Here is a 133,019-nt window from a genome sequence, read left to right on the forward strand (position 1 = left end):
AGAAGACAGGTGAGAAAAATAACTTAGGAAAAGTATCAATATCCACAACTGAGAGGCTAAAGAGTTTTAAGGATTTGGGATGCTGGAACAAGCACCATGAGCTTCTCTAATAGAGAAATAGACACTCTTACACAAAAGAACCAACACCTAAGGGTCGGATTATGGCACCTGCCACTTCAAATGAAGCGGTACAAGAGAGGAATTCATATCCTGGGGGTCAGGCTATAGACATATCCTCAGAAATGCTGGATTCTGCTGGGGAAATACTTAAATTTCACCACATGCAGCAGCACAACATGGCTGGCCCTACTCTCCCGGGAGGGCAAAGCAGCTCTGTTCCTGTGCTAATACACATTTCAAGCACAATGAAGTTTCCAGGCTTCCCTCAGTTTTCCAGTCCTGTAACTCACTTTTAACAATGAATATCTATTGCATCATTATCAGGCTGAAAATCTGTGTGTGTGTTTATCCTCACAAACCCTGCCTTGCCACACAAGCAGCCCAGCAGTACTAATTGCTGCCATGAGCTAATAGTGTCTGAATCATCTTTGTGGGTCAACTCGGAGTTTGTGCAAATGACATCCAGACATGGATGGTCCTGTAAATAAAGGTCCCTGTAAATAAAATTAAAGAGAGGAAAAAAAAGAAAGTGAAAGATCAAGCAACGCTGGAGGGAAGCCAAATAAGATAACACTAAAACAGCCAATGCAGATCTCTCAATCTGAAGAGACCTACTGACTCCACGGTTCTTACATTTGGCCCTACTCTGCCACAGGGATAAATCTTAAGCACAGTAAGCTGCCTTGGGAGTAAATGTATGTAGAGCTCAATTTGTCCTGATAGATGGATAGACGGTGTCACACTTCACTTCATCTGACAGGACTAAGATTCATGCATGGTACAAATTGATTCAGAAAAGAGGAGACTGCCATGTACTATTACTGTTACATTTGGTCTTAATAACTACGTACTATAAACAGATTTTGGTGCATAGCTTCCTCAAGAGGAAATGCAAACAAAAATAAAAATAAAACAAAGAGAAGCTCAGTGTATCTGTATAAAGCAAGAACCAAGCTCCCCTGAGCACACTCTTGAGAGAAGACTCTGATGGGTGGGAAGAACTAAGTTAAATCCTGTCCTGTTCACCCCTTTCTGTCTCCATCCACCCCTGTCATTGCTGCACCTAAAGGATCCACTAAAGGCAAGGGAAGGAAGGAACAGAACTTGTGTGCGTGGCTTCCTGATGGTGAATCTAAACACTGTTACAGCTGTTTATTCTTCTTCTCCTGCTCTGTTTAAAGGAGGAATTCTGGTTTTATTTGCCCTTCTGCTACAAAGGCAAGCAAGACTCCGGACTCCTGAATGTTCTTGATACTTGATGCGGTTTCACTGTCCCAACACAGTCAGTGCTGGCTGCTGCCTCTGCCTTGCAGTGCAAGGTGATCTGGGTGCCTGTACTGCTGGCAGTAGAGCAGCCACCCAGGAGTAAGGGGGGCGGGGGGGTGAAAGAGCCATATTTGTTTACATGTGATCAGTTACTGAATGCATTTGCTGTTTTCTTGTCTTGTGAATGGCTTTTTATATCTTCTGGGGTACTTCCTGCCAACTAGAGCAGAGGGGGAGAAAAATAAAATATAACTTAGGTGTTAGCAAAAGTCACCCTCTGCAATCAAAAAAGCCATAAGCGTTGTCCTTTCCCCTTCTCTTCCTTTATCTAAAACAATTAAATGCAATCCACCAGGGAGAGTGATTCACCATCAGATCTCTATGTTTAATCAGCGTGCCCAAGATGTTTGTCTTCTTATAATTATGTAGAGCACAGACATTGTATGCCGCGCTCCTTTCCAGTGTAAGTGAACCAGGCAAGGAATCCCTTGGAGTCCCACAGACCTTATCTGATGGGCAGCCCCATTCTCTAGTCACAAAGCTGAAATTAAATTGGTGTCATTACTGCCAAGGGTAAACAGCCTGATGCCAGATTACTAGGCTCCTTCCCACCTCCCTCTCCTCTCTACATCCTGCCACTTGTGGGTGTGCATACACATGCATGCTCACTCTCACACATGCACTCACTCAGCCCAATTTCCTTATCTATGTGATTTATCACCATTGGGTTTTTACAGCTAGGCAGGTAGGGGCTGTGAGCCGAGTATCTTTGTGGAGAAAATATTTAGCTGCAGCACATTAAGATAGAAGGTGGGGGAATTGGAACAACATAATGAAGAGAGCAGCGGCAAATGAAAAGATGGAGCAGATAAGTAAAGAAGAAAGAGCCTCTAACAAAAATGCACAACAAATCCAGGAATGCAAAAGATTGTTTCTATGGCAATGTAAGTGAGACTGCAAAACTGCTGTCTGCAAGCAAACGTATTTAAAATGAAACACGAGGTAACTGAGGTAACAGAGCTTGTGTCACTAATGGCAAAGTAATTTGGTATTACCAAGCCTCCTGTGTCCCCAGCCCTTCCCAGCAGATGCAATACGAGAGCACTGCCGCCAGCCCTCAGCCCTTGCCCTGCCCAGCCAGGCTCCAGCACTGAGTCAGGCATGGAGCTGCTCCTCCAGCCAGAAAAAAAAGCCACCTTGCCCCATTCCCACTCCCTCCTCTCAAAATACACAGCTCTGGAGGCCCACAGAAGCCTGTCTCATGTGCCACTTGTAGTGGGAGGGTCAAATCAGCAGCTCAGACCTGCCCCTGCAGCCCCTCTTGGGATTGGATCAGCCTCTGAGTAATAGGCTCCCTTGGGGAATCACCAACACCCTACCAGCACCATTTCTGGCAGAAAGCAGCAAATGTGGGGAGGGGATGCAGAAAGAGTCAGTTTAGCTCAGGAAAGAGCTGCCCTGTACCTTTTTGGAAGCCTTTTAGAACAGAGATCTTGGGAGGAGGCTCAGCAACAGGAAAGGGAAGGCAGCAGTCTTCTTGGGACTTCTTAGGTGCACAGAGCATGGAGGTGGCTGCAGAAAGGAACAACAGCCAGGCCAAGGCTCGCCTTGCACAAGAGATATCAGCGTCGTTTCTCTGCAGCACCAGTCTGCAAGGAAAACAAGATGTCAGTGGAACTGCAAAGAGATTACTTGAATACACAGTCTGATCAGTTTTGCTATTAGATGCCCGTCTTTCAGCTACGTGGCATTTTTGTTCCCCAAATTCCATCACACTCTGTTTATTTCCATTTTCTGAATTTTAAAAGGCATAACCTAGCACCTCGGGCAATGGGCTGAGGCATTGAAGAGCTGGGTCTGACTTGTCACTGCACATGCAGCCACAGCAATGCCTTTATCCAAAAAACAGGAATAATACATGCATGTGCAACTAAAGCCAGCTTATGACATCCTCATATGAGGATCCTTTAATTGCTGAGGACATACACTGCTATACATATTGCCTTGGAATCAAATCCAGATTTTTTTCAACATTAGACAGCTTATTTATTCTTAGGGCTCTTATTTGTGCTAATGCTACCATCATCTATCAAAATGCAGCTGGTGTCAGCTGTATTTCTCTGGTGTCAACCTGAGTAAACAGCAGTGAATCAGTTCCTTTCTCCTTAATTAGCCACCTCTGCTCCCATAAATGCTGTCTGGTGATGGTTTCCCCTCTGGTGACCAAGCTGCAGAGCCTTCTTCTGCACAGCCTCTCTGCAGATGCTGTACGGCCACTACTCACCCACCTCTGGCCACCCACCTTCTGCTTGATGCTGCAGCATGCCCATGACTACAGCCCAATTGCTCACACAAGGAAGGGATGTGGTTTTGGTGCCTGATGCACTCTGAAGTCCAATCTGTTCTTGGATTTCTCAGTACCCAGGATTCACTTCACCTGTGCTCTTCCATTCTACCTTCAAACATAGAACTAACCGCAGCCTGCTGCGAGGATGGGCTGAATGATACCTGTCCTGCTCAGAACAAACATCCAGCTACAGCACATTCAGAAACACGCCAACATCTCTCTTCCACCCTTTCGAGTTCGGGGCTTGGTTTTTTGGGTTGATTCTTTTTTGTTGTTGTTTCTGTAATGTTCCTTGTGGAAGCAGCCTGCCTGACAGCCTTGCTGGCTAAAATCTGCTGTTTATCTGCAGAGCAGGAACGGTCTGTGCCATGGAAGCTTTCTTATTCTCATCACCTACATGCCGCTAGTCTGCTTTGAAGAGGCACCTCTAGGGGTGAAAGCAGACTTCTGTCTCTAAGCTAAATTCAATCCCTGATCTCTTTGCAGAGACTAACAACAAGGGAGACGTTGGGCATGATTGATGGCAGCCAAATGAATAATTCATGCCCGATCATTTATTTTGATGAATTTTAGCCTCTTTTTCTGTTTGCAAATTGTCTGCAAGTAGCTTATGAACATCTCAAATGTATATGGGAGTTGAAATTAACTGCTGGATACTTTCCGGAAATAATTCCTAGCCAGTAGATTGCTCATGAACCATTCAGTGGAAGCATTTGAAATTTCTGATTCCAGCCACGTCGATTAGCTTTGATTGCTCTGGTGAGCCAGAAGCCGATCCACAACATCGGTGTAAAGGCAAAGAAACTCCACAGACAGCACTGGGGCACAACTCCAGGTTTACTTCGGTGCTACGCCTCAGAATCTGCCCAGAAAATGCTTGTGTTCTCTAAGCAGGTAGGTAACATTTTAAATCAAGCATCCTCGGTGACCAGGAGAGGAGAAAGTAAAACAAAATAATTATATGCTTACATTTCTTTTGCTTGAATCATAAAATATTTTGCCCCAATAACTCTCCCTGAAAATAAACACTCATATCTTTAACATGCCTGGCTATCAGTCAGACACCCGTCACTTCTTACCTGACATATTTCTCATCGGTCACCATGACATTCCTGCTTCTGGAAACTCATTCAATGAGTTTGCTGAAGCAAACACAGGACTGCAGTTGCCACCATGCCCTCACAGTCCTACACTGATGTTGCCCCTAGCTGAAGGCAGTGGTACAGAACTGGTGAGATACAACAGGGGACTGCATTCACATCACACACATCCTAGCGTGCATGGCCCCTTCAAGTTGTTTCAGGCTGCCTGAATGACACAGTGCAGACTTTGCATCCTGGTGGCCCAGGTGCTTGGGATGAAGCATACATAATGCTACCAGAGGGCAAAAACCTGCCTGCAGATCCCATATCTTCCCAACTGGAGTCAGAAACTGAGTTCAGAGTGAACTCAGGAAGGGATCATGCCAAAGGCACGTCTGGGACACAATAGGACAAGGCTGAGGTGCTGTGTTTGGTACAAGGACCAGCCACAGCTAAAGCTGTCTGCAGAACAAGGAGATAACACCACATTCAGGAACAGTAAGTTGAGGGGAGCTGAGGCCTGGTAAAGGCTGCACAGTCTCGCTCTGAGGGACAGGAGAAAGGAACTTTTGCTTTAGCGTTTTAATTACAGTCTTTTAGTAAAGCAGATGAAGAGAGGGCTGTAGTTAATGGAATGCTATTTTGGGGAGGCAGAAAAGGGATCTCTCATTGGGCTGGATACATCTGGATACACCATCATTCAGTTAGTGCTTAAGTGACATTTATCTACGGTCCCTGTGCCAAATTCCTGCTGTCATTCCGTGGATCACCCCATCTATTCTCCACCAGGCACCGAGTGGCCGTGCAGCCGGCAGCGCTGTCAGACCGCTCACATCACTCCCATCTGAGTGCCCCAGCAGGGAAAGGCTGTGCCACCCAGCCCCGCACCGACAGTTGTCACAGCAAAGCAAGCAGATAAGACTCTTAGTCAACTACAAGCTGACAATCTGAATGAAAATCCTCTCCGGTCAGGTTCTCTGGCTTCAGTGAGGCCACAGCTATTCAGATGTCATAAGGCCCTGCTCCAACACAGAGACGAAGCTCAACCTGAGTGCTTAGTGACATCTGAGCATTTGTTCCTCCAGCCTTCCCTGCCTGCAGGCAGAATGTCAGCACAGCATGGGGACATGGGAACTCCTCACTGATGGGAGCCAACAGCTTCTTCTTCAGTTTTTCCCACCTCCACCCGTGACTTCCTCGATATCACACCTCTGCTGGCTTTTTGCCATTTGCCACGGCTGTGTTTCCCCAAGCCTACTGCATCATGCTTGCTTTTTTCACTCTGGGCTCGATTGAATCAGAAATCCCAAGATGGAGGAGGAGAAAGTGGCAAACTCAAGCTCCCTGGCCAGGGGTGACATTTCCTCACAGCAGAGCCTAAATTGCATGGCGCTCCTGGCCCACCCCTTGTTTGCAAGAGCTTTTTGCTGAAAGACATCCAAGCTTGCCGTTGCTGAAGCCTTTTTGGCAGCCAAGTCTTAAATATAGACTCTAATCATAACTGCACGCGTTGTACAATCAGCCCAAAAACTGATTAACTTTTACGTAAGCTTATGTTCAAGGGGCAGCTCAAGATGTGGGAGCTGGCACCAGTTGAGGGCCTGAGCTGGTGTCTCTGCGCTGCAGGTACCATAAAAACAGTGTGTGGCATATTTAATGGAGAACCAAATTGTACATAATGGGAAATTAAGAAGGAATAGCCTCCATAAATTAGGCAGACCATCAGGCCATACTGCAAATACATATAGAGAATGTGATGGAATGAACTGCTGTGAAAATGCTTATTTTACTGAACATGGACGTCGTGCGTTTTATTATTCAGTAGTCCTACTTCATCAGCGGAGGATATTTCATTTCAATTTGAGACAAATGCAGGAGGGAATAATAAAGCACTCCAGCCCATGTTGTTTCTGTAGAAGGAAATGGATGAGGTGGGATAAAGAGGTATTTGTCAGGGGATGTATCCAAACCCATTGCCAGGATACACAGTCCTGTGAGCACAGCTGAAACACACTGTGGCAGCATCCACGACAGTGTTAATGTCATATCTGAGAACATAAGCTCAACTACAGCCAAGTCTACAGCCAAGGTCCAGTAAAAAATTCCCTCTGGACCTGAACCACAAGGAAGCCCACACCTTTGCTTGAAACGTTCAGCACTCACTCTGCTAGAGGACAAAGAGCACAACTCGATGGCCTTTTGTTCTCTTCTGCTGCTTTAAATGTGCACAGCAAGTTTCTGGTTTTCCTGAGCAAACAGACATTATTTTCCGTGCAGTCTTCCATACAAAAAAATAACCTCTATTGGTCTGTACTTCCCCACTGGTCATATTTCATATCCCAAGCCTCCAGTGCTTCTCACTGACACCTGGTGCACCAAAAGTGAACTGTAAAGCAGTCAGCGTTTGAACAGCTGCCAGGAAGTGCTCCTACTCAAAGGGCTACTGGCTTTCTTTCCCAGGCAGTGGATGCTTCATCTTTAAAATCAATCTGATGCGTTGGCAGCAGCCCAGCGAGCGTGAGTCCATCTGCCGCCTCACTCCCTATCTGTTTGCAGAGGCTTGCCATCAGCTGCGTAAATCCCTCTTTTCTCCCCTCCAAGGAATTTCCTTTCCCCCCACCACCACCCCACCCCACTAACCCACCAGGATCCCAATAATCCCCACTTTACTTTCTCTTTCTTAATCAGCTTCCAGAAAGCCACAGAAAGAAGCTTAGGAGCACAGAGTGCAATTAACACTACTTCTAATTTGACTGGCAGGGTAAGCACAGTACAGTGGGGTAGGTGAGGCAGCTCACCTTTCCCTAGAGGGCATGAAAGTAGGTCTAACCCTACATAAGGCTCAGTGCTGAGCCTGCCTCAGCCAAGCTCAGAGAGGAACACAAGCTGCTACGTAACCCCTGTCTGAGCTCAAGTGCCTACCAGAAGCACAGGGCTCTGCACCTTTCACACTCCTCCATCCTACCCTCCTCACTGCTTCACAAATGCCTTATCTAAGGAACAGACCCCATCCCAGATGTTTAATAGCTCAGACTGCTCAACATGTTACATGCAGACCCAGCTAGATGCAAGAATTCTGCCCACCCACCCCCCTCCCCACCAGGCTGGCTCACTCTGCCTGACCCTCTCCACAATTCCTGTGAGGAGCAGCAGCCAGCTTCTTCCCTTCACATCACAGAGCACAGGTGACTCCCAGCAGAGTCACTCAAGGATGATGAGGGCTCCCCAGAGCCACTGTGCACGCCCTCCGGGTTGCAGAAGACATGAAGAGGCCTTACCAGCAGGCATTTTCCCTCCTTCCCTTGTGGCAAAGCTTTGTGACAGCGCTGGGGTGCTGCCCTGCAGCGCTGCTGCAGCCCATAACAAAGCAGCCATTCAGCCCAGGCCACACAGCGGTTTCATGCTGCAGATGAACATCCACCACTGTCGCCAGTACTGCAGCCCAGAGAAATTAAATGCAAATCATCTTTGCTCCTAAACACAGATCCGCATTTCTTCAGCCCTAGGAGCCTAACAAACGCCCTCTGTGCTCCCCATTTGTTCTCTGCCTATCACCTGCTTGTCAGCTAATGCTCTGCTATGCCAGGGGATTTAGCCACAGCACAGTCTGGTGATGTGCAACAGCACACAGATAAACTTTTAGGGCTGTAGCTACATAGATATCACACACAACGGGAACATTTTGTAACCAGGAATCTGTCGGTGGGTCAGCAGGCAATGCAGCTACACACAGGAGGCTTTCAGTTCTCAGGGGAAAGGCAGCGCTGCTTCAAAGCCTGGCCATCCACAACCACCCCACAGCTGGGCTGCGGTGATATTGTTCCTTCAAATCTTGAGGCAAGAAACCCTACATCTCCTGCCACAGTCCCGGGAATAAGAAGATAGAGTTGATCCAGTGAGAGGCAGGCTGTGAAAGGCAGATCAAAGAAAAAAAATCCATGACATTAATCTTCAAAGGTAGGAAATAACTTCCTGAGGACACTGAGAACGCTCCATTGTTTGACGCACCTAATCCTACAACAGAGGAAAACAAACAGAACAGAGAAAGATATAAAGCTTTTTGACGGCACAGGTGGGTCACCAGGCATTGTGCAAAGACACTTCTGACACACCAGAGACACTCATCCCATAAGGGCCCCAAACACATCAATCCCTGCACCCGCACAGAGCTCTGCTACGGTCAGCAGGGGACTAGAACTAGATGGTCTTTGAAGTCCTTTTCAACCCAAGCCATTCTATGAGCCTATGATTCCTTTATGATTAGCTTGGTTTCCCACAAACAAACCTGCTCACACCCTATGCAGGGCTCACTCTTGAAGCTGGATCACAAATAGTGTGGAGACAGTCTGGCAGTAACTAAGACAGGCCGCTCAGCTTTTGGTTCAGATACTTGAGTTGCTATAGCTCAAAAGACACTGCGTATCCGCTGAGCTGCAGTGGCAGACTGCACACACGCTTAGCCTATCACAGAAGCAAGATGCAACGTATTTGCTTAAATCATTTTCACTGAGGCTTAAGCAAATATGCTTTACCTTGCATTTGGTCACGATGCACTTGCCTGTCTGAGCCCCCAGCTTGTAATGGATTGTGCTTTTAGATTCACAAATCCCACGTTCAAACCTAGGCATGATAATGCCAAAGGTCATGCTGTTTCACCAACACAGGACACGTGACTGAACAGACAGGACAGCCAGCCCACAGCGTGTATTTCTATACTGAGGTTATCATCATGGTATCTGATCACTTCTACCCACTACCAGCCATAAGGGAACTCTGAAGTACCAGCATCCAGGTCACAAGCTATGCAATTTGTGAGCAATGAGGCAAATAAATATCTGATTTAGAATAGATGAACCTGCAACTGGCTGATGCATTAAGTGAGCTTCATTTAAAGTAGCCACATATGGGTTTTCCCTACAGTTAGGATCTTCATCATCTGCACATTAGCTAATAAGCTTGCTCACACACAGAGATGCATCTCCCAGCACACTGGGGGAAAACTCCATTTGCAAGAGTCGGTTCCTGTAGGGAGAACACACAGAGCTGGATAGTCCCTTGCCAAAAGAAAATGATTAAAGACACAAATCAGCCAAAACCATATGGCATCAAACCATTGGGGTCCGTTATCCTTTCCCATGAGGATTGGGCCGGGCTCTTGCAGATGTTGAAAATCTTTTCTTGGCCTCCAAAACATGGATTAGCACATTTGTTCACTTCTTAGGTGCAGAAACACCCAACCCAAGGCAGGAGGAGCAACACGGCTTCAGGCAGCTGGAACGTGACACTCAGCAGACTGAAAGCAGCAGGGTGTCAGCTTCCCATGCTGTTGCTGGAGACCCCTAGAAACTGTTAGAGGAATCAGAGGATGCAAAGGTGCGTATTTGGAGTACAGTTGAAAAAGGCAGTGCATTTAGAGCAGGTTGAGCTGCTGAGAAGTCTGCTACACAACCTGCCTTCCCCTCAAGTAGTCTGATGTGTCACATTAACCTCTCTGAAGCCTAAGGGTTACCAACAAATTTATCAAGGCTGATCAAGGAATATCTCACACTAATCAGTGAGCTGCAGCTTTGTTTTCCTTCCACAAACACAATAGCCTGCATTTCTGAGCCCAAGGAATGCTGTACAGCAGGCAAAAAATTACTTCTGCAATCACTGTGCAAACAGAGGAAGAGCATGAAGGGCAAAATACTGCAGATACTGGGAAACAATGCTCAGCATGGAAGATAAGCAGCCTGTCAGAGATGGTCATGCCCAGCACTGAAGAACAGAAGCAAGACAAGACAAAGGCTCACAAGGCAAGACATCCACAACAGCTGAGCACAAAACCATCCCATACTTTGACTGAAGAGCAGCAGAAGGCATTACCTTACGTAACAGTACAACACAAGGAGCCCACACTCACCATATCCCAGCTTGTACTGCTGTTACTAACAGCCCACAGTTGACTACAACTCACATGCAGTACTAAACCTCTAGATGGGGAAGAGCAATACATCTTGAGAGAATTCAAGGCAAGGGGAATGGAACCACCCACACTATAATGCATGTCATGCAGTTTTCAAGACCCACTTTTCAAAGCTCTGGAAGATACAACCCCAGTTAACATCTGTCAGCTGCAAGGAATTAGTCTCTGCAGCATTGCCCACCTGTGTTCTACACTGGCTCTAAGAGAAAAAGAAAGAAGGGGCCACTACTGAAATACTACTTGGTTTTAATCTGTCCCATTTCACATCACAACTCCCATTCCAGCTGTCTCATAATAACAAAATAAACACATTCTTAAAGTCCTATAAATAGAAAATCGGAGCAGACCTTGCTTTGAACCAAGCTGCCTGGGGAATATCTACTCCTGCTGTCTCTCTGCATGCTTTCCACTTGAACACTTCCTACTAGCTTTGAAACAACTCTTGAAACATACCTGCATTTGGATCTCTGCATCTTCCATTTTAAGATGGTCTTGAAAGAACAGCCTCCCATCCTACTTGGTTCCCAAGAAGCACAGCATTACATAAGGTGGCTCATCTTCTTCTCAGTCACTGAGCTGAAAGCTCAGTTCTTGTTACAGAGAGAAAACTACATAACAAGCCACACAACCATAAACTTAATCCTCCTGTGATGCTGCTGCAAGAGAATCCATTCTCATACAGAAGCCTAAGGCAAGGTCTTTAGTCAACATAAGCTTGGTCTGCCCCCAGAGGTGTGACTGCAGCACTTCTAGCTGCTCTTGGGCCAGCTCTAATCAAGGGAGCTGTGACAGCACCACCTGTGGAGCTACAACAATAAAGGCCAAAGGGAAGAGGACAGCCCTACCCAAAGGATTAAGGGCTGATTTTGGAGCACTTGCACCTGTTGGAAGGCACCTGAGAGCTGCTGGTGCTGAGTGCCTCCACCTGCAGCACAGCCACTAAGCAGGGCAGGAGGTTCTGCACAGAGCAGAGCCACACCTGGAGCAGCATCCTGGGGCTTCAGAGGAAAAAGTGCTCCAGTGAAAGCAATTGATGCTCCCCCATTAGAGGGCTATAAGAAGCTGCTGCCAGCAGCAGCAGTGGGTGCTGCTCCCATTGTAGCAGACAAACTCGGGTTACTTCTCCGTGTACCAGTTTGTTTTCCCAGCTCCTTTTGCAGATGGCAAACTACACAGCCGAAAGTGCATAAGGGAAGAGATGAGCTCCTGTTACAACCAGGCAGGTGGTAAAAAAGGATCCATCAATTCCCATCCTGACACAAGTGCTTCTATTTTAAGCCAGTATTTTCTTCCTCCCAGATTTCAGACCAGTTTACCGAAAGAGGATGATGACAAACATCCTCTTGGTCTGATGGAGTTCAAGTAGCAAATTCACATTAGCTGAATGAATTCTTACAGAAAAAAACCATAAACCACAATTGCTCTATTTGGTAAGCCACTTTGTGTCAGAGAAGCACAAGCAGACTACTTGACCCTTAAGTTAGGAATTAAGATATATAACGCTGATCATCTATGTAGTTTAATGAAATCTACAATTCAGACTGACGGCATTTAGCCTGGTTGACACCTGCTGTAGCATTTCATTCCTTTATTGCCTTACAGAGCTCAGTAGATATCTGCAGATTTGCATTTGCTGGAATATAGCTCCTAGCTATGTTTGTATGCGTCAGTCGGGTGGGTTTCTGTTTTGTTTTCTCTTTTTCCCCTCAATCCCCTTTACTCAGTAATTCAGTTTATAATTCTAAGACTACAGCTCACACACAGTAACTGGATTCACAGTTTAAAAGTCTCTGCGAACTCAATAAAATATTAATAGAATTCTTAATTAACATTATTGTTATCACCCTTGTTGTTGTTGTTCTGGGTGTTGATTTTTAATAGCACTCCTGAGAAGCTCCACTCACAAGCAGACAGAACACACACCTCCTGACCTGAAGACCTTCATGTCAACAATTTGGCTTTGTGGAAGATATGCTGCAGCCACCCAGAGGTTACTGGGCTCCCTACAGCAGCAACTATATCAAGCTCAATGGTCTGTATTGTGATACAAAGGAGGTCTGGTCTAATGATCTAGTAGTCCCTCCTGTTTCTAAGCCCATGAATCTATATAAACAGGACAGGAAGAAGGCAGAGGTGAAATCATTTAGCAAGCAGCAGAGCACTGCTCCATATGCAAATCGCTGAGCTGACAGCGCAGCACTCAGCCCACTAAATCAGTGGGTAACATCCATTTACTGCGTGCTTGTGTGCACATTGAGAGCACAACAGACAGTGTTTGAGGGATAAAGATGAAGCAGGAAAGCAAGAGTACATTTGGTTTAGATTATTTTCAAGTTTCCAACGCCCGAGCCTTCCTGCCAGAATCTTCCATGACCTTTGTCCACCTCCTGAGTCCTGCATCTCATCCACTGTGAAATGATGTGCTAGATTACGCCGGTTCTCATAACAGCACCTATGACATTGTAAGTGTATGTAAATTCAAGCTTTCAAATAGGCTTTTCTTCACCTTGCAATTGCAAGCTATTTTTACATTCCCCTTTCCTGCTGCAGGTCTCAGCCAACCATGACCTCCTTTTTTGCAATTGCCCATGCTAGCATAAACGTTGGGTCGATGTGTGGTGACATGTAGGTTAGGGGAGACAGAAGCAACAAAGGCTGCACAGATGCCAGGTGGGAGTTGCAGGGGTAGGTGGAACTACACCCACAATGAAATTGCTCCTCTTTTCATACTGTAGATTTATTTACCTCTATACCCTGTTCTTCTCATTATCCCTATTCCCTTTCAAGTCTTTGCTATTATAGTTATTAGGAAAATTATTCATTCAATTGCTTGCAGAAGCCGCGCAAAGATAAATACATTCAGCTTAATAAACCTTGTTAGCAGGAAGGAAGCAGAGAATGCCTAATTAATGTATTAATGATTATAATGCACTTTGAAGATGAGGAGTGCCATGAGCTCTAAGGGCACACTTCTGCCCCCAGAAATCCCTAGGAACTGTGTGCAGGAGTTAATTCTAAACATCACCACTACCACAGCGTGGCAGGGAAAAAGACGCACGTCTTCTCAACGCCTGCGCCTACATCTTCCAGGAACTGCTTCTGTGTTAAGACAACATGGCTACACGTTCTTCTCCAAAAACAGGAAGAGTGCTAGGACGTACCACTTAATGCAAGTTGTCCATGCTGTCTCTATATACAGCCTAGCTGTGATACCACTGTACTAACCTAGGAAGAACAGACTGAAACTTCAAGGCATTGGAAAAAAATTTAACACCACCACCTCTTACCATTCACACTAACAGATGTTTTCCAACTTCTAGTATGTTCCGTCTCCCCTCAAACAAGAGCCCTTGCTAATAAAGGAGATGCCAAAGATCTGGTGATGCTCTTACAGTAGCAGCATCTTAGAGCAAAAGTGAGGGCAGTGGAACAGCAGATGATAATCCCCGGTCATTGCATGGAAAGAACTCTTGGGCCAAAGATTTCCAGCCGGTGAAATTTCCATGGTTCAGGAACAAAGGTATTTCTCCTCCCCAGTTTTCTCCTCACCCAGACAATGCAGCACACGTTGATAGCTGAAGAACAGGTCTGCCCCTTGCAGCAGTATGAAGTCTGCCTTTACAGCAAGAGAAAATAAGTAGCTTAGAAAGTCTCCTAGGTGTCACTGCACAACAAAATATGAGCTGCTAATAACAGGTTCCTTAGACACACATTTCCTTTGGATGTGTTACCAGAAGGTGCGTACTCTCGGCTCTCCCTGTTATGGACTTAGGTTATGAAAACATTAATGAATGTAATTTAAAATGTCAGTCTGAAGAAATCAGGTACTAGAAGCACACATTTGCATAGCTGTCTCCTGAAAACACTGAGCAGACTTGACAAGTCTTAGAAAAGAAAGTAAAATGCACATTAAAAGAACAGCAAGTTTCATGTACGTCTAGTGGGAGGACAAAAGGGACAGGAATTATGCTGTCAGTCTACATGTTTTCCAACAATCACTTAGGATTCTGTGAATAAATGCAATGATGCTCTATTACTTAAACCCCTCAGTGTAGCCAGGTACCCACAGGGCACAGCACATCCTGTGAACCTCACAAGTCCTACCAAAGGAAGACTTGTAACTGTGCAAGGGCCAAAGAAAACACGGCCTAGGCCAGAAGCCAGACGAAAGCCCTGAGCTTTATTCCTAACAGTGAGTGCTGAGAATCCATTGCATCACCGTGACCCATTGACAGGAACAACCAGCAGTCACTGGTGTTTGGACAGACAGCCTGTGTCCAACTTTACAAGGTTAACATCAGTAGCTGTTTGCCCGTGTCTTTTCTCTGGTGATAAGCATGGACGGTTACTTTCCCCGTGGGGATTATGGGCTGACAATTATTGAGTGCGTGAAGAGTAATAAATCAGCCTTTCCCCCCAAACAAATTAATGCCCAATCTGATAAAGCTGAGGCCTTGTTTGTGCGGGCCATGTAATTCACCAACAGCAGTAGCGGATCCAATTTGTTTTTATGGATTTGTCTGTTTGTGTCACAACATGAAAATGTGATTGTTTTGTATCATGGGCATTTACTCTTCACTGTTTCTTGGAGAATTAACAAAAGCTAAAGCCAGCAATACTGCTCCCTGGGGTTACTGAAGGGAACACCCACACGCTGCTCTAAAACTGGCATGAAAAACTAAACATAAACCAGTCACTTCTCGCTGCAGTACTGTTTCTTCTCCCACCCTCTGTCTCTCGCACCTGGTCGTGTGTAAGGACAGCGAGTGCCTGCTCACAGTTCACACTGCAGCACACAACAAATTGCCTGCAATCAAAAGAGGATTCTAGGCAAAAGCAAAGGAAGTTTAAGATGCACTGACAACCAGAAGCAGCCTGGTTTTCTAAGCTGCTCTGCTTTCAGCTACCAGGAGCTTCTTTCGTTCTTCTAAGCTGCTGATCCCTACCCCAAATCAGATCATTTACAAGGTTACCTCAACAGCAGAGAACCTTGGCAATAATATGTCTGCACTCCAAGTCTCCACTTTCGCTCTTTCTTCCCTTCTTCCCTACAACAGCAGCCATCCAATGACCCTCAATCCTCAGGACAGTGGTGTTCAGTTCTGTCCCCCTTTCTGAGAAGCCGCAACACAGCTCTGTGAAAGCCTGAAGAACCAACCCCACAAGTGAGGGCTACAGAAATAAAGCAAGGGGTTCCTGAACCTAACAGAAAACTCAGCTGCTTAATGAACTAACAAGGGACATGTCCTTGACTCCTCCCTTCTTTTATTCTTTGCTTGCTTTCCAAATCCAATCCACAGCTATCAGTTGAAAGATTCTTGTCCTCTGGCAGCGGGGAAGAGTTGAAAAGGCATTACAAAGACTTCTCCACTGGCCCAGACTCTTTGGCATCTGCCATGAGATGTCTGGCTGAGGGCAAGAGATTCATGGAACAGTCCCTCTAGGAAGCAGTTGTGAATCTAACTTCAACGGGAAGCAATCAAAACAACACCAGCTGCTTTGGGGAAGATGTTGATCTCCACCAAACTTAGAATGTCAAACTTATGTGTCAGAATAAGGTTTTTCTGACCTAAAAACTATACCGAACAAGGATGATGCAGCCACTGCTGACAAACTGTTGCATGCCTGTACCCCTTGCCTTCAGCCTTGGATTAGAAGTTACCTGCAAAAGACAAAGTGGATTTTGACATCTTTACTCCTCACTATCTTTAGAAATAGGTAGACAAAAAATCAGCATCCTTCTTCAGGAAGGAAGGGATGGAAGCACAGCTTAAGCACCTGGGGTGCCTTAATTCATTCCTCCAAATCCTCATGAAGAACTGTTTAAGGGTTTGCTTGAGGGCTCTCCTAAACTAAAAGCTCTGAGAAGGTTATAAGGACACGCTTTCTTTCACAGATTTCCCAGGCTTTAAAACTGCCAACACCCCTCACCCTTTGTACCTTAAAAAAGCGAATACAAATCAGTGTTACTCCTTAGCAAGTCGGGTTTCAGTTCTATTCATATCTGACAAATCTTACAGCGTAGATACATCAACACAAGCATCATCCTTTTTGGAAGACTTAACCACTTGCAGAATACTTCACTAATTGTCCTAGAGTGGGCAAAACAGCCAACAAGCCATACAATAGCATTTTTACATGTATTATTAGGGGGAAAAAAAGGAAATCAAGCAGTTGTTTTGCTGAAAATAATTAAAACATATATATATACATTCCCTTGGTTGCAAATACTGCTTAACACACAATTCTCCATCCAAACAGCTAGAATCTGTTTCAAGCAAAAAAGCAATTACTGCACCTCAAGGCAAGCGTACCTACAAGTCAGTGCAACACAAAAAGACCGTACAGCCCCAGTACAGCAATTATCACTGCAGACTTCCAGTAGTACAATAATAATGATGTGGGAATCTCTCAAGGTAGTCCTTTACTTGCGCTATTATGTTTCAGCCAAAAAGGAAGCTTTGGGAGGAGCTCTCAGTTTGCCAAGCCACAGACCCACACTATGGTAAATAAACCAAAGTTACTGATCTGTTTCAAACTCAAAGGAAATTGTCTCCTCTCGAAAGGTAAGAAACGAAGTCTTTTTTTTTTCTTTTTTTTTCTTTTTTTTTTTTCTGAACCAGAATAGTTTCTGCCATCTTGCACCATCTTTTGGCATTTCGATCCTATATAGTAAGATAAATTAAGCATTGAGCACCACCCTCTGATAAGCAGAAAAATCTGCTGATTTTCACAGCAGCTACATAAAAATAAGGGACACATGCAACCAGCATGATCTTTGCCAGTAACAAATGTTTTTCTTGCCCATCGTGTCTCTCACTTTACATTTGAGTTTGCTTTGGCATAGCAGAGCCACGCTTAGGTATAAATGACAAACACAGGCCAAAATGACCACCACCACACCCAAGGCACACGCCGAGCCTGTGGCACAGCCACTGGGACCTGATGTACCAGCCTGCCTATAGGAGGGATTCCTGTTAGCAGCACTGAGAGAAATCCTTGGAATAGATGCATTGCATCAACAGTTGGAAATCCATCCAAGGTAACTGCAAAGAGCACGCAACTAACGCTTGGCTGGAAGGAAGGATGAAATCCCATCCTTTAGTTTGCTTCTTGCAAGTCCTCCAGCTGCCTGGTGCTCAGAGCTTGCAGCCTAGAAAATGACTTGGAAACTACGGGATTTCCTGTGGCGCCTTTGTATCTCTGCAGGATGGCTCCATCGTGTGACCAAAGAGGAACGCTGCACCCAACGGGAATGTACTCGGTAACAAAGCCTGCTTTCTCAGCATGTGGTCCTATGCCAATGATTTAATTTATGCCAGCTGAAAAACCCAGAGCAGCTCTTGGACAAAGAGATGGGATTGACAAATGAAATACTGTCTTATCTTTAACTCCTTTGTAACTTCTACACCGAAACACGGCTTTGTGTTTGAGAATTTTGATGGTCAGGCTGGAGAAGGAAGAGAACTGTGGGATAAGCTGCGATCGCATAGCAAGCTTGAAATAAAGCTTTAATTGTGGCGGGGTTTTCATTTTGCATTCATTCAAGCCCTGAATCCTTTCTATTGCAAGTCTGCTATTTCTGTCACCAGTGCCTACATAAGGCAGTTACGCATTTTCACTTCCAAGCCACGATAAAGTTTAGAATAGTTAAAGAGTTAATATTGATGAAATAAAATTGATACCAAGTCAAGTAGTATACCTCCTGTTCAGTGATGAGTAAGATGTTATTTACTCTGTGATCTGCACTCAGGAGCTTTTAAGCTGCGTGTGTGGCTTGCAACCATATGGCTACATCGAGGGAGCTCTGACACTTGCAAACCAGAGCTACTACCTCACTTCCTTCCTCCCCCGCTTTAAACATAGTTCTTTTTTTCACCGCTCTTTCCAGATCCTCTCCCACTGTCCATAACTGTCTTCCTTTTACTAGCAACCCTCCTCCCTCAGGGCCCATTCAGATCAGTGCAGCTCACACTCATTTCCCTTTTGAAACCGACCAGACACTGTACTGTCCCACAGTCCCAAGGGCTTAATGCAGCAGTACAACTCCGCCTCACAGCAACATTTCAGCTTTGAAATGAACCACAGAAATGGCACAGGACAAGCCAACAGTGGCAGGCACCTGTTGGGTCAGAGCTTCCCCAGGGCTGGCAGGAGGCATGGCTCAAGAGACAACCACAAAGCACATCCACCAGGGAGCTGCTTTGCCATCAGGGTCCCACAGGAAGTCTGTGATGTGTCAGAAGCACCCAGCCAGGGCTGCAGCTGGTGGGCAGAGCAGGAAGTGCGCAAAGGGCTTTGCATCCCATACTGAGGTCCAGCTGCCCCTCAGCCCTGCTCACTTTCTCCATTACTGCCATGCAGAGCCTCCAGTGCTGGCCAAATGTCACCCTCTGGACCAGAGACGGTGCTCCTCACATTCCCAGTAAGAAGCCTGGAGAGAAGGCCTCGAACACTGTGCAAGCACCATTCAGTAACATCCAAAACAGCAGCATGTTACCAACACTTCTAAACAAAAATGCAAATCCCAGCACCAAAGGAGCTGCTATGAAGAACATTATCACCCAGCCCAGCACATTCCAGTCCTCCCCGGCCCACCCTATAACTGAGATTATGATTCCTGAGCAATGAGTTCTTCCTACTAACTGTATGCATATGTGAAGACTGCTTTACCACTTATGAAAAGGTTCAGATTTTAGCCTGCACCATTTTCAATGCAGTAAAATTCTGTAGTTTGGCTAATGAAATTTATTTGAGAAATCTTCCTACAAGCTCAATTATGATTAATTTACCACAATTCATCAGTGTCAGCTGAATTGCAGTAGGGGCTTGTTCTTATCATTGAGTGAAAGCAAAGCAACAAGGCCCAGCTTAGGCCAAAGAAGTCTCAGATAGGTCTTGATATCTCACAAGATAAAAATGCACAGTGAGGGCCTCCACAGCCCAGATAACTAACTGTTCATTGCTTTATGACAGTAACTTGACCAGTGCTTTAAGTTGTCAGTCTTTCTGATTGTCAGGAAGATCACAAGGTAATTCTGGTGGGAAGGAATATCAATAGGTCAGACTAGACTGCTCAAGGCTGGACTCAACAGCAAAACCAACCACATAAGAAGATACAGTAAAGAATTTCAAAACCATGTATTTCCGCAGTATTGCAACAGCTGTGTAGCATTCACAAAGTTCTTCAGTAAAAAAAATGTAAAGCAACAGCATATAAAAAATAAGTACTCTAACTGCTTTAATTCTGCTTACCATATATATGAGTTATAGCCCTCGCAGGCTTTTACACCAGACTATTGCTTCCACAGAAAAGTAATGTGATGTGCCAAAGCCTGAAACCTGACATCTGCTGCCAGACTGCAGCACGCTCCCAGCAGGTTCACTTGGGGCCTGCACAGGTGCAGCAGTTCAGCCACTTATGGCACAGAGCGGGGCTATTTTCCACCGCCATCTCCCCTTACAAAGGTTGGTCACATAAAACAGGATTCTCTGTGCACTGAGAGATCACTTTGTAACTGATTATGTGGCACTGAACAGAATTCATCACGCAGTGAACTTTTTCTCCCCCTGTTTTTTTGCTTTGTGGTAGTGGTTGTAATCATTGTAGAGATCCTTAAAGACCTCCCTTACACCTGCTGGTAGCGACGCATTTAAGAATTTGATGTCCTGATCAATGCAAAGGTCAAGGATGTGATATATCCCTTCTGTGAGATGTTTCTTCACAGCCGGGTGCAAAGTCACCTACAAGAGGAACAAAAATGCATTAAACTTAAGGACAAAAAGGCAAGAAAACACCCTTTCCAGTGTGGATGAACATTAAGTGCTGACAACGTGTTATTCTGCGCACCTGACCATCTGGAATAGTCCATTAGATAAAGTCCAAAGTGTCATCTTATTCGATATTTTCCTGATTTTAGCAAATATGCTTTGCAGAACAAGCATGCCTCTTGCAGTAAAATGCATACGACTGCTGCTATATGCATTGCTGCAGCAGCAAAGACATTGATCATCTCTGGAATCACACGGAAACTCCTCAGCAGAAAAATTGTAACTAAAAAACCCTAAAATACTTGCCCCGGATTACACATTTCAATAGGTTCTGTACATCTCATTAGCTGTGCGCTAGTAAATTCCAGTGTCAAACAAGCACCAACTTTAGGCTACTCTATGGGTAGCCATAACTTACCAACTGGATATACTCTAGCAATTCATATCTGAGGATTTCAAGATATAAGCTTTAATAAAAGAAGGCCTCCAAAAGCTTGGGCATGTGTATTTCCTTGATCTAATGTTGGAAATCAGGTACCTCATCATGCAGGAAGTTGAAGGGAGAACTGGGAATACAAGCAAGGACTCCAGACTCAGTGCCCTGCTTCTGCCACTCCTCCTGCTTAATGCTACAGCCAGCAGAACCAGGCAATACAAACAGGACAACTCCAGAGCCCTCTGGTGCTACAGGCAAACTGGAATTTGTCCTGTGCTCACAAATCACTTGCTAAGTGCCTCACTGCCTTCCACAGTGCTGGCCGCCTCTGGCATAGCCAGATTATTTTTGCCACAGAATTGCATCTTATCTTTGCTGAATCCCAAAATTAGCTTTATGCCTCCAGACCTAAGCCTCCGCACTCCAGCCCTAATGAAAATTACATAAAGGCTGTCATTAAAATTCAGACTTCTTTCTTCCTGAGGCAACTAATAAACTTTCCACTAATGAAGTGCACTCCTAATCACTGTGACAGGATCCTGCTCTTTCTGCCCTAAACACAAAAGAGCTAATATATTTTATTAGAGCTGCCAGCAAAGCTGGGAAAAAACATACACTGGGCATTAAAGCACATATGTCTTTCTTTTGATCTATGACCCTGAAGAGTCTGTGCATCCTAAAGTTTGATAGCTGATCTATGAGGTTTGTAAAAGATGTTATTTCTCCTTACCATACACTAAAGTAACAGAATAGTCATGCATTGTAGCTCCCAGTGAATGCAGTGGATTTCTCTTTTCCTTCCTATAGCAGAGGAGGACAGGGAACCCTACAGATACTGACACTATGAATTAGACAGCCCACTTGGGACAAGCAAGTACCCCAGAACTACAGTTTATATCCTTCACATCATAAATTACACCACATGCATGGCTTATTTGGACCATTCTTGCTTTGGAGTGCAGTTTCCTATAAACACCCTCCAATAATGCTATGGGAAGCAGAAGCAAAGATTTAAACAGATGCCACTACTAACTGGCAGTTAATTATGCTTGTAAGTGTTTTATGGTCTATATAGTTAGCACAAGCAATTTGTCAAGCATTACAGAGCACCTGATGTGAGACATTAAGAGCGTGAAGAGGCATTTCACTATTGCTGACTCAAGCAAGAGTTTATAGACAAAAAGGGAAGAGTGCTGTCAACAGTGTGAAAGTGGCTATTGATGCCAGCCACTCCAGCAAAGAAACATTCTAGGTTATAACAAAACAATTCACTGGGGTATTTATTTCCTGATACAGAGGAAGCACTGAGGGAACTACGACACAACTACACTGGGAAAATGTGACTATTTGGGCCATTAGCTAATGTAAGTTTTAGCTTACACATCTTTAAAAGGGGTTCCAGTAAGTGTACAGATGCCCACGTAAATTTAACATATTTAACTTAATTTAACTTAAATTTAACATATTTTTCTCATTTACCATTCACATATCACCCATGGTCTTCAGATATAAGCTAAAAGCCACTCAAATGGACTTGGATGAGATAAACAACTAAAGGATTTTTTTTCTCTCCCTCTACAGAGCAATATAAAAAGACATCTATGTGTTCCTTCAAGATGAGCATGCTGAGTCCTCCCTTTCCTCTAATGTCTATCAAATATCACCAGTTTAATGGTGAAACAAATCATCACCTACTTGTTCTTTCAGAGACTGAAAACACCCCTTTGTCATAACTTCTTGTAGCTCACTACACAAATTCATCCTCCAGGGATGAGGCATCCACAGTTTCTCTGGGCAGCCCGTGCCCATGCCTCAGCACTCTCTGAGTGAAAAACCTACTCTGACATCTAATCTAAACCTCCCTTTTTATTTAAAGTCATTCCCACTTCTCCTATCACTATCTGCCCATGTAAAAAGTTGGTCTCCCTCCTGTTTATAAGCTCCCCTTTGAGGGACTGTGGCACAAAAGCAGCATCTCTTGTGCAGGTCCTTTGACAATAATTTTTTTTTTATGGCAAAACTGACTTTCAGAAGAATGTGAGGTTCAGAACAGGAATCAGCTTTCAGGGGAGTTTCAGGTTGGCTATCTGGGAAAACTTTTTTGTCATGAGGGGCGTAAAACACTGGAACAGCTTCCCTAACAAAGTGGTTGATGCCCCATGCGTGTCAGAGTTTCAAGTGGCATTTGGATAATGCCCTTTCTTAGTAATATGCTTTTATTTTTTTGAGTCCTGAAGTGGTCAGACATGGCATCAAATAGTCTTCTTACCACAGAAAAAAATTTAATAAAATTCATCTCTGTATTTTTGGTCCATGTCCAGACTAGAACCACAAATAATGAGCAGGTATTGATAATGCACGCAGCAGTCAAATCCTGGTGAAATATAAATTCATTATGTTGGAGAGAATGGTGATTTGAATTTAGGTCTCATTGTGAGAAGCCAGCCTGGCTCCGGCCCGCCCTTTTAGAAAGCTTTTAGGAGTTGGGTAAGAAAGATTCTCAGGAGCTCTTGCTAAGAATAAGTCTGGATCAGAACTGTACCCACATAAGGCATATGCCAATATCATGACACTTTCAAAACAGAACACATTACCTTCTGCAATTCGGTCACATACTGAGCCACAATGAAAGCAGAAAACAAAGTGAATTCCTCTGTTTTTGCAGCAATGTGACTATACATCCGTTCCACAAGGTGTGCACATTTCAGTATAACTTCAAATTCATCTGTGTTGCCTAAAACAGAAAGCAAGTTGCAATCTGTTATTCAAATGTAAAAAATGCAGTTGGAAAAAAAAAAAACAACAAACTCACACAATCTTCTCTTAATTCTTTAACTACATGAAGCTGACACCAGCAATTTTATCACCACCCATTTTATCTTTTCTCAAAAAGCCACAGCTGAGAGGTCCCCTCACACCCTCACAACACACCACACGCATCTCTTACAATGGCTGCTTTGTAAGAGCACACTAATTCCAACTCCACGCACACTGCAGTGTAAGAGGTATCCATTAGATAGATAGATAGATATCCATTAGATAGATCCTGAGAGTTCACTCTTTCAGTACACAGTGAATGAGAAGAACCGTTACAAACAAGGAAGAAGGGAAATCTAGACACCACTTCCTCATTATGTTATGCAAATAAAATAATTCTGCAAGGATATACAGTATGTTTTCAAATCTGAGAATGCCATATACTTGTAAATTTCCTGTAACTCCTAATACAAAAATGTATTAGAGAAGACAGTAAATTCTCAGAGCTCGGCACCAGTTTAGCACGACCTTTCTTCTAACCACTAAGCTGCAGTTGGCATGCTCTCACATTATGCATATATATGAGTATTAACATTGACTCACAGCTGTGGGCAACTCACATCAGCTGAGATAAAACTGAACATGGAATAACTCGTAGGTCATGAGTGGAGAGAGGTGACATGGTAAAGTTGCCAGTCATCAAGTCAATTGCTAATGTTCAGCAGGACCAGTTCAAAACTCTCATTTAGGTGTGCCAGTATGTATCAGCTGAGTTCACGGCCCCCCTCCTATAAAATGTCTGTATCACTTTCAGGCACAAAGGCTAACAGGAAGAGCAGAAATTGGGCAGAGTAAGCCTTACTGCACACAAATCATCTGCCAGACATTGTGGAGTACCTTATTACCCCCAAAGAAGTACTGCCTGGATTTAGCTCCACAGGAGCTCGTTATCTTCACATGCCCAGTATGCTATAAAGCTAATCCTCAAATTTACATGCAGAACAGAAAGGGGTAATGGTTTCAATGCCATGGGTAGGTCTAGAGGACTTTTCATCTGTTGACAGAATGCCCAGTCCTGCATCTCCTCTTGTAGCACACACACAATTATAGCGCACAGTATGAAAATAGAAGAGAGACAGAACCTTTGTCCCCTCTCTGACGTCCTTCAACCATGACAGAAGCAACCAGACGATGAAAACTATTCAGAAAAGATGGTGCAGCTTTCAACATCACCTGCAAAGACATGAAGTAAAAACACCTGTGATTACATAGAAAAGCATGTGGCGAGGGCAGATGTATATACCATTCCACCGTAAGAGGGAAATTAACTCCTGAGAAGGAAACTATATGGCGTATAAATGTATTAGGAGCAAAAACTATCTTCTCATTCTTCATCTGTATAGACTCCAGCAGATGAAAATCCTGGAGCAGGTCTACATTCATGAGGATACTCAAATATAAATAATAATCAAACATCACATTAGAGCTACTCCATCTCCCCCAAAGCAACATCTGAATTTGTACTCTCACATGGAGGGAATTTGCTCTTGCTGGTGGAAAACACAGGGACCAGTAATACTACAGACCACTGTGAAAACAGTCTGGTAGGCAGCTTTAACCACAGGCTTTTAGCAAAGGCACACTATGTTGCTGGAAAAGCAATCTGCTGCTGACAGCTCACAAAGCAGTCATAAGACAGCAGAGTAATAATTGAAGTGATGTGATTTTGAAGCTCTTATATGAAAAGTGGTACAAAGCGCTTTCACTGAAGCAGAACAAATAATATCAAGACAGCTCTTAAAAAGTTTCTCATTGCCAGCTTCTGTCTTGATTCTTTCTACTTTTTCTCTCTTCTCCCACCACCTCAGAGATATACCTTTGGGTGACACTGCACAATAGAGAACAGCACTTCATGGACTCCCAGAAAGACGTTGCCATAGTCTTCTATCTTCAGATGATCCAGGGGGACTTTTAGGAGTATGCTGAATGCCAACGCCACATGGTGTGGATTCAAGAGAACCCCTTCTCCTTGCCTTAGCAGAGCTGCTGTGGTCTCCAGAATAGGTACAACTACAGTGGAAGTCAATGACTGGTCCTGACAGGCCTCTTTGGTTTGCAGCTAAACAAGAAACAGAGAAAAAATGTGTCAGCCACTTTCATAAGCATTCAAATAACAGTCATTAGCACTAGAATGGTGCAAGCTAGACTGTAGAGAGACTCCTTCATTTTTGCAATTTTTCCTCCTGAGCAGAGGATGAATGTGATGTCTTTCAGGTAAGCACTGCTATAATGTAGAATTGTAACTATTCCTCAGCTTCCTGATAAAGTGGACTACTCTGCAATATGGTAGCCAGCATCTCTTTGCACTTCCTCATGAGTGCATTAATCCAGTTCTCTCTTCTGCAAACATGCAGAACACGAGCAGAAATTGCGAGTTCTGTTTCCCAGCACTGTAGAGCCAGCATCTAACAAACAGGGATCTAGATAGAGATACATCACCATAATAAAAGTAAAAAAACAAACAAAAAAAGCCATATAGCTAGGTTTGGATGTTGCACAGTCAAGGACATAAAGCCCAGATTTTTTTACTGTCAGTTAAGTTTCCTATTCTAAAAGCAGTTCATTTTTTACTGTGAGCACTTTTGTTGTTTTGTTTGTTTTGTGCTGTTAGCTTTCTCTCTGACATATAGCTGGTGGTTTTCCTCCTCCTTTGTACAGGGAGGAGGAGGACAGGAGATGCAGTCTTTCTCTGCAGCCTAACAAGCCTCTTCCAAGCTCCAGATTACATACTGCATTCCCAGAGAAATTATTAAGAATAAGAAGTGTATGACTTACATACAGGAAGAGGTTTACCTGGCAAAGGTGAGAAAAGATCTACACAAGACAATACCAGTGAATGTGGTATGGATACTATTTTATTCCAGTATTCCTTTGTGCATGTAAAAGATGCAATTACTACAGACTCCAACAAATAAAAGGGATAGGTAATGAAGTTACAATAAATAGATACTTACAGCTAAAGCTGTGATTATCTGTGGGCTGGCAAACCAGAAAGCTTTCTCTTTGTCTCCACTTAATGGGCAGCTGAGCAACAATTTGATTAGCGTAATAGCTGATAATACTTCCTGCAGAAAGCAGATTGACAATCAGTCACGGTACAAGGTGCACTGGTTCCTTTCAAGCACAAAAGAGCTCTTTCAAGGGCCGCGGCAGTTCTGAGCATTACCAGAGCCTTGACACATGAAAGCCCAGCTCTCTGGAAATAGCAAAATAATTAGCAGCTTGGTGAAATTCAGTGTGCTGAGCAGCACGAGCCCAAATGTACTGCCTACTACATTTATTTTAGAGTCAACTTACTGTATGAAAAGGTTTAAGTGATCTTTAAGAAAGGAAAGCCTTTTTTAGCAGCCACTACATAGCAAACGAAGCAGGAGGAGCATAGGGACATTGGTATACTAAGAATGCTGCATTTCGCAGCAAGACTTTTGCTTGTTTAAAAAAATAAATCTTGTTTTGACAAATTGAATAAAGAAACATATTACAAATCAAAACAAAAATGTCTTATCACCGTATATCAGCCTTGGGGCATATGCATATTTATTCCAGTGCTTATATACAGTCAGGTGGGTAGACTTGCATGCATACACAGGAATTCCAGATGTACTTTCAAACAGCCATCAAGAATTGAAGATGAATATTCATGTCTATTTCTGAGAACTAAGACAATCAGATAACTCCCCTAAGTTTGATTCAAGATTTGATCTCAAATCACTGAGTTTTCTATGGAGGATGCAGGTGGCTTTTTAGCCTGAAGCGTTCCATGTGTTACCACTGCTGCTTAAGCCTTTCTGGAGAAGGGCATGGTAAAAAGCTACTGAGTAGTATCTGGCTATTACAAGGTAAAAGTCATTTTAGAGACAAATACTGAAAGCACAAGTGCAGCCTTTGTTTTAAATAGAACTACTATCATTTTTAAAAAGGATGTCTTTAAACTTGTGAAGAAGAGTCACAGACAAACAGAAGTTAAGCTAATGGACTGAAGAGCTCTAATCAGCAAGTAAAAGAAAAGATTCAGCGTGGCAGAAATCTTCAGCATCACAGATGTGATTTCTGTTGACACTACATGGAATTAAGGCTACTGAGTCATTAAAATGGAGCCACACTTAGCAAGGGAAAAAATAACAAGAAAGGATTCTACAGGTCATCAGAAGAGTGTCAATCCAAGGAGAGACTATCCTCACTGATACGTGACAAGGGAGAACTGGTTGTAACAGACATGGAGAAGGATGAAGGACTCAACAAGTTCTTGACTTCAGTCATTCCTGGCAGTCAGGCTACCTACATCTCTCGTGGCCCTGAACCTCCAGGAAGCAGCTGGAGGAGCAAAATCCCTCCTACTGTAAGCAAAGACCAAGTTGAAGACCACCTGTTGAGGCTGAACGTGAACATGACCATATGAGTCTGGAGGACATGCATATCAGAGTCCTGAAGGAGTCGGCTGATATGGACACCAAGCCACCCTTCATCGTATTTGGAAAGTCGTGGTTGCCAGGTGAAGTCCCCAGTGACTGGAAACAAAGGAAATATCACTCCCATTTTTGAGAAAGGGAGAAAGGAAGACCCAGGGAACTACTGGCTGGTGAACCTCAAATCTGTATCTGGAAAGATCATGGAGCAGATCCTCCTAGTAAAGGCATATACAAGATGAAGCAGTGACTCAAGACAGCCAGCACAGCTTCACAAAGGCAAATCATACCTGATCAACTTAATGACCTTCTTTAATGGAATGATGGCATCGGCAGACAAAGGAAGGGTGCCTGGTATCATCTACCTTTGACATGGTTGCACACCTTCTCTCTAAATTGTAGAGATATAGATTTCAAGGCTATAACACTCTGTGGACAAAGAATTGGTTGGACTGTTGCAGTCAGAGGGTTGTGGTCAATAGCTCTATGTCTAACTGGAGGCCAATCACAGTGGCGTCCCCCATGGGTCCATCTTGAGACAAGTGCTCTTCAACATCTTTACCTATGACACAGACAGTGGGACTGAGTGTACTCTCAACAAATTTGCTGATGACACCAAGAGAAGAGGGCTTATGAGAACCTAATGAGATTCAACATGGTGAAGAGCAATGTATTGCAGTTGGGTTGAGGCAATCCCAGATATGCGTACAGACTGGGAATAGAATTCATAGAGAGCAGCCCTGCAGAGAACTTGGGGGTTCTGGTAGATGAAAAGCTTGTCACGAGCCAACAGTGTGCACTTGCAACCCAGAAAGCCAACAGTATCCTGGGCTACATCCAGAATGGCGAGGGAGGGGATAATCCCCTTTTACTCTTGATAATCTTGCCCTTGTGAGGCCCCAACAGGAGTACAGCATCCAGGCCCAGGGGCCCCAGCACAAGAAAGACATGAGCTGTAGGAGCAAGTCCAGAGAAGGGCCATGAAGATGATCAGAGGGCTGAAACACTCCTCCTATGCAGAAAGGTTGAAAAAGCCAAGCTTGTACAGTCTATAGAGGGGAAGGCTGTGGGGACATCTCATTGCAGCCTTCCAGTACTTCAAGAGAGCTTATAAACAGAAGAAATGCCAACTATTTACGTGGACGGATAGTGACAGGACAAGTGGATTGGTTTTAAACTAAAAGAAGAAAGATTTAGGTTAGATGGTAGGGGGGAAATTTTTTTACTCAGAGGGTGGTGAAGTACTGAAACAGGTTGCCAAGCAAAGCTGTGGATGCCCCATCCCTGGAGGCATTCAAGGCCAGGTTGGATGGGGCTTTGGGCAGCCTGATTTAGTGGGTGGCAGCCCTGCCCATGAAGGGGGTTGGAGCTAGATGATCTTTAAGGACCCTTCTAATCCAAAGCATTCTGTGATTCTATGAAAATGGTCAGAAACTTTTTCCAGTAAGTTTCCATGAACGCTCCACCTCTCTCAGTTCGTGTCCATAGCATACCTCAACACAGTTACCAAACTCTTTAATCACGTAAGTTAATTTGATCAACCCATAAAGCAGAAAGAGGAAAAAATATTTAAGCAGATGCCATTCAGTTAACACATTTTTTCAAGTTACAGAAAACTGAAGAAAGATCTCGACAATAAACTGAACTCATTCCTTACTGTAGCCTTCTGTTGCCAAGTGTTCCTCATTTCAAGTCCCTGCAGCAGCAGCCTCATTATGGCATAAAATTCTTCGGCAGAGCAGTTTCCCAGTAGCTGCACAACCACCTCCATCAGCTCCACCTGTATATTTTGAATCACCTGAATTGTGACCGCAGGACCTGCACATTGGAGAGGCACAAACAAGTCTCAGTTTCTAGGGCAGAGACTTCCATGGATAGAAACAAGGTGAATCAAAAGTTTAAACAGCATCATGGGTACTTTTTCCAACAATCAAATTTATAATGGGCCCCAAGTATTCCCTTTATCCCCACCACCACTAGTGCAATGAATTGCTGTTCTCAAGTATTTACTATCCTAGAGTTTACAGAGAAGTCATATACTGATAAAAAGCTATCAAAAGCACAGAAACACTACAATAAAGCTTGTGCAGAAGCCAAGGAAATGGGCTACACAAGCTGTCAGGCTGTATGCAAGTGCTGGCCAGAAAGCCATCATAAGTCAAGGGTGTTAAGCTGACAAAGTTCAGATCTCTACTGATCACAAGTCATACTCTTCACTTACTCAATTATTACTACATAGGCAGTCCTGAACTACTTTACATCTTACACTACTCTGAAGGCTTGCTTCTCAGTTCCACAAGTATCCACTGGATCTGTGTCAATGACAAAAGTCTACCTTAATAGGAACCTATACTTCAATTTATGTAATGCTGTATTAAAAATATATATATAGAGAGAGAGAGAGAAAACCAGCTTTTCATTCCATACCAGTGAGAAGCTTTCTGATAGCATAAACAACAGTGACTGCATTTTCTTTTCCAGGATACAGCTCCGGTACTGAGCAGAAGACTGCTAAAAACCGCAAGGCAGACTGAAGGAACTGCAGGTGACCTCCTGCAGAGAGCAGATCTCTCAGTATCTGAGAGTAAAACTTTTGGTACAGTTTAACACGTGATTGCTCCAAAAACGCACAGAGCTCCTCAGGATTCTTTTGCCAGCCCTTTCTGACAGCATGGCTCAGATCTGCCTTGAGAAGAGTCGTGACAGATGGTATAAACGCTACAGGCAAATGGTGGTTTTGGGTGTTACTCTGAAGACCATGCTCAATGGCTCTTCCCATCTGCTGAACTACTGACTCCAACAAAGCAGACAGTATGTCTGTAGACTGCAGCTTCTTTTCTGGTTGCTGCTGAAGATAGAGCGTGAGGATGTGACACAGAGTGGTAAATGACATAAGCAGTAATTGCTCAGCTGCAGGATTCCAGTTTTTCCAGCACTTGCTTTTCACTGCACCAACATCTGGCTTGCAGCTTGCAAGGAAGGAGACAAACTTTTCCAAGTTAAGCCTCATGCTTTGCCTTCTTTCAACAATCATCTGAAGAAAGTGTTCCAAAGAGGCTTGGGCTTCCTGGAGATACTCTTCCCAAGCATGAACAGTCAAACTATCAGCAAAGGATTTACTAGCTGTGAGCTGGGAGGTTATGATGGCCTCAAGAACATCACTGGCATGAAAAACCTTAAAAACAGAGTTGGCATTCCTGCCAGCTTGCAGACACCTCAGGAGATGGAAGCAGGTACTTAAAAACTTCAATGATAACAGCTTGCTGCAAGAGGCACTAGTCCTGGTATTGGCTATCAGGGACAGCAGCAACAGAAAACACCGGATACAGTCAGAGGGAAGAAGATTGTCTAGTTTCAGAAGAGAAGTAATTTCTAACAAAGTCAGGCAGCTTTCTACATGACTTTCCTTCAGGATGACAGGGGAACTATTCTTTGCTAACAATAAAACACACTGAGCAACCTTCTCCAGTGTTTTCCAAGATAAACTGGGCTCATCTTGTTGTTTGTTTTCTGACTGTGCTTCCAATGCATCAGTTGTTTTGCAAGAAGCCAGGATTTCTTCATGCCAAGAGATATGATCTGCAGACAGCTGCAGAAGCTGTAGATGGACTGAATCCTGAGCAGCAGAGGGCAGCACCCTAGCAAAGTGACTAATAAGGCTGGTCAGAAAAGCACAATGTAGGACCTTCATCTCAGGGAGAAAGGGACTGTACATCAAACTAAGACAGATATTTCCAATGCTGATGGAAGGCTCCTGGTCTGCAGCAGCTTCCTGCATTCTGGTCAATACTAATGTCTCCAAAAGCACATCTGCAATGTACTGTACATTTTTCAGGGAAATATATGGCAAAAGGATAGTCAGGTTGGAGATGACAAGGTGCCAGTGTGCTGTGGGGTAGGTGAGATCATTTATTGCGCTGATATCTCCATCCCACGGTTCAGATTCTCCTCTGCTCATGCTGGCTTTTCCAGACTCTATGATGAAAGCTGCAGCTTGCTGCAAGGCCTGTACATCAGCTTCAGTCTGCATTAAAATCATCTTCATTTTCTGAAGTGCAAGCAGTTCTAAGCAGTATTTACTAGTGGAGGTAAAACTACTTGCAAGTTTCATGACTCTCTCCCAACACCGCTCCTCCACACCAGGGATGAAAGTTGAAATGTCCCAGGGCTTTGCAGCAGAGGCACCATCAGTTTCAGCTGATGGGGACACATATTTACAGCAGCTAAGACCAAACAAAGTGTCTATCTCAATCCAAGTGTAAACAAGAAGGAGAACAGAGTCGCTGGCCTTTCTTAACCAAAGGTCTAGCTTCTTTTCCTCTTTCCTAGGAACCTGCAGCAGCTCTATCAGTGGACAAATTATTCCTTGCTGCATCTTGGCCAGCAGATTCTGCACGCGAAGAACCACGGGGGAAGGAGTGACATCATCTAAGCTCCTCATGTTGAACAGAAAAGCATGCAGCACTGAGCTCAGTGTCATCAGTTTCAAGGCCATGTCAGCAGACCCTTCAACTACAGGAATAAGGAGCTGGCATTTCTCCACTAAGAGACACACAATGTCTAGAATCTGGTTGTGTGGCAGCTCAAGGAGACACTCGCGAAGCTTCACTGTCAATCCAGCAGGCAAGACTGGCAGCCTCAGCTCATCAACAGCTGGCCAGCAAATGACTGTCAGAACCTCCTCAAAAAGCCGTGGGAACTGCCGCAGCTTGGAGTATGTCTGAAACATGGTGTTGATGAGAGCCTCCTGGGGTTTCTTCGCACGTAGCTCACACACCTGTGCATCAACCCAAGCAGAGGCCACTAAATCAACCAGGTCAGGCTCTATTATAAGGTGGTTTAATGACGTTAAGACTTTGAGGCACCTGAACCAAGCAGGGATGGAAGCTTGGGAGTGACTCAACAACATCTGCGCCAGCTTGCGGTAAAACCCAAACTGTACCTCCTTGTGTCGGATGCGGTCACTGGCAATGTTATAGATATCATTGTTAAGCACCAAGTTCAGAAGCTGTTCCAAAGCAAGGAGCTCAGTGCTCCAGTCTGCAGGGGAAAGCGTGTCTTCCCCCACACCCTGCTGTAGGCTAGAGAGCCTGAGACAGTCAAAAAGCTTGGTAAGCATGTGGAAACACACAAGGTGGTTTTCTGCCTTGCAGTATGAGTCCAGAAAGAGTTTATATAGCAGAGACACTGCACTAGCCACAACTGGTCCATGAATGGCAGGTTCACAAAAGCCAGTGCCCAACTTGGTCTGCACAGTGTTTACTGGAAGCAAGAGATTTTTCAAAGCTCCTTTCTTCTTTTCCTGAGGTTCCTGTTCTGGCAGCAGCTCCTCTTTGTAGGACAGGAAGAGCTCAGGCTGGAATAATCCTGCCTGCAGCAACATCTCTACTTGATTTCGGATTTCCCTGCTCAAGTACTGACGCACATGATTATCATCTGCTTGCGTCCAGTTCCGTGTGGTCAGCAAATGCCTCAGTAGCAGACATGGCTGTAGCAAGTGGTTTGTCAACTGTCCAAATACACGGTTTGGGTTGGTTTGCTGCCTCTGGATCAGGAGGTACTGTGCAAAGGTGAGGTGGAGGATGCTGAACAACTGGGAGCCCACAGCATCATCTGAAGCCAGCTGCTGACATGCCAGCTCAGAGAGCTTGCTGAGGAGGTCAACTAAGAGCTCACTCTTTGCTGTGTAAATGATGGAGAGTGAAGGAGTAGAAAGGATGCCACGGGAGCAACTCAGCACCGAGCCAACGTTTTGCTGGTTTTTTTGAGAACAGGCCTCCGATAACCTTTCATTTATGACCTGGAGGTTGAAAGAAAAAACCCACAGTCAATTTTGTACACAAAGACAAAGCTCATCATAATGAACCAACAACAACTTCTGTGAGCTCTGGAAGTAAGAAGGAAAGAACAGGGAGTTGCCAGCAGCTGCTGCTGGGCCTCTCACATCAGAAGTCTCAGACTAGAAGCTCATCTGGCCAGAACTGTGTCCCAGCATTTGTTTGCAACCCAGTATGTGTGAGGAGCCCCTCATTTAGTACAAATGTTACAAATGTTATGCATACACTATGCATATTTTATCCTAGTAGTAAACCTTCAGAAAGGGAGGGAAGAGAAAATTCCCTCTCTTCTTGCTAAGTCCCCCAAATTACGTTCCAAAGAAACAAACAGCACGTACAACACACTTTCTTTGATTCGAGAAGTCTACCATAAGCAAAAATGTCTGACTAAATACCATCACTGCATTCCAATAGAAGCCACAGCTTCTAGTGCTAAAACCCAGAAGCTGAAGCAGTGCTTTCTCTTTTCTTTAAGAGATACACAGTTCTAAATAACTGAAGTTTACTTGAACTCCCATTTCCCTTCCTTTTCTCAAACTCAGTGTTGATTTCCCCATTTTCTCCTTCGATCCCCTTTATATCTGCTCCCTTTTCTCACCTCCAAACAGTCTTGCCTTAATAGCACCCTGGCCTACAATTCTTAACCAACCTTTAAGTCAGACATTTTCACACCCAGTACATAGTTAGATTAGTATACTTTCTCCACAACTTTTTGTATTTCATAACTCAATCCAGCAGGTAAAGGACTGCTTTCCTTTGCTTCCTTCCAACCAGTGCACAACTGAAGAGGTCATTTTTTCAGCCACTTTGACCATCTCCAACAGCCATCCACAAATTCTGGCATTTCTGTAACCAGGATGCTGAAATAATAAGTTAAACTTTCTGGTTCCATTCTGAACTCAGTTAAATTGTAACTGAAGTCTCCTCCATACATTTCAATCTGAAGCTAAAATTACAAAGTGATTAAGTTCAATGATGATTTGATGCCACACTCAAATCGGTTTAACAATTTAACAATTTCATTGGTTTAACACAGTGAGCAAACTAAAAATTAATACGGAAAATCTGTGAGACAAACAGCACAGCATAACAACTTGCGTCCTGATTCACATATCTATCATGCAAGGTTCCTCCAATGAAGAGAAACTGGGGAGAACAAGGACAGAAACACAACACAGGTGAGACAGACAGCAAAGAGTGCTGGTTAAAGCTCCCACAGGCATACACAGATTGCTCAGAGATGCACAGACAGGGACATGGCAGCACTGCAAGCTGATCTGTTGGGATGAGAGAGGGCCCTTAGCTCATTGAGAAAGGGGAAATTAAAAGAATAACTCATCCAGAGTCATCGTGAAAAGCTGCAAGCTCTGAGACTGGGTCCACTGAACAACACATAAGTACTCGTGACAATTGTTAGAGGAGCCCCTCATTTAGGGAAAAATCATTCCTAAGACTCCCAGGCAAAATGATAATATAAACATTAAATAACATACAAGAAAGCCATACAGAAAGAAACCTTTACTTACCCATTGAAATACTTAATTCAGTTCCCACCCAGACAGTTTGAAGACGTGAAAGACAGAGGGACAGATTAACATGGAAGTTATTATTAGAATCCTCTGCCTTTTTCAATCTTTGTTCCCCACAAATATAAACCATATTGCAGAACAGAAATAGAAGAGTTTTTAATAGAGGTCCTAAAAACCATTGGGTTAATTATCATTTATTTCATGTAACACTCTTCCCTGTGAGGAAGGGTCACATACTGTAGAAAACAGACACTGCTATTCAGTATGTTACAAAATACCCATCGTTTTAGTTACCTGTGCAATTGAAAAGCTGAGAGTGATCGTCTTCCCACTCTTCAAAAGATTCTGTAGCCTTCTACTATGGATAACGTTGTCTAGATATGCCCAAAGCTTCTCAACAACTTCATCCTCCAGTTCGAGTTTCTTATTGTAGTACGAAACCAACGTATGGCTTACCCAATCAAGTAATACCTGTTAACAAATGGAGGGGCGGGGGGGAGGAAAAAAGAATCACAAATGTGAAAATATGACAAAACTAGTACCTATTCACAATTACAGTACCCATGTCCTGAGAAGAGCTCTGTGTCCAAGCAGAAAGGGTTTGAATGGGCAGAAAAGCCTATTTTCGAAGGTTTCAGTCACCACCTAAATCCTAAGATACTTCATTCTAGATCAAGTGCTGGCCCTGCACTCCCCCAGACCTTCACAGGACAGTCAACACCCTGAAGTCCTTTCATCAGCTTCTTCAGCTGAGATGACAATTCTGACAGGTGACACCAAGGAACAAAGGTAACCTTTTGTATCACAGACTTGCAAACACACATCATACACAGAATACCTTCGATATCCTCCTCTTGGTGGGTTTAAATTTACTACATCAAAACCGAGGCCTACGAATTCGGTTCTACAAATGGGAAGAGGTTGAAGACTACTAGTTTAAATTGCTGGCTTCAAAACGTGGCGTAGGGCTAGACTGAAACTTATATGGGATTGAAATAACAGGAATTCAAGCTGTTGTCAGGCAGTGCAAAGCGCAGCTCCCACCAAGCTTCTGGGCTGGAGGAGCAGCACGAGGCAGCCCTCACTCAGGGGAACGCTGAGCAGAACTTCAGCCCAGGAGGGAAAAAACCGAGGAGAGGGCAAGTTCCGAGGAGACAGCACCAAAGCAACCTCCCAGGCAGAAACCCATAAGCACCGTGCTTTGCCTGCACGTGGGACACGGAGAGCTGGGCCCACACCACCACTAAGGAGCACAGTAAGCAGCAAGCTCTGGATTTCGTGACTCATACAGCCACAGAATCATCGAAGTTGTTAAGAGCCAGGATCGGCTCTGTCCCCACCGTCGCTGGGGAAGCTGCTCCTGCCTGCGTCTGCTACCAAACCACACTTACCTGCTCCTTGTTGGGAAGAAAGCACTGGTGGGAAACCCATGCGAAACGAGCGAGTTTCAGCTTGTCCTCCCAGGGGGTCCTGGCGCTCTTTAACTTCAGGTGAACCCCAGAGTAGACGGCCGCCATGAAGACACCTCACGGGCCGCCGAGGCCGAACCGAGAAGAAACGTGCGGCGGAGATAAGAATGCCAACTTCGGCCCCCTAAAAGCCGCGCGGCACCCGGCGCTCAGCACGCCGCCGGTCCCACGCCGCTTCCTCCGCTCAAGGCCCCGCTAGCCGAACGCCGAGCGCGGGTAGGCGGCGCAGGGCGGCCGGCTCCCATTGGCGGCCGGAGGGCGCCTGCGCGCGGGCCTCCCCAGCTCCGCTCGCCCCCGCTCCGCCGCGGCGTGTGTCAGGCGGCCATGGAGCGGCCGCCGCCGGCCGCCGGCCCGCAGGCAACCCCGGCCGCTGCGCCCGCGGCACACAGGGGAGGCGGCGGCGCCCTTGCCCGGCGCTGCTGGACGCACTGACAGCGCTCCCGGCCCCGCCGGCCGGCCCCCGCCTCCCGCCGCCTCCGCCGCCGCCTGCGATGCTCAGTGAGTGGCGGCCGTGGCCCGCGCGGCGCCGGGGGGGGGGGAGCGAGCGAGGGAGCGGGCGGGAGGGACGGAGCGGAGCAGCGCCGCCCGGCGGCGGGAGCGGGCATGGGCGGGCCGCCTCGTGGCGGAGGCCCCACAGGCCCCGGGGAGGCCGCGGGGTGGCCCACGGGCGCGGGCAGGGCTGCGACGGGAGGGCGCTGCGGCCGGCACGAGAGGAGGGGCGAGCGGCGGGGTGAGCGTGGGGATCGTGCCGTGGGGGAGGGAGGAAGGAAAGCAGCCCCGTGGAGCCGCGGGCAGGGAGGGAGCCCGCCCTGCGCCCCGTGTTAGAGGGTCGGGGCGCGCCTCGCATCCCGGTTGTCTGCTTTCTCCCCGCAGCGCTGCTACTCGCACCGCAACGCCGGGCCCGTGGCCACCTGGGGCCGCGGTTTTCCTTCCTTAAGTGAGCCGTTATCTTGTTTCTTATGAAACTTCTGTAAAGCTTGGATGAGTTAGATAGTTCAGAGTTTGCGGGAGTTGTTTTAGGATGCTTGCGGTCCGGCCTGCCGGGAGCAGCGGCCCCATCTGGGGGCAGGCTGGAGGGCAGAGCCCCAAGCAGCAGCACTGCCAGCAGCACTCCTCCAGCTTATCTCCATCCATGCTGTGATACTGAAGGGCCACGGAATCGGCCTAAACCTGCATCCGGGTGGCAGGAAGTGAATTCTCCCGGCCCAGCGCTCAACACGCAGCCAGCTTCCAGCTCTTCTAAGGAAGAGGAACCTACGACGTGTTGTTGTGTGGGCTTCTGTGTAGTGGTTCCTCAAAAAGCAGAAGCTCAGTGTCCCTTCTGTGTGCGCTCGCTGGTAACTGTGCAAAAGAAGCTGTGCTGTAGCTGTGTAGGCTCCTGAGGTGATCGTTCTTCTCATGTGTATTTTGCTTATAAGTCAAAATAATTCATGGCACTGGTAATTATCGTTCTTGGGGTGTTTGGTGGAGCAAGGCTGCTGAGGCTAATGAAGGAGTGCTCCAGGCTTCCTGCAGGTACAGGTAGGGGTTACTGTGGGCACGTCCTGAAGATCCCCTTCGTCTCCGGAGCTGGGTGTAGATGTGATACTGAGGTTTGGGGAACAAATATGTCCTTTTCCTTCAATTCTGCATCATTGACCTGTTGTGAGTGTGCTCAACTTGAGCCCAGCTCAAGGCATTTTGGCAGTCCTTTCTTATGGTTGTTTTATGATAACCCCAGATTCTTAGGGCTTGGTGAAGAATGTTTGTAGGAATGTTGCTTTCTTTCTTTTCTCTCACTGTTGATCTATTTTTCACCACAAAGCTTTCGCTGCTTCTTGTGGCATTGCTTTTTCTGGTGCTGAGGGTGAGGGATGATGGCAAAGTAAGAGGCCTGAGCCTGGTGCCCAGAGGGTTTCCTGGGGAGGGCTTCTGTCCTGCTGCACTGTCACATGAGAGTAAGAAAGACTCAGTCTTTCCTGAACTGAGGAGCCCAGAACTGGACACAGTGCTCCAGATGTGGTCTCACCAGGGCAGAACAGAGGGGGAGGATCATCCCAGGATCCCATTGGCCTTCTTGGCCACAAGGTCTCACTGCTGGCTTTATGGCCAACCTGCTGTCCACCAGGACATCCAGGTTCTTCCCTACAGTGCAACTCTCCAGCAGGTCAGCCCCTAGCTGTACTGATGAGTATTTCTTCTGAGGTGCAAGACTCTGCACTTGCCCTCATCGAACTTCATCAGGATCTTCCCTGCCCTTATCTCCAGCCTGTCCAGGTCTCACTGAATGGCAGTACAGCATTCCAGTGTGTCAATCACTCCTCCCAGCTTCATATCAGCAGACTTGCTGAGGGTACATTTGTAACAGTGTAAATCAATATGATTTATTGAATTGAGGACAAAAAGGAATGTTTGTTTTTGGCGTGAAAAAAAGTTGTGGTTGATTTTAATAGATCTATCTGAGAATGCTTTGAAAACTGAGAGCTACCAATGCCCCTTCCCCACCATCAGCAATTACTTCACCTTTGAAAGCAAGTGGGAATCCCTTAAATAGTTGTCCCTCTAGCACTAGGGCTTGCAGTTTCACCTGCGTGTTTGAATCGACTTGTGCTAAAACCCTGCATCTTTGTCTGCTTGGGACTTCTCAGAGAGCTCATTGCTCTGATGGCTGGAGTGTAAGCAAAGATGTGTGTGTGGGTACTAGAGAAGGCTGGGCTACGGCCGTGCTTTTTGAGTTGGCATTTTGTTAGGAACACAGTTCTTGGAAGAGGGAAGAAAGGTCATCCGTGCCTGTCTCTGCAAAGCTGTGTTTCATCAGATTTAGCTGCTCAAACCAGAAGCATGTGCGCATGCAGAATGTACACCAGCCTTCGGTGCTGGGGCTGCAAGGGGTAGAGCTGTTCTGAGTCAAGCAGTACCTGTTGCTCTGCTAAAATGAAACTGTTGCTTGGTTCTGTTTTGCATAAGGCTTTTTAGATCATCTGAACTTCCCGTAGAATCCATGGCTGGATATAGCGCATGTAGTTACACCTTGGTACTGAGACAGCTGCCCACAAGCTTTATTTTGTGTTTCAGTTGTTCACCTTCAGTGATGAAAATGCCATTTGTTCCCTATCAGTTGTTGTACAGCTACGGTGCGTGTTGGTCCACAGCAACAGCCTGTCATCTCTTTCTTTTCTTTCCAGGTCATGAAACGCGTACGCACAGAACAGATTCAGATGGCAGTGTCCTGCTACCTCAAGCGCCGTCAGTATGTGGACTCAGAAGGTCCCCTAAAACAAGGGCTGAGGCTGTGTCAGACTGCTGAAGAGATGGCAGCTAATCTCACAGGTAATCCTGCTGCTTTCCATGCATGCTTCTTAGCAGAGTTGCTGCAAGTGTGGTGGTGTGTCTTGGTAAAGCTAAATGAATTCACCTGTATGTACGGAGAGCTTTTCTTCTGAAATAAGGAAATTTGCCAGTATGAAGCTGGAGTGAGTTAGGTGACGTCAAAGAATGAAAGTATAGTTAGAAGCATAACAAAATGAGATGCACAGGCAGTGAAACATTGGGTTCGGATAGTGGTAAATACGTACACCGCATCCCAGAAAACATGAAGTCTGGTGAGTAGTAGTACTTTGATACCAAAATGAGAAGAGCCTACAGGAGGGATTGAGTAGGAAAATCTATTGTACCTTTGTGCTCCAGGAGGACTATGTCATGTAAAATGGAAATGATATGGGCTGTTTTTCTCTCCGGCCTTGTCATATTTCAACTTGTGAATGTTCTGTGTGTCTCTTGGGGGAGGGAAGAAGAAACCCTACAGCTGATGAGACAGAGCACATAGAAATATACTGTCTCTTCTTTCTTTAAGGCTTTTGGATTGTGTTACACTATTTGCTGTTCCAAATCCTGTGACCAGGCAGACTAATAATTGTAATTTTCATCTTTTTTTTATGTTATCTATTTTATGTTAAAATAAACTGTGCTAGTATTTGTGCAGTACGAATGTTGAAAGGATGCAAGCGATGTGGAGGTTGCGATGACATAATTTACATTTAAAAGTACTGAAAAATACAAGGTTGAAGTTAGAGTGAAAGCACAAGTAGAAAAGTGGATTTTCTTAGTTGATCTGCTTAGATTGTGACAGTAGTCCCAGCTGAGAGTGGCAAGGACGTTATTTACTTGTGATACAACTTACTTTGACAAAGCATTGGTTGCTGTATCACTCTGTGCTTGTACCTGGGTAGGGCTGGATGCCAGAATGGCTCTTTCTACCTCTCAACTACTTTGCTATAATTACGGTCCTAAGATGAGCAATGTATGGGTAAATGTGTAGGCTGACTCTTCTAGGAGCCTGAAGGAAATTGGGTAATGTTTTGTTATTAGAATGGACTTGCACCTTGTCAGTATTTTTCATTTCTCTGCTGTTTTTAAGGTTGACAGATTCTTGCTGCAACTCTCTGAAGTAATACTGGAAGGGTGGGGGAGAAACGAAACCAAAGTAAAAATGCAAATAGGTTTTGGTTGGTTTTGATGAGAGGTTTTAGGGAAAAGAAGAGTAGAAAGGTTGGTCAGAGTGGGTTTAGAACTTGGAACTAATTAATACCAGGAGGGTGCAGAATATCTGAAGGACAAGTAGAGCTGCATTGGACTGCAAGTCCTTGCATTCCCACACGGCATCATGCAGAAAATATGTCAGTAAAGCATGGTTTTGTATGATTGATTTTTGTCTTTTTACTAATCTTTTGCCAAATACTATTACTGAGTTTTTTATGAGTTTGTATCTTCTTGCTAGTGCAAGGATTTTGTGGCTAATGATTCAGAACTTAGTCATCAGTTTTCATTAGGGCTGAAAATGGTCTGCTATTGTGTATTCTGCTACTTATTACTTCTCGGTGTCAAACATGCTGGTAGTAAGCTATCAGTGAATATGCTGCAGTTCCGCAGATGACTCCATTGAAAGAGAAAATCCCAGCATGTATTTATCCTGACAAAACAGGCTGAAAATAATTCCGCTGCAGTCATTTTAGTTTTGCAAGCTGAATAAAAGCCGTCCAGGTTCTGAAGTTCGCACTGCTTTACTTCAGGGAAAGCAAGAAAATCTTTTATTCTGGGGATGATTTTGCTTGGTCCTTAACAAAAACTCATCTTACTTGTTCTGTTCAGCTCTCCTCCTTTTGCACTCTAAATTAGCCGGTCTCTGGAAATGGGAGAGTTGCCTACTGCTGTCTTCAATTCTCAGTTCTCCTTTCAGAGTGAAAAGTGTTTGCTGGTTTTGGTTTTAAATAGTTTTGTTTCTCTGTTTTACCTTGATGTTTCTTTCTGTCATCCTCCAGAGCCTCTTCAGCCCTTCTCCACACTTAGTATATTTATACAGTCCTGGTTATTGCACTAAAGTACAGCTCAGAGCTTCCTTTTGACTGTTTCATATTTCTTAATGAACTGGAAGAGCATTTGAGGGATAGAAAAACCATCTGAAGAACAGGTTTCTCCAATATTATCCTATCGATACTTAAGACTGTTAGAATATAATTCTACTTAATCACACTTGCATCGAAGGAGAACCAGTTGTTATGGAACAGTGTTTGCGGTAGCCCCGCATTTGTTCCCTCTTAGCAGAAACAAGAGACCAGAATGGTGCCGTTGGTATCACTGAAACAGGAACAGGTTCCTTGGAATTTGCTGGCAGGTTGCTTAACTGGCTGCAGTTACAGGAAGTGAAGGCAGGGAGCAGATGTTTTCAATAGCTGTATTATGGCCGCTAGGGAAAGTGGAGAAGAAACTAGCGTAAATCTCTTAATGTGTAAGAGGAATATGGCAAGTGTTTTTTTTCCACCGGGAGAAAAAATACCTGAAGTTTCCTTTTTTTTGTTTTGGGAGCTGTTGAGCTCTTGATCCCTTTAGTAGTGTTAACTGGGCATGAGTTTTGGGAAGGAAGATTAGAACCTGCTGTCTGATTATGAATATTGATTACATTAAGCAATAAGCCCAAGTAGCTGGCAATTTTTAGTTTAATTTTGGCTTTAATACCAGTAAGTTGCATTACAGAGATGCTTGGTTTTGTTTTTTGTCGCTGTCTTTATAAACTGATGCTCTGAATTTTCATACTAAGCTCTAAGCCTGAAATTCTTATCAACATGGAGCCTGTGAAGCAGCCAGGCTGTAGAAAGCGCTGTGTATGTGTATCTTTTAACTGCTTGTTTTTGTTTGTTTTGGGACTGACTTGATAGAAGATTGGCTATTGGTAGTGGAGTCTGTGGTTGTGTTTCCCATGGGGAGAAGACAACACCGCCCAGCTCTCTGTTTCTGAAGCTGAATTCAGCTTTCCCTGGAGAGTCAGTAAATGCATCTTCTGTATTTCTCTTAAGAGCCAGGGATACAGAGAGAGGGGAGGAATAGTGACAGGCTGTGTGCTTACCATGAGCTGATCTCTTTCTAATAAGAGGAATTGAGATGAGCTGAAGGCTGGCCTCTCTCTTCAGCACGTGAAAATTTGATGATGTTGTTTATAGACTTCCAGGGCTATCTGTGCCTCTGGGCGTGAGCCAAATGCTGGAACCAAAAAAAGCGATCGATCAAGGATAGGAAGGAAAAGAGACAGGGTGAAAGGGGCTGGGAGGCAGGGAAAGCTAAAAGAAGTTGAAAGAGAGAATAATGAAAATAAATACTATGGGGGGGAAAGCAGTTATGAATGTTAAAAATAAAAGAGGAAAACAAAGCTCTTTGCCTTGTCCTGCTCTTACAAGAGCAGAAGAAATAAATACATCAGTTAAAATTACCTAGATTGTATAGGTGAGTGCCTGTAACTGTGCACAAAGCCTCCCGTCAGATTCAAGGGCATTAGCAGAAGAGCAAGGGGTTTGTGCCAGAGAAATAAGTCATTTCCTTTCTAAACAGTACAGAACCATATTTACAAGAGCTGATTCTGACTCCAAAATCAGTTTAATACCGTCCAAGGTGACCTTGATGCCCTGAGGTAGGATTACTGCAGACCTCGTGTCTTGGTGGGTGATGGATCTAGCTGAAGGAGAGGCTTTGTTTTGGACAGTTAGAAATTGCTTTCTTCTTTCTGAGTGCAAAGTTGCAAAACCATCCAGTGTCTTATAAAACTCTACGGGGATCTGTAAGAGCATTACAGTGTTTCTTGTGAACTCAATGTATCTGAAAGCTTTAAAATGTGTTTGGGGTCGGGGAGAGCAAGCAGATGAGTTGCTGAGCTTTTCTTAAATTAAAAAAGCAATCAGTTTAGTTTCCATCATCAGTCTCATTTGTGTTCTTTAGATTAAAATTAATAAATGCCTTGTTTTGGTGCTTGAGACAGTGTCCTCCCTGGACAGTATGAAGTACAAAATGTCACCATGCTGGCTTTGTTACCCTGGATCTTATGAGAAGCCTTATTTCCAGGTATGCATGCAGGACTCCTTAAATCCTGACTTTATTTATTTTATTTCACAGTCCAATCTGAATCTGGTTGTGCCAACGTTGTGTCTGCAGCTCCCTGCCTGCCGGAGCCACAGCAATATGAAGTACAATTTGGACGATTACGCAATTTTCTCACAGGTAAATATCAGGAAGCGAGGAAGAGGAAACCAGCTGGATCTTTGCCATTCCAACAAATAAATGGCAGTAGAACAAAACTTAACATCATGGTGCACAGTGTGGTTGTTAATACAGAAATGGGAGAGGCACGGTGTGGACTAGGAAAAGTGTTAGTGAAATGCACAGCAATATAATAAAACTTCAAATCGTGTTTCTATCTGAATCTCTTGATTCCAAGCTACGAGATTTCAGCTGCTACAACTAAATATTATATGTATTTGTTTTTGCCTGATTGCTGAGTAGCTTTGTCTATCTGTTAGCTGTCTGTTGAACTTATCTTGTTAATATAGATTTGTCCTCTATATCTGGGTAGATCTTCTGAAAAACCTTGTATGTATACAAGACAAAAAAAGAAGCTGGCAATGTTTTATATGAATGGCAGATAACTCAGTAGATGACTGCACTGATTTGTCTCCTAGTCTGGGTATTCTGAATTTTGTTCATAATTGATTTCTTTTTACAGTTGTCAAGGCTACTAAGAGGTAATTTATATCCTTACATTTACCTGTACGGATTTAAAGGCTGCAAATACATGATGGGGGAAAATATTTGTATACTGTAGTGGGATACATAGGGCATCCATGACTCCAGGTAATCCTGGAGGCTTATATTTCTCCTGCAGTTCCAAAGGTGGGATGATAAAAAAATACAATAAAAATAAAAAACAACCATAATATTTTTGATAATAGCGCCTTGAAAATGGAGGTTGCCGTTCTTCCCACCTTGTGACATATCTACATCTCTCCAGTGAGCCTGGATCCTAGTGTGCAGTGTTGGGTGATATTACTGATAGTGGTTGAAAAGGAGGTACGCAATGGGAGATGCATTTGGGCCTCCAGTCAGTGTCCTATGTGCCCTGTGTGGGATCATGATACCTGGTGGCAGTGCTCTGCTCCTCACTGCTCCCTGCAGCTGGTGGGAGGGGAACGGCTCCAAGAAGCTGGTGAAAGAGGGGTGGAGCTGCTGCGCTGATCAGTCTGTGCAAGGTACAGCATAGCCTAATCAGGAGCTGTTTACACAGTGCTCTAGGAGTTACTGCTGGGATTTGCTTTGTCAGGGTGAGAGACAGAAAGCATGCACAGGAGCTGGCACAGAAATGAAACAAGCACAGCACACTGCAGTACATTCTGAAAACTGTAGCTTGAGACAAAGCATCACATACAAGTTTTATTGAAGCCTAGGGGGAAATAAAGAAGGCATCTAAGTTCAGGCCAACATAAACTACATAAATAATTTTGACTGAAACGTATTAAATGCTATTTTAAATGTAACAAGTAAATTTTAAGAGTTTATTACAACAAAGAATGTATGTATTTTCTGAAATACATAGTGGAAAAAGCCCAGCTGTCATGTAGCTCGAGGTACTATTTTAATAACTGACCACACCTAAAAGGAGTTTTGAAATCTGCCCTTTTTTTCTGATAGTTTACTTGAGCAACTTGAAATCTCTCCTTAAATCTTTAGAAGATGCTACACATCCCCTTTAAAGTGGCTGAAAAGATCCACTTAAATGCACCATCAGAGTCCAATTCTTGAGGTTTTTGCAGTAAATGTCCTTGCTCTGCTTTATTCTGATTATAAAGTGGATTGAGAGATTGTTCAAAGTTTGTTGCTCTTTTCTCTGTAGATTCAGATTCTCAGCACAGCCATGAAGTGATGCCTCTTCTGTATCCCCTCTTCGTCTACCTCCATCTGAACATGGTCCAGAATGGCCTAAAAAGCACAGTGGACAGTTTTTACAGCCGCTTCCATGGCATGTTCTTGCAGAATGCCAGCCAGAAGGATATCATTGAGCAGTTACAGACTACCATGACTATTCAAGATATCCTGTCCAACTTGAAGCTCCGGGCTTTTCTGGACAACAAGTACGTCATCCGCCTTCAAGAGGACAGCTACAACTACCTTCTTCGCTACCTCCAAAGTGACAACAACAACGCCCTGTGCAAAGTCCTGACCTTGCACATCCACCTGGATGTGCAGCCCTCCAAGAGGACCGATTACCAGCTCTACGCCAGTGGGAGCTCCTCGCGTAACGAGAGCAACGGGCTGGAGCCCAGCGAGGTGCCAGCTTCCATCTTGCAGAATGAGGCAGCGCTGGAATTACTGCAGGACAGCATTAAACGTGTCAAGGATGGGCCCCCTTCCTTAACGACCATCTGCTTCTATGCCTTCTATAACACAGAGCAATTGCTGAACACAGCAGAGATTTCACCAAATAGCAAGCTGCTTGCTGCTGGGTTTGATAATTCATGCGTTAAGTTGTGGAGCCTGCGTTCCAAGAAGTTAAAATCTGAGCCCCATCTTGTTGATGTGTCCCGCATCCGCCTGGCTTGTGATATCCTGGATGAGGAGGTCTGGATACCTCTTTTATTTTATTTTTCTCCCCAGTATTCTTTCTATTGAGGTATATTTGGGCTTCATGTTGAGTATCTAATAGTGTTATAGGAAAGTGTGAGTCTTTTTGCAGCCTGCCTGCCTTGACTCACCAATTTTATAGCTTCCTCTCATCCCTGTTCCTTCCTGCCTTGCTTGTAAAATACTGCACTGAGGTGTACTGACAATGTGCTCAGGTCACAGTTCATTAGTCCTAGGTGCAGATCTCCTTCTTCATACTGTCCTTGAAGAGATCACAGTACAGAGGCAGCCCAGTACAGACAGGTCACTGGAGAAGGCTTTCTTTGCTGTGTTGCACAGAGCCTTCTGGATGGGAAGATGAAACAAGGAAATGCAGAAAGTAAAGGCATGTTGTAGTGAAAACTAGAAGTGTTTCAAAACAAACCATCAGAAGGGTGGAGAAAGGGAGGCAGAAATGGGAAGAAGATAAAGGAAGGAACCAGAGGAGGCTGATCTGAGGCTTCAGATGTAAAAAGTATGTTTAAGTGAAAAACTGTATGTAAAGAGACACCCTAGCAGGAGGTGAGGAGTTAAGGAAAAGTTATACAGTGTGTCTGCATTAAAGAATCAGTAGTGTAGGAGCTTCAGATAATTCTCACTTTCTTGAGAGCTGCAGGTGAGGACTGGGGTATCTGTCCCTTTGCATGCCAGGCTAGATAACATCCTCCAGTTTTCTTTCTATTTTAGCTTCTACTCACACCCTCCCTCCCCTCTCACCACAACTGCCCATGTAGCATCTTATATCTGGTTAGAGATCAGTTTTTAACTCTTTTGTTTAATCACTCCTGTCTTGAAGGGTGAGGTGGGGAGGGAAATGCATTCAACTCTTCTGTTGTGCATTTAACAGAAGGATCTTTTTTTTCTCTCCTTTTCCCCCCCCCCCCACTGTTTTTATTTTCTACTCGTGGAGAAATACCTGGTGGAAACGTTCTGTTTATTTTTGAAGCATGCAGAGTTTGGTGTATGATGAGGTATATGAGTCAAGATTGCTTTATTAGTTAGCTTGAGATACAGGCAGGTATCCAGGTGAGACAGCACAGCAGTGTGTTCACCACTTCTCAGGTTAAGCCCTTCTGCTGAGCGAACAGGTAAGTGGGTCACACTAACCCAGGGTGGAGCTGTGGGTTTGTTGTCATCATAAGCTGCAGAAGTTCCTAGGACATTTGGCTATGGATTGCCTTCAGGGATAATAAATGAAAATAACCTGTGACAAGGAAAATTTATCTGGTGAATCAAACAGGTCACCTTCTTTGACTCCTGACTTTAGACAAGTGGGGTATTGCCAAGCTATCAGAAGTATAGTTAGCTTTTTGTTGGCATACTGTTTGCATATTTTCCATATATTACGAAATGGCCACACAAGCTTAAATTACAAACAAACATCATTGTTTGTTTTAAGATCTTGTGTATCCTGCTGTATTTATGCACAGGTCTAAAAAACTGGTCAAAGACCAGCACAAATCAAAGTCATTGTTGCCCTGAATAATTGCATCACTGACAAAACAAATAGTGACCTGACCAGGAGTTCAGAGTTGAGGGCAAACATCAGCCTGGGCAGATCATTGGTTCCATATCTTTGAATACAAATGAAAGCCTAAGGACTGCAACAGAAACAAATGCCTGTATCAGGGAGCAGCTAGTGCATGCCCACACAGGTACTCATGGGATCAAAGGTAGAAACAGACCACTGTCCACGTGTGCCACTAAGGTAGAAGGCACAGATACCAAGCCAACTTGAATGAGGCCACCCTTGCTGGGCTGCAGTCATCAGCAATGCAGCTCAGTACAACACAGTAGAAACTGATCAGGAGCAGTTCACAGCAGTAAATCTGATGGAAACTTTGGCAACAAAGAAATCTGAAGTGTGTTGACATTACTGCACTGAGTTCTGTAGGATAACTTGTGAGGATGTGTCACTTGGTTGGTTCTTGTAGGGTTTCTTCATTTTGTTCCGTTTGATTTCTGTATAGCGTAATTAGATTGGGATGGAGTGCTGTATTTAAGTAGTGCTCAAAATGGTCAGCCTTCAGCTTGCCTTCTGATCTGCTGCAAGCACATCAGTCATGCAGTTTAAGAAGTTAGAGAGGTTTGGGACTGTGGTAGTTTCAGTGGATTTCTTTCAGGATGGCACTGAAGTTACCCTGTTGGCTTTCTTAACTCCTTGTGTGTGTTTATACGTGTGTGTGTGTGTGTGTGTGTGTGTGTGTGTGTATATATATATATATGTTAATGAAGCTGTGATTTGGCAAAAGAGATCAATAGTTTTCCCTGGTCTTTTAAAAAAGCCTTTCTGTCAGTAAAGTCATTTTTCTACTAGTTGTGCTTTTAGTGAGTTCTGCTCAGTGCGATTCCCTGTTCCACTTTGCCAGCATTGGCTTGGTTCTTGGAAACAGGAGAGGCTTAGTGTTTGGGGATAAAGAAATTCCATTTTATTTATAGTGTCATCTCACAGATGCCACTCCATAGTCTCCCTTACTTAGAGTCCAGTAGAAAATACAGTTCTGCAGCAGTGCAAATGGCCCTATTCTTTGCCATGCTCATCACTGGTGCTACATCAATCATCAGCATAAAATTGTGCTCTCTTATTCCAGATAGCTATAAGAGTGACAAGCCTTTAAATTCTACAAAGGCTAATGCTTGGCCCTGTTTGACTTTACTTTTAAGACAGGGAGTGACAGTGGTCCTCGAGGTGGCAGTGAGCAGGGATGACACTGACACCTTGGTGGGTGGCAGATAGAGGAGGCAATGCAGGAAGAAGCAGTAAAAACACCCTGCAAAGAGAGCTCTGGTATCTACCTCCTTGTGTTTCCCTTCTAGTAGGCAGATAAGATCCCTACCATAGGCAGATAAGAGATCTTCCATATTGACAGGATGAGAGAGAAGAACGATACTCAGAGAAACTTGATACTACTTAGAGTAAAATGAAGTGGTGAAGGACGGCTCTTTATACGTATACCATTTTTTGTGAACTATAACAGAAAGGTGCAGTTGTTTCACTGAGTACCAGACAGAAGGGATAGGTAAGATTTGCTACCTGTGCCCATGCAGAAGTGTGGCTTTTGAATACTTAGGCAGGCATTTTCAAATCGGCTGCTGCTGTAGTATAAGAGAAGAAGAGCATGTGCTTGTAATAGCAAAAGTGTAAGTGCTTGCAGGTAGCTGAAGTAGCTCTGTATGAATTTGAAAGCATAGAATTAAGTACTCGGGTTTGCAGAATTTACCAGATCTATAATGCAGTATAGGGAACTTGAACAGACTTCTACTAGAAACTTGTTAGGGATCTTTTGGTCATAATTAAATAGGATAAAACACTGTAGGTATCAGCGTTGTAGGCCGTGTTACCACATTAAAAGAGATGCTGTGGATTCCAGCAAGCAGTGCTCTATCTGAAGCAGAAAAAGCAATTTGAATAAGAATGGGGTTTTGCATGCTAGAGCCTGTAATTTCTTTGTGCCTCACCTTCCATGAAAGATGGAGTTGGCTCCAAGCCACATCATAAAGCTCCCGTGGGCACTGACTACTCTAAAGAGAATTAGCATTATTAAACATTGCTTGCCACCTACCACTGAGCACAAAGCCAGGATGGAGAAAGACAGCAAGCTAGCACAGTGAGTGTGCTTACTGTGAGTGAGATTTGAAACTGCTGGATGAGGAGGGCATTGAGGGCTATAGCTGAATGCTGCTGAACTGTGGTTCCTGAGGCCCTGCAGCCCTGAGGGGTGATTGTGTGAGCTGAGAGCCACTTGCTGTGTGCTGGCTTCTGCTGGTCAGTGGCAGCCCTGGGGAGCTGAGTTTCCTTTCAGGGCAGGAAGTGCTTGTTCTGCAGGAAGCAGACCTGTGTGCAGTGATAAGAGTTCGTGAGGCTGCTCACAAACAAAAGGGCATCGTATTGAATTGCACATGCAGACTTGTCCATAGGCGAGCGTTACTGATTCACTACAGCTGGAAAGCGTCAACAAGACCATCCCAAGGAAGGATGGTGTCAAGCAGATGCCTCCCAAGCATGGTTCTCTTCTTGTGCTCTCAGTGAGGTGAGAGTGCAACTTGCTGGGCAAGGACACTGTTTTGAGTTGAGATTTGTTGCGGCTTGTGCAGTCTGTAGCCTTTGATTATCGAGGTGCTGCTCGAGCAGACTCCAAAGATGGCCTCCGTTGAGAAGGAGTAAAATGCTCAGATTCCTTTAGCACAGCTCATCGAAGTCTTTCAATGTAAAAGCCTTTAATTGTCGATGATCTGCTCTGGTGCTTGAATCGGAGAACTGCAGGATAAAAAGGTTTCCACTGCAATTCTTTTTGTGATTATTCATCTTCTCCCAGCCCAAAATAGATGGTTTGGCCTAAATAAGATTTGTGCGTTCGTTGTTCTTGAAAGGTGGGGGTGCAAAAGTGCCCTGGTGGTGCTGGCACAAAGAAATAGATACTGCGACCTTACTGCATTTCTGCCAAGGTGTGGGGCTGAGAAGGAATGTCCAGTACGCAGCTTGTCACGTTGGCTTTGTCCTTTTGTTTTAAGACAGCTGGGCTTCTTTTTCTCTACTGTGAGTTTTACTTCCAAGGATGACCACACCAAAAGAGTGGATGCCAAGGTCTGTTTCAACATCTTAGCCAAATAGTAGAGAGCGGATAGAGAATTAGCAGATGTTTTTAACAAGTGTTTTAAAGCAACAGATATTTGGAAGGCTTTCCTAAAATGCGTCTTTTTTCCTTATTTTTCATACAGTCCTGGGTTAAGTGACTTCTCGAGCAGGCGTGAGGCTGTGCAAAATAAGGGTGAAACCTCTTACATAAGTCTGATCTCAGCAACTCTTTTAACACTGAGACCAAATGCACAAGCAGCATTTTGTGTCCTAGAGCTGCACAGAATGTACCATGCCTAAAATGAGTTCTTCTGTGCTAATGCCAGCTTATTTTCCTCATGGTGGTTCCTGTATGTGCTGAACAGATAAACATGATTTTCTTTGTTTTTGTTTTTTTTCCTCTTCTCTGGCCAGGAGGAAGAGGATGACAGTGCAGGCACAGAAATGAAAATCCTGAGAGGACACTGTGGGCCTGTGTATAGCACCAGGTTCCTTTCAGACAGCTCAGGACTTTTGTCTTGTTCTGAGGACATGTCCATCAGATACTGGGACCTCGGAAGTTTCACAAACACTGTGTTGTACCAAGGACATGCCTACCCTGTCTGGGATTTGGACATCAGTCCCTGCAGCCTGTACTTTGCCAGCGCCTCCCATGATCGCACCGCAAGACTCTGGTCGTTTGATCGGACGTACCCTCTGCGAATATATGCAGGTCACTTATTGGATGTAGACTGTGTCAAGTTCCACCCCAATTCCAACTACTTAGCGACGGGCTCCACAGATAAGACTGTGCGCTTATGGAGCACTCAGCAGGGCAACTCGGTGCGCCTGTTCACTGGGCACCGTGGCCCCGTGCTGGCACTTGCATTTTCTCCCAATGGTAAGTACCTGGCCTCGGCAGGAGAAGACCAGCGGCTAAAGCTGTGGGACTTGGCTTCAGGAACTCTCTACAAAGAACTGAGGGGGCACACGGACAACATAACCAGCCTTACTTTTAGCCCTGACAGTAGTTTAATTGCTTCAGCCTCGATGGACAATTCTGTCCGGGTCTGGGACATCCGTAACACGTACTGCAATGCCCCTGCCGATGGGTCTTCCAGTGAACTGGTTGGTGTATATACCGGACAAATGAATAATGTACTGAGCGTACAGTTTATGGCCTGTAATCTTCTTCTAGTGACTGGAATTGCACAAGAAAATCAGGAACATTAATTTTTTTTTCCTTTTCCTTAGGGAAGTGGGTGGGGGTGTTGAATGCCAGAGTCCATTACAAGCTGAGATTACTGACTGTGAAACACTTTTCTTCCTCTGTCCCCTTGAAAGGCACATTCAGAGTGATGCAAATGCTTTAAAATTTCATGCCCATAAAAAGGCCTGTGCTGTTAAATGGAGTAAGGAAAAAGGAGGAGCGATGAAAATACATGTATGTTCTAATCCTGTATTTGTAGGAGAGGAAAAGGGGAGGAAATCCAGTAGCTTGGGGAAACCAAAAGTGTAATCCAGACAAGTGAAACTGCCAGCAAGATAAGCTGCTGACCTGCACTTAAATGTCCTGCGTTGATTGATGGGCACATCTTATCTACTGCTAACTGAGGCTTGAGCGTGTGGAGAACTACTGGCCCAGTGCATTTTGTTTTCTTTTCTTGGTATTGCAGAGTACCAGCATTTTAAGACCCTTACATTAAAAGAACATTATGTATTTTCTACACTCTGCAGTCCCAAATATTACAGCTCCTTATTGCACTTCTGCAATATTTTGGACTAGCTAAGCAGAAAATACCTTCTTTCTTTTTAATAAGAGGATGGAAATCTGACCTTAGTTGAGAACCGTCTCTGCATCATCGTTTGAGTTTGATTCCTGGTACTAGCTGTGATACTTGTATTTATGTTCCATGAACGAGGGATCTTTCTGAATCTGGTTGCACTGTGTTTTGAGGATGGGAGGACTGTGAGGGGTTAGGGGTGGTGGCTTTAATGGTAATACACGACTTGCTTTGTCTGGAGGAGGGCACGATGGAACTAAAAAGGCTAAGTTTGGGCTCCTGATTGAAGCAAGTCGTGTCAATCTACCACTGCACCTCACAGACATATTTCTGTGAAAGGAAGTTGGCAATCTAGGAAGGAGGGGACGGGGAGAGAGACGTGCACACAAAGTGACATGGGAAAAAATAGTATTACTAAATTATTGTGCATACGCAGAGGCAGCTTTGCCAGTGTTGGATTTTTCTCCAAATGTTGCAATATCAGTTTCATGAACACTTTGTGAAATAAATCATCAGCATTTAAAACAAGGATCTGCAGAAAAAAGCACGTTCTAATTTGTCATTTAGAGAGATTAAATATTTCTGCTTTCTGGAAAGAGTTATTTTGTATTTTGTTTTCTATTAAAAGCATTTAGTTTAAAAAAAAAAAAACAACAAAACAAACAAAAATGGTTTGGTCCCTTTGTGGGAAACTTGCTCTGACTTGCATGGGAAGGAGATGGCAGGAGCTTGCTTCTACACTGCTTGAGCCAGGGGCTGCTTGGCACTCAGGGTCTGAATCTGGCGGTCTTGGTGGCTTCAAGTTCACTGTATAGATATCCTCCTGTTTGCTTTCCACAGAGATGGCCCTGCAGCTCGTGGCATAGATTACTGACTTTGTAGGCCAGCTGAAGTGTGAGCGAAGGACTGAAGTATTGCTTAAGGTTGACACTGTGCACTGGAAGGTCTCATTGTATAGGACTGCATTTTTGTTCTTGGCTTAACATTCCGAAATTCCTTAGAGCAGAAGCGCATTCCTAAATGTCTTCTAGATAGATTGTCAGAATTAAATGCTGATTCCTTCTCGGCTTCCCTCAGGCTTCCTGGACCCGTGTGAGAGAATTCTTTCAAGAACATCAAAACAGTAAGAGTTGAGATCACAGGACACCACACAACTGTTTTTTTTTCTCCATGTCTACTTAGATTGGTAAATGGCCGTAACCTGTTATCAGAAATACATTTGACCTTGCTGAGATGAGTAACTGTGTGCTGCAGCTCTGCTCTAAGAGGACCAGAACCACCTGTGTGTACTACAAGTTGAATGGCATTGCTAATCTTCTGCCAACTAGATGTGAATCCATGTGTGAAGCAGCACGAAGATCCCAGTCCAGGAACAGGCATTTTGATAATACAGTATGGGAGATGGGTAAATTGCTGATGTGCTGTGCAACACGGGTCTTTTAGAAGGGTTTCTTTCAGATTTACTGAGCTGCTGAACCTGCAGTAATCTCAGCTGTTGTTTTGAGTGTTTTTGCTGGATTCTGTAGATTCCAGTCCAAACATCTCATTATTAAATGTGTCTTGGGGAAATGTCAAAGTGCTTGCTGCAGTGCTTGCGTGCATACCTAGTATTTACTGGAATTCATTTGCTGTTTGTTGCCATGCATCCTGAGTTGAGTTTTAAAGCAGTTGGACTTTGGTCCTGAAGCTTCACTTTAACATCTTCTCTAATAGAATTGTGCCTGGATTGTACATGAGGCACTGTGCAGTATCAGATGGGGGCTCAATTTATTTCCCCGTTGTTTGCTGTTGTTTTTTATTTAACATCTATTGATTGATACTTTCATTCTATGTGCTAACCCGTTGAGCTGATAAAGGCTATCAACAGTTGTGTCAGGTAGTCCAGGCCGTAATAAGTATGGACAGAGCTGAGGTACAGGTTCATGCTTAGTCACTGAATGCTGATGAAGGAAAAGGGTCTTTGCTCTAGTAAACAAAGTGCTGTGCCCATTCACAGCTCTGTTAGAGCTGCCCTTCCCATTTTTAACAGTTGCACCTCCTGATCAGCATGCTGGCACACTGTTTTAGCTTTCCTAACAGAGAAATTTGTTGTATTTCTTCCCACTTAGCTTCCTTTGTTAAGAAAGCCATCTAACAAATGCCTTTTGAGTCTAAGAACATTTTGCCAAAGTGATATTTCTATTATTAGATCCTCTGGGTTTGCCAAGAAAAATGAGAGAGGACTTCGAGCAATTCAGCTAACCTTGTTTTAACTGCTGCTGACTTAGTCCTCCAGGCTCAGTGTGTTCCTCAGCTAAATCCTGAAATGGCTTTCCTTGGTGTCGAGTTGTTCGCAGTGAGCCAGCCTCTAAAACCGTACTATTACAAGGCACCGATGTGACAGTTAAATTAACTGCCTGAATGTCCCTAGCCAAAGACTATCCCATCATGCTGCACGTTAGCTATGATTAATAGCTGTATTTTTTAAGTACTGGGTAGGAGCCAAGACTGACTGAAATAACTCAACAGTGCGCACCAAGCTGCGTTTAAGAGGAGAGTTAGACAAGGAAGACTTTCTTTATCAGCAGCCCTGCTTTCTTGTCTGGTTCAGATCTTCATGGTCCGGTTTAAAGTAAAATTGTCTAATATTTGAGTAGGTTTGTCATCATCTGTGAAGTCATGAGCCTCCATTTATAAGAAGTCTGGTGACAAAACTCCTTTTAGCGTGTGTAGTTGGGTCATCAACTAAGAACGGGGCTTTATGATGCTTGGTGCTATATAAGCATGTTGGTTACCCCAGTTTTCGAGCAGTAGAGCTCAGCAGGGTAAATGTAATAGCTCGCATTGCCAGTGTGCTTCAGGATTGAATTGGAGGGAAACACAACAAGGAAACAAGAATGGGCTAATTCACACTATCTTTCAATTAGGTAATAGGCAGTTCTTCGTTTTTCACAATACTGTTGTCTTTTTGGAATTACTATCGAGGTTTGGCATGTATGAAGGGGAGAGCCAGGCTCTCTTTTCTCTGTGCCCTTTTCCTGCCGTAGGTCTCAAATTTTAGGGACAGCTGGTCCCTGAGAAACTGCTTCGTGGAGGAGAGGATACAAGTGTCACTCTCAAGAATGGGAAGGAAGGTGGAAGCTATGAGTACCAGGGAATGAAACTTGCACCATGATGGTGTTTGTTTCTGTTTCTTTACCATCACTTCTTGTCCCCACCCAGCAGTGGTGCTTCTGTGCCCACCGCACAGCACACAACGCCAACTCCAGCAGCTTTGGCACATAGCAGGGCTGGTCAGGCAGCTTGTTGAAATAATCAAGCCTTGTTCTTCAAGGCTTCAATACATTTGATTAAAGAAATACAATGCATTTTTCTTCCCATGGCTTTAAATTGTTTAACACGGGTGGGCTGTAACATGCCTGGTTTCCATCTGAAGGAAGCCTTTGATTTGTGGCATTCATTGGGAGATTCAAGGGATATCCTGAGCCCTTCTGAAGCTTCAGACTCCTCCTTTTCTTTCTCACTTACACAAGTTGCCTAGACAGAGCCATAGTGCTTGCTGTTACACATCACGACTTGGGCAAGTGGCCGTGGCCTGCCACACGCTTTGCTGCTCAGGTGGCTGTGGTGGGTTCCATCACAAGAGCGTGTTATTTAACAGAGCCTTTCCCCCCTGCTATAAGATAATGTACATCATACCACTTTTCGCTCAGGAAGCTGAGTTTTCATCTCAAAACAAGGGTGTCAGCGCATGCCTTCTCATCTCCTAAGGCGACAGGCAAAAGAAGGAAGCACTAGTAAGGCCTAGTCCTACCCCAAGCCGGTGATGAGGACGGTTAGGTCACTATTTCCCTCTCGAGGATGCAGCGGGGCTCTGCACTGCACTCTATAGCTGCGAGGCCGCGCCGGGTGCAGGCAGCACAGCACAGGGCTGCAGAGCAGAACCCGCCCCGTCCCGCCCGCCTCTCTCCTCCTCGGGAATCGATTCGTTGTGCCTTTCTGTCGGAGGAGGCCGCGAGAGCCAGAAAAGTCCCCCCGGACGCCTGTAAAAGAGAAGAGGCGTGAAAAACCGCCTCGCACGCCGCGCAGGCGCCGGACCAGGCCCAGACGGGAGCGTTGCCGGGGTCCATATCGGGACGGTGTGTGATTATCGGCGGTACCGCGGCAATATGCAAGAACAGTAATAAAATAACGCTATTGAAGGGCTTCGTTGTATGGGTCCCGTAGCTTCTAGTCCGGGCGCGGGACTCCTGCACTGGCGAAGAGGGGCAACCCCCCCCCCCCCCCCCCCCGTCCCGGGCCGCTGTGCCCGAGGTGGGTCCCGAGCGAGCGGGGCAGAGCCGCTTCCCTTCTTCCTATCCTTCTCCGGGGCCGCCTCAGCTCCGGCCGCTCTCCCGGAGGTTCGGCCGCCATTTCACCCGTCCGGGAGGCGGCAAAAAGCTGCTGCTGAGAGAAGGACGCACCCACCGCCTTATCGGCGCTCCGCACGCCGGCCGCTGCCCGGGCGGCCGCGGGGCCCCGGCTGTCGGCCCATGGGCGGCGGCGGCGGTGGCTCTGAGGCGCCTCCTCCTGCCGCAGAGTCGCGCGGCGCGGACCGGCCGCAGCTCAGCTGCCGCCCGGGCTCCGCCGCGCCGGCCGCATGGCGGGCTACGCGCCGCGCCTGCCCTGGCTGCTGCCGCTGCTGCACCGCGCGGTGCCGCCCCCCTGGGTACGGTTCGCCTGCGGGGCCGCCGGGCTCCGCGCCTCTCCGAGTTCGGCCGGCAGGTGCGGGGCGCTGACCTGGCCGCCGCGCCGCCGCCTCCTCCTGCCGCCCGGGGCGGCGGGCAGCGCCCCGCGCGCCCTGAGCGTCTCCGCCGGCCCCGAGCCGACACCGCCGCCGGCCCCACCGTCGCCGCAGGGAGCCGCCGCCGGACCGCCGCGCTTCGAGGCCAGGAGGCTGCTGGCCCTGGCGCGTCCCGAGCGCTGGAGACTGACAGGTACCGGCCGCGGCCCTCCCGCCCCGCGCCGCGGGGCTTCGGCAGAGCGGGGAGGGGCGGCGGGGCGCGTTGCTGAGCGCCGGTCCGGAGCGGGAGCGGCTCCGTGCCCGCGGGCAGCCCCGGGTCGGGCGCGTCGATCTGCCCGGAGCGCCGCGGGGAGGCCTTGCGGGGAGCGCCGGGTGCGTGTGAAAAGCTACGGGCGGGCTCCCACCCCGCCCCTGAGCTCCTGCCCTGTGCTGGAGGGAGGGAAGGCAGAAGTTGGGCAAGTTAGGGAACTCGGCTGGTGCTGCTTCCCGCCTTTGTGCGTGTGCTGGGCTCGCTCCGAAAGCAGATTGCAGTGAACTCGGGTCTGAGACCAAATAATGGGAAACCCGAGTGTTGTTTTTGTGTTTGTTGGTTGGTTTAATCGCACACATCAGAGCTGTGCCAGCCGAGAGTTTGTTGCTAAAAACTTTCATTTAAGAAAAAAAAAAAAAAAAAAGAAAAAAAGCTTATTAAACGATTTGTTTAATTATGTTTAGTTTCCTCGGGATGAAGTAAAGCACCACGGTCTGTAACGCGCACCGCTGACAGAGGGCTAGCTGATACGAAGTAGTCTTGATATTGCTTCTCCTGAGGGTGATAGGATTAATTGCTGCTTAGGAAGTAACTTAGCATATCGTTGTTCGGTTGCTTGCTTTTTCTAAAACCACCTGAACTGGTGCCAGCCTTGGGCCTACAGGACTTGGTACAAACTTGATCTGTGGGTAGATCCTGTCCCTGTCTGCAGCCCTCCCTGCGGTGAGGGAGGGAAGGTGGGGTAGGCAGGCTTGGGTGAGGAGGTGGTGTTGGGAAATGCAGAATACTTCTGTGTAAGTTCTCATTCATAGTTGGATGGTTGCAGGACTTAATGCATTATCGTCACGTGGCCAAAATAGTTTGGATTCAAATGAAGGTCTGTTAAAAAAGCATTTCTGTGCCGTGAATTCCTACTTTATGCGGCTGTAGGTGATTGTAAGGAAATGACACCCGACCTTGTATGTAAATATGTTTAAATGCTTTCTTTGGTTTCTTTTGCATCTGAAAATATAGCTCTTACAAACACAGCATCTGCATTACCTCAGTTCTGGAGGAAAGAGAAAGGTTTGAAGTACCACTCTATGAGACAATTAACTTAGAGTGAACCATTTCATTTCACCTTCAAGCACGTGTAACCAGTAAACGGGGTAGGTTCTCTGAAGAGGCTTACTGGTGAGATTTTGTTCTGCAAGCTGGCTGAGCTTTCCCACATCTTCTGTGTTTTATATGGTCTGTAGCTGGCAACACAGGTGCACCCAAACCACATCTGGTGTTGGAGGTGAGGCTGCATAGCACAGAGCAGAGGGGACAACCCCTCCCGTCACCCACTTGCGGTGCTGGGACTGGTACACCCCAGGGGATGGATGGCCCTTTTGGCTGCTGGGGCACACTGCTGGCTTGTGTTCAACTTGTCATCAGCTGTATTGGTGCAGGGGGAAATGGTGTCACTTGGGTTGGTGCAGATACAGAAGTGAAGGTGACCTGCTCCAGTTGGCCCCGAAGGGGATATTTGCATCTTGTTTTATACGTGGCTCTTTGCCGCCTGCTGGCTCGGGAAGCATTGGTGTGCTCTGCCAAGGAGCTGCTATGCACTAACACACTGCACCCCTTGCAATACAGAACTATGTTCTGGCCCTCCAGAGTCTGTGGATATACCAAACATCACACTGTCAGAAATAAACAAACGGGTGTAATATGCTCTATCATTCATCCTCAGCTAATCCTAGAGCCAGGTACAGCTTCAACAAGACGTGTGTATTACATTTTGTAGTTTATAAACAGAGCTGAAAAGATGAGTGAGTTTTGCAACAGGAATTCACTCCGGTAGTAACCACGTGCTTCTGCAGTGGAGCTGTGAGAATTTAAATGCTCTAATACCTCCCAGATTTAACAGAGTGGGAGAGAAATCAGTTTAGGAATTCTTTGGCTGGTGTTGTACCGCCAAGTCAGGTGAACTGGAGTCTTCAATTACATTTCATTCTCAAAGAACAGGATATAGCCGCCGTTGAAGTTATTTGATCCCATTGTGTGTGGGAGGCCACAAAAATGCCTTTTCAAAATGATTCTTTTTATTTCTTCCCTCTTCCTTGTCTCGCCCTGTGAGAATCTGTCCATTGCACTTCATCCAAACCGCGCTCCAAGTAAACAATAGTTCTGTTCAATTGCAGGGTAAGCACAAGCTTACTTTTTTTTGAGCACTGCTACTGGAAGATCGTGCTTTTGGTTCTTTATACTTGTACAAGCTGACATTTTGTATGTCAAGTACTTGAATGGGGGTGGATATTTTTAATAACATCAGTCATTCTAGGAAGTGAAACCAGGCAAATAATGTTTATTTAGCGTCTCTCACAGAATCACTAGGGTTGGAAGGGACCTGGAGAGATCATCTAGTCTAATCCTCCCGCTAAAGCAGGCTGAACAGACCCAGGTTACTCAGCCTTCCCTCACAGGGGAGATGCTCCAGGCCCTTTATCAGCTTTGTGGCCTTCTGCTGGACTCCTTCCAGGAGATCCCTGTCTTCTTTGAACTGGGGAGCCCAGAATTGGACACAGTGCTCCAGATGTGTACTCACCAAGGCAGAACAGAACAGAATCACCTGCCTTGACCTGCTGGCTGCACTCCTTGTAATGCACCCCAGGATCCCATTCTACAGAGGCGCAGTGCTGGGTTGTGGCCAATCTGTTGTCCAACCTGTTGTCTCCCACCAACTTATCTTCTCATTTTGTTATTAAGCTTAAAGAAAAGGTTCAAGCGGCCTTGTAGCTTTATCACTGAGTAAATAAATGGTTGGGGGATGGTTGGCTGCACTTGGTATTTTAAACTGTCAGAGAAGTTATTTTGTGAAGATGTTGGGGTAACAGCAACTGTTGACTGCTGTGATCGCCTGGGGGCTTAGAGTTTGATTTCTTTGGGGAGTGTTTTCACTGCAACATCTCTTTAAGTAAATCATGATGGTAGAAGGAAAACCGCTGGACTGACTGGTCTGACATAAGGCCTGAGTAGGTGAGTAGCAGTGAATTGAATGCTTGCATTTAAAATGTTGGAAAGAAATAAAGAGAGATTGTACTTCTGCAGCAAACTCGGAGTTTGGAGGTTTTGCACAGACCTGCACAGGCCAACAGTCTGTCTGTATGCCTTGTTGCCTCTTCTTCCTTTCCTCCCATGCAAACCAGCAGTCTCATTTGTTCCTCCCTTGCATGGACTCTGTGTGGAAGGTCTCTTCTCTCTGTAAATACCTCCTCTGAAAGCTCCTCTGGCAAACCCTCTGCAGCCCACCCTGCACAGGCTTCTTGTTTGCTGCATAGCAAAGGACTCCTGGTAAGTCAATCCTTGGTCATAGGAGCCTCAGTGAGGAGCTACCGAGGATAACTTTGGTGAATCCCGAACACCTCTTGACTCGAAAAGCAGTCTTTCTTTGAGATAGTCAGCTTCTCTATGTTACATCATGGAAATGTTCTGAGCATGAGGGACGCCACCAGCTGATGCTTTGGGGTTCTGTCTGGTGCTGCTGTCTTGCTGTGCCCTCCAGATTTAGGACACCGGTCTGTGTTCTTCAGCTGCTGCCTCAGAGGTTTCGTCTGTCTCTTGTTTAATTCTGTCCCACTGCGATTTTCTCTGACAGCTTCTCCATACTGTCATATGACCCTGGTCAGTCAGATGAGCGTGTGAGCTTTTGTTCACCAGCTGTCTTCAAGTTGTGCAATGCTATTGCTGTTGTACCAGAGGGAAAAAAAAAAATAGAAGCTTTTTTGTCATTTGGAAACCCGAACTGCTCTTTTGTGCCTTGTTGGACTCGATGATCTTTAGGGTCTTGTCCAACCTGAGTGATTTGAAGAATTACATGTTTTTCTGAGGGCAGAATTACACTCCTTATAATAGTCTAAGGAGATCTCCTCTAAAAGGTTGTTCTTGCACAGTAATAGACGCAGCCCAGATATCATTATGTATGAATTTAACATAAAAAGTAATCTGCTCCAGTCATGCCTAATCTAGAACTATGCACAAAATCTTCAAGTGCACACTGGAAGAATTCCATCTTGAGATAGTGCTTTGCAGAGCAGCCTCTCAATGGTGTTGATAACAGCCATTCAGCCTTCCTGTATAATCCACAACAAACTCCTTGCAGGCCAGGACTTGCCAAACAGAAATAGACTTCACCTAAGCAACAAATATGGATTTCATCAGCATGTCTTTCTGCTATAAAATAATAATTGTGTGGCCTTATCCCCGTGCATGTGCATCACAGTAAACCTTATTCATCACTCCAAATGACCCTGTGGAAGTTCCTTAAAAAGTCAGTGTGTATTTCACTTAAGCTGCGCAGATAATTGATAAAGGGCAAGTGTTCTCAGCTACAGGTAGAAGGGTGATTCTCACATACCCAAAGCTCTGATCTGCCAGCCCCAATGTTCAGATGAAAGCAATAAAATGCGTGAAAGATCCTGACATCTATGGGCTTTCTGAATGGGAAGTGCTAGGTACTGTGTTCAGTTGCTGTATGCTGCCAGGCATCATCATGTCTGGTGTAGCCCTGGTTTTATAGCGCCCATAGGTTTGCTTCGTGTTTTGTTTTCATCTCATAGCCCGCAAAACTGGTTTACTCTAAATATATATATGTGTGTGTGTGTGTGTATGGGTTCCAAAATGCACTCTTGTTTGGCATAATCTTCTGGGTAACAGAGCAGGCTATGTGAAATGAATACTTTAAGGTTTACACTGACCTTTTTTTGTCAGTGACAGCACACAGTGGCACCAAAGTGTTTTCCTATCTGCTTGCTGGGCACCTTGTGCTCCTCCCTTTAGCCACTTATCACAGTGACAGCTCTTCTTTGTGCATGGAGATAAGAGTGGTTGCTGAGTCCTCTTTCTTTAATTAATCAATGGTAGCTCAGCAGCTTGACATCGGTGCTATTTTATAGTTGTTCTGCTGTTAGAATCAAATTGTGGAGCTTCATTTTGCTTGTGATTTGTGATGAAATTACTGTAGGCATGTGTACTGCTTAAGGGGGAAAATTAGCAGTTTGAGTGATATGAGCCTTAATTTTGGGGACTGCATTGTTAGTGTGTATTGTTAACAACCTAATATCTAGGTAGCTTAGTAGCCTGCAGTTTGCATTACACGCTGGCATTGATTTTTAGCCCAGCTAAGGCTGTTGGAGGTAATTACAGTGAAATCCATACTAGTTTAAGTGAGGAAGTGTGGCTGGTAAATCCAGGGTAGGAATGCTGTACCACTGGACAGACAGAAGGGGCTTTTAGCTATACACTCCTCTTACTTTGCTGAATGTTTACATGATGTAGTTGTCCAGTTCCATCTGTAACTGAGAAGGTGGCAGGACTCATGGATGCCAAGCTGCAACACTGTGCTGTGCCCACAAAAGCAATGCTTTTTGACTATCTTCTGCTGTCTCACAGACCAGCTTTTCCTGACAGGAGATGACCTAGATTTGTTGGATTTTCCCTGCTGCTTCACAGCCTGAATACACCTCGGCAGCCAGTCTGTTAATGAGGTCACTTGCTTGTGTGAAGTTCTTGCTACTAAATACCGTGCTTATGAGATTTGGCTGTGGGTTAGATAGGTTTGCAGCGGGGAATCTTAGCTTTCTATTCTGGCTTCATATAATTTCTGTAGCTTCAAATTCAAGCTTTGAGTCCTTCGATGTTCTTCGTAGCCTGAGTGTAACACAGCTGAATGACCACATGCAACTCGTGACAGAAGAACTGAGTATGGTAGGTTGGACATGGAAGCCAAGCTTGTTGGGGCAGTGTGTGGAACCCTCCTGGGACAGCAGTTAGCATGTGAAGAAGCATTTGCTTCATGTGGTGGTGGGTATATGTTTCTTCTTGCCTTGAGTTTTTCATTAGGAATGCACAGCTGTTTTTTTGCTTAAAGTCAAACTGCAGCAAAGCTTTCTATATGTGTGCGTGAAGGTGATAAGGGACATCACACCATCTGTGACAGATGTTGGGTGTGCTGCTCTATAGCAGTGCACACCATAATAAGAGTGGTACAAGAAGCTCAGGATAATTGAAGGAAAACTCAGATGACTCCAGGATTTTCAGTGAAGTTCCTTTTTGCCTTGGAAGGCATTATCTGCGAGTAGCTTTATGGTAACCATATGAATGGTTGCTTTCAGTGTGGAGCTGTCTGCTTGAAAATTATGCTGTATAAATGGCACTCTTTGCTGCGGTTCAGTGGTTTTCACATCAGGTTTGTTCAGTTTTTGAACAAGAGGATATTTTTTGAGCTCTCAGCCTGTCAGGCCTGGCTTGCCTTCTCAGGATCAAGTTGTATTCTTGGCTTAGGAAATTTCTTTGCAGAGGGAAGTTCATAAGGCGCAGTCGTGGTCCAGTGTTGTGTGAAACAGCTTCAGACAGAGCTATCAAGGTGATCTTGCAACAGGAATTCAAACACTGATGATGAGCACTGCTCCTCAGCAAGCAGACTTCTATTCATACTTACACTATTTTGCTTTCAGACCAGCAATAGTGAAGAGTTAAACAAAACGAACATGTATTATTTTTACCCATCAAGATTAAAACATATATGCATTGTCTTTTTCTTGCAAGTAGAATTGCTTGTTTTAGATGGTTCTCAAATCAGATCTTGACTTCAGTCCATTACTATTTCAGAAATCGACAGTTGGAAGTCCTAGTCTAACAAACATGAATAATGAAAAACAAACCAAACAGGAGTGAGGGACTGTGTGGGGATATGGAAAACCTTCTGGTAATTATGCTCTCAGAGGATGACATCTGTGGAAAGATAACCTTGTCAAGTGTGAGAGGATATGTTAGACGAAGCGAACAGTTCCAGAACCATGATTGTATACAGAGACTTTCAGAGTTTTCATATCATAGAATCACAGAATGGCTTGAGTTGGAAGGGACCTCATGGATTATCAAGCTCCAACTCTCCTGCCTGTGGCTGCCAGCCTCCATATCTAATACTGGGCCGGGCTGCCCCATCCAACCTGGCCTTGAATACCTCCAGGGACAGGGCATCCACAGCCTCTCTGGGCAGCCTGTTCCAGCAGCTCACCACTCTCATAGTAAAGAACTTCCTCCTGATACCCAACCTAAATTTTCCCTCCTTCACCTTAAAACCATTTCCCCTTGTCCTGATACTATTTACCTTTTCAAAGAGTTGGCTCCCCTCCTATAATTCTAATGTGTATCTTGCCTAAGGTAATTTATTCAGTGACTTAAAACATCCCATTCAGAACGTGACTTAAAAGAATGTTACATAGTGCTCGTGCGCACAAGCTTAATAGAAATTTGAAGTGAAAAATTATTTCATATATACTATTAATGATCTTGCAAATTCAGACTTTGTTTCCTTGCCTTTTCCTTTTTAATTTGCAGCTGCCGTTGGCTTTCTGACAGTTTCCAGCGTCATTACCATGTCAGCTCCTTTCTTTCTGGGGAAAGTGATCGATGTCATTTACACAAATCCCAGCAATGACTTCACTGACAGCCTGTCCAGCCTGTGTGCCTTGCTGAGTGGAATCTTTCTATGCGGTGCTGCCGCTAATGCTACTCGTGTCTACCTCATGCAGACTGCAGGTAAAAACAAGAAAAGTGGACCTGAGAGTCACCTTTCTTTTTTCACGGTCAGGATTTCTGGTGATGTAAAATAAAGTCTTGGCACTGGCTAAGAAAACCTCTTGGAATCAGTAGCTTTCCTTTCCAGATCAGAGGTAAATTAATAATGCAAAGATAAGCATGCTGAATAATTGTTCGTTTTTATTTACTCTTGTGTGATATCTCAGAGCACTTATGTTCCTATGATACAGTAGAACTCTGTAATGTGACTCGTTCTGTGCTGCTGAGTGCTGTGATTTTTGCATTGTAGATGCATGTAAAGTGTTGTAAGCCATGCTTGACTGCCTTCTGTTTCTGACAGGTCAAAGAATTGTGAAACGTTTGAGATCAACCATGTTCTCCTCTATTCTTAAGCAAGAAACTGCTTTCTTTGACAAGACCAGAACAGGAGAGCTGATAAACCGCTTATCTTCAGATACAGCACTCTTGGGCCGTTCGTTGACCGAAAACCTTTCTGATGGGCTCCGAGCAGGAGCTCAGGCATCAGTTGGGGTTGGAATGATGGTATGGTAGTCTGTTCCTTGCTTATTGCTTCTTGTAGCTTCATATTTCTTTTCAGTTCAGAGAATGTGGTTCAGACCAGAAAGTGTGTGTCCTTTTGGATTCAAGCGTATTTCACTGGTTATCAACAGCTACAACATCCTTTAAGCGCTGGTTGTAATAGATGACGTGTTTGTGGCCACTTGATGTTTACTGACAAGCCATCATAAGGAGAATGAAGATTTGAAAGGAACTACTCTTGCTTTCCTAGTTTATCGAGTGAAATATAGTAGGCAAATAATTCAACTCTATTCTTAGTGAGTATAATAAAATTAGTGGTACTGTTCCATTGATTGTTGGTGGAATAAGATGCAATGGGCCTTATGTAATAGTCATTAAAGTTCATTGACTCAGGCTAAAGCCTAGGTGAGCAAAGGCAGCAAGCACTGAACTTTGAGATACTGCTCAAGACTTTTACAGGTGGTAGTATTTTTGTTTATAAAGATTATAGAAACATAGAATAGAGTCTTAGAACCATCCAGCTTGGAAAAGACCTTCAGGAGCATTAAGTCCAACCATCAACCTTCTAGTTACTAAACCATGTCACTTAGTGCTGTATTTGGGTAGGAAGTGTGTGAGTGAAGGCTTTGTTGTGGTGCATCAGTTAATATTTCCCAATTGTGAGTTTATTTACAAAAAATCTGACTTCCCTTGGCGGTTTTCATGAATTTTGTCACACTTATTCAAGAGAAGATACACTGGTGGCAATGACTTTAAATGCAAGATAAAAGTATGGTCAATTCAATTGGGAAAAAAAATAATCTTCCAAGACTGATTTTATTAGAAATTGGTAACGGTTCCCACTATGAAGCTTTCAAGTTTTAATACTTTGTCACTGATAACAATTACAGCTTTCTGTCTTTATGTAAGCCAAGAGCCTAAGGTTTATTCTGCCACAGATTAATTGAAGTAACCTTATATAAGACATCTTGCTCAAAAATGCTGCTGCCATTATGCAGTTTTAAAAGGTGGACTATAAAAAGACTGTATAGAAAGAGAGACTATTGCAGAATAATTATAACGTGTGTCAGTTAAATCAGTTTTTAATATTTTTTTTGAGATATTTCTGTTTTAACTACAGAAATCAAGGTGAAGTGAAAACATGTTAGACCTAATTTTAAGAAATAGTATAAAAATCATCTACCCGGGAGTATTAATGATGGTGCTACTATGAGCAATAAAGTTTTTGCAACGCTATATTGTTCTGGGCTATGACCATTTCTTGAGTTCCAATGAGTGCAGGTGACTCCATCTGCTCCTCAGATACCCAGAAATGCCATATGATATTTCTCTACTGAAATGCTCTGTATTACAATATTTATTCAAAAGCTGTGACAGCACTTTAGATATTGTAATAGCTTATGTCCTTCAGCATCTCCAGGTAGGCCTGTTGACTGCCAGGTTAAAACACCTGGCTAAGTTCTTACAACAGACCTGTGAGAAAGCTGGAAATGAAATCCTTGACCTATAGTCCTCTGTTGTAACTGTGGAACATGTTCCCCAGATGCTGTAGAGGAATGGGAGCTTTGTCTGGAAGACATGAGAAATGAAAGCATGGTGGCACTAAGTTACAGTCCTAGTAATTTCAGAAAACTCTGGCGAGGGAAGTTGCAGTTCAGTATCTGACAATAAACCCCTGACACATTCCTTTTTCTTCTAGTTTTTTGTGTCTCCTAGCCTTGCTGCGTTTGTTCTGAGCATTGTGCCACCCTTGGCTATCCTGGCTGTGATATATGGAAGATACTTGCGAAAACTTACTAAAATGACCCAGGATTCTCTTGCAGAAGCAACACAGGTAATCTTGCAGCAGACCCTTCTAGCCAACTTCGAAGTTACTCTGATGTATTTAGATTACTATTTCTGAAGTTACAGATCTAAAGATAACTGTTCATTGCCCTAAGCCACCTTTAGTTTCACACCTGGACACTACAAATACAAGCTTTGGTAACTCTTATCCATGCAACTCAAAACCAACAGTGCTTTGGAAAAGGATCATGGAGTCCAACCCCCCTGCCAAAGCAGGTTCCCTACACCAGGTCACACAGGTAGGCGTCCAGGCAGGTCTTGAGTAGCTCCATAGAAGGAGATTCCACAACCCCCCTGGGCAGCCTGTTCCAGTGCTCCATCACCCTCACTGTATAGAAGTTCTTGCACACATTTGTGTGGAACTTCCTGTGCTCCAGTTTCTGGTTTCTTTAAAACTTAGAGAGTTGAACTCTGAAAGGAATCATTGACTTGTTTTCATCTTCTTTAATGTTTGAGGCTAGAATGTTTTCTATATACATAAGTTTCTGGGCATCTCAGTGTGTACTTAATTCTTTGAGAGGGAAATAGAAGTAATTGTTGTTTCCAAGGAGGATGTTGTAAGAAAGACTTAATTGTGTTTGCTGGGTGCAATGAAATACTGAAAAGTGCTAGGAGATAAATAGTGATAAAATGATCATTTCCTCTCAGACTAAGGTCAGGGAAATGTCATTAAAATGCATAGAAGTATAATGAGGAAAGGTTAGCTAAGATAGCCATAGTTATCCACTGTTTTAAACTTGGGGTATCCTATGTGGGAATTCTGTAAATTGTCTGTGCAGAAGAAAGATCTTCCATATAACTCTCTGATCCTGTATCCAAAGGAAGCTCACAGTGTGAAAACTCGGTGTGGGAGTTCACTCAGACAAGCAATATTGGTGTTCCGTTCCTATCTTCAGATTGAATGGTGTGTGGGAAAGACAATGACTGTGTTTTTATCTCCTACTCCTACACCCAAAAGGGGTCTTGGTTTTTTTTAAGGCTATCCCAATGTCTGCTATTAACTTAATCTAACTGCTTATAGCTCAGGTCCTTTTAAAACTTTAAATTTGCTGTTTAGAAGTTAAAATAAAATACTGAGTCAGAATGGGGCATTGGCACTTGGGCTAAATTAATTCCTGGTGCTGCTTTGTTTCAATGGGTGGAATTGTTTCAGGAAATAACTGCAAGATTCCTGTCACATGGTACTACAGAGTGCAGTATTCTTTCTTTTCCCCTTCCCTATGGTGCTATTGCAAGTTACTGCGAACAGTAATTTTCAGATGTTCGTTGTTCACATCAAATTAAGATTTTTATGGATCCCCGTTTTTTTTTATCCTTTTCATTCTTTGTTTGCACTGAAATCAAGGGAGTCTTGAAGTTCTGTTTTAAAACTGCCCAGGCATGCAAAATAAAATTAGCATATAAAAGTTAAAGGAAAAAAAAAAAGGAGGAGGGCATGAGAATTCTTCAGTGGTATTCAAAGGAATGTACTTGGAGATTAGCATAGTAATATTGGTTTGGCTTTCAAATGGTCTATAATAGGAACATTCAAAACGGTGTGACTGTGTGTGTTTGCTTTCTTCTTTGCTTTCATCTAGTTAGCCGAGGAGCGGATCGGAAACATAAGAACAGTTCGAGCTTTTGGGCAAGAAATGGCTGAAATGGAGAAATACACGAATAAAGTTGATTACGTGCTGCAGTTGGCTAGAAAGGAGGCACTAGCTCGGGCAGGCTTCTTTGGAGCAGTAAGTACGCTTTGATGAAAGGAAACCAACTGTGTTACTCCAAGTGTCAATTACTTTAAAATTCATGAGGATACTTGCAGATTTGCAAATAAATGAATTGAGGGTAAATTGAACCGACATAAAACTGTGGGAAGATTGGACTTAAATCAGTCTAAATTGCTGTGAAACTGTACCTCAAGATGAATTGGTACGATAAGGTCCATTTAAGCCTCTCTTTCTTTCTCACACCTTCCTTTGTATTATCTATCTAAGCCCATACCTCCTGTTCATGGAACTAAACCAGTGGAAAGCTTTCCCCACATTTGGTATTTTACATGTTTGGCTTCCTGATGAGAAGAGCAGCCATGCAAAGGAAGTATGGACTGGAGTGAGATTGTGTTTGTCCGTAACAGTTCGCACTGAATTTGTTTACCAGCTAAAACTGCAACCGACCCACAGCCCATCAACCCTTCTTGAATTATGCCTATGTTTATCATTCCTTTCCATTTTAGGAAATGAGGATTAAAAAAGGGGGGGGAATTACTTGCTCTTTGTACACTTATTGGACGGCACAGTGCCGGGTCACCGGATGTCTGTATGGCTACTGACTTGGCTCGGCTTTGCTCAGATTTAGGTCAATCCTCTAAAACTGTAGATAACTCTTTCAGTAGAAGGAAAATTCTGAAACAATATTTCCTGTCTGTGATGAGTCTGATTTCCTTTTCTTTTTTCCTTAGACTGGCCTTTCTGGAAACTTAATTGTTCTCTCAGTCTTATACAAAGGAGGATTACTGATGGGCAGTGCTTCCATGACAGTTGGTGAACTCTCTTCATTCCTAATGTATGCCTTCTGGGTTGGAATAAGCATAGGAGGTATGGAATAAGGAATTAGATTTTGTTCACTTCAAAGCGTTGCAGTCAGTCTGGAGGTGTGAGGGAAGAAGCTCTTAAAAGATCTGGCTTTCTTAAAAAGTCTTCTCCAAATGGACTTCCCCAGAAATCATATATATATATATTACCATAAGGTGCCTGCCTTCCTGAATACCTAAAACCATAGAAATCTGCTGAGCACTTTGTCCGCACAGTATATTTTGTCATCAGTACGTACAAGAGTTCATGCAGTGAGCTGTGGAGTTCATTGTGTAATCTGAAACACTGCCTCTATTTGTTTGCTGTGAGTGTTCCGTTTACAAAACTTTGCTGCCAGTGTCTTCTACCAAAAATTGAAGACAGGTTGAGAAAATTAGAAACATCTTCTCATTGGTACTTGCTGTCCGTATTATACAGTCTTGTTTACAAATGGTTGTGGATTTGCAAATGTGTGTGTCTCAGTGTCAGGGCTCTGTGTGGGAGTGACACCTTCTGCCTCGCGCTGGGCAGTCAGCTGCAGGAGGTTTGGCTTTTTCTGCCAAGCAGACAGCTTCTTGACATGGTTCATGCCTCATACTGCCAGCTTTCAGACAGTCTTCTGCAATAACATGACGAATAGCCCTGTCTACGCTTTGTGCTGGGCTTGTTGCTCTGCAAGAATAAACCAGTAAGCCTATTTTAGGGTACCTTGGGTTTTCTGCCCTCCTGAAATCACACTTACCACTACATGCATTTTGAGACCAACTTGCTTTATTCTGTATGAATTTATCCTGTTGGTATTCAGGGATTCTGAAATTGGTTAACTCTATTTAGAAACCCTTTGGTCAAGCCGGTTCCAAGATGGTTCACACAACTGTGAATAGCTGTGCCCTTCTACATGCACACTTTGTCCTTAGCTTTTGCTTTGCCCAGTAATATTTGAAGCATGCAAACTGGGGAGTCGTGTTTCTTTACATTTTCAGTTCTCACATCTCACAGACAGTTCAACCTTAGGTTTTGTGCCCTCCCTCTCCTGTGGCTGACTCAGCCAGCAGAGAATCATAGGATAGTTTGGCCTTAGAAGGGACCTTTAGGATCATCTGGTAAAACTATCTGACAGTGAAGGGCATTCAGAGTGCTCTGTTCTGCTGCAAAACGTGGAAAACACAACTGATTGTATGCAGAACTCTTTCTCTGAAGTTAAATGCTAACAGATGAATGGAAGAGACATGCTTTGCTTTTGAGGATACACAAGCTTAGATGTGTCCATTTACACAAGCTTAGATATGTCCACTTGGTGGGTGTGTTGTTTTTTTTCAGTTATTTTTTGTGGATATAAAAATGGCAAATAAGGGTCACTGGTAGCTCTCAGCTGAGGCCAGATAGGACTCAAATCAGCAAGTCTGATAGTGTGTTGGATTTAAAGATCCCCTACGCATATCTGATGCTTCAGTGCTGGTGCAGTGCAAAGTTGATGCCTACTCATGTCTTCCGTTTGATATAGATGCATAATGCTGTTCTTCTTTTTGCTTAGGTCTGAGTTCCTTTTATTCTGAATTAATGAAAGGATTGGGTGCTGGTGGACGTCTGTGGGAACTAACTGAGAGGAAGCCCCAACTTCCATTTAACGGTGGGTCCTTGTTTCATTATTGTTGAAGGGAAAAAAAGGAGAGGGAGGAGCTGTGTACGAGATGGCTGTATTTCATGTTTCCACCAAAGGATTTACCATACGCATCTCTAATGTCTGTGAAATCAGCAGTCTGAAAAAAGAAGCTTTCAAAACCAGGCATTCCACCTTAAGAATATCTCAGGTTTATGGAGACAATTCACATTGATCTAGTGACGACTGGTTCTTTGGTAAGGCACCAACTTGAAATCTAAGTTGCAATGAGGCATTTCAGCAGCATGTGTCAAATTTAGTTTTTAGCTCTTCTGATATAAGAGTAGGGGCCTAGCTAAGACAGGAATGAAATGAAGGAAAAGGTGGAGCAGAGGTGGAGAATCTTTGAGAGATCACGGGATGTGTAGGTACAGCAGGTGTGGCTTTTGGAATGATTTCCATCCTTCTTCTCCCAGTAGCACTGCCCCCACATTTACCCCTGTAGAAGAGGCAGGAGCCATTCTGGTATACAGCTTACCTTAATTCACCACAGGTAAGGGAGCTACGGGCTTCTGTGCATGAGCAGTCTCCTAACCTGGAGTTTGTGGTGTTGGCCCTGGTTACAGACACATAATTCTTGATGTCGCTGCAGTATTTTAAGCTGCAGGGAAAAAAAGCAAAAGAGTTTTGAAGGGGAGGTAATGTCCTTGTTTAGTCAAGTTTGACATTGATGGAAGTGTGAGGAAAACCAGGCAGTTTTTGTGACGATTCAGTCATTCACATATGATATTTCTCGTGGGCTGCTTTAAGCCTAAAGATAGATCACTGTGTCTGAAATCACATCTATTTCATCAGTAGTTTTACAGAAAAAAAGCTGCTTGCCTTTGAGAGCAATTAGCTTTTATAAAGGGTAGCTTGTTCATGTAGTTGTCAAATCCCCAAAAGAAGATACGCAAACACCACCAATAAATCTGCCTTCTGACCTTGTGCCTAAAAATTTGGTCAGCAACCCAATTTGCAGCTGTATTGTTTGGAAGCCAGACAGCACCCTCCAGTGTTGAATATATTCTGGATAAAAGCAGCATTTGCCTGTCTTGCAGTAGTTCAGCAAGTTCCTTATAGAAGATACTTAGTGTGAATTGCTTGTGTAATGCATCCCATTAAGCAAAAGTTTTTTGACCAGCTCTGCATGCTGTTAATAAATGCAACGGAGGAGAGTTCAGGAGAGCTGTTTAGTTACCCTCCAATCTTATATATGGTCCTTTAATTAAGAAACTTTGTAAGGGTTACTTTAAGAAGAGGAGAAAAGAGCATGATAGATCGATCAATCTATCTATCTATCAATCTATCTATCTATCAATCTATCTATCTATCTATCTATCTATCTATCTATCTATCTATCTATCTATCTATTTTTGAGTGAACCATGGCACAGAGAATGTAGTTTTACCTTTGAATTGGTTGAGTCTGAGGGTTATTTTTTAAATACTCCATTTCAGTGTATTTATTTATTTGCTCCTGTCTCCTAGTGCTGGGATTAGTGGAGTTTTTAATCTGGCTGTCACTTTCATTTGGATAATTTCAGTGGTTGTCTTCTTTATGGTGGCAACAGAACGGCATAAGCAGTAGTATTGGCTTTCCCACTGATGATATTGAATTGTTTGCTTATACAAATAGTGTCATACAGAAAATGATACTGTGTAGACTGAAGATAAATTGGATGAAGGCTCACACATCCATATTGCATAGGCTTACAGAAAGTTCCTTTTGAGTGTTCTTTCATTCTAAACTGACTATGGAAGAAAGGATATAAACCTTTTATCTCAACAATTACAGCTTCTTTCTGGTTCCTCAGGCAATAAAGCCAAGAGACTTTTTCTCTACTGTCCAGGCCCCTGTGAAACACCTCCTCACATGATTACTTAGGTTTTATTTTCACTGAACTCCTGCTGTATTATTTTTAATGGTGACAGTGAATACGTCAAGAACAAATGGCGATGTTTTCTTTTTCACCCCCTTCTGTGAGCCAAACACAAAATGAGCACAACCCTGCATACAGCTTTAAATATTTTTACAAACAGTGTGTAGAGAAAGAACTTGTGGTACCAGACTTCCAGTATTGAAGTAGACTTCAGTATTTCAGGCAATGATATAGACTATGCAATGACTGGAACTGACAGTAAAGATAAGCAATTACTTGTTGCTTTGATATATTAAGAATGATGCTCCCAGCATACAGTTTATTTTCCCAAAGAGGAGTTTACAGGCTGTTGTGCTTTACCTAACAAGTTATTTGTATGTCCATAGATTAATGTCAAGGAAGAAGCCTGAAATAGCTCTTGCCTCTGCCATTTCTGTGCTACTCCCATTAAAGTCTAAAGTCTGGAGAACAGGAGGAAAGCTTGGAAAAAGAGAAGCAAAATCAGTAGTTTGATCCACGAACAGCAGAACTAGTGAATATTGATTGGTGTGTCTATGTTCCTTCTCCCAGTTACCTGTTTATCAGGGCTGTGTGTTGCCATGTGCTATGGCTGGTTTGGGGTTACATCTAAAAGGAATCAGTGGTCTGGGGTCACGTGGCTTAAGTCTGTGGTGCTGTCCATTGTTATGAAACTGGTCAGAACCTCATAAGACTATCTATTGAGAGCACTGCACCACTGTCAAATTAGTGTACTTTGTGCAGACACATCTTCATAGGATCATAGAATGGTTTGGATTGGAAGGGATCTCAAGGATCATCAAGTTCAACTCCCCGGTAGCAGGCAAGGCCTCCAACCTCCATATCTAATACTAGCCCAGGCTGCCCAGAGCCCCGTCCAGTCTGGCCTCAAACACCCCCATGGACAGGGCATCCACTCTGGTCAGCCTGTTCCTGCAACTCACTGCTATCTTGTTGGGATATAGCAGGGCTTGAAGAAATTGTGTCTTAGTCTTATCTACTTAAAAGCTTTTTCTAGTACTGATATTAAGATAAATATTTATATCAACTACTGTGCTCCAAAAAGGAATTCTTTAATTTTGACCGTCATTCATTCATAGTGGCTCACTATGGTATTTCACAATCTGAAACCTTAGTTTCTATGATCTGTTGCCTACGCATTATGCCTCTGATTGATCTTTGAATGCTTCCTTGTCCTGAATTTGTTTTATTTTCCGCTTTTAAAAAAATGCTTAAAAATAGCCATTTATTCACAAATCAATCAGCAGTGCTAGTGACAGCTTTTACTTAAAAGCTATTGATTTAAATGGTCGTTCCAAGTGGTCTGTTCTCCAAAGGAGCAGCCATTTCAGGTGACTTTTGTGGCACAGAGAAAGGGCAATAGCATTTATCTTTTTGCATCTGTTCCATGGCAACAGGACTTTGGCCTTCAGCAGTGTGTCATTTTATTGAATTGCTCCAAGCTGATAAAACATAAATTGCTTATAATATGTTTAAAAATTCAGATAATTGTTTTAGATATGAACACCAGAAGTTGTTACATATTATCCTTATTGCTGTAGTAGCCTAAAGCTTCACTGTTGGCAAGCAAGCTCATATTGCAGTCAGGAGCGAGCAGTGTACCACATTGACTTAATCATGGCTGAAACACAACCTCTGTGGTCCAATGCTGTGGCTTCCAATTGTCGGTAGGTTTAACATGAAGAGATATAACTTCTATTGACTGTCTACAAAGCAGGTTCTGGGAGGTCTGAGCTGATGTTAACGTCTGTTCATATGTTTCTGTTTTATTTCCTCATACAGAGGGAATCACATTAGGCAAAGACACATTCAGAGGTGCTTTAGAATTCAAGGACATTGAGTTTGCTTATCCAACACGTCCAGAAACATCCATTTTCAAAGATTTCAGCCTTTCCATTCCAGCTGGCTCTGTGATGGCTTTGGTTGGCTCAAGCGGCACAGGGAAGTCAACTATTGTATCTCTTCTACTAAGGCTGTATGATCCTATTGCAGGTATGTTTTGCATGTTGTTCTGATCTGACAAGTAATGTTTTGCATCTCTGATAGACCTTATAAACAATAGAGGTTCCTGCACTGAGGTCCCGATGGGGCCATCTCATTGGTGCAATTGTGCTTCCCCTTGGGGTATGTGATTGCTGTGTGCTGGTGCCTGCATTGCTTTGCATCTCTGATCTGCTCTGGCAGCATCCTGGTATGCATACATCCAGGGGCCCTTGTTCTCAGCTGTTTAATCTGCCTCTTCGGTGCAAGTCAGAACACCCTTGACTTTACTGTTTCTTTACTTTAAGGTACTATCACTGTTGACGGCTTTGATATTCGTCAGTTAAATCCATTGTGGTTCAGGACAAAGATAGGAACAGTGAGTCAGGTAAGGAAGAAACAATTTCCTAAGTGAATGAAAGAATTTTCTCTAAGCAACTCGCTGTGCCACACTTTTCTTCTTCAAGTATGAAGGGAGGTTCTCCGATGTTAGAATGAATAGCTCTTTCTGAGCTCTTATTTAAATACTAGGAATTTTATGTTTCATAAGTTAAAAAACAGCCTATCTTTGAATGGATTTTGACTGCGCTTTTTGATATTAGGAGAATTTGGGTTTTGGTTGTTTGTTTTTTTCCCTATTTCAATTAACTTTAGCATGCATATTCTTTTATATGGATATACAATGGGTTAATGCTGTGTCTTGTAATTGAAATTCATGTTTTTGGAAATCCATACGATATATGTTTGTAATTACAGATGTAACACGTTAGTTACGTTTTTGAATTTAACAGGAACCAATTCTGTTCTCCTGTTCTATTGCTGAAAATATTGCCTATGGTGCAGAGGATCCATCTACTGTGACTGCAGAGGAGATTCAGAAAGTTGCCGAAATAGCAAATGCTGATCATTTTATCAGAGATTTTCCTAAAGGGTTTGACACTGTAGTTGGAGAAAAAGGCATTCTGCTTTCAGGTACATTTGTTATTTGATTTTAAAACCGTGATGCTTTGGAGTGAAGCCAAAACTGTATTTTGTTGCTGTTGTTGTTATTCCATCTTGTTCTCTAAGTCGTAGCCCAGCATCAATATTACCATCGCTTCTGTTCCCCTCTTAATGCATGTGCCTAAATCAGCTCAGCCCAGGCCTGTAGTTAAAAGGACTTAGTATGTGTTCTCCTATTTCAGCTTACTGCTTTTTTCCCCAGGTGGACAGAAGCAGCGAATTGCAATTGCTCGAGCTCTGCTCAAGGTAAGACTGCACCTGTTCGTTAAGAAGAGTTGCACAGATGTTGTGAACACTGATTGCTGGTAGCCTTTTGTTATGTTGTGTTTCTGGGCGGTAAAGTAGCAGACAGACTCCAAGCAGCATTCAGCTGAACCACCGTGAAAGATCCCCATGACAGTTGTAAATAGGAAACTGAACTTGTGACTGCAGTGCTGCCAAGTATAGGTTAAAAATCATCTCCCACGGTGCTGCCATTAGGTTGTATCTTTGAAATAGTCACCAGTTAGTAGTGTTCTGTTTCTTTAGCTTGCAAAATTGGAGATGAAAGAGCTGTTTCCATTTTGCTACCTCAGCACGTAGACTTCCTAAATGTAATTTCACAGCGGCACCCAGGTCTTTTGAAGAAATAATTGCTGAGCCGTACGAACACCATATTTTTGTTACATTCAGATCTTGTCCCATTATAATCGTAACCAATTTTACTTTCTTCTTCAGAATCCCAAAATTCTTCTGTTAGATGAAGCAACAAGGTAAGAGAGAGAAAAATAATATTTTCCCGATCTAGCTCTGTCATGTGCAACATAGCTTTGAAGCAGGTGTTTTGAAAGCTGACCTGTTGTTAAAATAACAAATTCCCTCCCTACCCCCTTTCCCTCCGCACCTTCTGCTTCTCATTTCTTGTTAGTGCTTTGGATGCTGAAAACGAGTACCTAGTGCAGGAAGCTCTGGACCGGCTGATGGAAGGGAGGACGGTCTTAATCATTGCTCATCGTCTGTCTACTATTCAGAATGCTGATTTTGTGGCAGTCCTCGGTGAGGGTAAAATTCTTGAATGCGGAAAACGTGAGGAACTCCTTGCAAACCCAAATGGACTTTTCAGGAAACTGATGCAGAAACAAGCATTTCTCCAGAACAGCGATACCTTTGCATTAGACATACAGTCCAGAGAAAATAATCTATTAAAAGAAAACGTATGAGGGAATGTACAAACGATGGAAGCTTACAAACTATGAAGAATGTAACTTATGTTCCAGTCATGTAAAGTAAATGTTCTATTTTTCCAAAAACGTATAAAATATCCTTTTGAAACTTAAATGTGTTTCAACTTTGTATTGAAAGCTTTTTGATAATTATTGTAACTTTTTAAAACGTCTGTCACATTCAGACAGTGTTGGAGGATGGATGTTTGTGCTTTGTGCCACATTAACTGCGACCATTTAGAGCCGTGCTTGCTGTAATGCACTGTATGGCCATGTGCTATACCCTCAAGTAAATCCAGTATTTTAAGGGGAATCGAGTGACTGTCTGATCATTTTCACTTCATTGTCTCCTCCCTTTTCAAGGAACTTTTGCTTTCATCTTCGTTGCTAATCTTAAGATGCTGGAGTTCCAAAAATGCCCGTTTCAGTTACCATTTGCTCTGGGATAAGAGAACTTGATTAGGGTCGCCATCTACAGTTAACGGAGAACTACAAATGAGAACTTGTCTTTAGTGTATGGAAACAGATGCTGGAGGAAAGTTACTGAAAATACAAACAACTAACTGACTTTACAAGTAAGGACAAAGAAAGTATAATTTTTACTGTATGTTTTTTCAGCATAGGAAAACCGAAGGTTTTCTTCCCTTTCCTACCTGCCCTGCTTTAGTTGTACTTCTATTACAAGACGATGCCCAAAAGAAGATGTTTTCACATATGCCCATTGTTGTCTTTTCTAAGGCACATACAAATCTGGTTTTTATCATTACTTAAAATTTCATAGAGATCCCAGATTTTACCTAATCACCTCATGTCACTTGCTCAAGGACAATTAGGAAAATACGCTGTGATAGCATGACATTAATTTGAACAACTGCAGGAAGTATGTGTGGAGGTAAAGAGTAGGCTTCATGCTTCTAATTTAATAACCTCTTCCAGTTGAATCTCTCTGTGCCTTCTGAAGACTCAAAGCACTACAAGGGACATTTACAAAGCCAAACGCTTCACATGGTCCCATCAGAGCTCCCTGTGCTGGGAAATCTGATTGCTGCTGGAAAGCCTTATTGGAAATAGGTGAGGTGCCTAACGCTGGATAAGCTTAACCTCCTTCTCTAATGTGCCACTAAAAGCACTTTGTGGAACACAGTGAAAACACTGAAAAGATCCCTGCGCTGTAGGATGAAAATAAGATATCTTCTACTGTAGTCTTAGGAGAAGCAGAGATTTAGTTAAAGTTATGCCAAAAATACCACTGACCCAATGTTTAATTTCAATGTTGACAATCAATTACTTTCTTGATAACGTATCTAGAGGAGCTTGAACTTTAATCCTCAATCCTAATTTCTCTTTATGTGATTGTAAGCAGCCTTTTTGTTTGTGAGTTTAAACCATGAGATCACAAGAGTTAATCGCAGCTGAATTTTTATGTCTGTTGATCATGAGTTGTGCTGGAAGGTGTTGCAGCCTACCAAAAAATGAGAAGAGCACTAGTTCACAGCAAGTTAAATCTACGTTACGAGAGCTACATTGGATAGCAGACTTTATTCAAAATGTTCTTCGCACCAAACAAGCCAAGACAGCCTTGCTGGATGACATCAGCACCATGGCAGGCCTGGGAAGCGTAAAGGTAATTGTCTGCAACACAGCTTGATGTTACATTACAGGTACCATTCCAAGCTATGTTCACATCATGCATTGATGAGCTGGGCAGAACTAATGGAGCTAGAATTCAACTGTTTGTTCTGGGAATAATGTGCCTAGAGCAGCATAGACATCAGCCAGCAATGTGTGCTTGCAGCCCCCAAGGCCAACTGTGTTCTGGGCTGCATTAAAAGTGGCCAGCAGGGAGAAGGAGGTGATTGTCCCCCTATGCTCTTGTGAGCAGAGACTCCCCTTCTGGAGTCCTGCATCTAGGCCTGGGGCCCCAGTACAGGAAGGATGTGGAGCTTTTGGAGCAGGTCCAGAGGAGGACCACTAAGATGATCAGAGGGCTGGAGCACCTCTCCTATGAGGAAGGGTTGAGGGAAGCATGTGAGTGTGCCAGGAGAGAGCAGAGGCTATGGAACAAAAAGGATTTAAGCGTGCCTGGAGGGTAAGAAGGGACTCCAGTCATCCCAAACGGGGAAAGGGAAGAAACTGGAATGCTGTGGAAAGGACTGAAGGGGATGTGTTTGTTGTAGCTACAGTAATGGGAAGACAGTTGGACTAGATGATCTTGTAGGTCCTTTCCAACCTTGTGGTTCTATGATTGTATGTGTATCACCCAAGGGAGACTTGGTGCTTGCAGGGAGGATAACAGAGAAGACATGAAGATACACCAGAGGGAATGGAGGGGCTCTGAGTGAAATCTGCAAAGATTTGGAGCAGTGGCTTGGGCATCCTGTGCTCTTGCAGGTATGCAAGGGGTTGCTTCCTTTGGCCGCATTGCCCTGGTAAATACATATATTCTTGGAACATGTGAACCCCTCCCTCTGCCCCAAGGGCCTTACAAAGGGAAGACTGGCACGGCTAGCCTTGGCAACTGGCAGTTCACATCACCAAGAGTCACTAAGCCTTTCGTGATGTCATAGAGCACTCAGCACACCTGGGGTCCCACAAGCACAGCCCCCTCAAGCACAGTGCCTTCTGGTGCAGGTGCTGGTACTGGTGCTGGTGCAGGTATTGGTACTGGCAGTGTTGGCACTGGTGGTGGTGGTGCTGGTGGTAGTGCCCAGTCCTGACGGATCATGAAGATCCAGAAGTTTTTCCGGAGACTGAGAAAGACATGGAGAAGGTATGTGCCTGCTGGTTCCTGTTCTCAAGGGCACTCAGGTGTGCTTAAAAGCCTGGCAAAATCAGCACATGTCCTGATGATGGCAGCTCAGCCCACAGGTGAATTTGGCTTCCCTGCACATAACACATCCTGTGCATATATGCCTCCTAGAATGACTGGACACATGTTCTAGACATCATTTCTTCCCCTCTGGTCACCACCATCATCCCATGCCTCCACTGGCCAGTATCAGCTGGAGGCAGGAAGAAAAGCTGCCTGGGGCTACTGTGGGTTGTCAGCACCTCTGGGAATAGTGTGCTGCATCTTTCATAGCAATCTTGCTTCAGGGAAGAACTTGCTAGTAAACACCATAGCACACAGGAGAACAACATTTAAGTATCTAGTAGCAAGTGTGTGCTGCTCTCTCCCAGTTTGCTGTCAGTCTGCAACAGTTGGCCAAGAAAGGGCTGTTAGGAGCGCAATAGGCAGCGTGTGCAACTGAACATGCCTTCCATCTTTCCAGGTGCAGTGCTTGTGTGCACCCCATGGACTGCGCTGATGAGGAACATCAGGGCCTTTTGGAATCTGAAGTCAAACAGGTGACGGTCTTCTGGATTTATAAAATGCTTGCCATTGCATCATCCTTTGAGCTGAGTGTTGACTATTTGTATTTGTTAACTTTGAACAGGCAGAGGACAGCACAGATGGAGTATCAGCAGCAACTTCATCCTCGCTCAGTCTCCCCAACACGGGTGGAGTAGCAGCGGCAACTTCTGCCCTGATCAATCACTCCAACACAGCTGGAGTAGCAGAGGCACCTTCTGCCCCACTTGGTCTCTCCAACAGAGATGGAGTAGCAGAGGTAACTTCTGATCCACTCCATCTCTCTAACACAGATAGACCAGAAGCAGCAGATTATGCCCTGTTTGATGACAACTACATAGATGGAACAGCAGCAGCAATTTCTGACCTGATCAGTCTCTCTAACACCAATGGTATAGCAGTGGACACTTCTGCCCCACTTGGTCTCTCCAACACAGATGGAGAAGCAGCGTCGGTTTTTGCCCCGTTCAATGACTCCTACATAGATGGAGTATCAGCAGCAACTTCATCCCCGCTCAGTCTCTCCAACACCAACATACTGGAAGCGGCAGTTTATGCCCCATTTGATGACAACTACGTAGATGGAGTAGCAGCAGCAGTTTCTGCCCTGTTTGGTCTCTCTAACACCGATGCAGGAGCAGCGGACACTTCTGTCCCACTCAGTCTCTCCAACAGAGATGAAGTAGCAGTGGTAACACCTGCCCCAATCAATCACTCCAATGCGGCTGGAGTAGCAGAAGCAACTTCTGCCCCACTCCATCTCTCCAACACCAATGCACTGGAAGCGGCACTTTATGCCCCATTCGATGACAACTACATAGATGGAACAGCAGCGGCGATTTCTGCCCGGTTTGGTCTCTCTAACGCCAATGGAATAGCAGCGGACACTTCTGCCCCGCTTGGTCTCTCCAACAGAGATGAAGCAGTGGTAACACCTGCCCTGATCAATCACTCCAGTACGGCTGGAGTAACAGAGGCAACTTCTGCCTCATTCAATCTCTCCAACAGCGACGTACTGGAAGTGGCAGTTTATGCCCCATTCGATGACAACTACATAGAAGGAACAGCAGCGGCAATTTCTGCCCTGTTTGGTCTCTCTAACACCAATGGAATAGCAGCGGACACTTGTGCCCCGCTTGGTCTCTCCAACACAGATGGAGAAGCAGCAGCAGTTTTTGCCCTGTTTGATGCCTCCTACACAGGTGAAGTAGCAGAAGCAACTTCTGCTCCACTCAGTCTCTCCAACAGCAATGTACTGGAAGTGGCAGTTTATGCCCCATTTGATGACAACTACATAGATGGAATAGGAGGGGCAGTTTCTGCCCTGTTTGGTCTCTCTAACACCGATTCAGTAACAGCAGACACTTCTGTCCCACTTGGTCTCTCCAACAGAAATGGAGTAGCAGTTGTATCACCTAACTCGATCAATCACTCCTACACAGCTGGAGCAGCAGAGGCAACTTCTGCCCCACTCTATCTCTCTAACACAGATAGACCAGAAGCGGCAGTTTATGCCTCATTTGATGACAATCACATAGATGGAACAGCAGTGGCAATTTCTGACCTGATCAGTCTCTCTAACACCAATGGAATAGCAGTGGACACTTCTGCCCCGCTTGGTCTCTCCAACAGAGATGAAGCAGTGGTAACACCTGCCCCGATCAATCACTCCAATACGGCTGGAGTAGCAGAGGCAACTTCTGCCTCATTCAATCTCTCCAACAGCGACGTACTGGAAGCGGCAGTTTATGCCCCATTCGATGACAACTACATAGATGGAATAGCAGAAGCAATTTCTGCCCTGTTTGGTCGCTCTAACACCGATGCAGTAACAGCAGACACTTCTGCCACGCTTGTTCTCTCTAACAGGGATGGAGTAGCAGTGCTAACACCTGCCCCGATCAATCACTCCAACACGGCTAGAGTAGCAGAGGCAACTTCTGCCATGTTTGGTCTCTCCAACATGGATGGTGGAGCAGCAGCAAGTTCTGCCCCACTCAGTCTCTCCAACACGGATGGAGTAGCAGTGGCAACTTCTGCTCTGCTCGGTCTGACTGAAACCTTTGAAAGTCACTCAAGTTCAGCAAATGATGTTGAGCAGCGATTTAAGAGACAACTTGAGCAGTGGTCTTCTTGGGTAGGAAACCTCTTCAATGTCACACTTTTCTTCTTCATAGAACTGCGCAGTCTTGCTTCTCAAAGTTCCTCCATCTCACCATAACTGCTGTTGGGAAAGTTTTCTTCTAAGGATCATCATTCTGAGCTTGCCCCGTTGTTCTGTAGTGTTTATACAGAACTACAGCAATACAGAGTACTTGCTTAAAAGAAAACTGTGTACATGGAGACTGGGAAGCACTGCTGCACATTGCGTGGATACGAATACCTCCATGTTTGCTATGATTTGTTGAAGGAAGTAACACAAAACCTAACTATGATGTTCCGTATTAATGGCAGTTGCACAGTCACATCTTGTACAACCATATGAAAAATGACTTGCGCTTGGTGTGGTTTCCTAGCAAACACAATTCCATTGGGAAAGCATGAAAATACAGCCCTGTTGGTGCTTAGTCAGGGAGTGCCCCCTTCCAAGCAACTCCCTCACTTGGGAAGTGCAGGTGGCTGTTCAGTGACATCTTAACTGGTCCAACAGATGGTTTTTAAGACACGTATGTTCCTGCCTCATCTCTGCAAATGCTTCACGGTGCACTTACCTGTTAGATCAATGTTCTGGTTAAAAGCATAAGGATAACCCTGTGTACACTGCACTTCTAAACATCTGCTTTATGTAATTGTTTTGGTTTTTTGATTTTTTGTCGTCATCATTCCACATCATAACAACATGTAAAGGAGTGGGAGTTAAAGAGTTAATGTTCTGGTTCTGTGGACTGCCTTTTTTGGGCCATTCTGGTTCTTGGATGGAAGGAGCAGCATTCCCCAGAGGACTCTGTGCCCAGAGGAAGAAAGGTGGATCTCCTGGCAGCACACCAGCCTCTCTCTCTCTCACAGACTCTGTTTCACGGTGGAGAAGCACATAGTTCCCTCTGTGGCCTACAGCATAAAGACTCAGCTTTGGACACTTTCTTTCTCATTTTGTTGGATTTTGTTGGATTCAGTAAATTAACATTCCTCCTAGATTGTTGCTGTTGCTCTGTTTCTTTTTTTCATCTACTATCTCCCTACCGTCCCCCCCTGTGCTTTCTCTCTCAAGGTGCTGGCCCAGGAGTGCCCTGTCTCATTAGTCACGAGACCAGGCTGGACTGGCCATAAACGGTTAACACTTGAGGATCCTGGGGGACAACAGATTGGCCGTGAGCCATCAGGGTGCCCTGGTGGCCAAGAAGGTCTGTGACCTCATTACTACCAGCCTGAACTGTTAATAAAGGGTAATAAACAGAGGGGCAGATCAGGCTGGGGAGTTTTCTAGAAATATCCCTGACCTGGGCCCCAGGGAGGCAGCACACTTCACTATGGGTAGGGTCGGGCTGACTTACGGAGCTCTCCATTCCTCTCAGAAGGGAGTTGCCTACGACAGCCACCCTTCTATCCTTCTTTCCTGTGGATGGCCCTTTGCACTTTTCTGCAGGGACATTTCCCTTCCCCGATATAAATGTATGCATTTACTCTGTCAGCAGTTGGAAGATGTGCAGAGGACCAACCAGGAAGGAGCAGTGAGTGATGTCTTTAAACACAAGACAAAGTAGAAGAACAGGTCAGGTGGACACTGAAGCAGAAAAACTCCCAAAGTCATCTGGTGCCTCTAGAATTTACTGGCTATGAGCTACCTGCCGGGGAGGCCATCCCTTGGGTTGCTTCTGTTTTGTTCCCTTTCTGCTCCCATTTGGTAAGTGGCAAATCCCAGCTCTACACCCCAGTGAGGGTTGGGCGATTCTTCTCTACCACCTTTCTTCCCTTTGCAGTTCACTCAGAAAAATGATCTAAGTATAGGAACCAGCAAGCAAAAAGAAAAATGCAGGCTTCAGTTTTTTACCGTTTACTTCACACTCCTGCACCATTGTTTCTCTAGAGAACAGTCGGACAGCTGCAACAAGAACTTGCTGAGGCTGTCAGAAAGCAGCAGGTTGCAGAAGCATCCCAGAAAATTTCTGACTTACGTGACTCACTGAAGAAAGAAAACTCCAAATTGCAAGAGGATTTGGACAAGGCTAATTCCAAGGGATGCAACATCTGTGAACATGTTATGGGTGAAGCTGTTCATTTTCTCCAACTAGTGAAAGGGAAGAAATCAGCTGGAGACAAATACAGGACATCATTTTTCCACTGCATGCAGGTGCGTGACCTTTCTGCACAGCTGGAGGTGGAACACTCAATGTCGCTGCTGCAAAGAAGGGCAAATGAGGCGCTGCGAGTGAAGGAAGCTGTTCTCAAGCAGTGCTTAGAGGCTGTGGTGGCAGATTATAAAACATCAGCACAGATTGAAAAGAAGCATGAAGAAAAAACACAAGCAAAACTTGCCGATAGTTTCAGAAAGCAGTTGATATCAGAAAATTCTCCGAATTCTTCTGAAGGTTGCTGCTGTTACCTGGAGAACAACATCTTGATACTGAAGGAAGGTATACTGAAAACAGTTAATGCCAAGGTATGCAATGCCTCTATGCATGCTGGCATACATTAAGGTGTTCTTTTCCCCTAAATAGTGCAAGAGAAGAAATAATCTGAAAACAAGTGCAGGACACATTTGTCTGAAGATAGTAAAAGTTACATCATCATTAATGATGGCTTTCCAGATGAGAGTGCATTCTGACCTGAAACAGTGACAAAACCAGCTGCTTTTCAGTCACCTGGTTTGCGGTGAACGTGTCGGCTGAGAACAGGACCATTCTTCTTGTCCCCTGCCTGCTGGTGCTGCTGTAATTCAGGATGAAGGTATCAGCAGCTTCTATCTTCCTCCCCTAGAAACAATTTCAGCTCGGGAGATGGGTAACACACAAACCACTTGCACTGACTGTTGCTGGGACAGAACCTGTTCTCTACCTTTCCTACTGGCTGTCTCCAGGGAGCTCAGTGGCGGGAGTATTACTTCAAAAGCACAGTGGAAGCTATATAATGCTGTTGAAGGCAAGAACTTAATCTGGACACTATTGTTAATGATAACAAAACGTGTTTTTCTAATATATTCACAGCAAGAGGAGGGTCAAGGAGAATCTCTCACCGTTATTAGACATGTTGTTCCTCTCATCACTGGTGAGGCTGCATCTCGAGTACTGTGTTCAGTTTTGAGTCCCTCACTACAAAAAGCATTGAAGTCCTGAAGCATGTCCAAAGAAGCTGATGAAGCATCTAGAACACAAGTCTTAAGCAACTGAGGGAGCTGGTATTGTTTAGTATGGAGGAGGCTCTGGAGTGACCTTACTGTTATCTACAACAACAGGTTGTAGTGAGGTGGAGGTAGCCCCTTTTCCCAGGGGGGCAGAGTAGAAAGGGACAAATTAATCTTATTAATTTAATCTTATTACTTACATTACTTACATTAATCTTATTACTTAAGCTACTTGTTAAGCTATTTATCTTAAACGCAGAGGATGACTGGCAACTCCGGAGTTCTTTTAACTTGGGTTTCAAGCAGTTAATCCAACTTGTTTTTTTTTTTTTACCTTCTGATGCCAAGGGCCTCTTCTACAGATACTTTGCTCTTTGAAAAGTAAGTGGACGCCTATTAGGGGAGTAATAGAAGAGAACATCCACTTTTTGCATAAGGTAAAGACTGAACTGGCTGAGACCACGCTGCTCAACATTTCCAACTGTCTTGAACTGGGAGAAACTGTTGCCCATTGCTTAAGAAATCTTAAACTCGTGATGCTGTGAGACGAATTGATACTGCGACCTGCTGGGGAACTCCATTTCTACAAGCAAAATGCTTCTCATGAAGACGCTGCAGACTTTCCTTGCACACCTTTCTTTGGACACTCGCACTTTTGTTTGATTCCATTAAACCACTCATGGTAAATTACCAATTAACGAGCATTTTATCTGCAGATGACAGAATCTGAGCTGCCGCTATCTTTCCAGACTAATTTCATTCCAAAATAGGTAGGCGACTATTTGCAGCTAGCCTCCCTAAGCACCATTTTCTACACCCTTTCTCAATCAAAAAGCAAATGACGAATGGAAAGCTTTAATGCTCTCTATTTAATCAAATGCCACAGTGGGAAAGCACGACGGGTGCTTTCTGAATGTTCTCATATCCATTCACTTCGTTTTAGCTGATTATCTCGGCTGACAACCTACGTAACAGCTCGACATCTTCCCTGAGTAGATGTAGGGAACCACGAACCTTCTGGAAACGCGCGCGGAAACCCGACAGGGCGACCGTTATGCAGTGACGTAACTTATAGGCGCCGCTCATTGACGTCATTCGGCAGCGCCACGCGGGGGCGTTCGCTCTGCTTCCCTTCCTCCTTCCAGCCATGTTCCCCTCGGCTCCCGCTTCTCCGCGGACTCCCAGCGGCTCGACCCGCAGGGCCCTCGGCAGTGCCGCTCCGAGCCCGCTTTCCCGACCGGGCAGCAGGAAGAACCTGGCCGTGGTGGCGGCGGCTGGTTCCCCAGGGCTCTTCTCCCCGGTGGCTCGGAGGAGCGGCTCCCTCTCGGCTCGGTGAGTGCGGCTGAGGGGCGCCGAGCCTCGTCAGAGTGTAGGCGGGGTGCTGGGTGCTGTGGTAACAGTAGCTGTTGGTAGACGTGATGGAGCGATCCTTGGTAACACCGCAGTGCCAGCGAGCTGCTCCCTCGGGTTGCTCTAAGAATTGTGCTGAAGAGTTTAGCCATCAGGACAGGTCCTATAGAACAGGATCTTGCCCTCTGCTGAAAGCAGTGTGTAAATCAGCCTCTGTTTTATTTTTGTTTATTCCTTTCTTTTATACGTAATTCAGGGCACAGTGAGAGTTTTACACCTATCTCTGAGCTTGATTTATTCAGTGATATTCAGCCTTTCTGAAAGGTGCAGGAAATTCAGGTGCCCAGTATTGTCTGATTTGTGTTAACTGACACCCTTTCTTAGTAGGGTATTTGGTATCATCTTGCATGATCCAGTTCTGACTGAAACACCCTGTAATTGAGCATTTTCTGATTCTTGAATAATAAGATCAGCTTTGGGCTATACCCCCTTAAAAGGCTGGAAATTTACAACGAGAATGGCTTCATCCTTCATCCCACAGCCACCAGAGACCTTTAAATACGTTGTTGCTGCTTCTCTTGGTGTGAGTGTTGGTGGAGCAAACCCCTGTGCATCTATTGCTGTAATACCTGCTTGACAGAACTCGCTGGTGTGTCAAGTTACGTTGTTGGTTTTCTCAGCTTGATTCTTTAAGAGTCTAATATAAAATGCTGCAAGTCTGATATGTTCTAACCCTCTCTTGCTAACTTTTGAATTTGAGGGTTCCTCAGGTCCCTCTGAAATAAAGGAAGAACAAGAAGCTACGCACAGAAAACAAAACAAACATGAGAAGTGTAGACATTTGAAGTAAAGGACTGGTGGAGTTCCTGAAGAAACAATAGTGAACTAATGGCAACTTTTGTTTTGTTTAAGAGCAACTCCCACCAGAGTTATACAGCATCCCTCTGGAAGTGAGACTGTTAACTACGATGTGAAAGCTTTTGGGTCTGCCCTGCCTGTTAAGGTGATGGAAGCCCTGAAAAAGGCTGATGGTAAGACTGTGTTTTATCCACTATTTTTCTTCTGAAAGTTGACGAGAAAAAGAAAAGTTAATGTGACATTGATGCTGTGTAAAAGCTGACTTCAGTGGAAAATGAAATGCTTGTGACTTCGTTAGAATCCAGCATGCTTAACTGTAATTGCAGTTATAATAATACAGACATATGCGTGTAAGTATTGCTCAGATACCGTCTTGTTTTGGATTCTCTTGTTTCCTGAACTGGTTGTTCCTACTTTGAATGTTTGTTTTTTTTTTAGTCCATGTGCTCTGAGCCATTAAATTAGATGCAGTCAGTTAAATTAAGCTTCAGTTCATGTAATGATAAGACCAGTGGATGAAAATAAACAGAAGTGATGGCTTTATTATCAGTTCTAAAGCCCCCAATAACAGAAACTGTTTTCTCAGTTCAGTAAGAGATAAGAGGAGCCAAGAATGCATAGCTTTATGATAACTTTGTAAAGTTCTTCAACTGTTTGAAAGATGATTTTTACCTGCAATAATTGACCAGCTTCTAGAATTGTGTTGCTTTGCACTCTCAAAAGTTGAGGATGTGTCAAATGGATTTATTTTTTTATGCTGTCTTTAGTAATTTGGTATCTGAAATATGTGGAAGATCTAACATGGGATTTAATTGTGCTGTAGAAGATACTCTTTGCGTATGAGAATGAAGGTGAATTGATTTTCAGCTTACTCTGTATTGCTGTAAAGCAGTAACCCTTTGAAAAATTACTTTCTGTGCAGCTGATGACCATCTGAGCGTTCAGGTGGATGAAAGTGGATGGGCCTGGCTAGTCCATAAAGAGAGGTTGATTATTTGGAAGATTGGTCAGTCTCCTCTTGCAAAGGTAAATGAGAGACTAAGATGAAAAACTGTATGTTTGAGCTCGTTGAATAAGTTACCCAGTTGTGTTGCTTTAAGTCAAGGCTTCTTTATAACTTGAAGTTTGCCTTTTTTCCACCAACGGCAGCATTTAATATGACGTCACGCTAACAGCAGTTGTTCAAGGTCCTGGCTGAGTTTAATTGCTTTGTATTTCTCACTTCATTTCTAATTGTCACATTAACATCCATGTGAAACTTTTACATTTTAGCGTGTTAGCCTTGATAAAGTTTATGCCAGTATTTTGAAAGTAGTTGGTATGTTCCACGTTGGTTTAGACACTTCCAAGAGTAACTTTCAAGTAGAGTTTCGGCAGCATTGAATGTATATTTTATTTACTTATGCAGCAGCATTTCAGTGCATAGCAAGTATGTTCAGAGGAATCCTATTGTTACAGAATCAACATCTACCAATTAGTGCAGCATCTGTTATATACAGAGATTCTGCTCTTAATGTCAGTGCAAAAATGTCGACCATTCCAGTACTTACAGAGGTATTTTCAGGAATTATTGTTTTTCTGATTGATATGTCACTTTTCTTAAGATAGGAGAATGTTGTCCCTCCTCAGGCTTTCATAGAATCATAGAGTGGCCTGGGTTGAAAAGGACCACAATGATCATCTAGTTTCAAGCCCCCTGCTATGTGCAGGGTTGTCAACCTCTAGATCAGGCTGCCCAGAGCCACAATTTTCTCAAGTGCTTTCTATTTAATTTGTTCTTCTGTCTTGTTATTATCATATATTAAGGTGTGTCTAAGCACTGGCACCTCTGAAAAGAAACAAAGCTGCAGAGTTCTGAGAAACACTCAGAAATAACAAAGGAAAACCGCTGTGTTTGAAAATATATATGTGTGTGTTTTAGCTGTTTGCTTGTTATGATAAACTTGCTGAAAAATCTCTTTTAACTTTCTTTGTTTTTGTGTTATTTTTTCCCCTTATGCATCGTGCAGGCTAGTTTAAAGTCAGTTTTTGTCAGGGTCAACAGCTGTGGAGGTTTTGTGGTGCAGGAGTGAGTTCTTGCAGTCTCATATTTATAATTGCATCTCTTACAGTTATCTCTGTGCAAGGAACTCCAGCTGCCACCCAGTGACTACCAGTGGAGTTCCAGTTTAGCAGCTGTGTCTTGTCTTGGTTCCTCAGGTGATGCACCTTCTCTGCAGGTGATCCAACTTTTCAAAGTTTCTGTTTAAAAATGCTGTTGTGCCAACTTTGAATGTGTTCTATTTTATCTGATATGTTTTATTTCTGTTTTTTTTTTTTTTAATCTATTCTAAAATTGTGTACTTGTTATAATATATATTTTAGAAGTTAGGATTGATGGTTTGTGTTAAACATGCTTGGAATAAAGTCTCTTCACTTTATGTCCTGTACATGTTACATAATCAGAATACTGTAGTTTCCATAAGGATTACTTAGCATGCTTGCTCAACTAATGAAGAAGTATTTAGTTAACCTAACACCTGGGCATTCAAATACTCTGTATAAGCAGGTGCAACTGAACTGCATGCATGCATGACAGTTCAGCTGTCTTTTAATTCTGGGTACACATAGCTGAAAAGCAAAAAACAAGCAACTTCCCCTTCCCTGCTCTTTATAGCAAAGCTAACATTGGAAGTCTCTTGCATCATGCTTTGAATTTGGTGCTTTTCTAAGTCCAAAGCCCTAATAGAGGCACACTGTGACCCTATGTCTTTTTGAAGAAAAGAGCAACTATCTGATTTCATTTTCTTATTAATCACTCTGGAGCAGTTTCTTTGTTAAATTATTATCTTCCATTTTAAGTTGTCATCTTGGCATCCAGAATTCTCCACTACCTCTTTTGTCTCACAGCTTGTCTTGTAAGTTTTTGCTTTTCAGCAGCAGTCTGAAACATCAGAAACATGAACACATACAAGCCATTGTTAGCAAAATAAGCAAGTATAGCATTCCCTGCACGTATTAAGATATGCTGCAGAATCCTTTTACTGTTCAGTGTATGCCTGTGAATGTGCATCCATATATATTGGGTCTGTTTAGCCTTGAGAAAAGAAGGCTGAGAGGGGACTTGATCCAGGTTTATAAATACCTGAGGTGTGGGAGCTATAGTGGCGAGGCTGGTCTCTTTTCAGTAGTGCGTGGGGACAGGACTAGGGGCAATGGGCTGAAACTCCAGCATAGGAAGTTCCGCACGAATGTGCGCAAGAACTTCTTTACAGTGAGGGTGACGGAGCACTGGAACAGGCTGCCCAGGGAGGTGGTGGAGTCTCCTTCTCTGGAGATATTCAAGACTCGCCTGGACGCCTACCTGTGCGACGTGGTGTAGGGAGCCTGCTTTGGCAGGGGGGTTGGACTCGATGATCTCTAGAGGTCCCTTCCAACCCCTATAATTCTGTGATTCTGTGATTCTGTGATATTCACTACATTTTCATGCGTGAGTTCCTCACAGTCTTGATATCTTGTTATGTAAAATAGGATGCTGTAGGTAGAGCTGTGGTCTGATTGCTTTTGTCTTGCATGTTACAATTATTATCTTCCCATTTCAAGTCCCTGGCAATAATGGTTGCTACCAGTGAAGGTTCTGTGCGCTACTGGCCCAATCTTGCCCATGAAGGTTCCTATACTGAGACTTTCGCAGACTTTGGAGGCTCTCTGTGCAGTTTCCTGACAGCAGTGAAGGTACAGTGCAATAGATTTATATAAAAGTATATAAAAATACTGTGTCCAGCTTTCAAGTGTCAAGCTGAGGAAAGTGAAATCTTCACATTGAATTCAGTGTTAAAACTACAAGTATGAGAATTTTAGAACTAAAGGAACGGTTTTAAATCAATGATCTAAAATGTTGTTAGTCCACCTACTGGTGGACAGACAATCTGTAGTGTAATTTTTATATGGTATAAAAATTAGGTATCGTTCTTTATAATAGCCTCCAGACTGTGGCTGGTGCTATGGCAATGCACTGCTTAACTTTTACAAGGTTGTTATTTGAAACAAGTTCTTGAAATGTAATGAATGTCTGTCAGTGATCAGAGCCCGATTTTCAGTATAAGCTCCATGGTGCCACGTGGGATTTTAGTACTGTGGATAGACTGAAATGAGTTTCATGGGTAGAAATGTGATGCTGTCAGAGCCAAGTAAATGAGTCTTTTCTGGTACTGACTACCAGTTAAGTATTCGGCTACGTGTTAATTTTAGTATTTCTTAGAAGCAAAAACAAAGCAAAACAAACAAAAGCATTAAAAAGCCCCACCTTTTTCTAATATCTGCATATAATATGTTCTTCCCTTGTATGAAGCTAGCATTGTAGTATCTTTTCATAGTTACATGTTTGCTAATGCCCCATTCAGATGCAGATGAAAGTATATAACATTTCTGTTAATGCTCAAGTAATATGAATGGCTGGTGATTTGTTCAATCTTTCTCTTTGTGAGCTGACAAAGAATTTTAGGACTATTTAATGACTTGAAGAATGTGCTTTTAACTTTTTAACATAATTCCTTTTTTTTTTAAGGGAGGAAGCTTTATTTTATCATCTTCCAGAGGCCAGCTGATTCGACTGATTCCGGATAGTTCTGGCAAGATCCATCAGCACGCTCTGCCTCAGGGTCAGGGCATGTTTTCTGGAATTGGTCGAAAAGTTTCTTCTCTTCTGGGTATATTATCACCTGGAAATGACGCTGTGGTAAGCCTGAAAAAAATCAGACACTAATCTACTTTAATTTGTCCCTACTTTTCTGGTCTCAGTGTCTTGGAAAGGAAAAACACAAGTCTGCCTATGGATGTGTGATGTCAAAGAAAGAACAGAAGGCTCTTAATGATTTTGTGTTATAGGCTTTTTCTTTTTTGAAGTTAAAAAGGCAGACAGAAATCAAATGTGTATTTAGATCTGAAACAAAAAAGAACAGCTTTAAAGCACAGTGTTTCCTGGGGAGTTTGCAAAGCCTTAAAGTCTCACCTCTTGTTCCAGTTTCTCAAGGAAGCGATTTTCTTGTGCACTGAGTGGTATGGATTATTGTATCTGAGATTTTTCTATTTTAAATGCAGATTTCTAGTGTTCTTTGGGATAAAGAGAGATCAAGCTTTTATATGCTAACAAGTTCAAGTTTAAACAAATGGGAGATTGACAATTCATCAGAACGTTATATTCTCAGCTGGGATGTCAACAGAATCCTGAAGGAACACATTTCAGATGCAATTTGGGTAAGAACAAACTCACTGGGAAGTTCTGTTTTGTTTCCTTAACAAGCAACCATTCTTGTACTGTTATAAATCAGATACACTGTAGTTTGTTCTGTTTGGATTTCTTTTTTTTTTAGGGTTCTGAAAGTAACTATGAAGATATTAAAGGAGGAGTAAATATACAGTATATGGATTTGCAGCAGAATCGGTAAGGAACTACACTTCATCTGGTGTAATTTTACTTAAATATCTTTTTTCCAAGTGATGGAGTTCAAGCATGAGAAATATTTAATAATCACCTCTACTGACGTGATCCCTTTTGTTGAATAGTGATGGACTGGTGATACTTGCTGCAGCATGGCATCCTGGGGATCGTCCATGTCTTGTCTACTATACTCTAATAACAGTAGAAGATAAAGGCTTCCAGATGTCTGATGATGTTGTTGTGGAGGTCACTCAGTATAATCCATCTTTTCAGGTATGCAAATGAAAGCATTAAACTGAGCAAGGAGTGGAAGTAAAAGCAAAAACAATGAAGAGATCACAGAATGACAGAATTGTAGGAGTTGGAAGGTACCTCTAGTGATCATTGAGTTGAACTTGCCTGCTTATGCAGGTTCCCTACAGCAGGTTGCATGTGTTGGCATCCAAATGGGTTTTGAATATCTCCAGAGAAGGAGATTCTACAGCCTCTCTGGACAGCCTGTTCCAGTGCTCTGTTACTCTGACCATAAAGAAGTTCTTCCTTAGGTTAGTGTGTTCCTATTTCTGCCATTGCCCAGTGTTCTGTTGTTGCTCACCATGAGAGTCCACCGCCATTGACTTGACTCTCATATTTAAGATAAATATAAACATTACTGAGATAATCTCTCAGCTTTTCCTCATAAGGGAGATACTCCAGGCCCTTAATCATATGTTTTCCTTTCCACTGGTCTATTTCTAGGAGACCCTTGTCTGAAATGGGAAGCCCAGAACTAGGTGCAGTATTCCAGATGTGGCCTCACCAAGGCAGAATGGGAGAGTCTGCCTCCCTCAACCTGCTGGCCGTGTTCTTTGTACTGCATCCCAGATGCCTTTGGCCTTCTCAGCCACAGGAGCGCACTGCTGGCTCATGGTCAGCCTGTTGTCCATGAGGACACCCAGGTGCTTCTCTGTAGAGGTCATTTCCAGCAGGTCATCCCCCAACCTGTACTGCTGAATGCAGTTGCTTGTTCCTCCTCGGGTGCAAACAAACTCTATGCTTGCCCTTGAGTCCCATCAGGTTCTTCTCTTCCCAACTCTCCAGACTGTCCAGGTCTTTCTGAATGGCAGCACAGCCTTCTGATGTGACCAGTGGCTCCTCCCAGCTTTGTATCATCAGCAAACTTGCTATGAGTGGACTCTATCCATTAATCCAGGTCATTGATGAAGATATTGAACAAGGCTGGCTTCAGTGCCGATCCCTGGGGAACGCTGCTAGTTATAGGCCTAAAATCTTAAACTTTAGGACAGATGTAAAGCATCCTTTTGGGTCCGACGTCTTTTGTTGTTGTTTTATCCCTGTCCTGTTTAAAAAAAGAAAAAATAGATTTAATGCAACTGTAGATCGGCCTTAAAATGTTGGGTGTTTATTTGTTTAAGGTTATGACTATGATACTGTTCATATGTAATGCTTTCAGTCTGAAGAGGAAGTAATGTGCTGTCTGATGGTCCCAGATTACTTCAGCCACGCTGCTTACCTTTATAAGGAAGACGAGGTGTTCGCTTGTTCCACTGGAACTGGAAGAGTTTCGTTACCACAGGAGAAAATTTTATTTGGCTTTCAAGGTAACATGCAGGGAAGAATGTAATGCTTTGTTGATGGTTTTAATTGAATGTGTTCGTGCCATTACATTTCATAGAGAGTAGAATGATATTTACACTCCTTTTTCTCTTTAGGTCTTGAAAATTGAAGGGGTTTTTTTTTTTATAGGTATATGGAGAAAACACCAAAATGGCAGCTGGTACTGATTATTCTACAGTATTGTGGATGAAGTAAATCTATAATCCCAATAACTGATTCATAGAATCATAGAATGGCCTGTGTTAAAAAGGACCACAATGATAGCCTAGTTTCAATCCACCTGCCACAGTCAGGGTTGCCAAGCACTAGACCAGACTGTGCAGAGCCACGTCCAGCCTGGCCTTGAGTACCTCCAGAATGGGGCATTTACAACCTGTCTGGGCAAAGCTGAAGGCCTGGGAATCTTTCTTTTGTTTTTTCTTCCCTCCAGAGTTCGGTTTTCCTGAAATTAGCTTTGTTTTGAGGGTCAGCCTAATATTCATTGTAGGTCTATGTGCCAGGTTTCCAAGTACTCTGTCCTTGATATTCAGAGGTGTTTTTCGGTCTGAAGCAGAGATCATTCTTTAGGTAGAGTCTGAGCTACCAGAGTCTTGATGGGTTTTTCAGGGTGGATTTTGTGTGTGTGTGTGTGTGTGTGTGTGTGTGTTTTGTTTTTACCCAACAGTCCATGGAAATGTACAGAATTGGTAGCAGACAGTATTCACGGTTTTTGTAAGCCGGGTGCAGTTGTCAGAATTACTACTGGTTCCTAGCAAAATTAAATCAGTTTTTATGAACCCATGTCATATTTTGTTCTTAGTGTTCATTTGACATGCCTTTATTCCTTTGTCGCCATCTTAGGAGACAGCATTTTAGGAGCAGGTTCCTATACTAGCCTCCCTATCTTCTTTGTCAAAAGAAGTGGACTTATAACCATCTTATCCAGAGAAAACATTTCTGTGCTTCCTGAAGACCTTGAAGATTCTCTGTCCTCTTCCATTGCTGGACCAATAAGTGAGGTAATGGTTGAAAAGCAAGAGCAGAAACAAAATAGTTTTTCTGACAGCTTGTATTATGTCTGTGGAGATCTTAGCTATTTTGAGGATTGTTTTATTTTTTTACATAGAGATTTGAATCCTCTCAATCAGTTTCTAAAATCCAAGAAATTTTACAGTATTTGTCAGTTTGGGTGAGGTTTCTCCTCCCTACCCCTTGTTTAATTTTATTCATAGGTATATTACTTGGTGTCACTAAGCCTGATAGAATGTTCAGTTCAAACTTGTAGAAACTGGAGATTTTGCTCACTGTTCTGTCAGGATGCTCCCTAAAGCCTTTTCCTTTATGTACGTAAAATACAGGGTTTTCCTATTGCATTCTGAGAAGCCTAGAGTCTAAATTGAGAAGTGCTGAATATTGTTTCAACTCTTATACATGTTTTTGTTTGAATACAGCCCTACCAAAATGCGTGTGGTAGCATTTTTATTGCCATTGTGAGCACTGTGCATTTAGTAATTCTTAAATACTTTAAACGTGCTGTCTTTAATACGTATGTAGAATTTGCTGTTAAGATGTCTCTGGAGTAGGTGGGAAGAATGGAAAACCTTGCTAAAATAGAAAATAGGAGTGATGTTGATGGGCTAATAGTAAGTTTGAATTTTTATGCCAGTTAAATCACCTTTTTAGATGTGTTAGCATGAATTAGTGTTTTAGTAGAAGGCATTTGTGATGGTAACTCAAATAGAACTGTATTTTTCTCACTGAGTTAATCTCCACCTAGATTTGTCTGTAGTACTTGTGGGCAATAGAACATACTGTTACATGGTTAAATTCTGTCAAAAATGTTAGGTTTGAATGCCTAAAACATATGTGTACATATATTATATACACACACACAGACTTACTTTACTTTATTGTAAGGTGTCTTTTGGGCTTAACAAACGCATCTGCTTCCAAACGACACTTTTATTTTGAATAAATATTGTTATAAAGAAAAACAGTTTTAATTTCATAATGAAGCTTAATATTTGTCTTTCATCTGAAATACTTTCTCTGTGTTTTAAGAGTCCGGCATTTGATCAAAGCAGTAGGCTAGAAATCGTAGCTCAAGAAGATAAGACAAAGCTTCTGAAAGCTGCTTTTCTACAATACTGCAGGTAAAAATTGCATTCTATCTTTGAGATTTTGTTTGCTATTCCTGAAGGCTCATTGGTACTTGAGTAGGAAATTGTCTTGGTGAAGGTTTACTGTTGTGCTCCTTAAGTGACAATGGTTTTTGTGACATGTGCACTTGGTTAGAATAGCACAGGTGCTTCACTTCTTCATTAGCTCAAGATGCATGCTAAGAAGGAGCAGACCTTATATTGGAATTATATTGTTCGCTCTGTGTAAACCCTGCAGCACTCCATTAGTGCCAGTGAGAACATTCCCAGCTTTGTTCATTTATTTTCTGTATTCTTTCAGTGTGACGCTTTGTTGTTAAAAGTAAATAGGTCTTCCTATTAATTCTCACCTTTATTTGCTTATCAGTTCTCAGTAACACTTTAGAAAATGTTGAATTGATCCTGCATATAGCAGAGGGGTTGAAACTTGATGATCATTATAGTCCTTTTCAACCCTGGTCGTTCTATTTTGCTATGATTCTATTTCCATAAACATAACTAACAAGGCAGATTTTGTGGAAAGCCAACGTCCTAATGAAAGCAACTTTACTGTTGCAACACTTGGGATGCCTCTGAAGGGTTTGCTGTTCAGATACATGGCTGATACATACAAAAGAGGAAGAGGACGGAGGGAAAATGTACGGAGATGCAGGCTTGGATTAACTCTACTTAGAAGGGATTGTTTTCAATATATATTCATTACTACAAAGCAGACAAATGGAAGCACTCTTAAGACTAATCTCTGTAAAGAGTCTTAAGATTGGGAAATAAGTGATTTAAGTAGGAGTGTTTTTTGACATAGAGCTGCATATATGAAGTAGAAGATTATATAAAGGATTCAGTGCATAGAGTAAAGGATGGCAGTTTGTGGTTTGACAGAGGCAATAAAGCAGCCCATAAATCCCTTAGAAACGTGTCCTGTGGAGAGATGAAGATGAAGAACCTCCTTCCCATAAAAGATGTATTACATTCGAGTTTTTAAAAGCATGTTTTACTTGATGAAACTTGTTAAGTTTCCAGATGCAATGCTGATTTTATTCCAGACGTTTGGCTTAGACGAACATTCATGATTAATGCTGAAAGTGTTTGGAATCACAGTAATCCTTGGTTGAGTACAGTAATTTTTAATCACAAAATCAAAACAGGGCTTTTTGTGTATATTGAATGCTTCTTGCACACAGTGCTTCAGTACATCGTCATATCTTGAAAGCTGAAAGGACGTTTAGATGCTTCTTCTCTACTCTTTATTTACTGATCTGAATGAAAAGAGTTTCTGAAACGTACAGGAAATATGAGTAATTCATTATAACATTTGTCAGATTTTTGAGAGCTTTTACTGTATTGACACTTGTGGGAGTGATGTTGTGGACTCTCGAAGGGATTCTGCAGCAAGCAGTTGATCTTTGGAGACTTAATTATCTCTGATAATAAATAAATAGAGCAAAGGATGAACTTTTTTCCATTAATAAGAATAGGGATAATAAAAAGTAAATTCAAACACTTGCTGGTTGTTTTTACATTTAAAGACTGTACAATCTGCTTAATTTAGAAGAATCAGAATACCTTTTATATGTGATTAAGGATAGCCCAAACAACATTCAGTGTTTATAGCCTAAAATACAAAAAGAGCATCTCAAAAGGTGCTACAAATTGAGTGGTTCTTGTTCCTATAATCCTACCATATTTTTAATTTCATGTTCATTGTGTTTCTTTTATTTCAGGAAAGATATAGTTAATGCTCAAAGCATGGTAGTTGAACTGTTTCCAAGTAACGCAGATGCGGATTCTGATGCTGAACTGGATAGGGCAGTGACTCAGATCAGTGTGGATTTAATGGATGATTACCCTGCCTCTGATCCAAGATGGGCTGAATCTGTACCTGAAGGTAAGCAAAATGTGTGGTTGATCTGTGAGAAACTGCTTATAGTACTTGAGGTAAAATCATAGTTTAATTTGCAAAGAAAGCATAAATGTTTCCTCCACCTCAAGATGTATTTTCAGAAAGACAAAAAGATGCACCTTATGGGACCGCCGGGTTAACTTCCAGTCTACTGTGGTTAGTTCAGGACTTTGTATGGTAATGGAAACAGCAAAGAAAATGAGTGTCTCTGAGGATGGGACTTTCTGCACAGAGCGAGTGGTACCACTTTAGTGCTACTGTAATTCTTTGAGTAGATGTGCATTATTTTCTGCAGATAAATGTGTTAAGGAAAGCAAGGATCTGTTTGCTCATGCGTGACCCTTTGTTAGCGTGGCTGTACAACTTCTGATAGGTTTGGACCCTGGGTTGGGTTGAGTTAGCTCATCTCTTTTGGCACATTGGTGTTAATATCTGCTTTAAAAAGGAAAGCATTTTGATTTTTCTTTTGCTATGGGTAAAGTATTAAAATAGACACCTTTTAAGAAAGAAATCTCTTTGTTCGTGATTCTCTTCAACAGTGTTAACTTGAAGCTGTCCCCAGGACCTCGAGGCAGCAGTTGCCAGTTCCTGAATGGTCTCACTTGAAAGTGTGTGTAATAAGAACATACAGGTGTAGGAAATCATCAGGCATCAAGTCCTTAGTATTTTCTGAATCTCCATTTCATCTTTAACTCAGCAATTTATCTGCACTTCTTATTGGCTAAGGAGAGAAGGGGAAGTTCACTGTTTCTTGGAACTAGTCTTGCTAATTTTGCTGATAGTGATAGTTCTTTTGAGTTTTGTATCTTAGTAGTTGTTAGCTAAAAGCATAAATAGAATGTAAGAAAGTATTTAAATACAAAAATAATTCTGCCTCTGGGGAATCTGCTGAGGTGAGAAAGCTGTGGGGGTGCTCTTAAAGAAGCTTCCATCATCCTTCCTGACTCCTTCATTGTTTGGTAGATGTGTTAACGTGCTTTTCAGATGTAAGTTCTTTTGCAGAGGAGGAAAAGTAGTGCTGAGTTAGGCCACTGCTTATGTCATGCAGTGGAACTGTTCAGGCAATGCAGAGGCAAAACACAAGGCTGAGTGCCTGAAACTGCAGACTTTATTTTGTAGTAGCTGTGGTCAAGGGCATATAAATTCAGCCTTAGCCAATCTGCTATGATAATAAAGATATTAATCTTATTACGACTTGAATAAGCTCGTAAGCTGTTAGTTTAGCAGCATAACAAATTCATGAGTGCTTCGGAGTAGTGCTGCTAAGAGATACTTTATTGCTTCTAAAGGCTTTATTTTCAACTATAGTAAGAGTTCAGAAGCCCCATTAAAAACAGCAGTATACAAACGTGCATGTGTATATTTAAAGACAAGTGCTGGTGTTGTAGCAGTACAGAAACTTACATAAATCCATCAGCCTCAGTGGTAAAGGAAAATGGTGATCCTTGATATGAAGCCATAAAGTGTTCTAAGATGTATGTACTTTTTTTCCTGTCCAGAAGCCAGTGGTTTCAGCAACACGTCCCTCATTCTTCTTCATCAGCTAGAGGATAAGACAAAAGCTCATTCCTTCTTCATTGAGTTTCTTCACCAGGTAATATCTTACTGTGTACTGCTTATATCAGCAAACACAGGGAACTGTTTTTTGACTTAAAGTAAAACGATTTAAAGTGTGGATGGTGGTATTTGTTTGTTTGTTTTCTAAAAGGTTGGCATATTTGAACGACTGGGCAGTTTTCCAGTCCGGGGGATGCCGATGGCAACTCGACTGTTGCTCTGTGAGCATGCAGAAAAACTAGCAGCTGCTATTGTTCTCAAGAATCATCACTCCAGGCTGCCTGACCTCCTGAATGCTGCTATACTGATTGCTTTAAACAAAAGGGACTGTGACATTCCACCAAGTCTTACCCCTGCAGATATTTTCTTTCGAGAGGTAAGAGCAGCAAACTGCATAGAATCCTTTCATTTCTAAATGGTATTGCATGTAGAGAACGCTGGAATGTGTTAAGGTATACTTTGAAGTATTTAATTTAATCTTCGTCCTTGAAAATATTTAAAAGAATTACACGGAGCACTTGAGGTTTTTCTAATGTATAGTTGTATGTTTTTCCCCAGTAGAGGGCATTAATTGCTAATGGAGGAAAACAAATATGATAGAAAATTAGTCTTATTTTGATTGTTTAAAAAGTACCATTTTTTTTCTGTCTGACTTAAGGCTGGCAGTGAGGCAATGTATCTGTTCTAGCTATTGTTTCAAATGTAAGTTAGTGGTTTCTTTATCCATGGCAGTAGTTAATATTTTTGGGTATTGATCTGGATTTTTGGATCTTCTGTGCAACTCTTGTCATTTGGCTTGTACATACGAGGTGGGGATGCATGTGTTGGTGATCAGTGCAATTTTTCTTTCTATTTTAAGGTGTCCCAGATAGATTCCATCTTTGGATGCTTGCTAGAAGAGGAGGAGCAAATCTTGAGAGAGATGCATATTGAATCAATAGAGTGGGCCCAAGTAGTTGTCAATGTGAACAACATCATTAAGGTATAGAACTGCACCAACAGGAATGGTCTTGGGAAGGGCAAACATTAGTGAGTGCTCATTTGTTGTGTACATCAGTACATACGAGTTTCTGATATGTGAAGTAAATACATTTTTCATATGTCTAAATATATTAGAGCAGAAGAGGTGGTCTGGTGCAGGGTTAGGGACATTGCTATTCCTCCTTAGGCACTGCTAAAGAGAGTTTGAGAAGCTGCAGTGTTGAAAGAAGTATCTGTATTTGTAGCAAAGAGTGAAGAGTTGGAGAACTGAGATTTCTTGCTCAGTCTGTTCCCTCCTGTATAACTGAGAAGGAAGGCACCATTAAAATAACATTAGAATTGTAAAAGACAGTGTCTTTGATAATCTGTGTTACACAGGTAGGTTTTAAGATACGTATTTGCTTACCTTTAAACAGGATATGCTACAAGCTGCCTGTCAGTATCGTCAGTCTAGAGCATCCTTATATAAAACAGGAGAGCTTCCAGAAAGAGAGCCTGAATATATTCCGTGGACAGGTGAGAAATTACTACTTCAGTAATTATTCGAAACAAAAAGGGTTTCTCTTGTGTTCTGGAAAACATGAATTCCAATCTGAATGTTAAACTTATTGTTGGAAGCTTCTCAAAGATGGTCAGTAAGAGTGGGAGAAGTGGATAAATGAACACTTATTCTGTTCAGGGTGGTGGGTTTTTTGATGATTGTTTTTGCATTGCAGATTCGGCTACAAAGTTGAGGAGACAAAGCTAACATGTGTATTTTTTTTATTACTCTGTGCTGGTTCCGGTTGATGCGATGGGATACACAACGTTCAAGTAAATCATGTGATCTAGAGCTGTTTCAGAGGGGACCTGTGGTTCTCTGTGTGCTTGGATGTGTTTTGTCAGAAGAAATGCTTGCAGAAGCAAGCACTTCTGGGTTGGTGTTTAGGTTTTCTTCTGGCTTTTACGTACAAAACACTTGTTGAACGCTCCTAGGATCAAAATGTTTTGAAAAGCACAATCTGTGTGAACTGTTCTGGTGTTTTATGATTACACTCATACATTTCATGTGGGTTCACAGAAGCTATTTATTTATTTAGCATATTCTCTTTCCTCTGAGATCACGCTAGTTCTTCTTGGATTAGCCAATCCCTATAGCTGATAGCGTAGGTCTCTGTACTTTGGGGAATGTGTTTTTGCTTCTTGGTTGTTTACTCCATTTTGGCCACGTTTAATATTGAAAGGAAGATGGGAGCGTGTAGTTGGTGTGATTTTTCTGGTAGTGTTTGATGTCAAACTTAAGGTGCTTATTAGCCCTTATTTTCCCTTTCTCTTTTTTTTCTTTCTAATTTTACTTGGTAGTGCTATTGTTATACTTCAGCTTGGACTCCTTTGTAGTTGAGGTGGTTTTAACATCTACTGTGTTGTTTTTCCAAGCTTCCAGCAGCGTACGTGCAGCAATAACACGCCAGCATGGAATCATTCTGAAGGTGGTGTATCCTCAGGTGGACAGCAATCTCCGTAGCATTGTGGCTGAACAGGTGGTGGCACTGCTCGATTGCTTTCTAGATGGTTACGTTTCTCAGCTGAAGTCTGTGGACAGACCTGCTGATCAAGAGAGATACAGCAATCTGGAAATGGAATATGTGCAGAAGAGATCAGAGCTCTTGTCTCCTCTCCGTAAGTACTGATTGTTTTCATTAATGCAAGGTTTGAATGTTCTGTGCAGTGAGAAAATGGTGCAGACCTAACAGAGTAAATGGAATTAAATGGAATTCGTGTATGAATTCTCTTTGTTTTGCATTTGACTTCAGTATATTAATTACTGATTTTTATGATTTAAAGAGATATTTGTGAAATGAGAACAGCTTAGTGTTCCTTCTAAGATTGCCTCCATAGCCATACCTCTGAGAAGTTTGTTCAGCATTTATCACAGTAAAAGTTGAACCTTGATTAATCAAACTTGTGACTGCATCTGATACATTAAACATCTTCAATGAACAATTGACCTGAAATTTGTTTTCGTTTCACTCAGGCATCTTCTATCAGTTAAAGATGAACGTATCTGATGTAACTTTTCTCTTCCTGCTTACTCAGTTTCCCTGGGACAATATCAGATGGCAGCTGCTTTAGCAGAGAAGTATTGTGACTTTGATATCCTGGTGCAGATGTGTGAGCAGACGGACAACCAGGCCAGGCTACAACGTTACATGAGTCAGTTTGCAGATCAGGTATCTCCATTCTTCTTTACCTCAACCACATTTAAATAACACTTTATAAGAACTACGTGTTTATGTGTATACATACATATTTACACAAACACACAGGATGTTATGTGGAAAACTGGAGCCAAGATTTACCTTGCAAGACTTAATGGAACAATTTTCCCAGAGCTTGCAAAAAAGAAACGTCAACAGAAATACGTTCTCTTTAGTTAAGTGTCTTCAATACTCATTTTGGTGGTGTGGAGTTTTTCGTTTACTCGTCTTTTGTTTCGTTTTGAAAGTGCTGCTTTCTGAAGAGGACTTACTGTGGCAAACATAGAAGGGAATAGATCACATCTAATGTGTAGAATGTCAGATCACATCTAATGTGTAGAATGTCAGATCACATCTAATGTGTAGAATGTCAGATTTTTGGAATTGCTAAAGCACTTGAAACAACATCAGCATTCAATTTTGAAATAGCATTCAGGATCACTCTCAAAAGACTAAGTGAAATCTCAAACTTAAATCCTGATTAGTTATTTAACGCTAAAGTTTATGAGGTTAAAATAGTTTGGGGGAGTTGTTCTTTGTGTTTTACTCTTTTTTCATCAACCATATTTTTTTTGGGGGGGGGGGTTGTTTTATTAATCAGGTTAACCCATGTTTTTCCAGTGGTAGTTTATGAAGTATTTTGCCCAATAAGACAAATAAGGTGCTTAAAGGCAACTTCTAATGTGTGTTTGTTTTCCTATTTAGAATTTCTCAGATTTCCTGTTTCGCTGGTACTTGGAAAAAGGAAAGCGAGGGAAGCTGTTATCTCAGCCTATTGCTCAGCACGGACAGCTGGCCAGTTTCTTGCAAGCGCATGAGCACCTGAGCTGGTTACATGAAATCAATAGTCAGGATTTGCAGAAGGTAGGCTTTCTTCATACGAACAAGCTCAAGTTTCATGTTTTAAAGCTTTCAACCACTGGGTCAGAAGTTTATGATAAAAAGAATGATGCCTAACTACCTGAATGAGGGGATAAAGGCACAGATCATTAATGAAGTACCAGAAGAACCCCCTCCAGGCACCAACTGCAGTATCACATGAGCTACTGCATCACGGAATGGAAATCAGAGCTGCTTTTCACCCCTTGTTGATGACAAAATATTAGACATAGATATAATCACCAATCTGGTCACAGTGAGAGTTCACAGTGGCTATCAGTAACATCCTCAAGATTATCTAGCAAGGGGAAAACAAATTTAGATTTCAAAACTAATCTATTGAAAGCAGAGAAATTCTGAGATGTCACAAAATTAAAAAGGGGGGGGGGGTATATTATATAGCAGTTATTATAGCAGTTTATTTTTAAAGTAGTTAGCCTCCACAGAGATAGATTGATGTTTAATTTTAAGCTTGATTCTTTGTTGCCTTTTAGGCTGCCCAGTATTTTCCTACTTCTGGCAACAGCTTGTGTGCCCATTTATTAATATATGGTGGGTGGAAACCTTTCTGATACTGTGAATTGAGTTGATAATACTATATAACCTTTCAAAAAAAGAAAAAGGGGGGCTGTAGAAATATGAGAGTTTTGTATGGATGAAGATGATACAAGTGGCTGAAGAGTGTTTGGGAATCTAATACTCCACTGAGACTTTGTTGTTTAGAGCAAAGCACTGTGAAGAGGTAGACAAGGATTCTAGAACAGAAGTAATTCAGGCTGTTCTCAGAAATGTTCCGTTCCTTTGTCAGACATGCAGGTAAATTCTTGCCTGTTTGATTACTACAGTGGTTAGAAAACAGTTAGACTTACAAGCAAATTCCTGACTTAACGTTAAATAAACTGCACGCAGAACATTGCCTGACTCTTATGGAGAAGCCTTGAATAGAATCCTAGGGATACAATATGTAAAGTTGCAGCTTGTCCTTTAATCATAAGGTAGTTATTCTCCATTATTGAAGGAAAGTATTCTGGGAATGTGATAAGAGTAGAGATCTATATCTTCCTATACCATTTAATGCAGGACTTCAATTTGCAACTGGTAAGTCTTCAGAAATACACACGGCAATATTACAGATGTTAAAGAGCTGTGAGACTGCGGCTCAGATGAAGTCCTTACCTGTTCGCCTTTTGGTGTTAACTTCTAAAACTGTTGTACAGCGTGGTTATTTATTTTAGGCTCACAGAACACTGCAAACTTTAGCAAACATGGAGACCAGATTTTTTGCAAAGAAGAAAACCCTTCTAGGCTTGAGTAAATTAGCTGCACTGGCATCTGATTTCTCAGAAGACATACTGCAAGAAAAGATAGAAGGTAAGAACAACTACAGACTAATGTGAAGAACAGATGAATAAGGTTACTGAATTATAATCAAGTTGTTTTTGTGACTACTTCGTTTTCTTAGATGAAGGCTCTAGCTTATGTTTGGTAAGGATATATGGTCTGATGACTGTTCATTTTGCTGAGAACGAGGAAGGGAGCATGAGGCAGTCACCTCAGTATTCAGCTTTACCTGTGAGTTACCAAGAGTAGTAGAAGAGTTCCCCTGCTCTGCCTTTCCATCACACTTAAATACTCTTTCCCTGCTGTTGTTTGTGCAGCATGTGCTTCTGTGAGTTTGTGGAAAAGCATTTTCTACATTGATAGTTAAACTACTACTGGCCACCAGGGGGAGGCTCTGAAGTATCGCTGAAGCTTTCATGAGCTTACTTGTATTTAACTGTGTATGTTATGTGCAGTACTTGAATGGGAACTTGCTGAAAAAGTCTTGGAATAAGGGATAGTTCAGCAGGTGTCACAAATTATTTTCAGCATATAATAACTTGTCCTTGTGTTTTTTTTATTATATAATTACAAAGCTTTGCATATAATTTGTGTGAATGCAATTTTGTAATGTGTGCTAATACTGATGTGAACAGTCTCATCGTCACAGAGGGAAACCTTAAAATAAGGAAAGCAAAACTTAATTCTGAGAGTATGTGATGATCAGGATCTGGTGTGGGCTCTCCTGGGGTACCCATTTCTGTATGGCAGAGGACATCAATTTTAAAACTTCTGCTGCTTGTGTATAGATTTTTGCCTCTATAAGGAGGGAATAATTATTTCTGCCATATTCTGCTCATCCACTTGAGCAGATAGAATACTCCTTTAGAATTCTTTTCTCATTTCTAAAATACAGTGGAACTGCAGGGGGTGGAATTTGCTTGGTGTGGGTAGAGTTACTCTGTTTTGATTCTGCCTCAGCCCAGTAGGTTTCTAAATCTGAAGCAGGTTGTAGTGGAAAACAAAACCATTTGCAAAGGAGCAAGTTGATAGCACAGGTGGCTCCTAGAAATCACAGCTCATTTGCTTTCCTATCTAATGTCATAGCATAGCATCCCTCCATTGCAATGGACTAGTTCTTTGGCCTGTAAAAGAAAAAACTTATTGGTCTGCTCTACACTGGGAACATGAGGGGAAAGTAACATCTCACCAGGGGTTATACTACTGTAATGGAAATATTTCTATGCTTAAACAACTCAGGTTAGTGTCCAGGTAAAATATTCATAACAAACAGGCTGTGCCATAAAATGTATTACGTTTTAATAATGTGAAACAATTATTTCTTCCAATGGCTACTAGAAATAGCAGAACAGGAACGCTTCCTTCTACATCAGGAGACACTTCCTGAGCAGTTACTGGTAGACAAACAGCTGAACCTCAATGACATGCCGGTGCTGTCTGCAACTCAGCTCATTGATGTAAGTACCTCATGTTCTCTTCATTACACAATTACAAGTTCCTGTATATATTCTACTTCTGGCATTATAAAATAAATGCGATCACAGATGGTGTTTATCTCTTTTATGACTCTCTAACCACCTAAAGATCCGGCATGAATTTATCTTAATTGTCTTTCACCAACTACACATATAAAAATATTTTATTAGTACAGGATTTCTTTGAATATGTACTTGTGGGTGCTACAAAGAAAAGAAGCAAATAAAATCAGTGCCAGAAGTTGTTGTCTCATTTTCAAATGCCGGTACAATTTTTACCTTCTGTCACATCCTTGGTAGGGCAGAACTTGGAAAACAGAAGGAACAAAGAGTTCCTGTTCAATGAAGAAAGATGCTACAGCCTAGAAAAAGAAAGGGCAGGAAGGGCCTTTTGGCCACTTGTTGCAAAAAAGCACACAGTGTCTTTCTATCTTTAATAACAAACAACACCAAAAAAATGCCCGTCCTAGTTCTGGGATCGGTACAGCTGATTGCTCTTCCACACTCGTTTCTGGTGGTAGCCTGGACCCTTGCTGTTTCTGCCCCTATTGGCGGCATACTTTTATCATCCAGTCATGCACACAAAACATGTGCGATAAGTAGCAACAATATGTTGTAAAACAAACCATGCCTCATCTGGGTTTCAGTTTAACAGCTCATTACTTTTCTGTAATCCTGTGGAAAATCAGAAGCCGGTGAAATCAGAAGCACAGCTGTTAAACATGCACCAAATGGGAGAAGTTTGTTTCAGAACAATGCTAGTTGTGTGCGGATTCTGGGGTCTGGATAAATACCTCTATCTTTAATTGAGACTTTCTGTGGGACTGGGGAAGAATGGGAAGCGTCATAAGTGTCATAATTGACAAGCACTGGTGTCATGCCAGTTTTCCTTCTGAGTTCTCTCTGTTGTCTAACCAATGTTCTTTCATCGTCATGTTGCAAGTAACAAGCAACTCAGTGTAAACAAAAGGTGCGTTAATGTTAGTTTTGCTTGCAAGTACTGGTTCAGATCTTGCTTATAAGGGAAAAAATGAAATGTGAATGGCAAAACTGCCTGTTTTTAAAAGGTGGAAGGGCTGTACATGCATTTATGTGCTGCTTTACGCTTTAATTGTTAAAGTAATCCTGCGAGTTCACTTTATTTGTGGAGCTGAGCTCTAGCTGCAGTAGTCCAGGAATGTTACTGCCTTAAATGGCATTTAAATTTGAAACCTAGCAGCTTTCTATCCAATGTCATTTGTCCGCAGACCATTGTCATGTAGGTGGAATGCCAACCTAAAACCTTAAGTATCTTCCTTACTATAAAAATACTTGCGATTGAATCAAGGCATATTTTCATGAGAAGGTCATGTAAGTGGAAAATACATGGTGGTCTTCCCACAAAGAGTTGTTCGTGCTATCAGTTACATTAGTTTGCAGGCTAAAAATAATTCTCTACATTCATCTTTCACATCATAGATGTACATATGTGATGAGAACAGAAGGGCCAACGAGTATGACTTCAAGAAAGCACTTGATCTACTGGAATATATTGATGAGGTAAGAATTTCTAATCCAGAAATGTGTTTTGAGCACTTAAGCTAGGCTATTGCATCTGTAGTTAGTTAAGAGCATATTGGCTTAGTGTATAGCAGTTAAAAATAGTCCCTAATGTGTTTTTTGGTTTGTTTTTTAAGTCACTGAAGATTTAATGCCAAAGTGGTTTAGATCATTGAAGAAAAATGACACTCCTCTCATCCTCAGTTCCCATTTATAGTCTACTTTCGTTTTTAGAGCCTTGCTTCCCCACAGGCTTTCTGCAAACAGGACCAAGATTTGTTTTCAGTTGTTTTGTTCTTGCATCTCCGCTATTGGCAGTTTCCTCTGATTAGCATGAGATAATGTAGGATAAAGAGTTGCCAACTTTCTAGCACAGCCGTAGCATTCAACTACCGATTTGCTTTTTTAAGCTTGGAGTGTTCACTGCAGCTCACTGAGTGATCCAGTAAATTGTCAGGGGTAACTTTAAAGTAAGCATTGGTAAAACAACACCTGAGAAACATCAAACCTCAATTAAAGGCTGTCTTCACTAAAAAGTAAAAGCTGTATTATTTCAGTGAGTTATTCCAGGTTTCTCCTATGGATGGCTTGGAAATGCACAGTCACTGAGGAGAGAGATTGCTAAATCAGCTGCTAACCCTTAAATAAGAGTAAGGAGGGGTGGACCTGGGTTCCACTTTGATTGCATTGCTTGCACCTGAGCTCCCAGCGTTATCCACACTTTCTGACCTGATGCTCATTCATTGGTTCAGGCCATCACCTAGCAATTTCTATACACTCCACACCTTCACAGCATGAACCAATATTTGAACAAGTCAGAAGTGAGCCCTTACTGTTCTAGCAATAATACAATATATACGACAATGCATGTACAGAACCCATTTTGATGTAGGATGTCAAGGTGGTTGTTGACAGTCTGTTGTGCAGTACTTGATGCTCCTGAGGAGGCTTATGTTCTTCATGGACTGCTTCAGGCTCGCTTTGGCATTTCCCCTAAGTTCAGCAGTCCATCACCAGATGTCATGATGATTCTTTATGGACACTGGAGTATATTGGAGTGGTGTCACTCCCACCAGTGGTCCCATGAACTTAGTGTCAAACAGAGCAGTATAGATGTTTGACTGGCACAAGGAAGGATAGGTCTGCCCTCCATGCTAGTATACAGATTGTGTTTTGGTCCTAATGACTCTGCTAGCACCAGAGCACGTCCACACCTTTGGTACCACACTCCTTGGCTTCATATCTGCTGGATCACTATATCAGGAATTCACAACATATGTGTCCTAGTAGAAATGCTGATTCATGTCAGCTTGCTCAGGCTCACCAAGAAAAGAGCCTTGATTTCAGCCACCATTTAGCATGTTAACATTGCCTGGAATGTGCTATTCTACAAATTGGCAGACGTTTGTGTGCTTTAAAATATATTCTTTTTCAAATTGAGATAGTTGGTCTTCTGGGGGTGTAGAAAGTCCGAGTTCTGTCTTCAAATGGAAATGGAGTCTTCAGTGGTTCAATAGTACCATCAGCTCATTTGTTTAAGGAGTGTGTTGTTTTTAACCATGTTCAGATCTTGAAGGTTACCTAATCGATATCATCTGTGTCACAGCAGTGATTTTTAGTTTTTAAACAAGCAGATCTTAAAATTACCTGTCTTTTCTCCTTATGTGATATATAGGAAGAGGAGGTGGATGTGAATGATCTTAAACTTAAAATTCTCTGCATGGCTCTCCGAAGAGATGGGTAAGTGCAGCATGAATGAAAATCAGCAGGAGTACCTGTGTTGTAGCTATTCCAGAATTAAACGTTAGCACACTATTATTCTTCAGCTCACTGAAAAGATTGAATGCAGAGCATAAGGTTAGTAAAGTATGAAGAATGTGGTGTGAAACTCCTATGGAAGAATAATACCTCGTTAGCTTTGCTCACTGGCAACCTTGCTATTCATTTTCAGCACCTGGGAAAGAGCAGTGAGCTGTACAGTGATTGATGCTGAAACTTTTTTCCATTTGAAGCATCTCAAGAGGAAGCTTTTTAAGAGCAACGTGTGCGTTGATTGTTCCTATAAGCTTCTCTTCCATTTGTTTGTGACCATTGAACCACTTTAACACGCTAATGGCTTTTTCCTCGTATTAAGCTGTACTCTTGACTGTAAGAGATCAAAGCCCCAGATGCTGCTTAGAAGATCCATTCTTACAGGTCTTCAGCATTGAATACAGGCTGAATCCAATTGGTCAGAGGAGTCTTTTCTTCAAGCAGTGCTACTGTTAAATAACTCAGATGGTATTCTGTTTCCTTTCTTACAAATCTCCGGAAGTTATCCGGCTTTACTAACTGATAGCCATGTTCTAAACAGACCTTAGAAAGTAAGGATGCAGCATACGTTCCAAATGCACAGTGCCATTTGTGATGAAAACGTTAATAAGCACCGTTTGGATTCACATCTGTGCGTAGGATAGATCCCAAAGGATGGTGGGCTGCAGAAAATAAATTCCTAGCTGCGTGACTTATTGCCACATGTGACACAAATATATGAAGAAAAAGCTCCAGGCTATTCTAATTGTTTTCTTCCTTTTCTATTAGTTGAAAGATAGGAGAATCTAGAACTCTGAAATGGCACCAGTCTAGAAATAGATTTGCATCTGCCTGCCTTGGGCCAAAAACAGTTTTGTGCACAATATTTGGACCATTCAGATTCTATGTAGTGTTGACAAGATTTTGCCCCGTCCACTAGCTAACCATGTGCAATTAGAGGCCACTTGGTACTTCATTGTGTTTTGAAAACTTGATCTCCCAGTTGATTTTCCAGTATGGCAAGGCTCACAAAGGTTTACAGACGTCAGTTTAAAAAGAGATAGTGTTAGTTTTCTTCAGTGTGTGGAATAAAATATTATTTGAAGTATTACAGTTACCTGCCTTTTAAGACTGGAACCTGTTTTCTACTGCCATAACCACAAATGGTGGTAAGTTTCTTGGATAGAACAGAGAGCCTTGCTCAAAGTGCTCCTGACTTTCAGGTAGGGCTTTCATCATCCCTCCTCTGTACAGAGGAGAAGGAAAGCACCACCAAGTCTTTCATCTTCCCTTCCTCCTTCTCTTAGTCTCTTCCCAGTAGAGGTAACAATGAAGTTTTGCAGGGTAAAGCCAGAACAAACTGAAATACAGAGGATGTGGCAGTAGGAGCTTTCATGAGGCAGACCCAGATTTGAAAGTGTCACTTAAAATAACATTTCTCTTAGAAAAATCCATTTGGAGCTTTCGTATCACAGAAGAGTCTTGCACTGATAAGTCTTTCACATTTAATCACCAGTGAAACTCAGCTTGTATATTTGTGTGTGCTGTTACAAGCCTACAGCTTGTACTGTATGGTTTTTTCCTCCCTTTTTCCTCATTTGTTTTAAAAACCAACTCAGCAAATTGTTGCTCTCGCTGTATTCTGCCAAAAGATACATCCCTGCTTTGATCTCAGTCATTAGTTATCGAGAATGGGTGGTTCTTGTCTTGACGCACTCTCTTGGAATATTGGGTAAGGAAACCTCTTGTTCTGAGCTGTAACCACACACGTAGTGTTTGTGTGTGAACATGTATTATCACCTTTGATAACTTACCAGATTCCCCTGTAATTTTTTTCTTGTTTTCAATTCAATTGATGCAATTCTCCTTGCAAATTGTTCTTTGACTTTGCAGATGGTCCAGTTCAGAAGGTAAAGATGATCCAATAGAAGCATCTAGAGATAGTATATTTGTGAAAATTCTGCAAAAGCTATTGAAGGAAGGTAAGGTGAACATAAACGTGAACATGAAATGCAGTTTATTTTATAACTGCTTGAAACTAATACGTAGTGACTCGTACATATCTAGAGTAACTAATGTGTGTTTAAGGTAATAAAAACCTCCATGTGCATTCCCTTAGATAATTACAATTATATGGGATTTAATTCTCTCTATGGATGAAAGAGAGGAGCTGATTTCTTGGCTATAATCTCAGTGCCCTCCAATTATTGGCTCAGTGGGGCAGCTGTCTGGTTTTAATGGTTTCCTGTTGCCCAGCAAAGCATGTCTGCATCTCTTCTGTAAGAAGACAGAAACACCGCAACTGATACTACCAGTATTGTTCATGTGACTGATATTTCCCTTGTAAAATGCAACATTAATACTTAGGTTTCTATGAAAGTGTTTCAGGTTTAATAATAAATTCAATGGGGAAGTCATTGGGAAGCTCTCTTTAGGCAGGAGATATTAGGCTTGTTTTTTACAGGATGCTGAAGTTTTACTGCGTTTCGTCATGTGCATAACAGAATTATGAGTTTGTCTGAATTCCAAGAAGATGCAGAAATGAGTGTTTGCTTAAAAGAATCTTAAATGCTAATGGGAAGTACTGTTATCAGTTCCGTAATGCAAGGTTTTGTATTGTAGGGGTTCAGTTAAGTGAGTATTTACCGGACGTGAAGGACTTCCTGCAAGCAGATGAACTCGGCTCCTTGAGATATAACGCTTACTTTGAATTTGTGCTAAAGGCAAACTATGAGCACTATGTTCAAGGGCAACCATCATGATCGTCACTTTAAGGAAGTACTTTTTTCTAAAGTACTGTTGAATTCGTGTATACTTCTTTCTTTTTTTTACAGTCTGTTGGGTTGGTTTTTGTTGTTTGGGTTTTTTGTTTTTTGGTTTTTTTTGCTAAAACTTTGTAGTAAATTCTATTAAGAGTAATATATTTGGTTGTGGTCTTAATTTCAGCTGGGGTGGGGTTGTTATCTTCATAGTGTCTGGTGTGCTCGTGTACCCGAGAGCTGTGCTGCTGTAGAACATGACAATAATCAGCAGGTGGAGCGGGCTGCTGGGATTGAAGTGGCTCAGGTAGATTTGGACTGGCAACATGAGAGTGAATTATTTCCAGCTCAGTGGGGCCCATGGCCCCTCAGGATGTCAAGGAAGAGACGCAACATATAGATCCAGGGGTGGACTTGAATATGGGCACTATTGTACAGGTTATCCATGAATGTGCAGCACGCACTGCAATTAAGCAGTGGATAAAACCTCTCTGGTATGGAGAACAGTGGCTGAAACATAAATATGGGATGGCCTGGCCAGTGGATTTTATCATATTCCCACAAACTCACCATGGCAAGCACCATGTGCTTGCAATAGTGATAGCAACCACTGGGTAAAACAGATTGTATGTTCCATGCTACTGCCCAAAATTTGATCGTTGGTGTTAAAATACAAGTTTTAACTTGTGTTCACAAGGGTGACATGGCACCCTAAAAAGACTCAAGTTAGATAATGAGTTTAACTTCCAAAACAATTTCATAACAACCAGGGCCACAGAGTGTGGCAGTGACTGTATCATATCCCCTATCCTGCACCCGTCTCTGGAAAAACTGAATGATACAATGGGCTGTTAAAGACTACATTGAGAGCAATGGGTTCTGGGGCACTCAAACACTGGGACACGTATTTGGCAAAAGCTGCATGATTAGTCAGCACCTGGGATCTGCCAATCAAGCTGGTCCTGCCCAATTAAACCTTGTACACACTGTAGAAGGAGATAAAAGTGCTGGCAGTGCATATGAGGAACGTGCTGGGTAAGGCAGTCTGTTGTTCCAGCATTGAGCAAAGGCAAGCCTATTTGTGGGATTGCTTCTGCTCAAGGACCTGGGTGCACATGGTGGGTAATGCAGAAGGATGGGGATGTCTGTAAGGTGATTTGATGCTGGATGAGAACAGCTAGTAATTTAAACTGTATGATATTACATTACTACGTAATACTGCGTGTCGTCACGTTTGTGGTCATTACTTCTCTTGTTAATGCTATTGCAATAAGAACTACCCAGGTTAAAGAAGAACAAACTCCAATGGGACCAGAACTAGCTTCTGCGTGCAGTAACCCAACGCTGCGAATCATTCCTTCTGCACTGGGCTTCATCTGTCAGTACAGTTCTTCGAAGTTGCGAACTAAATGAATACCGTGAATTTGTGTGAACGGCCCACTGTATGTATATATTGTATATATATCAAAAAGCAAGATAGGGGATGGTAATCAGCATGTGTAGAAGTTATGGGACCTAAACATGATGTAAATGATACAGAATAAGGGGTGTCTTAGTTTCAGCTGGGATGGAATTGTCTTCTTCATAGTGTCTGGTATGATGCTGTGTTTTGGTTCTAGGAGAAAGACAGCGTTGATAACACATCAGTATTTGTAGTTGCTGCTAAGCAGTCAAGCCCATTCTCAGTGAAGGGCCCGAGGAGCTGGGAGGGAACAGAATTAGGACAGCTGATTCAAACTAGCTAAAGGATTCCACACTATATGACATCAAGCAGAATGAGTTTTGAAGGGGGTGGGAGTTCATCTCTCACTCTTCCACTGCTCAGGGGCTAGCTGGGCATAGGTTTGGGGATGGTGAGCAATTGCTTGTTCATCTCTTGTTATATACATTCACATATACATATAGTCATAACTACTATCCTTTACCTTTTCTCTGTCCTAGAAAGTATGAGTTGTTTTATTCTCTCCCCCATTGCAGTGGGAAGAGGGGGAATGAGCAAATGACTGCATGGTGCTCCGCTACCTGCCAGGTTAAGCCATAGCAGCCTTAAATTAATAAACATTGCCACCTTGGTCAGGGGAGGCAGCAGTGTGTTTTCAGGGGAAAAAATAAGTAAAGCTTTTGTTTTCCATGCATTTTGTAAACTCGCTGTTTTGTTGTGTTTTTTCTTTACTGTGAGACCTGCCTGATAGTCAGAAAGTTGCAAAGCCACACAAGGTGAAACCTGAGCCCTGCCGAAGGGAGCAGAAACTCTTGCTCTCACTTCACAGGGTCTGTGATTTAAGTTCAGATAACGTATTCAGCAACATTAGTGCTTGATGACTATATTTTGTTTAAGAAACACATAAGTTCTTCTATAGGAGAGCTTTCCTACCAATGCTTCTCATGTATTCTGCGCTGTGTACACTGCCTGCAGCAGAAACTAGTTTCAGCTTTGCAGTAAAGATTGCCATAAAGATAGCTGGCTTCTCTCTACTTGTCACCAAGCACTACCGTCGTTCAGATGCGTCTGGCCCAGAAATACACCATTCTTTCAGTTCATCTGATCTTTGTATTTTACTAAGCTTACTTTTTCAAAATGCTCTTAATTGACATTTTATCCATCTAACGTGCATAAACATTACTTCTAGATTTCTAGAATGCACCTTAAAAACGAGGTTTAGGAGCTCACCATGCAGGCATTCACAGGAACTGCTTGAATCTAGGCTGAACTGAAACCTCGAGAGCACTTAAGGAAAGTGGGTGTCCATAATGATCTTCCTTACTTGACGACTTGCTCCTTAATAGTTGATGCTGCAGCTAATTTTTAACCCATCCGCCTCATTTATCTCTAACATAGGAATAAAAAAGCCAGTTGGTTTTTTATTACTTGTTTCGGTTGGGAGCAGATTTTAAGCTTTTCAGTTAAATGTTGCTTTAGTCTGATAGGTTTGCACCTTACTGTTGCAAGTAGCTCAACAGCCAGAGAATGAATGCAGAGTGAGTTGCATGCCCTTATGTTTTACTTGTCTGGCGAGGTGCCTGCTGCAACAACTTGATCCAACAGCTGAGAAGGTCAGAAGTTAAATTGGTTGAAGAGAATCCAGTTTCTAGTTTTAAAAGCACAGCTCCCCTTCCGCTGCTTCCCCTCCTCCCTGTACTAATACAGTAAGCTGGGCTGAGAGTCTGAACATGTTTGGAAGAATAGCTTTATCTAGAGAGGTTCTAACTAATATGGGAAAGAAATGCATTAACAACTCATCTTCTCAGACTGTTCTAGGAAGCAGACTGCTCTCCTGCAGCCCTTCGTGGCTGATAACGGAGTGCGGGTATAAATCTGAGCTGTGGTTTCGAAGCAGTCAGTCATTTAAAACATTAGAAGAATTGCACCTGCTTGTTTAAATATTGCTTTAAGGGTGGTTTTGTGTAATAGATAAATGTCACGTTTTAAGAGAAAGGGAATAATCTAACAGATGACTGTCGCTGTGCTGCAATACGTTCTACATAGACTTCTACTGGGCATGTTTTGCAAGAAAAGGAATCTCTAATCGACTGTGCACAGTGAAATACTGCAGAGATACCCTTCTTAGACTGTCTATAGTCTGTTAGGACTGACAGGATAAGCCAAGGAAAGCTCTTTCTAGACTTAAACGCTTCTGATCATCCGTAGCTGTCTGCTCCAATGCGTCTGGCGTCTTTGCCGAGATGTGTTTATTCCGGTTGGTAGAAAGGCATCCTCCAGGTTCTCAGGGAACGATCAGCCGTGCGGTCTTCACAATTACTGTTTTATTCTGCTGCTGGGTTAGGAGGTATTTGGCATTTGTACAATGCCTTTCATCTGACTATTGCCAAAACAGAAGGCTACAGGCAATGAGTTTACTTAAATATAACCTCATTAAAATAACTTCCATGCCTAAACTGAAGTTAAGTGTTCTCCTACAGGGAATGTTAAGTTGGTTCACTATTGCATTAGGAAGCTCGAAAAGCTGGGGATTTGGGGCTATCCCTCCAGGCTCCGTTTCATTATGTAATAAGCTGTTCTTTTACAGCACTCTTGTCTCGGGTTACTGTACAGCAGGATGCCTTCGTTTATCGCTGCCCATCAAAGGTCACGCAAGAGCTCCAAATTACTTCCAAGTGCAACAGAACCAGAAATAAAGTTGGGCCTTAAAACATTGAGGTTTTGATAAAAACAGCTTAACGAGCGCAGACAGCCCCTGCACAAAACAGCACTTCATATTGTTTCTTAAAGCGTTACTTCTTCATTCATGGGAAATACGTGCAGCATGAAATGCCCACACTTCTGTCCTCCGCTGTCACAGGAGCAGCAGGAATGCTTCTCAATTGTCATTTGTGGTACATTTCTACAGTCACTTATTGTAGGTAGCGATTTTCTCTGTGCTCGCTTTTGGAAATGGAGTTCAAATGTTTTCTGACTTGTAGCTAAAATCGAGTTCGATATCAGACCTACCTGTGGGAAATTATCCCCGATGCAGAACTAGGGGAATTTCACACCGGTTTCACACTTTGCTGTAAAGTTGACTTGAGCTGCCAGAAAATCAAAAGAAATTTGGGGCAGAGTGGGTTTAGGTTTGTGTCGTGTTTCATTGAAGGACCATAAAAGATGTTTACATCTCAGAAGCGGGTTAATGTTTTAGGCAGGATTCCTGTTATAAACATGAATTGGTGTCAGATCCAAAGCCTGCTCAGTGCAAGAGACCATATTTTGGAACCTGTGTTACAGTTCTCTAAATAGATCTGATGGCTGCAGTTCTCTTAAGTGCTTTTCTGGCTTCCAGTTTTTTTTCAAGTCCCACTTGTAGATGACAGAACTGAAGAATAACATGTAAGAAGTTGAAAAATGATGTGAGAGAAAAGCATCTGTTATCCCCATGTACTTCAGTACAGTAACGTGACAGGGAATGAAAACATATAGCTGAAAGAAATAGGGAGCAGCCAGGGGTGAAGAGGAATGCTGGCAAGACAGAGGATGCAAAAGCTGAAAAGTTGTTTGCTTCTCTTCCTGACACTCCTTGTTCTGCATGGCAGTGGAGGAAATGCCTTTACTTTCAGGAGACTGCTCACAGCATGAACGCTTCTGGCTTAACTCTTCCTCTTAACTCTTCTTCCTCTCTTGACTCCATGTTAAAGTTTATAAGTATTTCCCTTGACCAGCTGTACCTTGGAGGACATCTTGAAGGCTGATTCATATGGACCTGCTTGTGTTACCTCTTCCTCAGTATTTCTTCTGACGTGATCAGAATGTCTGTATAAAATCTTCAACATGTGCCACACAGAACCTGTCAAAATACCCATAGCTGTGGGAGGTGGAGGGACAGTTCCTCTTTGCTTGCACAGTACCTCTGCTTAATCAGAGATGGTTTCTTGGTGAGACTGCCCTCCTTTTTAAGAGGCTGAGTTGCTTTGCTGGATAGGGGATGCTGTGCTGTACCCAGCAGATCTCAGCAGCCCAGAAACAGGGATGTGATAAGGGCACTAGCATTCATGTCCGCGTCAGGCTTCTGGGACCTGAGTCACCTGCATCTGTACCTTCCCTGCTTTGTGTTCAGGCATTTCTCTATGACTATCATATACCTTCATTTTCCATTTTTAAAATAGCATCCAGGAAAAAAATATGTGACAACTCAGAATGCAAAGCTGTGACTTGGGGACGGTTTTGTCTGGGGATGAGGAGGCTGAGGGGAGACCTTATTGCTCTCTTCCAATACCTGGTGAAAGGTGCTTTCAGCGAGAACTGGGTTGGTCTCTTCTCACTGGTGACAGGACATGGGGAAATGGGGAAATGGCCTTAAGTTGTACCAGGGGAGGTTTAGGTCGGTTATCAGGGAAAATCTCCTTTACAGAAGGGGCTGTTAAGCACTGGAATAGGCTCCCCGGGGAGGTGGTTGAGTCACCATCCCTGGATGTGTTTAAAAGACGTTTTGAAGTGGTGCTCGGGGTCATGATTTAGCAGAGGGCTGTTAGTTATGGTAGTGTGGTTGTGGTTGGACTCGGTGATCTTCAAGGTCTTTTCCAACCTGAGCAATTCTGTGACTCTATGTTTCAAGGTGGGCTGCCGCCACATCCTACAGGAAGGCACATAGCCGCAGCTCTGCCTCTAACACCGCTGCCCTTCCAGTTGCCTGCCTCCTGCCTGGCACAGCCCGTGCCTGGCCGCACGCTCTCACAGGTGGGGCTCGGAGGCTCCGTCCCTGTACGGAGCCCCGCTGCCGGCTGCCCCGGCCCCACGAGGCCTCCTCCTTCACGCCTCGCTGCTCTCCCGGCTCCCGCGCAGCCCCGGGAGAGGCCCCCACCGCTTCGTCCTTAACGGGCCCGGCGGTGCCGGGGGATTATTTCGGCCCCGGCCCCGGGGGGGGCCCGGCAGACGCTCCTTATACGGCCCGGCCTCGCTCACCTGGGCCGCGGCCAGGAGCGCCTTCTTTGGGCAGCGCCGGGCCGGGGCCGCGCCGGGCCCGACACCCAAATATGGCGACGGCCGGGGCCGCATTCCTGGGGGCCGGGCGCCGCTCCCGCCCGCCTCGATAAAAGGCTCCGAGGCCGGCGGCGGCCCACGAGCTACCCGGAGGAGCGGGAGGCGTCTCTGCCAGCGGCCCGACGCGCAGTCAGCACAGGTAGGTGGGCGCCGCGCCGTGCCGTGCCGCCCGGCGTCCCTTCGCGGGGCCGTCGTGTGGGCCCTCCGTGGGCCCCGCCGTCACCCTGAGCCTCACGGCCCCGTGCCCCGCAGACAGCCGGCAACATGTGTGACGAGGACGAGACCACCGCGCTCGTGTGCGACAACGGCTCCGGCCTGGTGAAGGCTGGCTTCGCCGGGGATGACGCCCCCAGGGCCGTGTTCCCCTCCATCGTGGGCCGTCCCCGCCACCAGGTACGATATCGGCCCCCTCGGGGCTTCCTGTGGGGGTCTCTCGGCCCCGTGTGTGGATCGGGGATGCGTTGCTGCCCACGGAGAGGTTGCTGAGCCCCCGTTTTCCTCTCCTGCAGGGTGTCATGGTGGGTATGGGTCAGAAGGACTCCTACGTAGGAGATGAAGCTCAGAGCAAGAGAGGTATCCTCACCCTGAAATACCCCATTGAACACGGCATCATCACAAACTGGGACGACATGGAGAAGATCTGGCACCACACCTTCTACAATGAGCTCCGTGTGGCCCCTGAGGAGCACCCCACCCTGCTCACTGAGGCCCCCCTTAATCCCAAAGCCAACCGTGAAAAGATGACCCAAATCATGTTTGAGACCTTCAACGTGCCCGCCATGTATGTGGCCATCCAGGCTGTGCTGTCCCTGTATGCCTCTGGCCGTACCACCGGTGAGTGTGGACATCCCAATGGACCCTTGTCCCCAAGGACACCCGGGACCGGTCCTCTCTGCAGTCACCAGCTGCTCTGCCCCAGCTCAGGTCTGTTTGTGGGCTGCCCCTCAGATGGCTGCTCTTTGTTTTCACAGGTATTGTGCTGGACTCCGGCGATGGTGTGACACACAACGTCCCCATCTATGAAGGGTATGCCCTGCCCCATGCCATCATGCGCTTGGATCTGGCCGGCCGTGACCTCACTGACTACCTGATGAAGATCCTGACTGAGCGTGGCTATTCCTTTGTCACCACAGGTAAGCGCCTCCTCCAAAATGTCTCCCCACCTTCCCAACTCTCGCACATCAAGGAATGCTGCAGCCTCTTGCTGCGCTGCAAGCCCTGGTAGTGCTCCCTGTTGGGCATTTGCTTGTGGCTTGTGGTCTGGAGACCCAGCAGACCAGTGGAGGAGTTGCGAGTGTTTCCTATTCTTTCCCCTCCTTGCAATCACTCACGACTTTGCTCCCCCTGACAGCTGAACGTGAGATTGTCCGTGACATCAAGGAGAAGCTGTGCTATGTGGCTCTGGACTTTGAGAACGAGATGGCCACCGCTGCCTCCTCCTCCTCCCTGGAGAAGAGCTATGAGCTGCCTGATGGGCAGGTCATCACCATCGGCAATGAGCGTTTCCGCTGCCCAGAAACCCTCTTCCAGCCTTCCTTCATTGGTGCGTGCCCCCCTTCCAGCTCCTCCCCTGCCAGCTCTCTGCTCTCTCCTGGCGCAGAGCTCCTGCTTAGCACTTAGCTCATGCCTGCACTTCTTCTGCCCCCAGGTATGGAGTCCGCAGGGATCCATGAGACAACCTACAACAGCATCATGAAATGCGACATCGACATCAGGAAGGACCTGTATGCCAACAACGTCATGTCTGGGGGTACCACCATGTACCCAGGTATTGCTGACCGCATGCAAAAGGAGATCACAGCCCTGGCCCCCAGCACAATGAAGATCAAGGTAAGGCTTGAGCATCGAGGACCTGTACACAAGTCTCCAGGAGCAGCCTTCTGTGGTCCTCCTGTGAACAGTGTGTGGGGCAGCATGTCCCCAATGGCACCTGTGGTGTGGCTGCAAGCGTGCTGATCTCGTCTCTCTTGGCTTTCCTAGATCATTGCCCCACCTGAGCGCAAGTACTCTGTCTGGATCGGTGGCTCCATCTTGGCCTCCCTGTCCACCTTCCAGCAGATGTGGATCACAAAGCAGGAGTATGATGAAGCCGGCCCATCCATTGTCCACCGTAAATGCTTCTAAACATGTTTACATGATCACTTTGCCAACCACACTCAGGATGACAACCTTGTAGGTTCCAGGCCGCTGAGGACCTGCACCAGCCATGCGACTTTCTATTTTGTAACAATTTCTGGTTACTGTTGCTGCAAAGCTCCATGTGACACAGTGTATGTAAAGTGTACATAAATTAATTTATTTTACCTCGTTTTGTTTGTTTTTAAAACCAATGCCCTGTGGAAGGAAACACAAAACTTCAAGAAGCATTAAATCATCAGTCATTCTGTCACACCCCTAACGCAGTTGTTTCTGTCATCATTTCCCTGGGCTCTTCCATCTCTCGCTGACCTGGGGCTGGGGCTGGGAGCAGGGGTTGGCGGGGCTCTCCAGGGAGAGATGGCATGGGGACGGTGATGGGATCCTGCCTTGGGGGGGGGGGGGCTTCACCCTGCTGTGGGCTGCACGGAGCTCACTTGTGCGGAGGGCAGCTTGGGATGTCCAGGATCTGGGCTCCCACTGCACCGTGTTTCTCCCATGCCCAGTAGGGAAAGGGTTACGAGCACTACTCATTCTCAGCTTGTGAAAGATTTTGTTGGGCTCAGCCTGCCAGAGCAGTAGCCAGGCATGCCTGAGCAGCTCCGAGCTGTGATGGACAGAGGCACGGCCACAGCTGAGGCCAGGTGGCAGGCACAGGTTAAATTAAGAGCTTTCCACTCCGCTTATGGAAAGCCCTCCTGCACTCAGCCTGTCCCCAGGGCTGGGGGCAGCCAGGGCCACTTCCTCACCCCACCTGACACACAGGGCTTTGCCTGCACAGCCAGGACCTCCTGTGGCTACAGACTTGTGGGTTCCCTGTGCCTGAGTGCCCAGAGGGCTCTCCCTGCCTGCCCTTCTGGCCCCAGTGACACTGTAGGTGCTGTAGGTACCTATCTGCCTCCTCTTAGATGGCCCTGGCAGGAAGGCTGTACTTGGTTTGGGGTTGTTGTTTTACATCACCACTGCAGTGGAGATGGCACTGCTGGAAGAAAAGATGATTTTCAACTGAACTTCCAATCCAGGGAGGTTGTTGCTCTACTGTGATGGTGCTGTGATGGTGCTGTGTTCTTTCTCATTGTGATGATTTTGCTCTCGTGTGTGAATAAATACACTTTACAATAACAACCCAGCCTCCAAAGGGAATCTCTGCAGGAAGAGACACTGCCTGGTACTGTGCAGCCCTACATGCCTCAAACTGAATGGCTGGGACTGGCTGGGAGAGCAGGATTACATCCTTTCTTAAAAAGACATACAGAAGGCAGTTCATGACCTTGTTGTATTTACCATTTACGTGTCGTTGTTCAGTAGTACATATTTCTACAAGGCTATGGAGAGCTATTTACCCAACCTTTGCTTCTGATCCTCTGATATTTCTTAAGAACTTCATCATCCTCCCTGCTCTGGGACCAGTGCTGCTGACAGGAGGGAGAGGATCATCAGGGCCAGCATCCTCAGCATCTAGGGATGTGTGCTATGTGTGATGGTGACACTTTAGAGAACTGCTTTGTTTCCCCAGGTTTTTTCCTCTCCTCCATGCAGGGCTCACTATCAGCCTTGAAAGTCCAACTTTCTGGACTTCCAGCACTGTCTGCTCCTGGTGTGCTATCCCATAGTGCCCACAGGGACTGTAGCCAGACACAACCTTTTCCCAGCCATGCTCTGTGCACCAGTGGCTGGGAGGCAGCTGTGGCCTTGGGGTGCTGCAGTCATCCAGGGAACAAGCCTATATTGTAACTCCACCTCACAGGGCTGCATATATATAGATTCCTGTAAGCAGCTTTCTTCCTTGGCATAACCCTCCAGCCCATTATACCCTCTCAGCCCTACCTGCTCTCTGCTCACTCTCTCTCAGCTTCCAGCAGCTTCTCTCCGCTCCAGGGAAAACAAGATTCTGAAGCTCAGAGAAGAGTATGATGTCCTTATAGAAGAGATCTCATGTACTTAGGGATGAACAGATTAAAGCCAGTGGCATCATGTGTCCTTGCAGCCCAGACAGCCTGCTGCATCCTGGGCTGCATCAAAAGAAGCGTGGCCAGCAGGATGACGGAAGGGATCTTGCCCCTCTACTCTGCACTGGTGAGACCTCACCTGGAGTACTGCATCCAGATGTGGAGTCCTCAGTACAAGAATCTGTTGGAGAGCATCCAGAGGGGGGCTGCAAAAACAATCCAAGGGATGGAACACCTCTCCTATGAGGACAGGCTGAGAGAGCTGGGGCTGTTGAGCCCAGAGAAGAGAAGGCTCCAGGGAGACCTGAGAGTGGGCTTTCAGTGTCTAAAGAATGGCTGTAAGAGAGAAGGGGACAGACTCTGTAGCAGGGTCTGTTGTGATAAGACAAGGGGGAAAGGTTTCAAACTAAAAGTGGGGAGATTTAGATTGTATATAAGGAACAAGCTTTTTACAATACAGGTGGGACAGGTTGCCTGGAGAAGTGGTGGATGTCCTGTCCCTGTAGACACTCAAGACCACACTGGACTAGTCTCTGAGCAACCTGACCTAGCTGTAGGTGCCCCTGTTCATTGCAGGGGAGTTGAACTAGCTGGCCTTTAATTAAGTCCCTTCCAACTCAAACGATTCTATGAGAATTATGATTCTATCATACTGTGTTTGTTTCCGAGTGCCTTGTCCTGCTCATGGAGACATAACCCCATGTGCCTTGATTTTACTGCAGTGTGGCAGATCTCTCCCCTGAGGACTAAGCTGTATTTGCGGAGGTGGCTGTGCCCACTTGGCCCTTTGAATGAGGCAGCTTTTGGTTATTCTGCCCAAAGCAGAAGCCTCTGCATTCTAGTCCGGGTGAATGTGTGCAAAGGGATGCAGCTCTGTCCTTCCCCAGGTGAAGGAGGCTGCAGGAGCTGGTGACCCTTTATCCGACTCCTCCTGCACCACTTTCCTACTGGGAAAGAGACGCCAGAATTGTGCATCTGATGGGATTGGTGCAGTCAGTGCTTTCTCTGAAGGAGACGGGTTTCCCCTGGGCTGCTGCCAGCCCATGAGGCGAGCAGGTGCCACTGGGCTGCTTGCCCACAGCACCCTCTGGGCAGGGTTTCCCAAGGGTTTGCTGTGCTACCATGGGGTGAGGGGCAGCTGCTGGGTAGAGGAAGGGCTGATGGCCACCAGTGCTGCCCCAGGTGATGCAACATGTTTCCATGACAAGAGAAGCGTACAGGCTTTATCTCCCTTTTACCCTTTCTCATCCCAGGCCCATCATGGTTTTCCCCTCTGACCATGAACAACACCACATTTCCTGTACACTGTTTGTTACCAGCAAAATGGCTTTTCTGTTTTCTGTCTCAAAGGAAGGTAGTGAGGAACTGCAAATGTTCATGGAAGGTTCTGAGATGGCATCATGAAGGTGTTTGGGGAACGGGAAATACTTACCATCCTAAATTTAGCCCTGAAAGTCATGCAGTCCAGTTTCCTGGCACAAATACCGGGGAAAGTCTAGAAATCTGAATGACTTCCAAGCACGGCCACAACCCAAGGGTTGCCATGGTCACCAGCTGGGCTGGGACATTCCCATGCTGGCTGCGGGGTCTCCTCCTTAGAGATCTCCAAAAGCCACCTGGACGTGGCCCTGGGTACCCTAATCCAGTGGCCCTGCTTGAGTAGAGTGTGTAGCAGATGAACCCAGAGGTCCATCTGGCCAGGACACAGCGACCAGGTGCAGCTCTGCCCAGATTAATTAAACAGATTAGTATTAATTGTTGCTGTTTGTGAAGATGAGGTTCAGTTGATCACACCTTGTGGCAGTTTCATCCCATTTATGGAGTCTCAGACAGGCAGCGCATGAGACAAGCCCTGGGTTTATCTCCCTGTGGATGCACTGAGTCCTGTGAGAGATCCTCACTGAAGCCACCAGAGGACAACAGATCTGGTTAGTGCCCAAGTGTTTGCACGGTTGGGGCCTGGATTAAGAAAGATAGCTACAGCAATAAAAGCAATAGTAACATCTCAGGAGGAAACTCCTTCTGACACAAGCCCAGGGGCTGCCACCTTTTCCAGTGGCAGTGTCTGTACTGGTGGCACACGGGCAGGCTGCAGGCTGGGAGCTCTGCAGGACAGTGAGTGGCCTCCATCACCATCGATGAGCTGACCGCATATGGGCATGGTGTTTTCGTACGGTAAGTGTAACCGTGAGCAGGCATTGGTATTGCTAAATGAATATTTAAAGCAAATGTCTGATAAGTTCCTCACAGGCAGTTTGACTTGTGAGTCACGTTGCAGAGTCCCCAGCCTTGCCCCTCTCTATTTATAAGTTCATGCCTTGCTAAATCTGACTCGCTAAATAAGCCTTCCAAACTGCAGCAGGGATTCTGGGGGCGTATTATGGGACGTGGGGAGTGATTTAGAAGATCGAGGGGAGCTGGGGAGGGCACAGCAAATCTTGGTGCACCCGCCGCCCTCTGAAGAGCAGAGCTCCCTGCCCTCGGTTTGACCCACACAACTCCAATCTATGGGCACCGTGTGGGAGGAGCGGAACAGAGCTTGTGGCTGTGTTTAGGACAGGCAGGCAAGAACTGCAGCGAGGTTACTCTAGGGAATACCCCTATCAGTACCCTCTGGAGGGCGATGTTCTTTCTGGTTTTACATTCTGCCAATGGGACCGCCAGCATTACAGTGCTGTGAGCGTCAGAATAGCATTTTCCCAGAAGGAAGGACGGACCTCCAGGTATTGCTTTATGGGCTTCACCCACAGGCAGCTCACTCCCAGGTCCTGCCTAGATGTTGGGAATGCTGCACTTCTTAACATGGCAGACACTTCCTTCCCATTTTCTCCGATTCTATCTTACATGGCACAGGGAGAGATGGTATTAGCTCCAGAAGGGACAATGGGGTGCCATACGGTGAAGTGGCCACAGTCTTAAAATGTAACCAGCGTAACTGACTTAAAGATACGGAGGTGAAAGGAAAACTAGGACTGAAGGGATGTAAAATTGATGGGAACAATTTGATTTTCCAGAAAGATTTTTTAATTAAAAAGCCAAAATAAATGAAGTACTTGAGATGGCGTGCCTATGTCTCAATAGAGATGTATTTATTTTTAGATCAGCTCTCATAGATAAAGACATAAAGGTTTTATGGTTGTCCTCCCACAGCAGATTTCCAGACCATTGCCTGTTGTTTGGCTCTGTCCACAGTGTGTTTATTTAAACAGTGTCACACTTTTCTTGGCAGGAACTCCTGATGGGAGTATAGGAGAATATATCTTCTTCAGGGGGGAGAGCTTAGCAGCACGTTGAAGGAATAAAGGGTTGTTCTCCGTGTTATTGGCCAGACGCCTATTGTAGTTTCACCACCAGAAACCAAGAACATGTTTCCAGCCCACCGGTTTGCAGAGGGAGGATCCTGACCCGTTTTCCTTCCTCCCCTCCCCAGGTAAAGGGCAGATACACACAAGGAGCTCATGGAGCATCCATCCAGCTTTGTCCACAGAGCTCCTTCTGGGAGCAGAGAGTCCTGCATGTGGAGCACAGTCTGCACAGGGTTTGGTACAGCCCGGGCTGGACACAAACCAGCGAGCTCAGGGGATGAAAGTGAGCCTGAGAGCACTCTGTGGAGCCAACAGGTTGCCTGTGCCGAGGAGATAATCCATTATAAACAATAAACAGAGATGTCAGCACTCTCTAAGGAGGCACTTACAAGTGGTGTTGGTTTCTTTTCAAGGACGCCCATTTGTCAGATCTGTCCTGGAGATCATCTGCAGTGTTCCAATGGACGTTTTCTTCAAACATGGGCTGTTTTGCATTGGGCACGCGGTTGTGTTCGGTCCCCTTCCTCTGAAAAACACAATCCTGGAACAAACCCAGCTGCATGTTTGAAATGTCCTTTTTGTAAGGATGCTGTTGTGTCTGGAGATGCTATGTGAGAGTGGCTGGCCTTTTTGTGACCATCCTTGGAAGAAGGCTACTGGGCTGGTGAATTTTAGGATGGAGAGCACTGGAAAAGACCAACAGGTGTGAAGAGAGAAACATTTAAACTGGAGAGACCTGGGAAACTCTTTGTAATGTTTGTTTTTTTGTACTGAAAACAGACACTTTGGTTTGCTGAGCAGCAGCTTCCTCCCAGGAAGCCTTTAAGACCCAACTGGAAATCTCCAACCAAATGCTGAGCCCTGCATTGGCTGCTGGTTGCTCCATCCCATCCCACCCTGCTGGCACAGCTTGGAGCTGGAGAGCTGGGCCACGCTCAGCCAAAGCTGCAAAGCTGGTGTGCTGTTGGCAGTGCTTAGCACGTGTGTGCATTCAGGCTGCTGGCTGGGATTGCTAGGAAGCCAAGGGAAGAGGCAGCCTAAGACTTTAATCCCCCTCCTATCTGGAGGCTAAGTTAACCCCAGCTGCACTGACTTTTTCCAGCCTGAAGCCATGTGGCCCATTACGTGCCTCTTGCTAGCGGCAGGAACCTGCACAGATGGAACTTACACGAACTTACACATCTGCAAGCTGCAGTGGGTTAAAAATAAACCCCACCCCACCGGTGGCTGCTTCATGTCCATTTAGAGGTGTGCCATGCTCTTCATGCATTTCCATTCTAATACTCTGTGAGACCTGAGAAAATGCCTCGGGTGGCATTCTGACGTTTTGTTCAAGGCACTTTGTTTTTTAACTGCTGCTATCTGGGCTAGCTCTCCTCCGCACAAGTATTGCACCAGAAGTGCATTTGCCATCTACGTGCCTTGTTCTAAACTGGGAGCTACAACACATTTACCGGCACGTCTATGGCTCTCTCTGCTACTGCTGTGCAGTCAGCAGCAAATGACTGGGTGTTTCTCAGCAAGGCAGGGATTTGGTCTCTGAAATGGGTTTTTTGGCTTCATCTCTTTTTGTTTGTTTTTCTTTTCACGCCCAAGCTTTGGTCAGAAGAGCACCATCGCTCCTGCCACTTATTTATGTCATCCCTGCTGAGTGGTGGCACTCCTTTTGGTGTGGGTGTCCCTGCAGGTCCCTGGCTCATGCATTACCCTGAGCACCTGGGGCGTCTTCAGGAGCAAGTCCTTTGCAGGAGGAGCCATGCATGAACCCTAGAGAGCAGCTGGGCCCAGACCCACAGCTTCTTGGGCCATTTGAGATGTGGGTGGAATAAGGGGATGATTGTAACATGTGGGACAGCATTTAGGTGAAGGCAGATGAAGGAAAAGACAGGTAAAGCCTTTGTGCATCCTGCAATGGAGGGAAGAAGCTGGGGTTGTTAGAGGAAGGGGCTGGCATGGTTGCACTGCTCTATGTTTTGGAGAGAGGAGCAGGTGAGAGGAGGGAAGGGGCAGGTGAGTCAGTAGGTATGGAAAATGAGAAGAGGGTCGAATTCAAAGAGACTCTTCCCCACCATAGGGAAGGAGACGAAGCTCCTTGCCTGAGTGCTCACCTTGGAGAGACAGGGGCTTTGTGAAGGGCTTTTTTTCCCTCTGAATGAAAGGAGACAGGAACTGGAAGCAGAACAAAGCTGGGAGATGTGAAAGAGTGAAGTTTGAGCAAAGCAGTATGAGCAGGGCATGGCTATACACCCGGTGCAGCTGTACTGGAGCATGCCTTGCTGCAGCTGGAGCAGGGCAGAGCTCAGGGCAGGGGCTGGGTGCCAGCAGGTAACCCCCAAGAGCAAAGCTGCACGAAGATGAACTCTGTCTGACAATGTCCACCGCATCCCAGTTGCTGTCGGTTGTACCCAGCCACTGCACACTGCCTGAAACCCAAGAGAGCCTGGACAGCCTCCAGGAGGCAGGCACAATTCCCATACTGAGCCAGTCTCGCTCTTTCCTTGCTAGCACCCAGCATGGTTTGCCTTCGTGGGGGCTTTTATACAGGGCTGCATTCCTGCAGCAGGAGCCCCCAGCCAGTCAGCACAGCCGAGGCCATATTAGGGACGCTGCTCACCAAACCATGGCTGCGTGCCCTCTGCACCTCCCCAGCAGGGCTCCCTGTGGGGAGGAGGAAGGTGGGCAGGTGGGAAGTCTCTCCTGCTTGCCCTGCCTCTCTCCTGGCTGGGTATAGGCCTAGATTGTGTCAGGCTCAGTGGGCAGACTGCAGAGGTGCTGCTGGGGCTGGCACCTTGACCATCATCCTGCTTCTGGCTCTAAGGTCTATTCCTTGCAGGGACCTCCTTGATCTAGCAGCAATGGTGTACAGCACTGTAGCACCTGAGGAAAGTGGGGAAAAACAGCTGATACCAGTAAAAAGGAGACGATACGGGCATATCCTCCTCTAGCACCTGCAGAGCATGGAGGAAGGCTGGGTTGCAGTGCCAGTTCTGCCTTCAGCCCATGTGGAGCTCCTGGCTCACCTGGCCAGCCACCTGCAGGTAGTCAGTGGTGGGGATTAGAGGCAGGACTAAGGCCCTCTGGGGAAAAGGGCTTTAAAAGGGAAAAGCACGTCTAGAATTTGTGTTCTGGTTCAAATGATGCCTTTATTTAGATTTTTAATGAAGGAAAGCAACAACAGAATACGTGAGGGAGGAAATTCTTATACTCATAAATAACGTAGTTCTTCATTCAGGCATCTGTGGAGCTGAAGCTACTTAATAACTGGCTACTCTCAGCCTGTGTATGTAGATCTCTGCCATGAGGCGCTGAAGCCAAAACTCATTAGGATTAAAGAAATAAATGTTTACATAGCTACGCTGAGCACATCCAGAGCTGCTGTGCTGAGGAGCTGGAGCAGCCCTTGTGTGTGAGCATGGAGCTGTGCTAAGAGGCTCTCACAGGAACTGTCTTTCATCTCTGTCATCTGGCTCAGTGTCCTCCTCCAGAGCCACAAACACGCCTCAGGGTTGGGTAGGGGCGATGGCTGGCCTGGGGTACGTTGGGGGCCCTACTGCCTGGCCTTAGGGGACCTGTCCCACTAGGCCCATCACTGTGATGGGCCATGAGGAATGTGCGTGGGTAAGGTGTGGCTGTTGGCATAGGCACAGCTGGGTGTCTCCATGGGCTTCTGTGTAAGGTCTTGTTGCACAAACTGTCCCTGGTTAGTTCCCAAGCGTGCCTGCTGCCAATCTGCCCATCACTGGGGGATGTGTTGCAAGAGATCCAGGACGAACTGGAATGCACGGACAGCTGGGCGCTCACTTTCATGGCAGTGAGGAAAAATGACCTTCAAAAAGCCTGGTGAAGGTGAGGGGTCATAACAGCAATCCGGTGCTGTTTGCTAAGTGCTGACAAGCTGTGGCCTGCCCGGAGAAAAAAGGTGGAGCTGGCAGCATGCCGGCCTGCTGTTGTGGTTCTGGAGTCCCTGTGTGAAGGCTGAAGCACGAGTTAATGGCTATGAGGAGATCTGTGGGCACCGGGCTGCCCGTGTTCCCCACGTATGGCCACATCTGCCTCAGCAGAGGGTTGTTTCCCCTGAGGAGAAGCTGC

At 44.1% G+C, this 133,019-nt stretch overlaps 5 protein-coding genes and 1 long non-coding RNA gene across 8 annotated transcripts; 5 read left to right on the forward strand and 1 right to left on the reverse strand.

Annotated features, from left to right (window-relative positions):
• Positions 1-19,905: 19,905 nt before the first annotated feature.
• URB2 (URB2 ribosome biogenesis homolog) lies at positions 19,906-37,097 on the reverse strand. Its single transcript, XM_072332405.1, has 9 exons — positions 36,968-37,097; positions 35,871-36,047; positions 30,638-34,010; positions 29,868-30,028; positions 26,759-26,869; positions 25,621-25,863; positions 24,887-24,977; positions 23,582-23,721; positions 19,906-20,524 (listed from the first exon to the last, which is right to left on the reverse strand). The coding sequence occupies exons 1-9, from the start codon at positions 37,091-37,093 to the stop codon at positions 20,327-20,329; spliced, it is 4,620 nt and encodes a 1,539-aa protein (XP_072188506.1). The 5' UTR covers positions 37,094-37,097; the 3' UTR covers positions 19,906-20,326.
• Positions 37,098-37,196: 99 nt separating this feature from the next.
• Positions 37,197-54,766, forward strand: TAF5L (TATA-box binding protein associated factor 5 like). 3 transcript variants are annotated; one of them, XM_072332407.1, is made up of 5 exons: positions 37,197-37,261; positions 40,210-40,354; positions 44,462-44,566; positions 46,233-46,957; positions 51,990-54,766. In XM_072332407.1, the coding sequence occupies exons 2-5, from the start codon at positions 40,213-40,215 to the stop codon at positions 52,785-52,787; spliced, it is 1,770 nt and encodes a 589-aa protein (XP_072188508.1). In that variant the 5' UTR covers positions 37,197-37,261; positions 40,210-40,212; the 3' UTR covers positions 52,788-54,766. The 3 variants fall into 3 exon arrangements, with proteins under 3 accessions (XP_072188508.1, XP_072188507.1, XP_072188509.1); XM_072332406.1 differs by lacking the exon at positions 37,197-37,261 and adding an exon at positions 37,295-37,543; XM_072332408.1 differs by lacking the exon at positions 37,197-37,261 and adding an exon at positions 37,736-37,775.
• A 3,151-nt stretch (positions 54,767-57,917) lies between these two features.
• ABCB10 (ATP binding cassette subfamily B member 10) lies at positions 57,918-79,291 on the forward strand. Its single transcript, XM_072332341.1, has 13 exons — positions 57,918-58,293; positions 65,716-65,916; positions 66,257-66,459; positions 68,156-68,290; positions 69,879-70,025; positions 70,742-70,877; positions 72,388-72,483; positions 76,196-76,405; positions 76,702-76,781; positions 77,185-77,365; positions 77,598-77,641; positions 78,113-78,147; positions 78,303-79,291. The coding sequence occupies exons 1-13, from the start codon at positions 57,957-57,959 to the stop codon at positions 78,592-78,594; spliced, it is 2,097 nt and encodes a 698-aa protein (XP_072188442.1). The 5' UTR covers positions 57,918-57,956; the 3' UTR covers positions 78,595-79,291.
• A 1,490-nt stretch (positions 79,292-80,781) lies between these two features.
• On the forward strand, positions 80,782-82,391 carry LOC140250799 (uncharacterized). Its single transcript, XR_011903280.1, has 3 exons — positions 80,782-80,988; positions 81,870-81,945; positions 82,035-82,391. It is a non-coding gene; the product is annotated as an uncharacterized lncRNA (long non-coding RNA).
• A 5,865-nt stretch (positions 82,392-88,256) lies between these two features.
• NUP133 (nucleoporin 133) lies at positions 88,257-116,285 on the forward strand. The gene is made up of 26 exons (XM_072331663.1): positions 88,257-88,559; positions 89,490-89,608; positions 90,358-90,461; positions 91,547-91,654; positions 93,018-93,149; positions 93,982-94,152; positions 94,515-94,670; positions 94,787-94,857; positions 94,980-95,127; positions 96,308-96,455; positions 97,312-97,469; positions 98,512-98,603; positions 100,331-100,494; positions 102,009-102,103; positions 102,218-102,442; positions 102,926-103,048; positions 103,464-103,563; positions 104,464-104,706; positions 105,124-105,257; positions 105,990-106,148; positions 107,399-107,534; positions 108,843-108,961; positions 110,438-110,518; positions 112,194-112,258; positions 114,203-114,291; positions 114,932-116,285. Exons 1-26 carry the CDS (start codon positions 88,375-88,377, stop codon positions 115,069-115,071), a joined length of 3,465 nt encoding a protein of 1,154 aa, XP_072187764.1. The 5' UTR covers positions 88,257-88,374; the 3' UTR covers positions 115,072-116,285.
• A 5,247-nt stretch (positions 116,286-121,532) lies between these two features.
• Positions 121,533-123,936, forward strand: ACTA1 (actin alpha 1, skeletal muscle). Its single transcript, XM_072331483.1, has 7 exons — positions 121,533-121,679; positions 121,793-121,933; positions 122,050-122,374; positions 122,512-122,673; positions 122,892-123,083; positions 123,189-123,370; positions 123,521-123,936. Exons 2-7 carry the CDS (start codon positions 121,805-121,807, stop codon positions 123,662-123,664), a joined length of 1,134 nt encoding a protein of 377 aa, XP_072187584.1. The 5' UTR covers positions 121,533-121,679; positions 121,793-121,804; the 3' UTR covers positions 123,665-123,936.
• The last annotated feature ends 9,083 nt before the right edge of the window (positions 123,937-133,019 follow it).

The sequence above is a fragment of the Excalfactoria chinensis genome, chromosome 3, assembly GCF_039878825.1.
Source record: "Excalfactoria chinensis isolate bCotChi1 chromosome 3, bCotChi1.hap2, whole genome shotgun sequence".
In the NCBI taxonomy this organism is placed as follows: domain Eukaryota; kingdom Metazoa; phylum Chordata; class Aves; order Galliformes; family Phasianidae; genus Excalfactoria; species Excalfactoria chinensis.

Excerpts from the sequence above, each read along its gene's own strand:
- URB2 (XM_072332405.1), bottom strand. The coding sequence starts at position 37,093 with ATGGCGGCCGTCTACTCTGGGGTTCACCTGAAGTTAAAGAGCGCCAGG. Across the intron at positions 36,048-36,967 it reads TTCTTCCCAACAAGGAGCAG|GTATTACTTGATTGGGTAAG; the intron begins GTAAGTGTGGTT and ends ATTTGTTAACAG. Across the intron at positions 25,864-26,758 it reads AGATAATCACAGCTTTAGCT|CTGCAAACCAAAGAGGCCTG; the intron begins GTAAGTATCTAT and ends TTTCTTGTTTAG.
- TAF5L (XM_072332407.1), top strand. The coding sequence starts at position 40,213 with ATGAAACGCGTACGCACAGAACAGATTCAGATGGCAGTGTCCTGCTAC. Across the intron at positions 44,567-46,232 it reads ATTACGCAATTTTCTCACAG|ATTCAGATTCTCAGCACAGC; the intron begins GTAAATATCAGG and ends TTTTCTCTGTAG. Across the intron at positions 46,958-51,989 it reads GTGATATCCTGGATGAGGAG|GAGGAAGAGGATGACAGTGC; the intron begins GTCTGGATACCT and ends TTCTCTGGCCAG.
- ABCB10 (XM_072332341.1), top strand. The coding sequence starts at position 57,957 with ATGGCGGGCTACGCGCCGCGCCTGCCCTGGCTGCTGCCGCTGCTGCAC. Across the intron at positions 66,460-68,155 it reads CAGTTGGGGTTGGAATGATG|TTTTTTGTGTCTCCTAGCCT; the intron begins GTATGGTAGTCT and ends TTTTTCTTCTAG. Across the intron at positions 70,026-70,741 it reads GGGCAGGCTTCTTTGGAGCA|ACTGGCCTTTCTGGAAACTT; the intron begins GTAAGTACGCTT and ends TTTTTTCCTTAG.
- NUP133 (XM_072331663.1), top strand. The coding sequence starts at position 88,375 with ATGTTCCCCTCGGCTCCCGCTTCTCCGCGGACTCCCAGCGGCTCGACC. Across the intron at positions 93,150-93,981 it reads GTTTCCTGACAGCAGTGAAG|GGAGGAAGCTTTATTTTATC; the intron begins GTACAGTGCAAT and ends TTTTTTTTTAAG. Across the intron at positions 94,153-94,514 it reads CACCTGGAAATGACGCTGTG|ATTTCTAGTGTTCTTTGGGA; the intron begins GTAAGCCTGAAA and ends TTTTAAATGCAG.
- ACTA1 (XM_072331483.1), top strand. The coding sequence starts at position 121,805 with ATGTGTGACGAGGACGAGACCACCGCGCTCGTGTGCGACAACGGCTCC. Across the intron at positions 123,084-123,188 it reads CTTCCAGCCTTCCTTCATTG|GTATGGAGTCCGCAGGGATC; the intron begins GTGCGTGCCCCC and ends TTCTGCCCCCAG. Across the intron at positions 123,371-123,520 it reads CCAGCACAATGAAGATCAAG|ATCATTGCCCCACCTGAGCG; the intron begins GTAAGGCTTGAG and ends TGGCTTTCCTAG.